General features: G+C 39.1%; 1 protein-coding gene and 1 pseudogene across 3 annotated transcripts; one reads left to right on the forward strand and one right to left on the reverse strand.

The window, feature by feature from the left end:
• The first annotated feature begins 11,809 nt into the window (after window positions 1-11,809).
• Window positions 11,810-76,390, forward strand: Hgf (hepatocyte growth factor). Of its 3 annotated transcripts, none has more exons than XM_075956060.1 (19): window positions 11,810-11,991; window positions 12,183-12,372; window positions 18,796-18,961; window positions 23,257-23,369; window positions 24,831-24,945; window positions 30,600-30,727; window positions 35,067-35,187; window positions 36,548-36,666; window positions 49,064-49,238; window positions 52,871-52,998; window positions 57,149-57,251; window positions 59,392-59,525; window positions 64,617-64,655; window positions 66,341-66,437; window positions 68,068-68,142; window positions 69,183-69,329; window positions 69,722-69,828; window positions 69,949-70,094; window positions 72,770-76,390. In XM_075956060.1, exons 2-19 carry the CDS (start codon window positions 12,285-12,287, stop codon window positions 72,935-72,937), a joined length of 2,169 nt encoding a protein of 722 aa, XP_075812175.1. In that variant the 5' UTR covers window positions 11,810-11,991; window positions 12,183-12,284; the 3' UTR covers window positions 72,938-76,390. The 3 variants fall into 3 exon arrangements, with proteins under 3 accessions (XP_075812175.1, XP_075812174.1, XP_075812176.1); XM_075956059.1 differs by having other exon boundaries at window positions 11,812-11,991; window positions 30,585-30,727; XM_075956061.1 differs by having other exon boundaries at window positions 11,858-11,991; window positions 12,202-12,372; window positions 30,585-30,727.
• A 44,030-nt stretch (window positions 76,391-120,420) lies between these two features.
• Window positions 120,421-121,488, reverse strand: LOC142839844 (tubulin beta chain pseudogene; annotated as a pseudogene).
• Window positions 121,489-144,179: the final 22,691 nt, after the last annotated feature.

Below are 144,179 nucleotides of genomic sequence, written 5' to 3' on the forward strand. Positions count from 1 at the left end.
CTAGATAAAGGACAAGTTAGTTTTGCAACTTCCCTTTGCAGTGATAGAGATCTCTGTCTTTCAAAATAGCACTATTGTTCGCAAAGTCAAGTGTAATTTTGGGGCTTTCTCCAGATCACTTGAATAAACAGCACATTGCAACACGCTTCTCTCAGAAGGCAGTGAATGCCTCGTTGCACAGGCAAGGAAGACAAGGCTGGGAGGCTGAGATTGCCATCAGAACCTAATGAGGACAGACTCTTTCTTTAGAAGAAACTATTATATTAATCACTCAATCAAGACTATTCCTAACACTCTGTACATAGCATAGAAATATCTAAACTCTGAAAGGGTACAATGAAACAGACCACTTGGGGTAGGACATACACCATTTCCATTGGCGTGGTAACAGAAAATTACAAATTCGGTGTCGAAAAGGAACTCAACTAGATTCCCTTTGAAATTTAGGTTTTAAGTCTGACATTGGTCCGACCAGGTTAAAGTCAAGTTAACTTCAAGCCAACATGTATTCCTGGAGATTCCAATAAATAATTTCTTACTCATTTCCAGCATTTATAAGCCCACATTATTTAGTCTGTGGTTACCTTAGACAGTCTTTAAAGCCAGTGACTTTGTATTGATGTTTTAGCCATCATACATTTTTCTGAACATGGTTGGGAAATGTTCTCTGATGTAAATATGTCACAGGATGGGCACATCTGGGTGTAAAGGTGCTGGAGTTTGGCCCTTGAGGATACCCCAAAAGTCTTATGTTAAAAAGTTGATTGCCAGGTCAGTGCTTCAGGGAGATGGTAGAATCTCTAGAAGAAGAGGTTCAGAGAAAATCGCTAGATCACTGGGAATGTGCCCTGTGGTGGAGGAGGTTGTGGGGCCTGCCTCCACTCTGCTGTTGCTCCTGGTCACTGGTGAGCTGTTTTGCTACACCATGCTCTCTTCCGGAAGGCTACAGTGCTTTAGGCACAAAGCAAAGGTGCCAGTCCAGCCAATAGCATGGAAGGCTCAAAACTTTCATCCAAAATAAACCCCCAGCCTGGTCTACAAGAGCTAGTTCCAGGACAGGCTCCAAAACCACAGAGAAACCCTGTCTCGAAAAAACAAAACCAAACAAACAAACAAAAAAAAAAAACAAACAAAAAAAAACAAAAAAAAAAAATAAACCCCTTGTCTTTATATTGTTTTTTTTTAAGGTGTTTTGTTACAGCAATGCAAAGTTGACAAATACCCAGGGATCATTTCGTCACCAAAATCACTAAAGAGAGCATAATTAAGTTCACGTACGCCGACTGCAGAACTTGTATAAAACCTTAATGACTTGTGCGTGACTCCAGAAATGTCACTAAACTATTTCAATGAGAAGATGTAATGATTTCGATGTAGAATTTGTAAATGAATGCTTATTTATACTGTTGAATGCGTTTGGAACTATAAAATTGAATTCTGGTGTCCACTGTCAATACCTTGTAAGTTTTGCAATTACAAACAACAGGCAAAAGGAAAACTCAGTCTTCTCAATGGGGTGTCACTGGGTGTATCAACTACACTCCAGGGAAGGCCTCATGCCAAGGGAAAATTGGCCAACACATAATGAACTCCATAGATTTTATTGCAGACATAGATCTTGAATTTTGTCATGAATCTACATATGAAGATGTATATCAGAGAACTGGAATCTTTTAGAGTTCTTGAAAACAAACCCTTTCTAGCTTCATTCGTTTTACAAATTGGCAGGTCTTAGTGACTTGTAAAGATCTAGTAGATCACTATGTGGTAGTAGTTACCCTTATAGTAATTTAAGATATTTTATAAACAGATTTTACTTAAGCATTTGTGTGTGTGTGTATGCGCGCGCGCACGTGCATGTGTTTGCCTAAAACTAAACAGTGAATTTAATATGATCTTGTTTTGTTTAAAGTAGTGGTTTGTATGGTTCTCAACCTTTCTAATGCTGTGACCCCTTAATACAGTCCCTCATGTTGTGGTGGCTCCCGACCACAAAATTATTTCCATTGTTGCTTCATAACAGTAATTTTTCTACTGTTACAAATCGTAATGAAAGTATTTTTGGAGAGAGAGGTTTGCCAAGGGGTTATGAACCCCAAGCTTAGAAGCACTGGTTTAAAGACAAATACAAAAGACTGAGTATGCTAGATCTGAGTAATACCTACTCAGAGTCTGCAGAGAAGTCTTAGTGTTCTATGGCTTTCAAGAGACATCATGGCCATGGCAACTCATATAAAGGAAAGCATTTAATTGGGTCTTGCTTACAGTTTCAGAGGTTTATTCCATTAGCATCATGGCAGGAAGCATGGCAGCATGTAGCAGACACATCGCTGGAGCAGAAGCTGGGCGTTCTCCAACCTGATCTGAAGGCAGCAGGAAGAGAGAGCCTCTGGGCCTGGCTTCAGCTTTTGAAAACATCACAGCCCATTTTCACACCATACCTCCTCCAGCAAGGCTACATATCCTAACCCTATCAAATATTGCCACTCCCTGGTGACCAGAATCTAAATCTATCTATGAGCCTACGTGGACCATTCTCATTCAAACTATCACAGTAGTTTTTGGTAGTTGCTAATATATGCTGTTAGACATTGTTAGAGTTCCAGTTTATGAGATAAATGTACCAATTCAATCACATGCTCTACAGACAATAGTGAGTAGCTATCCTTGTACTTTTGAATTAATGTTTTGGACCAAGCGTGTTATTGATATGACTGCTTGCATGGAAAAAACACAAACGTTTTTAATTTCTGAGACCCTATTTTCCTTAAATAACTGCAAGAAAATTATTTTTAAGTCGTGGCATATTGGCACAGACCTTTAATCCCAGCTCCCAGGAGACAGAGGCAAGTGCAATTCCATGAGTTCGAGGCCACTCTGGGCTACATAGAGAGTTCAGGACAGCAAAGATACAGAGTGAGAAACTGTGCGAGAATTTTACAAAAAGAAAACTTGATGACATTTATTCAGGCAAGAGGCCAAAGCAAAGTTGGGCATGATTGAAACTAAGGGGCTGGAGAAATGGCTCAGAGGTTAAGAGCATTGCCTCCTTTTCCAAAGTTCCTGAGTTCAATTCCCAGCAACCACATGGTGGCTCACAACCATCTGTAATGGGGTCTGGTGCCCTCTTCTGGCCTGCAGCATACACACAGACAGAATATTGTATACATAATAAATAAATAAATATTTAAAAAATATCTACTTAATAATTTTTCATTAGAAATATTTTATGAAATGGATTTCTGTTTTTTTCCTCTTAACATGAGTTAGTATATGGAAACATGGAAAACCTAGTTCATATTTGTTTTCATATAAAGTTTATTATAATATTAGCAGATATTTTGAATTAAATAACTGTAAAACACTAAGGGATTTCCTACTACCCCTATGCCAAAATAATGTCTTCACTCTTTATTTCAAATTAGGTGTTTTCCATTTGAGATATTTTAAATGTTTTAGTATCAAAAATAATTCTAATAACTAAAACTGAGTATATACTAAATGTGTCTCTTGAGATTTGCATTCCTATGCTCTGTAACCAAGTGTTAGAACTATTTTTATGTTATAAATATTACGATGAATATCTGTTGCAATTTCTACTATTGTAAGTTTGTAAAGAAGTACAGCAAATTATTTTTTAGGTTTTTCCAGATTAATAGATTACATAATTATGATTTGAACTATTGAGTCTGGACTTTACATTATCTCAGTATGTACAGTAAGCTGGAAATAAATAAATCCGTAGCAAGGGCCATTAATAGCCAGGTGTTGAAACTGTGTATCATGGAAAAATAAACAATTAAGTAAAGTACATTTTTTTTGCAAAGTAACACTCAATGCTGCCTTGCCAGGAATAAGATGCACTATGAGATTGGTAGCACGGCTTTCAATGGGGCAAACTAGAGAGGTGCGCGGCTTACCAACATGTTTTGCTTCACTCCTTGGGGAGAACGCTGCAACCTTACATATTTATATCAAAATGATAAATTATTTCATCAGCCATGCACAAGAGGTTGTACAAATTCAAAGAACACATTTTGTTTATCCAGGCAAGAAAAAGGATTTTTTCCCTCTTTTTTTTAACCCAGGTTCATGTGTGTCTATGTGTGTGTCTGTCTGTCTGTCTGTCTGAAGGTGAAAACAGTTCAAATCAGGCTCTCTACCCCTGAATCACATTTCCCACCTCAAGTTGTTATTTTGTTTTTTAAGGAAGTTATAATCTAATGTTCTTCATAGTGGGTGTTCTGCTTATTGTCATCACGTATTCAGTAGACGACGCGTGAATCTGTTTTGGAGGTGTGCTGTGGGAACAGTTGGCTCACCATTTTCTCTCTTTTCTTTCTGGACAAGATTAAAGCTCTGGGAAAGGTACTCCATCTACTCCTTACACTTTACGTGGTCTAGAATTCTGCTGTTTCCCAATAGCTTTGCTGTGACTTGTAAAACCATGTGGAAGGTTAAATTGTTTAACCATGGCAGCGTTAAATAATTAAAAGGCACAGGAGTTTCAGATAGCATGGCTTTCTATTTTACACCCAATGTTCCATAGCTAGAGAAAAGCAATGTTTCCGGTGGATTTGATAGCCCCTCAGCTCTCCACCATCGCCACAGGCCCAAGGAAAGCCAATATTCCTGCACTCAGGGAGAAAAGGAAGAAGTTTGCCAAGGACTCTACCACTTACCGGGAAGACTCTAAAGATTATAGATTAGGGATGCCGGTGTAAACTTTGTACAAACCTAAAGGACTGCCGTAAATTATAAACCAGACATACATCCAGCCATTCAAAATATGTTATATAGCCACCAGGCTAATATCATATCAACTAGGTAATAAGTTGTAAGTAATTGTGAGTAAAGTCAACACACCAGATAAATTGTGTACAATATAGTATGTATGTGTGTGCGTGTATGTATTCATGTGTGTGTATGTATGTATGTATGTGTGTGTGTGTGTGTGTTTGTATGTGGAGCTTTTTCTCCCAAGTTGGAAATGTAATTCCTGTGCCTAGTGCCATCTGGCAAATGGCGTTGCCCTCAGATATCCCCAAGACCACAATAAACATGCAACATGTACATACAGTGAAAGAGAAACCTCAATTTTATGACATGGCTTTTAAGATGCAAGATGAATGGATTAAACAGTTGCTTTGAAAATCCCCTCACTGTGAAGACTGCAATGTTGTTTTTTTTTTAACACCAAGGTTTTATTTTTTTATCTTCATTGGATTCTAAAGTCAGACAAAAGAAGGCGATTTCCCCCAATTCCTGCGTTTTACTGATATGCCTGGGTTCACATGCCAGGTGCGGAGTGCTTAGGGTTTATAACATTCGGGCACTTCAGACTTAACAAAGCCCGCGACACCTGGAAATACATAAAAGCTGGCCTCTAAGCTCAAGGTGATGAGTGTTGGTTAACTAGGCCCCTGGATCCAGAGAACGGTCCCACGTGGCTCAGAATACAAAACCTAAGAGGCAGCATCGGAGTTTAGTTTCAGCTCAGATTTCCTGGGGCTCTCAACGCCTGTCTTCTCTCTGCTCTGAAAGGCCAGCGTGCCTCAAGCCGCGCCTGTTAGAGAACAATCCCCTCATATGTACTAGGGTACTGTTGCTTCATAGGTGTTACGAGCTGTATGAAAAATTATTCCTGCCTGTCTATCTAGCAAATTTCTAGAGAAGCAGTGACCCTTGTCATTTGAACGCGACGATTGCTACCCTTGGTGATTCGCTCTGACCCTTGCTGGCTTTTCCTGGAGGCTGCACTGTGGTCTCACCGCAGGTTCAGCAACACATTTCCTGAGGGTGTGACCAAAGTCCTGGGGGCGGGGCCGAGTCTCTTGAGTTAATTGAGTAACCCGTGGAGGCCGTTTAGAGATTCATCAATATTGAACTAATTAAGAAAATCAGCTTTGCTTTACGTCTATAACGTGTCTCCAAATCCTCTTACTTGTTTCAATTAAACCCTGTTGTTTCCTCCGCAGAGCACAAAGACCTGCGTGTTTGCAAGTTTCAGAGACCTCTGTAGATTGCGTCACACTCCTCCGCAGACAGGTGTTTTGCGAAAAATAGCTATTTAAAAGCATTTTTCTCATGACCGTGCTCCCTGGGTTTGTTTCTCACATGGAGAACATCACAAATCTTCCAAATAGCGAGTTCTTTTCTGTCATTGTTGTTTTATGGTCATAAAACAGCTATATTTGTTCACAGTGTCAGGAAATATAGGATTTCACATCATAATGACACCAACAAACACTTTTTTTTACTATTTCCGTGTTGTTTATATTTTGATTGTCCTTATTTTGCACCATTGATTGTCACTGACTGGCTCTCCCTTTCCGGTTGAGCCCATATTCACACGAAGACGGCATTTCCTGAGCCATTTCAGATTATGAGCATTCTATCCAGGGCTGCTATGAAATGATAGGAGTGCTGGTTGGTTCTTGTCTGCGTAATACATAATACACATCTAGATATGTCTGGGAAGAGGAATCTGAGCCGAGAAATTGCATCCATCAGACTGGCTTGCCTGCAAGTTTGTGGGGCATTTTTTTAAACTAACGGTTGAAGTGGGAGGGCCTAGCTCATTGCTGACGGTGCTGGCCCTGGACAGGTAGGGAGTCCTAGGTGGGGCAAGTCGTGGAGAGCAAACCAGTTGGCAGCATTCCTTCCTCACTTCGGCTTGAGCGCCTGCCTTGATCCTGCTCTGACTTTCTGGGACAACAGAAATGACAGACATCCCGGGATAAGCTCTTTTTTTTTTTTTTTGCATGCAGCTGCAAGCTGAAATAAACCCCTTCTTCTACAAGTTGTGTGTGGTTATTGTGTTTATCAGAGCAATAGAACTTTTAACTCTGATGACAGGAATATTGTGTATCTTCATCATCTATGATGGGAACTGCTAACCACACACGTGGCCACCCAGCACAAGGACTGAAGCCTCTTCTTTTTCCACAGCTGCAACTATTCAACTCAAATCCTCAAACTCACCTGTGGTAAACCATGCTGGACACTCTCTACCTAGAGAGTGGCACTGTGATGTCTACAATGAGGTACCTTCAAATGATGCGGTGTTCCACATGTCCACGTGTGACTGTTTTCTCTCTCAGTCTGAAAGCATTTCGTGATTCCAGGTCGTAATAACTTTTGTCATATTTCCTACAGTAGGGGCAATCAGCATACATTATCCAATAGAGAGGTCTAAGTGAAGAACAGTAAAGACAGAAACAGAAAAAAGAAGGAATGAGAAAGCACAGGAAGGAAAACAGAATCAGGGATCTCAGGTGTGTGGAAGCATCAAAAAATTCACATATGTGCAAGAAGGAAAGTTTGAGCCTGGAAACAATGTTGGGAATCTTAACATAGAGTTTCTCTAAATGCTGTTTCAAGAAATATACACAACATCCCTAAAACAAAAAAGGGTGGGATAATAAGTAAAAAGTGTTTAGTAGCATCCTGTTTTGGTACTGGAGCCTGATAGGGAGGCTCAAGTACTAGACTAATTATAATTATCTACTAATAAATTGAACAAGTAGCCCAGCTAGAATTTGAACCAGTCATCTGGATAACTTGAATCTAACGAGTGCCAATCAGAAGGCAGAATGCCAAATGTTGTGTACCAGGCACTTCATGAAAGGAATGATTTTCCTTATGCAGGAACTTAGTAGTGTTCTGAGATCACATGATCACATCATAAATTTAACTTATTGAGGATCATCTTTATATGCATATCACTTATAGATGACAAGGACAGGCCTTTGGAAAAATATCAGTGTGTGTGTGTGTGTGTGTGTGTGTGTTATTGTCTTTCCTCATGCTCCAGGAATTTATCTTAGGACCTCACGCATACGAGGCAAGAACTCTACCACAGAGCTGTCTTCTCACCTCAGGCATGTGTTCTAACCGTAAGACGGCATGCAAACTGTACACTAGTCTACTCCTTTCCTTTCAATCCATCTAGATTATATGATGTGCAGGGGAATCCGATTTTAGGATAGAGTTAAAATGATATTTTATGACAATGTATATCTGTCATTAACATAATCACATAAATTATGGCAAGTAAAATGTTCTCTTAGAAAACTTTTCATTGTATTAAAATTTTTACAAACATATTTTAAAGGCTTATAAAAAAATCAGTCAAAACCAGAAGGCAAAATTGTTACGATTTAGAAAATGGAGAGATGGGCAGGTAAAACAATGGCTGTATTAGTAATTTATTAAATTCAGGCATTCCATTATAGATTTGGAGACTTTTAAACTATTTATGTGTTGAAAATGTTTTTAGAGATGGGATTTTACTGTGTTCATAGGCTTAGCTTAAAGTCATTGCTTCCCATGTAGCTGGGATATTAGGCTTTGTGGCCTAACATGGCCTAGCATGGCCCACATATGCTCACATGTTTCCATACTAAGCCCTTGGTTAGTGAACCATTTGCTAAGAATGAGGAGGTGTGTCTTTGTTAGAGTAGATATGTCTCTGTTGGGAGAAGTGAGTCACTGGGGGTGGGCTCTGAGGTTGAGACTCTCTCTGCCTGTAGCCTGCCAATCAGGATGTAAAGCTCTCAGATACCGCTCTAGTGCTATGCCCGTCTCCTCCCCGCAATGTGTATAATTGACGAGCCCTGTGAAGCTGTTAGCAAGTCCTCAGTTAAATGCTTTCTTTTATAAGAGTATCCTGCTCACGGGGCCTCTTCACAGAAACAGAAGGCAACTAAGACGGCCTGTACCAAGATTCGTTTTGCAAGTATTTAGTATCTCATAATTCAGTTGTTGACTAACTTCGGTCATTACAATCTTGAACACATAATTCCAGCTACCCGTGAGCCTTAAATAAACGTATCCCTGACTACAGAGTACGATCAGTCTAAGTGAAGCTAACACCTGAATATTTACTATTTTGTGATCTTGGGCAGTTTCACTTGAGTATAAACATAATTTATGTCTCTTTGACTATAATGTGGGGAGTATAATAATTCTTTCTTATATTTATCCCAAGGTTTAAATCAAACAATATGAAGACTTAAAATGTTTTGCATGTACTAAAAGACCAGTGAATATTAGCTAAAATTTCAATGAACCAGATAACTTGTCAGAATAAATTAAAAACAACGCATATTTAAGTAGGTGTAGGGTGTTTACTGTATTTTCTGACAGTTAAAATGTATGAAAATATCCCTGTGATGCTCTGGTTTATCACAGATTTATCTGCTCCTAATTTTTTTTTAAAATGCTTGTATTAACAATTATTAATTACACACAACAATGGATTTCACTGTAACATTCTGACATGAGTATATTTTGATCAAATTCACCCACAAATTATCCTTTTCTTGTCATTTTCCTGCTCTGCTGCCCCCCTCTTCCTCTTCGCATTGAGTCCTTTTCTCCTCAAGTGTTCGTTTTTTTTTTTTTGATGGATGGTGTGATCCAATGAGTTTCCTTAGAATTTTCAAAAGAATGTGGGCAACCCATGAAGAAAATGTTATTCCCCCAGCAGCTATTAGCTGCCTGTAGATTGACAAAACACCTAGGAAAGGCAAGGTCCTCATGAGGCCTTCCCTGATCTATAAACCCCGACGACTCTACTCTCTCTGAGAGAGGAGAAATTCACAGACACACAGGAGTCCTGATTGCTTCACTCCCTTTGGTCTCCCTACAAAATTTACAGGGAAAAATGTTTCCTAAAAATCCCTTTTCTTTCCAACACAGCATTAGAGTTGCTTGGGGGCAGCTCGGAGTCAGGGTCAGTTATATACTGAAATTTAGATGTTTTTAGAAAGTTCAGCGAACTCTTAAAAAAAGTCAAATAGACAATTGGAACAGTGGACAGGAACTGAAAAAAAAAAGGTGTGTTTGAATTAGTCTTTACACAGAAAAGTGTTGAAAGAAGAGAACAACAGGAAACAAGTAATATAAAGGAGATCCTTCAAGGGGGCTGGAGAAAGGACCCAGCAGTTAGGTTAAGATCACAACTTGTTTGTCCAGGGTTCAACTGACAACTGTTTAACTTCAGTTCCAGGGAATCAGACGCCCTCTTTTGGCTTCTGAAGGAAACAGGCATGCAAGTGGTAAATAGAAAGTAAAGCATTCATATACATAAAATTCAAAAACAAAGTCCTGAGTTAGTGAGTTTCCACAAGCTCAGATCAGCTGTCTCTGCCAGCCTGCAGGGCACCAACCCAGGCCTTTTGCATCCCGGTGACAATTGTGTCTTTAGTGAGACCCCTAGTGGTGGGACCAGCACCAATTCCTGATGCATCAACTGGCTCTTTGGAACCTATTCCCTATGGTGGGAAGCCTTGTTGAGCCTTGATGTTGTGGGGAGGAGCTTGGTCCTGCCTCAGCTTGATAAGCCCTGCTTTGTTGACTCCCATGGGAGGTCTGATTCCATCTAAGTAGAGACTGAAGGAGTGGATGGGGAAGGGGTAGGAGGGAGTTGGAGGGAGGGATTGGGAGGAGAGCGTTTGGAATATAAAATAAATAAAAGATGATTAAAAATGTTTAAAAATAGAAAGAAGTAATGTATAATGTTATTTATTTCATCATGACAGTTATTCCTAATTGAAATCAGTATTTAAATGAAAAAAAAAAACACCAAAATCCCTCAAAGGAGTTCTCCTTCATGGCTAAATACCGCACAGCCTAGTTTCTTTCCTCCTTCCTTTCCCTTCCTCTCATCCTCCCTCCTCCTCCCTCTTCCTATCTTCCTCATTCTTCATCCCCCTCTCTCTTTCCTGTCTCCCTTTCTCCAGTCTTTCACTGTCTCTTGTCTCTGCAGGTAGTTGTAGCTGTTCTGGAGGAGGGTGAAAAGAACTAACTGCCTTTGCTGATGGAGGTAGAGGAAGGCCATCCTGTTACTGACTCTCATTTTGCCCTTGGTTACTACTGTAGGTCAGCAGGCTACTTTAGAGAGAGAGAGTCTCGGAGTCTCACATTCTGTTGGTGTTCCCATTCCCCGAAGAGGTACTACTTCCTATAAGTATCCACCTCAGAAATACACAGAGGCAGCTAGCTATTCCTCAAAACCCACGAGAAAGAAAGTGCTCTGTCGTCTGAAATGGCAGAGCAACCCCCCCCCCCCCCGTGTTGGTAATAAAAGGAGAAGTCTGCGCAATGATCTCACCAAAACGTGATACTTGGGGATCAGGGCCCCTCCACCACCCGCAAGTGCGTCCTCCCTCCCCCTCAGACTGTGTGATGTTGTGGGGGTGTGCAGGAGAAAAGAGGCGCAGACAGTATTTATGAATTAAAATAGCTCAAGGGATCACACGTGACAGACGGAGGGCACACAGAGTGGCAGGCATTCATATGTGACTGGGTACAAGCTCAGAAGAACGAGCATCTGTTTGCTTGTCAGGGACAAGCAATGGGCATGTCTACCCCTTAGACGCCTTAAGAGAAAGCATCACCAGATACATCAGAAAGGAGACCTTTGAAAAATGTATTTGGCATCAGTCTGTGGTGGTTTGGTGTGTCACATCTCCTGAGGAGAGCTGCCTGCCCTGAGCCCATTGGAAGGGGCAGTTTTCTGGCCTGAAACCCTGGACGCTTTGCTTCTGCTGTTCTTTAGTCTCATCCCTCAAGGCCACACCCTTTTTTTTCCTGCCCACTTTCTACCTGGGCTGTCCTAAGCTCAACCCCCTGGCTCCCTCCCTCTGCTGCCACTGTCTTTAAAACCCAGGGAACTGGGTTAAGTGTTCCATCCATGGGTCTCTCCAGCACTGCAGGTTCGCAGACTTGGGCTCTCGGGCTCATTTGGCAGAAGGGCTGCTCCGCTTTCTTCTCATGCCGCTTCCCCTTCCTCTTTTCCCAGATAGATATGTAAACACATGCATTTTCCTGTTCAAACGGGGCGAATTGCTGTTGTGCCTGTTCCTTGACTTAGCTATTGGGCTGAGCCTTGCTCCTCCCTTCTCTGCTCGGATAGGAGCCACAAGGATCTGGAGCTTGGGCTTCCAAATTGCAGCTGGCCTCGGGCCAGGTGACCTTTGCTTTGTAAGTTTCTTTGGGGGGGGGGGGCGGATGGAGTGCGTGGAAGGGGGAGCTGGGTTCTGTTGGGTGTTGGAGGGGGGGAGTTGAGGAAAGGAAGGGGCTGGAAGAGAGTAAAGGGCTGTTGTTAAACAGTTTCTTACCGTAAGAGGGAGTTCAGACCTGGATCTTTCCAGTTAATCACACAACAAACTTAGCTCATCGCAATAAAAGCAGCTCAGAACCGACCGGCTCGCAACAGGATTCTCTCAGCCCGGCATCTCCTGCAGAGGGATCAGCCTGCTCGAACTGCAAGCGTGATGTGGGGGACCAAACTTCTGCCGGTCCTGTTGCTGCAGCATGTCCTCCTGCACCTCCTCCTGCTTCCTGTCACCATCCCCTACGCAGGTAAGTTTACTTCTGCTTCACGGAGGTGCTTGAACTCTCCCGCGGATCCGGCTCTTTCCTTCCAAGAAGCTCTCTACACTGCTTCCAGCATCCTTTCTGAACTCCATGTGTGGTGCGGGGCTTCCTAACCTCTCATTATGCTTTCTTTTGGCATTCCTTTCTGTTTGAAAAACATGTAAAATGATAATTAGCATCCCTCAGCGATACCCCCACCCCCATGGAGCCCCAACTCATTTAGCCAAGCTGTCCGGAATTATGGGATAGGAATGAAGTGCTAACCCTGGCTGGAACTTTGCTGGTTTGGCAAAGTTTTTTTTTTTTTTTTTAAAAAAAAAAAAAACAATAAAAACGAAGACAGACTTTGGCTTGAAGAGGGGAGAGTCGTAGTCCATCTAACCAGGGACTCACGATTTCCCAAAAGGAAAATTTCCTATAAGCGTCCATCCAGTCCACCTCCAGCTCCAAATTATGACATTGCGCAGGTCTCCACTTGGAGGAGGTAGATTAAGCTCTGAGTACATGCATGTTATAAAAATGAAACAGAAAGCTTTTCCTTCCAAGCTCCTCTTCTCTCGGGTATGGATGATTGCCCTGGATGCTGCAGGGCGGGGAGGAACCACATCTGTGGCTTGTATGGATGCAGCGGAATTGCCCCTCTGTCTTCGCTTGGTGTGTAGGTTGGGGAGGAGACCCTTGGTCTCATTCAGATTGCCTGAGTATCTGGGGGGTCTCAAATGCTGGTAAAGGAGGTTTTCTCTTAGTAGCTAGAGTGGAGGACACATCTGTATCTATTGTGCCATTGCTGCAGTGGCTGGACTGGGGTGCCAGCAGGAGAAGCTGGGGAACTTTAGGGTTGGTGCAGGAAAATAAAGACTGTAGTGAGGGCCTAGACAGCAGCTAGGTGACCTTTTAAAAACAAGAGAACAAGGAAATGGCCTCATAATTTAAGATAAGTTAACTATGACATTTATCGCACCTCTGATCTAGTATCTCAAGTAATACAAGAAGTAGCTAGTGCTAATAAAAATATTGAACCCACCTGTGTTTTTCTGCCTTGGGAAGGGACTCCTTTTCAAAGAAGGCACCTTGGAAAGTGTCCTTTGAAAGGGTGTAGGCAAATATTCCTGAAGAAGTGGTGGAGAACTTAGAGATGTGTCATACTAAGGTAGACCTTTAAGACATTGCTAGGTTCGGGGGGGTGTGGTGTTAGAATTAATTTTGATCTTGGTCCAGTTTGTTGGTTTCACTTTTCAAAGGCTGAAATGTTGTTGCCCCGAAGTGTGGTTCCCTGAACTCAGCTCAGCTAATGCAAGACCTCAGTTTGGAAAACTCAAACAGTAGATCGACCAAAGACAATGTCTAGTTTTTTGGCGAGCATTACATGCTTTTGGCAGGAGGTAGACATTTGTAATTATATTTCACTTTGGCTAATGCTAAGATGACTTTGTTTCCTGAGTATACAGAGAGCAGTCTGAGAGAGTGCCGGCAGGCCAGGAGGGGGCTGTTGGCAATTCCAGATATATGCTATGAATAATTCCGAAAGTGGGCGATACTAAAATTGTCATCAAAAGAGGGCCCATCTTTGTTGTGTTTTCAGCTTTGCTTCCCCAGTCTCCTTGTTTGAAGTGACTTCCAAAATGGAAACAGGTAGCTTTTTGTTCGAACATGTGATGAGAGTTTTGCTCTATGACTTTCCGTGTGATGTTAAATATTTACTGTGTCGTTGTTACTTGAGTGGCTATTCCTCCGACAGCAACCGGGTCCTCTAACATGCTGAGAGGCAGTCGTGAACAGAAGATGTCATGGAGAAGCTTTTTAAAGAGGTTTCTTGAGAAATATTTGGTGTGGATGATGCAAGCGGTTTTGATAGGAGCTTATCTACGACATAGCATTCCCACCTCGTCCCTCACACTGAATACTGTAAGCATACGTGCAATACTCCATTTAAGAAATTAAACATTAAATGAGCACCTGTTGTTCATCTTAGGGAAGGCAAATGTGATCAGATGGGAGAGGAATTGTGTTTGTTGAGCTATAGTGCTAAGAAATGAAGCTAAAACTCACTTAGGCCTAACACCTGCATTCTTCAATCTATTTGACATGTGAAAAGCAGGGTTTGAACATCTTAAAAGTTATCTTTGTTAACTACGGACTGACCTCAAATTTCTGAATTCTAAGTGAATGGAAAATGTAATTTTTCTCGTATACTAAAGTTCAACACTGCAATCAGTTCAAGCATACTTATGAAAAACCGTTTGGCTAAGTGAGAAAAAGGAACCAACATTAGCAAAAAGGAAAACAAAACATTTTATTTTTTTTGTGTTAGAAAATGTTAATACAGTATAATGGAGAGTTCTTTACTTTAGTCTTCAAGCTTGGTTAAAGATGCTTGTCGTACCTAAGTCAAATATGAGAAGATGAGCTATAGCGTGATGGGTACCGTGGTAGTATTGTTTCAGGAGTTGCCTGAATCCCAGAGGTAAGAAAGTGTAAGAGATGCTTCAGAAAGACTTCTAGACAGCAAGGGAAGATCAATTCTAAGGGCTGGTATACTGCGTTCCTAGTGGGAGTCTAACCTGTGGTTGGAAAGGGAAGATGAGACAGTGTGACAGCCTTGTATGTCATGCGAAACCAAGGGGTCTCAGTAGTGAACATCCGAGGGAGCACGTGAAAATTTTGCACGCACAGGACACAAATAGCTGCACTTCAGTGTGGTTACTTTACTTGCTCTGTAGAAGGGAGTTGCAGCCAGAGGGGGGCAGAGGCGAAGGAGATCAGGGCAGGACATCTATAATGAGGAGTCCCAGAAAGGAAGTAGAAAGAAGGGGAGACACCCATGCTTACCTTGAGCACTCTATCCAGCAAGTCTTCAGGAGAAGACTTCACGTTGCTTCTCTGCCACTGGTACTCAGTCTAAGCTCTTGATTCTCACTGTGTTTATTTACAACGAGATTAGCTCCTCCAAAAAGGAGGAGCACATTGCTGCCAAAGAGTGAAGTCTGAGTCCTAGACAGTAACAGTGGAAAGTGTGACTTCTTTTTGTGATCCCTGTCTTTAGGAGTTAAAATTCTCTAAGCGCAGCCATTGCCCCCATCAATTCTTTGTACACTTTCATCTTAACGTCTTGCCAGTTCAAACTGTTAATCACTAATCATGTGGGTAGTTTTCTTCAGTTACGGGGAGCCAGGCTCCTGCTCTTTCCACACCCTGCAAATCCTTCCTTGGCCTGGCTTGCCTTTGAAGTCCACTGTTCTTCCACACAGAAGGAAATATATGAGGTACTGAGAGAAATGAGCTTTGGGCCCAGGGGCCGTGAGAGAAATGCATCTTTCTGTTTCTACCTTCATATGCTTGACGCTGCTTTCTGTGTGCAGGTTTCCACCAGGATCCTGGTGATGATCTTGGTTCTAAAACAGGGACTTCAGGTTGTGCAGGAAATGTACCTTCCAGAATATTTCCCTAAGCTGGGAAAAGAGAAGGGAGCAGAATTGAAAATACAGGAAAGCAGACATATTTGTAGGGCTCTCCTACCCTTTGATTTCACTTTAGTATTTTCTTTATGAACTTTAACAGACACGATCAAAAAATAGTAGGCAAAAACCCTGTTCCAAACGTATTTTGAGTCCCCACCCTCCCCAGGTTAAGCTTGGCTTTTTAATTGTTTTCAGTAAAACAAGCATCAGTTGCTACACGTGGAAGAGGCAGTGAAATCTATTTTCAGCAAAGGAATTCCATTTTCAAATGCTGATTTTGAGTGACTTCTGTTTTGCCTTTTTTCTCTTATTGGAGAAGTAATTAATTTTATAGACGCAAGAAGTTAATGATGTATACACACTTTGAACTTCATATTCTGGAATAATTAGTGAGTGATCTAGTCTAGAGAATTCTGAGGGGAAGTTCGGGTATTCCAGTTTCAGGGGACTCCTGGTATCTGGCTCTGATCGGTTCTTATTAGCAATGAAGCTCTGGGGCTGCTATACTACACAGTAAAGCGAGATTATGGATTTACTTATTTTTCAGGACGCTTTTTGATCTGTAGTCAGGCAACCTTTCCTAGCAAGCGAGAGTAGCTGGTTTTATGAGGCGATTTCATGCACCGACACAGTTCAGTAGGACAACTGTGGGTCTCTAAAGTTAAGCAGCGCCTCCTTTCCACAGATCAGTCTTCACTCTTTCATAGCGTTGGCCAGCGGCTCTGTTCGCATTGATAATTGCTAAAATAAATGCCTTAGGAACTTAATGCTTATCAAAGCTATTTTGAAACTACTTTTGTGTTTTTAATATGCTTAGACACATACAAAAGCACATTGTACATAAGACCAATGCTATATTCTTAGTTGGCAAAATTCACATATATACATATATATTATACCTATATATGTGTGTTATATGTAGGTATAGTATATATATGTGTGTATATATGTGGTTAATTTTGACAAAAGGTATTTTTAAAACAAATATTGCTCAATGTAAGCTCCTACCACCTACAGGAAATGCTTAAACTTATAAGGAAACTTAAATTATCTTTATGGTATGAAATATTTAGGAGCACCAAAGAAGTAGTGAAATAAGACCACAGAAAGAGAAACTCATGATGGAAAAATTATCTCTCATTAACAAGAGTTAATGATAGGAATGTCGATCTGCCAGTATCATGACTTTCTTTGTTGTAAGAATAACAGTTGTGTCAGAAATTAAATGATAAAATTTCAAAAATAATACCAGAACTCCAAAAAAACCCATTTCATTGCAATTTCTAATTGTATTCATAATATTTACTTAATGAATATAACTCAAACAGCTCTATTGATTCATTTAACCTTTTTATTTATAGACTGAACAATCAGTATCTTAAAATTTCATGTAATTACACAAAGTCAATTGGCAAGTCAGTAAAAATTCCAGCTTCAGCTGCCTGTCAACGTTATGCAAGGAATTTTGACCCCAATTTCATGAAATAACATACTGATAGATTATTTGATTGACTTTATGTATCAAGGTTTTGTTTAAATGAAATCTCTGACATCATAGTCGTTATATCTTATAGCCCAAGGGACAACATCACTGCAGGGGTAAGTACCAGTCTGTTGGAGTCTGTGTTCTGAAGTTTTGCAAAGAACTCAGACCTTGGAGAAGTGCATGTTGACTTCAGGTTAGGATAGACATGAAGGAGCAGCATCTGCATCCTTAGCCAACCGACAGGTGCCAGTTGCTGCTGGCAAACGGGATGATGCCATGCTTGACACTGCACTCCGGGAGCCATCTCTCCAACTTTCCCTAACAGAAAGCTGCACCCTCCTTTCCTGACATACTTCCCAACATTTAAGGAGGAGGAATTCATTTCCTGTGGCTGCATCCAAGCTTCTCTTCAACTGATAGCTCTGAACCAAACCTCCAGGAAATGTTTACAAATCCCATGTCCCCATACATTCTTAGCAATTCTTAGATAAAAGATGGCCGTGTGAATGGTTCTGGGTGCTGGCTTTGAAGCTGGGCCTCTGCTTTTCCAGTCTGAGGTCTTTGAAGTGCTCAGTTCATTTCTCCCTATGTCTTTACTTACCTCCCGCTAAAAATGAATGTATTAAACTGCCATTGTCTTAAGGGCTATTAAATAAGTGGATGCGCACATGTGCATGATCCCACACTTGTTTTGCAATTGCTGTGGTCTAATAGATGATTGGTGCAAATTAGCATGCCTTTAATCCCAGAACTGTGGAGGCAGAGGCAGGTGGATTTCTGTGAGTTCAAGGCCAGCCTGGTCTACAGAGGGAGTGTTTGGATGGCTCTTAATACAAATTGTTTCATGAAATTGAGAAACAGCGTCCCAAACATTCTTTTTGCACAAAACTAAGAAGAGAGGGGCTAAAATACGTATAGTAGAGTATGAAGCACTTAAAGAACAAGTCAGAAGAATTTGTCCAGTGCAAAGTTTTTAGTGAGAAGTTTCTCGAGTGCCTTTGGAGAGATTTACCTAGTTAGCAGTGTAGCTTCTACAAGGAACCACTGAGAGGAGAATGAACAGTTTAATTACAAAGCATCCATGTGCCTCTGGCAACTATGTTTCATTCTGTGTTGTCTGGAGAACATCGTCTCTTTAGGGTGAGCTTTGTCCTAATTTTGAAATAATTATTCTTTAAAGTTGTTTATTCTTTGGGGTGAACTTTGTCCTAATTTTTCAATGCATCCTTCATTTGAAAGGATGTAGATTCGTGGTTTTATATAGCAACTATCTGTTTTTACATAATTATAATGTTCTTCTCTCTTTCTCCTACACATCCTCATCCAACTCTGTCCGACCCCTAGAGGTATGCTATGTTGTTCTACAAAATCATTATTTTGAAGACGTTCCTTACGACATTTCCCCCTCTATAAATATTAAAAACCTTTCTTTCATGTTGAACTATTTAATTTTTGCATTAATAGAAGGACAGAAGAAAAGAAGAAATACACTTCATGAATTCAAAAAGTCAGCAAAGACTACTCTCACCAAGGAAGATCCATTATTGAAGATTAAAACCAAAAAAATGAACTCGGCAGATGAGTGTGCCAACAGATGTATCAGGAATAAGGGACTTCCGTTCACTTGCAAGTAAGCCTCTTCATTTTCTTTATTGAGTAATTTTCAAATAAAGTAAGTATGTAATGATCATATTTTCTCTTCCTTTTTGCTAGTCAATGCATTGGGTCCTTTAGAGTAAGTTTGAGCCTAGCTTTAACTCATTACGACGGCAGACCGAGCTCTCAGCCGATGGAAACTGAATGAGCTTGCGCGGCTCTGAAAACTGCCTTTCAAAGTAAACAGTTGCATTGGCTATGGATTTTGAACAATTAATATGGAGCTAAAATTCAACTGGACTGAATTTTATCTCTTTTTTTTTTTTATTTTATTGTGTGTCTTGTTTTCTTCCATAGCAGAACACTGCAAGGATTTTCTGGGTAGGAACTGGGCAACAGCCAAAATTTCCTGCAACTTCTCTCCTCTCTGTAGGGATTTCAATAAAAAGTGTTGATAGACTCATATAAACCTAGAGCGACTGGTGTCAGCAGCACAGACTGCTTCAAAGAAGTTGGGGAGGTGATGATAAAGCTATGGTGGAGAGGGGTGGAGCCCATTCCGAGGCTCGAGTGGCTTCAAGTAAAGAGGGTCTTATCTTTTGACAGCTCCCTTCTCACTAAGAATTCCCATTGCCTTGCCAGTGATCTCCAAGGCGAAAGCTTACAACCTTGAAATAACACAGTGAAAATTTCATCCGAAATGGCAGTAAGAACATTGATTTCCTAAGCGAGGTCTAGTGGTGCACTCTTAGAATCCCCAAATGAGGAAGTTGGTCATTTCAAGTTCAAGACTAACCTGGGTTACAAAGGCACACAAACACACACACACACACACACACACACACACCATACTTAAAAATCTGTTTTGTTGGTTTATTTTCTAGTGTCCCTTAAAAAAACACTGGGTGCTGAAGAGATGGTTTGGTGGTTAAGGATACTTGCTACTTTTGCAGAGGACCTGGTTGGTTCCTAGAACCCATATAAGGGACTTCCCTAACCCCCCCTCTACCCGACACCTGTACCAGTTCCAGGGTATCTGATGTCCTGTACTGGCCTCCAGAGACATCTGCACACATGTGGTCCACATTAATTCCCTTGAGCACATTCATATAATCTGATAATAAATAAATCTTTAACAAGAGATGATGTTGCTGGGATGTAGCTCAGTGTTGGTGAGCCTGCTTGGAATGCATTTTATAGATGGTATTAAATATGATATTTTTGAAGACATTCTATGAATGTTCAATTCTTGCATATTCTGCATTTTGACAGTGGCATTTTATGAGAATACAGAATTCAGTGGTTTCATGTGAGCGGTTTCCATTTAGTGTTCGCTGTCTCAGAGAAATGAGGATTATGGGCCCATAGGGCGGGACATGGTCACAGAAGGTCTTCAGCAGACTTAGGAAAAGGAAAGACTATCTCTTCTGTGTTTTCAAAGCCAGCTGCCACTCCCAGGAAGACATTTCCTGGCAACCACAGTGGGAACTGGATTTGTAAACTTGTCCCTAGGATAACTGGGTTTCAGGCTGACTTTTGTGTATAAACCTTGAGATTGGGGAAAATGAAGCAGGAAAGAGTACTCTCAATCAGTGTTCATGCTGCATGAATGGATGGAGATGTTTTATTGGCAACTGGGCTGGCATTGGGTCGTCTCTCATCAGAGTTGCAATGTAGGGGAAAATCAATAGAAGAAGCACATTTCATTGTGAATATTTAATGGAGAGCTTGAAGATAAGGATGAGGTAAATTTAGAGAAAAATTCATCGCCAGGAATGTCATGGTCCCACACACTTCACATAAAGGAATACCATAAAGAGCCTATGCTGCTATAATCAGAGAAAGGAAAGGGTCTATACATTGGAAATCAAAACTACTTTTCTGACTGAAATTACCTTAAAAAAAATCTAAAGTATTTTGTGGTATTTATCAATTTGTTTTAGTTAATACTTTTAGTAAGCAATGTGAACAGCAGCATATTAGCTGCAGGAATAATGGGACACACGTCTTCCATAAGAGTATGAATTAAAGTGTATTGTCTAATGTTAATAGTTTTGAAATAAAATGTATATGATAAACCTATTATGGGAGTATTGACTTAGAAACATCGCACCTTATAGTTAGCTGTCCATTCTATTTAGTAAATTTCACATTTTATGGCTCCCCAAACAAGGATATTATATGACAGTTTCCCAATATTTCACTCAGATTCTTCTTTTTTAAGACACTATTTGGGCTTGGTGACTTGCCTAATACAGTTTTTTCCTCAAGAGTTTCTTCTATGGTTAGAATATATCTCAGTCACGTCCAGTCCCCAGTGCTTCCAACTCTTCTCAGGTTTCCCAATACATCTTGCTCTAAAATTCATGTCCTTTTTTTTTTTTAAAAAAAAGTGCCCACTGAAAGACACTTAAGGAAATTGTAAACATCCTTAGTCATGAGAGAAATGCAAATCAAAACAACTCTGAGGTTCCATCTTACACCTGTAAGAATGGCCATGATCAAAAACACTGATGACAGCTTGTGCTGGAGAGGATGTGGGGTTAAGGGTACACTCCTGCATTGCTAGTGGGAGTGCAAACTGATGTAGCCCCTTTAGATATCAGTATGGTGATTTCTCAGAAAATTAGGAAACAACCTTCCTCAAGACCCAGCAATACCACTTTTGGGTATATATCCAAAGGATGCTCAATCGTGCCATAAGGACATGTGCTCAACTATGTTCATGGCAGCACTGTTTGTCATAGCCAAAATTTGGAAACAACCTTGACCAAAGAATGGATAAGTAAAATGTGGTGCATTTACACAATGGAGTACTACACAGCGGAAAAAAATAATGACATCTTAAAATTTGCAGGCAAATGGATGGAGCTAGAAAACATCATTTTGAGTGAGGCCACCCTGACTCAGAAAGACAATTATCATATGTACTCACTTATAAGTGGCTTTTAAACATAAAGCAAAGAAAACCAGCCTATAAATCACAATGCCAGAGAACCTAGACTAGAATAAGGACTCTAAGAGAGACACACATGGATCTAATCTACATGGGAAGTAGAAAAAGACAAGATCTGCTGAGTAAATTGGGAACATGGGGACCTTGGGAGAGGGTTGTAGGGGAGGGGAGCAGAGAAAAATGTAGAGCCCCATAAAAATCAATTTTAAAAAGTGCCCACTGAGTTCAATTCGTGGTACTTATCTGTGCATGACTTTGCGTCGTCCAGTGAAGCATAGGCAATCTACTAGCGGCCATCAGCTGGCCATAGCTGCTCAGGAGTCAGTCTTCATTCCATGTTGGAGTTTTCAACTGGCTTGGTCTTGTGTGGGCAGCAAGAGCTGCTGTGAATTGCTATGTGGAACGGCCAGGTTATGTCCAGGGGTGGCATTATTTCACGGTACACCTCCCCATCGCTCAGCTCTTACATTCTTTCTTCCCCCTTCTCTAGAATGTTATTTGAGCTGTGAGGGGGCCAGGTTCCTACAGTTACTGTTCTCAGTACTTCAGCGGTTAAAAAGTCTGTGCATTAAGCACTGTCTACTTTGATAAGAAACTTCCTTGACTGAGGGTAAGAGCAGCACAAAGCTATCTGTTCCAGGAGCCTGGGGACTCAGCCTAATGCAGCTAATCATTCTAGCTTTTTTATTGCAAGACTGAGGGGGAAATCTAAATCTCTCTCCATGCTAGGACATGAATTCTACTGACCTATATTCCTAGCTATTTTATATATTTTGTTTTGTTTTGAGCCAGGGTCTTGCAAAACTGTTCGTGTCTGCCTTGAACTTACTCTGTAGTCTATATAGGCTTTCAATAGATTTCTCCAATCTCAGCATCCCTGTAACTGGACAAGGGCTACATCATCAGGCTCAAAGGATGTGTTATTTTAAGAAAATATTTGTATATTATAAGCTTTGCATGCTAATGATGATACGCAAATGCAATCACTAGCATATAACTAAAACCTTCTAACTAACTGGACACTTTCAAAACTATTAAAAGTCTTCAGAAATCATCTAGGTAGTTGTTGTATGCAATTTTGGGACCTTCAGTTTTTCTACAAGTCCTTGTGATTAAATTTACAAAACTTTCCACAGAGTGTTGATCTGGTTTTCTAATCGACACCTAAAAAATCGTTGTTTTGTCTTTCCTGTTTGTTCCATCAAAATTAGGAACACACACACACACACACACATGCACACACCACTGTATTTTAATACGCAATAATGCCCCATTCTGTATGTCCTCCTTGGTAAACCATGTGCCCATTAAGAACGAAAACCAAAACTGTTGAATTGTGCTATTCTTTCTTTTCACTCAGCTGTCTTTTTCAGGGCCTTTGTTTTTGATAAGACAAAAAAACGATGCCACTGGTTCCCTTTCAATAGTATGTCAAGTGGAGTGAAGAAGGGATTTGGCCATGAGTTTGACCTCTATGAAAACAAAGGTAATGGCCTTCTTTTTAAGCACTACATGACGAAATGAAGGGTAATCTCTACACTTGCATTTTCTCGCCACTAGGTCTTCCCTGCTGGTGTTCTGGTCAGGATCTGATCTGTGACCCAGTCAGTTGCTGATTAAGGCAGAAGAACCTGGTGCCTTGACTGTGATTGTTGGGACACCGCGTTAGACGGAAGGCTGTGCTTCCCAGATTTCCCTTAATTATCTCTCTTCCTCCTTAGCTTGTCTTTTCTACACTCATTTTCTGATGTGTCGTTTAGGTTATGAGATCAGCATACCCTATATTGTGGCAAATTTTAAGATTAAGGTAGTTTTTTCAATTATAACAACTTTGTGTGGCTCATCATAATGGCGGTTGGCACAAAGATTTGGGGCAAATAGGTTGAGTTCATGTATGCATGCTTTAAAATTATTTAATTGAACAATTGAAATTGTTAATTTGTCTATTATGTGAAATTATATTACATATGATATAGTATGTAAATATTTACACTGTTTAAAAGCAAAAATATACCAATGAGATAACTATAGACTATTGGATATGCTTTTAACAGGTTAAATATTTCATTATGTGACATAAAAATTATTAATTGAACTAATGAAATGATCCTTATTTTATTAATTTTTTGTAAGAACCTATTATAGCGTTGAATTAGAATATTGATGCCAAATATAGACACCTCTATGTCAACTTACTGGATCTTTAAGCAAAAGCCAATAGTAAGAAACAGAACAATTTTTACATATCCCAATAATTTTACATATCTGAAGTCTAATTTGTCACCAAACAGGAAGTCCCTCTATTCAGTCTTCCTCCAGTTGACTAGCTGCGAATCTTCTTGTCTAAAACTCACATGCTCCTGTTTAGAATTCAGTTCCCTGTGCTAGAAGCTGATGTTCTTTAAAAATGCAGAATGATAATTGACCAGCGTAGTTATTTCACGCCAACACCCAAATACACACACAGAGAGGTAACAACAACCGCGAGACCAAACAAACGCACACGACTTGGCTGAGCTAGGAAAGACAAATCAGTTTCCCTTTCTTATATTTTATTTCAGAATTTAAACTAGATTCTGGAAGTCACCTGAGTTTTGTTTTTAATATTTTCTTAGGTGTATTTATTCATCAAGCCACAGTGGTCTACCCAGCGGAGTTTGTAAACTCATTCAATTAAAGGATGAAGAATAATCTCTGTGGTTAGCTTCTATTATACACTCAAAATTAAAACATGACTGCTTGACTTGCTTGCTTTGCTTTCCTCTGGAATGTTCTACTTTTAAAACACTAGTACCAGCTTTACGCAAGACTTTTCAGTATCGTTGGAAACGGTTTGCATCAGTCAATGACTCACGTGCATAAGTGGATTCTTATTTTTCCTCTCCAGCGAGCACAGCACGTGCTTCACAGAGTTCTAAACGTTTTTCCCCTCTCTGTTAATCAATAGACTATATTAGAAACTGCATCATTGGCAAAGGAAGCAGCTACAAGGGGACAGTATCCATCACCAAGAGTGGCATCAAGTGTCAGCCTTGGAGTTCCATGATCCCCCACGAGCACAGGTAAGAGAAGCATGGGGAAAAGAGGAAGCAAGCTTGCCTGTCTGCATGTGAGCAGTTAGTTACTCGTTAGTCCTCAGGATAGCACAGCCTGCCACCATCGCTCAGTCAGTTTGCTGACCTGCACAAGGCCAAAACTTACACAGATTATTATTGAGCCATTGAAAGATTCACAAATTTATTATTTAAATATGGCCTAGCATTTTTTTTTAACCGCAGTGTCTCAATTTGTTATTGAAAATGATTCTCTCTGCTTTTTGCCTTTGAGAGGGTACTTTGAATTCATGGAAATCCATGATTTAGACCTCACAAAAGGTGTGTTTAAACCTTGGTAGATCTAGGCTTTGGCTGCATGTTAAAATGACTCACTGCAAACCTTGGAATGTCCCACTACCAAGGTTACAAACAGATCCACTGAACTAGATCCTTCAGAGTAGGGGTGGCGATAGTGGTCCTCCATTGGCTCTGAAGGGCACACGACACTGGAGCCCATCAGTCAAAGCTCTCTTGCCACAGATTAACTGGCTTGCTGGTCCTTATGTCACCTGTTGCTAAAGTCATGAGAAACATTTTTCTTCCACATTACATATCTACACTGAAGAGAACTTTATTCACTGTAGCAGAAGAAAAGTATTTGAAGATCAATATTCATAGGCTTATGAGATTTTGATCATCATGGAGGAAAAACATCAACATTTTACATGCACCAGAGAATCAAATGACCAGACCTATTTCATAAATAGTCTCAATAATAAATAGTTTGAAACAGCCCTATCTGGTTAGAAACTTCAGCTGAGGCTTAAATTTACCACGTTAGACAGTTAACTCGGTAGACAGTTAACCTGATTTTTTCATTTATTACTTAGACAAATAACACAGCACATGGCTTTATGTTCCTAGTTACGTAGTGCAAACATATCCCAAACAGTCTAGTGTTTTCAAGGCAGTTTCACAGGAAACCCAGAATATGCAGCAACCCTCCAGCATGAGATCGTGAGTCTCCCTGTAGTATGTGCTTTCTGACTTGTCTGTAACAGCAAAATGTGATTCCTTTCCCTTGATGAATACACATTTCAATCCTTTCTACATCAAAACTTTTTATGCATTTTACATAACAACCACAGTTCCCTCTCTCTCTCTTCTGCTCCTCCCTACCTCTCCCTCCACCTCCCATCCACTCCTCAGATAGGGTAGGGCCTCCCACGGGGAGGCAACAAAACCTAGGATTTCAAGTAGAGGCAGTACCAAGCCCCTCTCCTCTGTATCAAGGCTGACCGTGGTATACCACCTTAGGAAGTGGACTCCAAAAAGCCAGTTCACACACCAGGGATAAAGCCTGGTCCCACTGCCAGAGGCCCCACAAAAAGACCAAGCCACAGAACTGCCACCCCCACATTCAAAGTGCATAGTTTGGTCCCAGGCAGACTCCCCAGTTGTCAGCCGAGAGTCCGTGAGCTCCCACTAGCTCAGGTCAGCTGTCTCTGTGGGTTTCCCCATCATGATCTTGACCCCACCTTGCTCATATAATTATTCTTCCCTGTCTTCACCTGGACTCCAGGAGCTCGGCTCAGTGCTAGGCTGTGGATCTCTGGGTCTGCTTCCATCTGATGAGCATCATATTAGATGAAGGTTCTATGATGACAGTTAGGGTAGTCACCAGTCTGATTACAGGGGAAGACCAGTTCAGGCACCCTCTCCTTTATTGCTAGAAATCATTCTTGTGGATTCCTGGGTGTTTCCCTAGCCCCAGGTTTCTCCCTAACACCATAAGGGCTCCCTCTACCAAGATATCTCTTTCATTGCTTTCCCTCTCCGTCCCTCCCCCAAACTGACCCATCCGGTTCCCCCATGTTCTTATCCCCCTTCCCCTCCCTCTTATCCCCAACCCTCCAGTTCCTTTCTACTTTTAAAAAGCATATGCTTGCAAGATTGATTTTGTTTTAGCAAACATATATGAGTTAACCAACTGAAGTATAATATAAAAATTAGGTTGTCCAATGCTGTAATGAAACCTTGGGACTTTGCCTGACGAACCCTAGCTAGTGACTGTCCAAGTTGATTGAGTTGATCAATAATAGGAAATGACGATTTTCCAAAGTAATTTACAACAGTTTTAAAAGAATGCCTCTAAACCATGATATTGCCTCTAGATCAGAAATAATACAATGAATTTTGTTCTGCCTTATTATATTATAGGTGTGCGTACTGAAGAAAACTCATTGGTTGACAGTTAGACCTAACTTTTCACTAGCAAAGAAATCCGATCAAAGTCAATCCAACCTTAGACCAGGAGAGTTCTAGACTCAGTTGAGGTTTTATTTTAAGCCGAATTCTCTATGATTGTCATTCTCTGCTCGAGGAGTAAACGTGAAATGAATCTCCCTGGGAACTGGCTTTCCTATCCAAGTGGATATTATGCCAAGGAACATAGGCATCTTATATATTATCCAAATTCCCTTTTGTTTAAGGAAAACAATACTTAATTTTCGTCAATTAGCAGTTTTGGGGGGCTAGCTTCATGATAGCTTAACTCTGTAAAATGAGGTGGTAACTAAAGTTTAATTTAAAAAAGAAATATGTTTTTGCCTAGCAGAGTGATTTATTGTTGACTTTCTAAACTGAAATATTTTACAAATGGCTTAATGGAAAGATGATGATAGATGTTGAAATTAGTACAAAAGCTTCACAGAGAGTCAGGTGACCTGATATCTACATCTATATCCATCACTGGCTTCCTAGCATTCATTAATGAAGCAGATGATAGAATAGATCAAGTTTTCGATGAATACAGTTTATATTAAAAAGCAAAAAAAAAAAAAAAGAGGGAGGCTGGCACCCAGAAGACCTAGTTTATGGTTTAGAGTATATTTGGACATAACCCAGTTTTAAATATTTCTTCACTTATCTCTCTTAAACTTTGCTAACAGCAAGGACAGAGATAAAAATAGTATCTGTGTGAGTAACAGCTCGGTACAGACCCCACAGGCTGGCACAGGCCTTTAGTGTGACGAGTTCTCATAAACATTCGTCTAATGAACCCCTATAAGTGAAAGAGCGGGTGAGGCTTCATACCCTGGCCAAGTGTGGGATGTTGAGGATGATCAGCCTAAACACCTTGTGACACAGAAGAAAGCCAGCTAGCTCGGGGGAAGGTCAAAATCACAAAATAAAGAAATGAGAAGCTCTTTAACCTCTATGACCCAAAGAGGAATTTGATGTCAATTGACTCATAATTATAAAAACAAGAACATCTTTTCTCTTCATTTTCTGACTTTAACTCCAGTGAGAATTTTTTTCTTCTTTTGGCCGTGTTCCTTGCCCATCCCCTTCTCTCTTTCCCTCCACCCATCCTCCAGCTACTTTCTACTTTTAAAAGAACACTTTCTAAAATCTCTTCCTTCTTTGGTTATACTGGGCAATTTTATTTTACGATTTGAAACTTTTTTCCTTCAATTGAAAACAGATATTTTTTTCTTACACAGTGCATCCTGATTATGGAATACCCTTCTCTCAGTTCTTCCCCACCTCCCCTCCCAGGCAGATCCTCCCCACCTCCCCTCATCCAGTTCTCTGAAATCACTAGTGTCTTCAGTATGATATTGTTCTCTTGACAAACCTGTAACTAACTAAATCATTGTCTGGGGAGCATCATTCCCACACCAACCAGGTGATAAGAATGTATGATACAGTGATGGCTCATAACTAATATTACCACTGCCTTTTCCTAATGTAAATTTACAATAGACTTTTTTTAAGTAAATGTAGTTGATAAGTTACTTCATCAAATATATAAAGTGAAAATCAGTTTTATTTCTGATAGAGAGGTATTTTGTTATAAATTTACTATGAAAATTTGGAGAAGTGCTAATCAATGAAAGAAAATATATTTCAGACAATATTACAAACACAGGACACAGACACAAAATTCTAGAATGACGGGACTACAACTGAGAAAAGATAAATGGTTTACTTTTCAAAATCGATTCTTGTGAAGGCTTTAAAATTATAATTACCTTTAATTGCATTATAACTTCCATCAGTCACATGACCTAATGTCTTATTTCTATTTCCTTTATTTAAAATGCTGGCAAAGTAAGGATATGAGCACTTTATGGAGCTACACCTTGCAATTGCTCAATTCTTACAATGCTAGTTTGGTTCCTTGCCTATGTTTAGTAATGTCTTAGATTGGCTATTTAATTTTTGAGCACCAATTTATGTCTTTTGAAGGCCTGACTGTGGCATTCCTTCATGCTCAGACAAAACTTTCTATTGTGAAATGTTGCTTGGAATAGGATGCACGCCAGTAATCATTCTGTGGTATAACATCTTTATTTTTAAAATGATTTCTCTCACTTTCCTTTTTGCTTAGTACATAATAACTTTAAACGTAGTGACTGATCTTTCGATTCATGTCGCAGACCAGCCCTGGATAATCAGCCTATCTGCTTCCCAACTCTCATGTCGCTGGATAGAAAACTCATTTGAATCATATTTTAATGCGAGACTTAGATCTTTATAACTTGTATTCATGCACAGAAGTGAGGTCAATAAACGTAGAGACATCGTTTAGCAAAAGCCCAGTTAACTACTAAACTTGTGACTGGGTTGAAATGTTTTTACTGGCATTGCCTATTGAAGAATGGTCTTCTGTTGTGATGCTTTGTAGTGAACAAGTAAGGATCCACTACTGTAAGCATTACATACAGAGACTGCTTTCTCCTTTTCTCTTGCTGGAGTATACTTCTGGGTCACAGACTACCACTAGATCTTTAGATATTTTTGGCGAAGCTATTAAATTGATCTCAATATACCCAATGACTAAAACTGAGAACACCAAATCTCAATCTCAGCCATTGTTCTCAAACCTTTGGAAGAGAGTAAGCCATTGGCTTCCTTGTTATGGCACTGACAACGAGTTGGGTCTCTTAATTATTGGTGTCATTTGTCAAGTGTCTCATCATCTCCTTGAAGTTCTCAAAGCAGCCATATGAGATCTAAGTTCTTATAAGTGCTGGGTTCTTAGTGAATTACTGAGCAAATGGTTCAGAGGGGTGAAATTATTTGCTGGGATCTCACAGTTGGTATGAGAAAGAGTTGAAAATGGTACCCGGGCTTATTTTCATCCTGGATTCTTGGCTCATGCTACGTCATCAATCTTTTCCTCAACTGTGAAGAAACAAGGTGTGTTTGTGTGTGTGTGTGAGTGATTTCCCTCCTGAGGAAAGCAGTATATAAGCAGATGATAACCCTGGATAAGCAGTGTAAGGTGAGGTCTAGAAGTCAACTGCAGAGTTGTGGCTTAAGTTTTTCTAAGTCAGAGAAATTGTTACCTGTGATTTGGAGTGTTGAAATTGTATTTTATAAAATACGATTATATGTCAGAATATTTGGGCTTGAAGAAATTCAGAGGCTAGTAGTTACTGATTTGATGTGGGATACAGATAGTTCAGTTAGGTAAATTTTGAGGAAATTCAAGTATTTAAGCATATTGGAAATAGCAAAATTAAAGTACATGCTAAATTACATGAGTAGATGTTGCTCTACTTTTGGGGAAAGTATACCCAGGAACTAGTATAATTAATAGGCCCACACTAATGTTGCATGCTCTTATACTGTGATGATTATCATTTTAAAACTAGCTTTTTGCCTTCGAGCTATCGCGATAAAGACCTACAGGAAAACTACTGTCGAAATCCTCGAGGGGAAGAAGGGGGACCCTGGTGTTTCACAAGCAATCCAGAGGTACGCTACGAAGTCTGTGACATTCCTCAGTGTTCAGAAGGTAAATGAACCTGAATACCACGTGGGGCACTACCTGCCCCCCGTGTATAGAACTGTAATTCACCTTAAAGATTAACAGCAATTAATCAGTTACAATGAATACGCTGTTCATTCAAGTGCAAGCATAGATAGTAACGGGAGCGTTTTCTCACAACATATCACAAACTTGGCGCCAGCAGATTCATGCAAGGTAACAGCGCCAGTTACCAATGTGAATTACAACACCAGCCTGGAATAATCTTCTGTGAAAAGGAACAGTGGGCATTTATTTGTTCACTGAAGCTCGCCTACCTCTAATTCTGCTACCATGGACCCCCTGAGAGGGCCTAGACTCTAGGCCAACCTTTGGGGGTCGTGTATCAGATAGTCCTGCGTATCAGATATTTACGTGATGATTCATAACAGTAGCAAAATGACAGTTATGAAATGGCAGCAAAATAATTTTGTGGTTCGGGGTCGCCACACCGTGGGGAACTGTGTTAAAGGGTTGCGGCATTAGGAAGGTTGAGAACCACTGCCCTAGATAAAACTGTCTTTGACTGATAGTCCTGGTGCTGTCCTTCCAGCCCCTGTTTCTGAAGAAATGTGGTTAAGGCTGTGTTGAAGCCACACAGCCCAGACTGGATAGATCCAAGAGACGATATGCCGGGGTTCCCCCAAACTCAAATTTCCAATTTATTTTGGGGGTGACTGCCACCACGCGTGAGGCGTGTCTGCAACTCAGTGCCATTCAAAACAGTGTTTGAAAAGATCAAACTGGGGTCCCACGCTGCCTGGAAGGCGAGCACCTTAGCCACTTCCTGCACTGTGTTCTCACTGTGAACATGTTCTGTATTCCCTTTTGCACTGGAAAGCTGGGTGGCCAGCAAGACGGTACAGAGATCATTTGAGCATTGTGTACAGTTTCGTTTCTCTCAGTCATCTGACTACAGAATTAATTGGGTTTTTCAGTTCTGTCAAAGCTCCTATGATTTCACAAATCCAGATGAAACATGAATTAAATCATTTTCAGATTTATTAGGATTTTGAAGTACTTGGGGAATGGAAGAGACCTCTGGAATTCTGTCCGTTTCTATAGTAGGTTGTCATACCTGTTTATTAATGCAGTATTTTCTATATCCTCCATGAATATCTATTTTATATTATGTTGCTATTTATCACGGAAGCAAAGGCGTTGTTAGCTAAATGTCATGGAGAAGGAGAATATGTTTGTCATTGGTTAAGTTGCAGCTCTCGACTTCATGTGCTAGACAGTGTGTCTCTGTAACCTGCTTCTCTCCATCCCTTGGCATACTCTGTTCCCTCAACATCTTCATTGTTTCTTTTCCTTTTAAAAATAATAAACGCATCTGTGATAACATTATGAATAAGTCTGTTTTGTACGAGTAAGTCTGCAATGCATTCTGGTCTCTAAATTACACATGAAAGAACATAAATCTCTACGTTTAGGGAAATCTCCACAAGCATGATTTTCCGAGATTGAGAATCAGTGGCAAGTACATTTACTGCTTTCGTTTGGTCTGAGAAAGTATTTCAGAGGGCAGGTAGTTTGGTCCAAACTTTGTATAGCCTAACTCCTGCATTCCCTTCCTAGTTCTTATTGGGATATGATTTTCGTTCCTCGCTCCCCTTTTGCAAACACATTGACATTTATTCTCAGGGGTGATGTCAAATATAAGTGCTAGAAAAGAAGTATTTTAAAACACTCTTATTTTTAGCTATGCTTAGGAGGAAATTCCTTAACATCCTTCACCAGTTTGAGGTCATGAAACATCTCTTAGAGGAGACCATCGTCCACTGGTGTGGAAGACGTGTGTTGTTGTCGTGCACGGTGTCACAAAGTGTGCAGATAAATGCTTTCTGGAGGTCTGATAACAGCGGAACCGGCCTCTAGAAGTGAGTGCACACCTGCCCTATTGACTAAACATGCTCAGGCATCATGAGTTGAACTGGGAGACTTTAAATTCAAGCTAAAGTGAGCTAAGTTCTATGTGGATTTTAATGAAGAAAAATTCAAAATAAGCAGTTTTGTCCATACAGCCATGGACCATAGAACTACTAATAAAAAGGGTATTAAACATGGAAAACTGACGTACATGTGATGTGAATAGAAACACGAAGGAGAACTCTCAAAATCCACTGAGCTTAGACGATATGATGAACTGGCTGTCTGTTATTAGGTTTTATTTATTAAGTGGTAAGTGGCAAAGATTGCCTCATTATGAATGAGTTAGGAATTATCAAGTAGCTTTATAATTTTATTATTTGAAATAATAAGATCCTATGATCAAATTTTCTTCTGTAGTTTTTAAAAGAGGGACTACTTTGACCTCTCAGAGGGCCTATTCATTTTTTACCCCCACAATGGCTTTGCCTCCTACAACTTAACATTAGTTTTCTAACTTATACCTAATTAATTTATTAAATATTACCACCATTTACTGCTTATTTGTTCCTGTATATGTTATTAATTTTATCTATACTTTAACACCCAAGAAAAACTTGTCTCCGAAAGCTATTCCCTCAAACACATAAAAGTTTTGATCCTATCACACGGTGGGGTCCTGCTGCCAGCAACATCAGGGTCTTCTGAGACCTTATCACCGCTACCCAGTCCAACCCTGCTCACCAAGGGCTTGACAGTTAAGGGGAGCTGAAGGTGACTTTTATGCAATTTAATGTGGAGGCACATTAATCTCCCACATTCGTTCTGGAAAGTAGTCGTGTCGTGTAGTCACGAATTTCATCCGTGTAGCAAGTTTTTCCTAATGCTGTTAAACTCGAAGTCGGAAAATATTTTATAATAATTCCCATCGGAATGCTTCCAAGAAAATAGTTCTATTCCATTTTAGAATTGGCAGATATATTATTACAAGCTGCAGAAACAGCTTTGAGCGGTACATTACAATGGGACTAGGTAATCTACTTCTCACTGAATACAAAGGAACAAGCGACAAGAACAGTGCCATTTTCATTGAAAATATCAAAGCTTAACATCCTTTAAAAAATGGGGAGCATTAAATAAATTTGTTCCATTCAAATGAAAGCTGAACTATTACGAGCTGTAACCTATGTGAAGCATTTTGGTGTGGATGACAGCGACTAAACTGAACACCTTTCTTCGTGACGCCACCCTCCTTCACAGTTCCGGTGCCTATTGACTGTATCCTGCGCAATCTTTGCATCACATGCAAGGAGCAGAATTGGTCCTTTGTCTTAATTCATGAATTATCCTATAGGAAAAGAAAGTAGATGGACACTCCAATACATGGATCATATATTCAGACAGTTAACAGTGAATGTCCCGTTATGTTATTAAAGTAAACATTTCAGAAGAAGAGACCATTCTAATGTCACATACCGAAACACTCCCAATATTTATTAGGCAAGAATCCAGCAGATAAATTAATTTTAACATTAATATCTTTCCTCACTCCAGCTAAAGTTAGATGATCAGTGCTCACGAGATACAAATGATGTGTTTGGGGAAGCCGGACGGCTTCGTAGGAGAGCCATGCCATGATTTATTCCACAGGATGCTTGCTGTGCTACAAATCAACCTTCTGTTTGAGAAATCTCATTTGCAGCTAGTTGATGGGACTCAGTTTTCAGTGTGACTTGAGACCAGCCAGAGGTGCACAATTAATTAACCCACAGAGCCATCAGTATGATCCTGCATAATTAGATCAGCTTATACATTTTTAAAGAGTGGGCGCACGGAGTTCAGTAGCAGGTCATCTTCCGTAAGGTAAGAATGTTAGCTTGCCCACATGCTCGGCATGAATTGCTACTAACAAAATGGAGCTGTAATTACCTATAGATTTGCGTGCAAAAGCTTGTGTTCTTAAGTTGTAGCTGACCAATTGTTTGGTTGCTCTCTTAAGTATATCAGTTCTTAATGGATATATTATACCTGCTTAGTTTAAGTCCCAAGATCGTATGCGTGTGTGTAGAGATGGCAAGAGGAGTGAGAACCACTAGTGTGTTCGTGATACATGCACTAAGATCTTACACTGTAGTTCAAGGGGAGCAGTCTGCGAGGGTCCATCTTATATTTCCAATTTTTATGTATTTTTGAATAATTACCGAAAATTAGGCAGCATTATGTCCTTATGTTAAATCTGGATGGAATTAAGTTAAATATAATATAAAATACACGTTACATTCCATAGGGATTATTTTATGTTGCTATTTATGGGCATAAGATCCCGATTTAAAAATAGGACAGAGTGTATGGCTATTGAATTTTTAATAACTGATTCATTTACTGTTCTAAACAGAACAATGGTATTGGTCTTACTACCAGAAACAATTAATATAGCGTATTTTAATTTTATTAGTTGAATGCATGACCTGCAATGGTGAAAGCTACCGGGGTCCTATGGATCACACCGAGTCGGGCAAGACCTGTCAGCGCTGGGATCATCAGACACCTCACCGGCACAAATTCTTGCCCGAAAGGTAACATCTCATCAGATCTTGCTCCCATAGCTTTCTCTTTACATACCGTTGTTTATTCTGTAACAAACCGCCATGAAAATCCTGTCTTAATTATAGCGCACAGCCAGGTAATGTGCTCTGGCTTCTGCCACATTTGTTGGGGTCTGCAGGATGTAGTCCTGGCGTGATAAGATAGGTTCATGGTTAGACATTTGAGAACAGTAGCTACACATTCAGTTGAGTTGCTAAACTAAGGAAGGTTGTTGACCAAAACTGCCAGAAAGACACAGAATGAAAGCAGTAGCAGGGCCTTCTCTTGTTTCCCATAGCAATAAACAAACAGATAAAAACAAACCAAAAAACAAACAGTACAATGTGGCTAATGAGATAATGATTACTTTGATAGACCCATCCTTTTGGCAGACAGTATATTGCTAAGTACAACCAAATTTCCGCTAGCATCTTTAGATAATTAGGCCACATGTCTAGTACCTTAGCACAGTTCATGTCCACCGTGGAAAGAAAAGACAACACAAAACAATCCTTTGGCTGTTTGAGCCTCATGCATTTTAAAATGGCCAAAATGTCATGTGAAAATTTTGAGTTGAGAAAAAAAAGAAGCAAAATGGAATTAATTTTATAATAAATGATTAAAAGGCAAATAGTTATTCTATCTCCACCTTCCTTTAGAAATTGGTGTAAATTGCCTTTTTAACTTTTCTCTATGTTTTTGTTTGTTTTTTCTCTTTGCTCTTGTAAATGGAATGAAAACTCTATTTTTTTAAATGTGTGTCATTTCTTTTAAGTGAGACCAGAAAGGATATGGTAGCAATTAAATTCAAACCACCAGTGCAGGGTGCTGCTAATTTAAAGGGAGGTGGGATGTGGGGAAAGTGGTGTGATGGAGTTTGTCTCTTGCTCTGGTGGAGGGGAGGGCATGACCTAGCAAGGCTCCATTTCCAAAATTGAGCTGTCATTAGCAGCAGAGCTATTGAAACCGGACTTCGGTTTGAAGTTTAAGCCTGCCCTAGAAGAGAACCTGCTCCCTTAATGAACATTCTACACAAGGTCATGTTTGTGAAATTTGTCTTTAATTGGACTCTGTGGAAAAAGAGATGCAGTTGGCGATCCTAACTGGGGGACAGGTCCAAAATGGACCTACTTTAGCAACAAAGAGGGTGATGCTGGATCCTTAGTGGAATGATGTGTAAATGAAATCGGGCAGTTAGCAACTGGCAGACCCTATAAAGCAAAAGGTGGGAAACGCATCTTTTCCACGCTCTGGCTACCAGGCTAAGTGGAAAGCTATTCTGGGAACTGAGGGCTGTGGATGGTGTTTGCAGGCAGATTTACGTGACACTTTTCCTGGTGTGGTTTGCAGATATCCCGACAAGGGCTTTGATGATAATTATTGCCGCAATCCTGATGGCAAGCCGAGGCCATGGTGCTATACTCTTGACCCTGACACCCCTTGGGAATATTGTGCAATTAAAATGTGCGGTAAGTTAGGGTCAAATTTATTGCTTCCTTTCCCTTTAACAGATTGTACCTAAGCAGCAATTATTCGGAAGATAGGTCAGCAACTATTATACCTCGTATCTTGGTATGCGTGAATTTTAATATTCTAAGACTGTTGTGTTGTTCTTCCCAATCTTTTCAATTTTCATATAAAATTGTTTTGAAAGTGATGCATGCATAAGGGTGCACATATAAACATGTTCATACATGTGATAGTAAATACTTGCAGCTTAATGCTACCGAGAAAAAATTTTTTAAGTCTAAAGAGAGAGAAAATGAGCAGGGAATATACACATCACTCCGAAATTTGTATGGTTACAATCCTTTTCGAGTTTACACCTTTTCCTGTACGCTTTCTCTGCCTTGTCTCTCAGAGGAGTAGCTTGAGCTATTATCTGATTGCAAACCTCTCTTGGATAAAGGTAGACCCACAACGGGGAAACTATGCCTCATTGGAGCTTCTCATGGTGTCTGTAACCTCGAGAGAGTGATTTCTTCCCTCTGGCTAGCCTCACACATGGCCTACATTTTCTTTCAATTTGCTATGTCCCTAAGTTCTGTTTCTAGATGCTCACACTGAGCTAAATGCTCAGGGAAGAAGCTAAATCTCATGTCCTTTAACTTGTGATATCCCCTTAAATTTGTGCACGTGGCGTCTCTTTTATATCTAATCAGGCTTTTCCTCTTCTTTGAAGTTATGCTATGTAATAATAATTAGATAAAGACATGCTTTTCCATGTATAAAGTTCTTATTTTTGCAGCTGGAATCTAACATGCTTTAAGATAATCATAACTGCGTACATTTATAAAGATACAATAATGTTGTATATTGGCTTGAGAGTTATGTATTGATATGGAGATACATAAGTAGATGAGCTATATAAAGTGGTATAGCCACACACAGAATAACACAAAATTATGAGGCCATGGGTAGATGTTTGGATGTTTCCCTGAACCAGGTTGATGAGGAATATCTTCTGAATATATCCTAAAACATTATTCAGGGTGTTGAACTGTCGGTCTCTTTCTTAGAGTCACCAGTAAGAGAAAGGGTTTGGGCAAGTCGTGGAGAAGGGACAGAGCATATGTGAATCTATCACAGCTTCTGGACGCCTCTCAGCTGAGACACAGTGTTCTGGGGAGACTGAATCATCCACTTTGTCCTTTAAAATCTACGGTGACTCCTATGACAGTGCTGCTCTGTTGAGACAGGATTAGTTCCACCCACTGACTTATTTAATCATTTCCCCATCTTTTTAGATCAGGGAGATACAATACACTGATTGTTTCTCTTTTATTGTTGCTCTCCTAGGCATTATTAAAGCCTCCTCCTGAAATAGGGTTAGTAGACACACACATGAATGTTTGGTGAACTAACCCGTGAATGTACACTCACACCATATACACACATTCACATGTATTCTCACATACGTGATCACCTTTTGACTGCATCTGTATAGAGGGAAACCGAAATGTTATTCTCTGTGGTTCTAAACAAAGACACGAGAATGTTTTAAAAAGATGTTGGGAAAAAAAATAAAGAATGATACTTTTGTTATTATTCTTTCCTGGGTTTTGGGACAAGGGCACACATATCTAAGACCTCCTGAATTTGACCATAATGCATTGCCTTGAGGTTTTAAAAACACGAGAGACACTAAACTAAAAGATATTTTGAAAATTCATTAGACAGATTTATGGCATTTATCAACATGGATTATTAATAATTCCATATCTCTAGCTATCTTATAGACATATATGTACACCTAAATGCTTTTGTTTGTGTATGTCCTACAATCATAGGAAATTTAGCAATTCAATTTTAATCTATGAATTTATTTCAGAGCAATATAACGAGGTGAGAAATAAAAGATGCTCCTACAAAAGTATCTGAAATACAGGCTACCAAAAAATAGAGTATAAATCGGAGGAGCAGGCAGAGAGAAGACAAAGTGGGGAGGGGAGGTGTGGACGGCATTCAAGAGGTTGAGTGTAAAGTACATCTGTCACACTGGGACGACCTGGAGGTGGGATGAAGGAAGAGCTAGTTTCCCAGGGTGTTGTATACATGATTATGTGAGAGGTGTTAATCTAAGGATGGGAAGTGCCAAATTTGGATGGGATTTACGTAAATCCCTTCTTCCGTGTGTTGTTGGGGAGTGTCCTTAGTGAGTGTGACAGGAAAGCCTTGGCTGTGAGGTCCTGTCAGCCGGGTGACAGTCTCTGTGGGGTATGGATTTGCTGAGCAACTGCTACGTGCCACACACTTGACCAGTGGCGAAGGATGGGAATGCGACTGAGCTGGACAAAGTGATTGCACTGAAATTTCAGAGCTTTCGCATGAACTGCCAAAGCATAGCTAAACCCTCTTGATAGAGAAATTCGTGACTTGCAGAGTTCCTAGCACTCTTTCCTAAGCCTTTTTTCTAATATCAGTGTGTCTCTGGAAGTGAAGGACGGATGTTGCTCACTGTCTGCAAAAGTGTACCAGAGTGCTCTCCCGAAGGATTCTTGTCCTTCCTCACAAAGGGATATCTCCAGAAACATCAGAAGTCCACAGACATTTTAACGGTATAAGGTTCGACAGTTCCAAGCCCGTGTGGTGCCTGCATGGAATATTGGCTTTCTCATTTATGCTTTTTTTGGGATAAACTCATATTTTGCATGTTTGTTTTGCATATTAGTCAGAAAGAGTGTTGGCTGAGATTGATGGTATCGCCCACATTAGTTGCTCATGAACCACCCTTGTGACTGATGTCCCCTAGAAAGCTTCACCAATTGTTTAAGTCAATTTACAAACTTGTCGGTCCGTGTTTGGGGAGGCTTCTGTCCTGCCTGATCCCACAATAAACACACAGAAACTGTTATTTTCAATAATGCTTGGCCAATAGCTTAAGCGTATTTCTGGCTAACTCTTATATCTTTTCTTGTTTTTTTGTTTGTTTTGTTTTTCTTTTTTTTTTTTTTAGACAGGGCTTCTCTGTAGATTTGGGGTAACTCTTATATCTTAAATTAATTCATTTCTATTAATCTGTGTATCACTGGCCACAAGGCTGTGACTTAACGGCAAGGTTCTGGCGGGCTCCTGGGCAGCTACATGTCTTCTTGTGGGCTCCTGGGTGGCTACATGGCTTCTCTTGGGCTCCTGGACAGCTACATGGCTTCTCCAGACTCAACCTTCTTTTTCCCACCATACAGTTTAGTTTTCCCATTTAGCTTTACTCTGTTAAACCACTGGCCGAAAGCAGCTTCTTTATTAATTCATGGCAATAAAACATATTCACAGCATGCAGAGGGAAATCCCACATCAGGACTGAAAGCATTCTCTGCTCTGTCATTGGGGTCTTCAACATATCTCTGTGGGTTATGTGAGCAATGCTGACCATATTAGAAATTAAACGCATGTCAGCTCATTAGTAATGGTGAAAACATTGGCTAATAACACATGTAGTTTTAATAAGAAAATATGTAATTTTCAGAATTAAAGAAATCTGTGGCATTTTAGTCTTTTGCTCTTTCCTTCCTTCCTTTCTGTCTTTTCTCTTTTTCTTTCTTTCTTCCTTCCTTCCTTTCTTTCTTTCTTCTTTTTTTTTTTTTTTTTGCAAATTTCTTAATACCATCTTAAAAGAAGGCAACTAGGCATGTTGTGTTTGCTGTGCCTTCAGCATTTTGGACACAAATGACCTTATAGTGTTACTATGGAGATAGTCTTGATTCTGCAGACACCTGGGGTTCTCAGGAATGTCAAGTGTGCATAAAAACACTTTTTTTTTTGTTGAAGTAGATCCCTGACCGTTGCTTTGTTGCTGATGTCTCATGTACTCTGAATTCCCATGGCAGTTCCTTTCCACTAATGTTACTTCTGCCTTTCATAACCACCTTCTTTCTTTTCTTGTCTAGATTACAGTCATAACTTCTATAAATTTTAATTAGGTACCATCCCCAATAGAAACACTTTCCTCCTCCTTCCTCTCCTCCTCCAACTTCATCACCTCTTCCTTCTTTCCTCTTCCTTCTCTCTCCTTCTCCCTCCTCCTCTTCCTTCTCTCTCCTTCTCCCTCCTCCTCTTCCTTCTTACCCATCCTCCTTCTTTATCTTTTTCCTTTTGAGACAGATGACATGATGTAGCTCTGGCTGTTCTAGAACTTACTGTATAGTTCCAGTTGGCTTAAACATAGAACATCCTTCTGCCTTTGCTTTCTACCTGCTGAGATCACAGGTGTGTACCATTATCATTTCTAAATTTTTCCTTGATTCGGTCAAATATCATTTATTTATTTATAAATCAGGGGTTTACTATGTGGTCCTGGTTTGCTTGATATTCTCTATGTAGACCCAAGTGACCAGTTCACTGAGATCTGCCTGCCTCTGCCTCCTGAGTACTAGGGTTAAAAATATGTACCACAGTGCCCTTATCCTATCCTTTATTATATATTCATACCACCAAAACATTCCCTTTCATATCCTTAATTAGTCCGAATATTTCAAGTTCTTTTTTTTTATTTTTAGTCTCTATGCAAAGATGTAGATTCCAGTTAAGCTGAGTAGTTGGCTATTGCAGGAGTTTAATAAAAAGTTGTTAATGAATGAAGGTTGATTCTTAGAGGCTTTGAGTTTTTCACTTTTCTTTTATGTTTCTCTGATTTTTTTTCTGTGATTCTTGATTTCTACAAAAACAAGACCTAATGTGTTTTTACACAGTTTTGTACCATGTCCTTGGCTCACACATAGGCTTCAGGGTTTACTGGGCTATTGCGATTTTTTTTTACTGCTTATTGGCATAATAGATTTTCATTTGGTCTTGTCTTATCTCATTTCTGTTAAACTCTTTCTTCTCTCCCTTCTTATTTTTTTTAAATTTGTAGATAAATTGTATTTGATTGGGGACATTTTAGAAGGATGTGCTGCCCAGATATTCCATAGCTCAGGAATCTGTTTATGGCATGAAAATGGACTAAATGTTACAATCCCAAAATTTAAATACTGTTGCCTTAAATCCCCACATGATTAGATTTTTGGCATAAGTATTTTAGAAGGGATTTAACATTAAGTAGAGTTCTAAGAAAGAGCCAAAAGTTAGTGGAGATAATGGTTTATAACAATAGGAAGATAGTACTCTCCATATTAATAATAATAATAATTCCTCCATCATTCGAGAACAAGGCAAGAAGCCAGCCATCTACCCACCCTCATTAGGAACCTGTGGAACAGAACCTTGTTCTTGAACTTCCCAGTCTCCAGCACTGGGAGAAAATAAGTTACCATTGCTTACACTACTGAGCCCTCGGCATTTTGTTGTTCCAAAGTAGCCATTGATAACAAATGCAGAAAGGCTTCCTTGTAGTAAAACTCAGTATGAGCCTCTTTAAAAGAGGGTATCATTATCTATAAAAGTTCAGTGTACTCAGATGCTGGGAACATATTTATGACAAACTGGTCTTCCTTCTTAAAAAGAATACTGACTGTTTCACTGAGTTTTATTGGGACGTTCAAGGCCAGAGCAGAGATTAATAGAAATAAAACTGTATTTATTATATTCTCAGTCAGGAAGAAAAAAAAAATCATACTATCAATGCCCTTCTCAAGGGAAAAGTCTTTCACTTGGATGGCTTTTCCAAGTCATCTCCTAAGAAATAATACTATAGACTTGAAGATGTTTCATGAATGCCTTGTCTCCTGTGTATTTTGTACCAGAAGAGTCTTGGAGAAAGTCCAGAAAAATGTTTCAGTATGAATACTAGCTTCACATGGGGAGCAAACGTGCAAGCAATTTGAGGTTTGTACTTTGGAGGTCTTTACTACTTTCCCATGTCAACTTTAAAGCAAGAAGCTCTTTAAATTTACAGTGGGCTTGATCCTGCCCTTTGCGGTCCACGGAGTACAAGGACTGTTGACAGGAGAGTGGCTTTATATAGTGTACTTAAGCCTCCGAGGACCAGTGTGAGGTGAATTCTGTGTTTCATTGCCCCTCAGTAGCTATGGTTAGGAAGCTATGAGGGGGTATGAACTCCAGCAGATAATCAGGTGTTTGTCCACGGGCGTGTTAAGCGATTTAGTATTAACTATTGAAAAAAATAATAGGAGTCTGGGGCCAGGGAGCAACATCGGGGGCAGTGGGTAAGAGTAATTACAAGTGTGAGGACCTGAGCCTGCATCCCTAGCATCCATGTGAGAGTAGGGTACCGCCTATTTCTCTGGAATACCTGCTCTTCTCTTCTGATCTGCACACATGTATACACACACACACACACACACACACACACACACACATACACACACACACACACACACGCTCGAGAGTGCAGGTATCAGGCTTCTTAGCTCTCTTGGGAAATCTGACCTATTTTTGAAAAGGATTGTGAGTTGGTGAAGGATTGTGTATGTAAGGGTTTGGCTGTCTGTATAGATAGAGCTTAGAAAGCCCTGGGTGTGGCTCTTTGAGACCCTTACACTCTCGCTCCTATTCACAAACATTTATTTAAAAAATACAGTTTCTCTGCAAAGACCTGGCAAGATTTTCACAGAGGACATTAATGAAATTTATTCGTTTACTTACTTACTTATATAGTTCAGATAGTACAAGCTATCTTTGATTTTATGAACCAACTTCTCTAGCCCGCCAAATACAGGATTACAGGTGTAGTCTACCATGGCCGTATTCATTTGTTTTTAGTGATCTGTTTCTACTTATGCCTATCTGGAAAAGATGTTTACCCTAAGAATTAGATAAATCAATCCTCTTTATCTAAACATATCTATTTAAACTTGCAAACTGCCTTCAAATGTTCTGGCAACCAGATCACCCTGAATTCAAACCAGCAAAGTCAGTCGAATGTTCCAAGAAGCTCCCACTGTATTTGATGGTTTTGTAACAAGGCAGCTGAAGTTTCAATAGTGAATGTTGTGTTCTTTAAAGTATTTCCAAGCAGAGATGATGTGGGAGCCCCCTTTTGTGTCAATCACCAAGGACAAGCATTCCTCTTAGGCTAGGCAACAGAGGAACAGTTAAAGATCTTCGAATCTGTGTCCAAATTCTGGCCACCACTGACACCCCTTGGCAAAATATTTTATTTTGAGGAATTCTCCAAAGAGTTCCTGGTATGCTCAGTGTGAACTTGCACAAATATTTGTGTGTGTGGTGATGATGTATTTTAAAAGTATGTTGTTTTACATCAAGTTGATCAGCTCCAGCAGATACTGGGTTGTGATGCTGTTCTTCCCTTTACTCTTGATGCGGTCACTAGAGACACTTTGAACCTTCTTCAATCCGAGTCTCTTGTTGAAGGATTAAGTACAAAGGAATGCCTTTCCCAGTATTTGACAGCCCTTTCCAAATCAGTTATCGCGAAGCATTTGTTTCTCTTTTGCTTTAGGTTTTAGTGTTGAGACAGTAGGGCAGCAGAAGGAACCTATTTTATTGTAGTTCAGAAATAAGTTATTTTATTTATATCATGGTTTAATGGTCTATGGGCAAATCATATATCATGTATAATATCATTTATCAGCTAATATTTATTGAACAGCTTCAAAAGAGTCTCTTAATAAGTCTTATTGATGAAAATTACTTAGTTGCCCTAAGTGCTTGTACTAAGACATCTTCACTCATCCAAATTATTTACTGTATGCACTGTAGAATTATGTCGTCCTTGATGGGGTCACTTCTAGCAGCGGAATGTGAGATGTGCTAACCCTGAATTCAGTATCGTTTATTTGTGGCTAAAACTATGATATATTTCCAATAAATTAAAATAAGGAAAAATAAAAACTAACGTATTTAAGACCCTATAAGGTTATAGATGCTCATTAAACTAATAGGTAAATATGATGATCATTGCTTACTTATTTTTCACCTTTAGGAAGCCTAATGAAGCATAATATTTATTGACACAATATCGATTTTTTCAAATATTTCAATTATTTCAAATATTAATTTTTTACGTCTGGGCATTTTATAATGTCAATTATTAAAATCTTTGTTTTCTGAACTAAATTAGGATATTTTATGCAATACAAACCCTCTGTTTGTGTATTTGCGGCATATGTATGTATATGTGCACAAGTGCACGTGTGTATGAAATACATCTGCATCTGTGAGTGTGTGTTGTGGCGACCACAGTTTTAAAGCATGGTTCTCTCTCAGTTATTCTCCATCGTTGTTGTCGAGACAGGGTCTCTGACTGGTAACCCAGTGATTTGGCTAGACTGTCTACCCGGGGATCTTCCTGTCCCCAGCAATCCCACAAACTGTGCTGGGTTACAGTACCCATGGGCCGACTCGGCTTTTATGTGGATGCTGCAGATTTGAATTCAAGAGCTCAAGTTTGTAAGGAAGGTATTTTAGTGGCTGGATCCTCATAACTTTGCCGTTATAGTAATATACTAATGTGTTTTGTTGTTATTTTTAGTGAATATTGCCTTTTGAACATCATTTTTCCATCAAAATCTGTAAAAATATCCTCCTGAAGTGATAGGCATGGTGGTTTATGTCTGCAATCCCATTTAGGAGGCTGAAAAGAAAGCCATTCCTGTGTTAAAAAAAAACAAAATATCACACACAATAGTTATGATGAGAGTAATAATCATCATCATCCTAATAATGACATAAACCAATGCAGTAGTTAGAAATGTGAATGGAAGCTGAGATGAACAGTCAGCTTAACAGTTCAAGGGATGAGCATCTTATAATTACATTTAAAAGTGGAAGGTTATTCCATCAACTCCTGTTGGAAACCTCTTCAGCTGTGATAAAGTCAACTCTAGCAACACAGGCTTCTCAACTTGACTCTGACATTACAGTGGGTAAACATTAGTGAGATATGTCCCTAATGTCATTAGACAATTGACTTTCCTTGTTTTAATTAGTTTTTTCTTGCAATACGTTTTAGACCTATTCTTCCTCGCTGCAAACTCCTCTGTGACTTCTCGCTTTCCTATTCATCCAACTTCAGGTTCTTTTTCTCTTTGATTTTATTAGAGTCACTATTTTTGTAGTGTAGGTTTTCCTGAAATTTAAAAAATGTGCTCACTCATTGAGATTATTTATTTTCTGTTGGTATTTTTTTTGTTTTGTTTTGTTTTTTGAGACAGGGTTTCTCTGTGGCTTTGGAGCCTGTCCTGGAACTAGCTCTGTAGACCAGGCAGGTCTCGAACTCACAGAGATCCGCCTGCTTCTGCCTCCCGAGTGCTGGGATTAAAGGCATGCGCCACCATCGCCAGGCTTTCTGTTGGTATTTTAAATTTATCTTCTCCTCAAGTTTTTCTGATAATTATGTTATTGCTCACAACCACCCATTGCTTCTGCCAGAGACTGATTTTCTAATAAGTTACAGTCTTCTTTACTTATCTTAATAATCTTCTCACCAAGCCCATTTCAACTCATCTCTGAACTGAAATCTCTATGTAGTATTTCAGATTACAGCTCTCACAGGTCTTAAATTTAATATTTAAGGTCATATTGAAAATGAATAGGGAGCTGAGGCAGAATGTCCTGCTTCTAGATATCCCTCTGACATCTTTTTTCCTGTCTAAAAGAAGCTTCACACAGTAGAGAAAACAGTCTTCAGAACCTAGTAATATATTAAGGTATTACATTATCAGGTAATGGCCAAATTCCCAGTTATGTCTGACTACGTTATCCTTTCATTTTCCCCTCTTTGGTTAGTGTCCGTCAAAACAGAGCACATTCATTTCTTTGAAATCAAGTTTGAGCTGTTTTCTCAGGGAAAGTATCAGTCCTCCTGTAGTCAGTGTAGCACTGACTGATGTCCAGGGAGACTGAGCTGTGGTGCAGAAGAGCCACATAACCAGGACAGTGCTGGTCACCAGTAGACAGGAAACACACAAGTAAGGAGGGCAGTAAAGAGCTAACGTGATTAAGACAGGCAATCTAACTCCGAAAAGACCAAAAGAAGTGTGCTTCCTTACTAGCATCCCCAACTGTGAACTCCATTCCATCTTTAGGATTCACGCTCTGATTGCTGTCCCGAGGTTGGTGTAAGAACTTGTTCCTAAGAGCTGAGTATCTTTGACTCTTTTATGTTTTTATGACAGAGGGGATCACTCAGCTTAGGGTTCAAGGCTGAGTCACAGCACATGGTAAAGCATTGACATTGCATTGAACATCTTGGAAGGCAGAAGAACAAGTAGACCTAGAAGGAGAAGAGCAAACACAAAGAGGTGTTTCTTTATTGAGACACCTTCAGTAGAATGAACCCAGTCTTTTAAGGAAGTGTGAATGTCTCTTGATGACTTGATTGCTCTAAAAGTCCCCAATTCCCAAAACTAATACAATCAATGGCAACCAGATTTCAACAATCCAGAGGAAATGGCCATAGCCAAACCATAGCAATGGAGGAAAATATTGATTCTTCAAGATATGTTTAGGTCCTTGTTCCTATCATAGAATAGTAAGATGTGCAATGTATTAGTACAAGGTCTGCTTATCTTAGAGTTGTTTTCCTTCCAAGACTTCCCACGTTGAGTCTCCTCCAATTAGAACATCTTGGAATTAGATTCTACCTTATCTAACTTGATAGAACTAACTTTGATGAAATATAGTTACCAGGGACTATGAAATCCACCTTATTTTGCAAAACGTTTTAGTTAATATCAAAATCAACTCTTGAGTTCTCAGTACAAACTTCTATCCAAGTCATTTAATAGAACGATAGTTTTTTATTATTTATGAAGTTGTCATCTATCCTCTATCTATTCATCCATCTACGTATCATCTCCCTATCTATCACTAGTAACACTGTTATTTTATATAATGCTATCAAATAGACATATAGAGATCAATCACCAAACATTTTTATCTTCATTTCTTTATAAATTAGGGTATTTCTGAACTGCAGTTCTATTTCCTAAAGGAGATGCAAGAAATATTGATTACTGTAAAGGAATTAGAGCAAAGTTATTATTTTGATAAGTTTGAAGGGAAATTAGGGGAAACCCATTGTTTCAGCTTCTCTTCCGGTTGCTGTGAGAGCACACCCCGACAAAAACAGCCTAACGGAGAAAGTTTATTCTGATTCACGGTTTAAAGTCACAGTCCACCTGGGGGGATGTTAAGGTGACAAAGCTCGATGTGCTGGCTCATGTCACGTCTGCGTCAGAAAGCAGGAAGCAGGATGAGGGTTCCTTGGTCCCTTCTCTGCCGTCCAGTAGCCCACACAGAACTGTGCCACTCATGTGTGGGGGGGTGTTCCCACTTCGATTAAAATAATCATGGCCACAGTTATGATCTGAAGCCCACCACCCACACATTCTAGATTTTTGTTCAGGAGAAGTGATCTTTTGTGTAACTGTTTTTTTATCACTGTTTTTATTTACAAAGCTTTATAGAACAATGATAAACTAACATAAATATAGCTCAGAGAACTTAATGAAGTGAAGCATCTGTCTACATGTAAAAGAGAAATAAACTTAGAAAAAAATTTGTTTTTATCATCTTATACTGTTGCATATAGACAGCATACATAGACCATTCTGTATTTGTAGAGGGGACCCATTTAGTTCTAGAATGTAAAGCCACAGAGAAATTTACTTCAATCTGAACAGTCTGATATGGCTCCAAACTTGGCTCTTATCCAGAGATTGCCGCATGATCATCTGTCATAAAGATACCTGGGGTGTTTACTTCTGATTGTAACAAACCAATCAAAGCTTTATGCATTTTCCTTGGTGCTTTGTTTTGAGGAAGGGTGTGAGCATGGTCCAGGCTGGTCTCAAACCTCTGTCTTCCCCTCAGTCTTCTGAGTGCCCAGATCCTTGTGAGTTGAGATCACACTCAACTCCTAAAATGCCCCCAGTTATACTCTGTGGATAGTACATTCAACACAGAAAGAATGACTCTTATTTATGGTAAAATAAATTTCATGATTCTTTTTACATAGTAAAAGCATCATGGACACACACACACACACAATGATGTGTGATAGTTGGAAAACTGAGTTTTGTAAATCCCCAAAATTCAGTTGGAAAGAATACTTGATTAACTTCCATGTTTACCATATAAAAGAAAGTTGATGATGATTAAATTGTTGAGTTTTTGTGTATTGAAGAAACTTGACTGTCGGAATGATGCTAGTCATTTCAGAAGGAACTGATTTCAGCATGTATATTACAGAGATATATGGAAGTCGATATCTTTATGGTACTCTTCATGAAAAAAAAATTAAGTTAGGGTTGAAATGTAAGAAAAATTGGAAAGGAAATAGTAATATGTTAAGTCGATTTCTGACTCCATTTAATTTTCATCTAAAGTTTAGAATGATAAAAAAAAATCCCTAGTACCACAATGCAGTGGGCAGTGACAAGGGTGACGGGCATGATGAAAGAAAGGTTTTCTTTAAGCTCATATTTTTTTTTGCACCAACAGCTCACAGTTCTGTGAATGATACTGCTGTCCCTATGGAAACAACTGAATGTGTCCAAGGCCAAGGAGAAGGTTACAGGGGAACCACTAATACCATTTGGAATGGAATTCCCTGCCAGCGCTGGGATTCTCAGTATCCTCACCAGCATGATGTAACCCCTGAGAACTTCAAGTGCAAGTGAGTCAATTTTGGAAATGCTGCAAACTTCAGTGGTTCCCAGGGAAATGGGGCAGATGGGGTCTGCTCATGTTTGTATTAGCAGCCCTCATAATTTGATGGCCTACGTCTACTTAAGAGAAAAATGGGGGCTATTCTTTTCAGGTTTCAATTAAACAGGGGGCGGGGGAGAATCTCATGTGGCCCCTTCCTAGACAGAGAAACTACAGTCCATGACTGCTGAGGGGGTAATTAACCTTCTACATGGATGAGCCCCCTGACCCCTGACTGAGTACCCAATACAAAATGGTCAGCCCTGAAACCAGGTGCACACAAAGAATAAACATGGATTAAGCAGTTCATATTTATATTTTCCCATATATAACAATAATAGTAAAAGAAAAAGGGGCCATTGATTTGAGTGTTGGGAGGTGACATGGGAGGGATTGGGGAGGGAGCACAGAAGAGTATCTGGAAAGATGGGTAGACGAGAAGTGATATAATTATATTTTAATTTAAAATGTCAGAATAAGTAAATATATAATATAAATTAAGAATAATACTAGCTATTAAGCATATGAAAACACCAGGTTACCTTTTTATTTAAGAAGACGATGGTTATAGAAATTTGGTTTGTAAACTGCTTACTTGAAACTGAAACATCAAGAGTTAAATTCTATATCTTACAGGAACTTAAATTTTCCTTTCTTAATTAATTTATTTGACTAAAGTAACCTGGCATAAATGCCTCTCCAGAGTCTGGGCCATTATAATGTTACTAAAATGTGACACAATATTTGAACGCTCACAATATTGGTTTCCTATTTACCCTTTCCAGTCTAGAAGAAACAGGAATATTGCTTAGATGTCTCTGCTTCTGTTAAACAGGATTTGCTCCCATACATATAATACTGTAACTGAGCTATGCTATTTATGATGAGTACACATGAATTACATAGTAATCAATTCACTACAGGAATTGTAAATAACTCCTCGATTAAACACATCAAAATATAGAGGCAATTTGGGCAGCTCTCTATATTTGCTTGGATCTATTCTAGGCTAAGTTGGCAATTTGGGGGGCTGGTTCTAAAATAGCCCCATGAAAGCTTTTGCAATTTTAGATTCACTTAATTATCTTGCTTTGAATCAAAAGTGCAAAATAATTTAACTGAGCAGTTATGTATTTAGTATTGTAAACTTATGTGAATTAAATGTAAAATGTTTCATATATAAATACTTTATATATATAAAGTTTAAAATGTAATGATATTTATGATGTTTTAAAGGAAAAAATTATTCATGTTTTCCAGTGATGAATTTGATAATTGTAGGAGTTTGGGAATGGGTTGATCCCTTCCCTAGGTGTGACTAGACACTGGACACTGGTCATCTTCTCTGACACGTTATTGAGTTTTGCCAACAAGAAAATGGCCCACAGAATCTACTATCCAGGGCTCATAGGGGATCGCAGAGACTAATCCAATAATCAGGGACCCTGTATGGGTCTGACTAGGACTGTTGGAGGAGGGGGGCCTCTTGTTCTTCCCAGCCACCCAGCTAGCTTACACCAAAAATAATCACACAGAAACTGTATTATTTAAATTACTGCTTGGTCTATTAGCTCTAGCTTCTTACTGGCTAACTCTTATATTAATTTAACCCATTTCTATTAATCTGTATATCACCACATGGCAGTGGCTTACTGGCAAAACTTCGGCATGTCTGAATCAGGCAGTGGCCCAATGGTGTCTCTCTGACTCTGCCCTTCTTCCTCCCAGTAACTTGTTCAGTTTACCCACCTACCTACTTTCTGCCCTACAAACAGGCCAAGGCAGTTGCTTTATTCATTAACCAAGAAAAGCAACACACAGACAGAAGGACCTCCCACATCATAGGACCTCTGTGAATATGTTATAATTGTGTCCTTTGGTATTGTGGAACTCCTAACAGTGGAAGTTGGGGCTCTCTCTGACTCTTTTGCCAATTTTTGTTGCTCTTTTCTTCCTACTCACTTGCCTCATCCAACTTTAAAATGAGGTGATGTGCCTACTCTTATCGCAACTTGTTATATCATGCTTTGTTTATATCCCTAGGAAACCTGCTCTTTCTGAAAGAAAAGAAGGAGGAATAGGTCTGGGGAAGAAGGGAGACAGGAGGAGAAACTTGCAGGAAAAGAAGGAGGGTAAACTGCAGTTTATGTAATATATGAAAGAAAAGAAAAAAAAGTATAGTGGGGAAAGGTAATGAAGAAATGATGTAATTATATTTTTATTAAATTTAAAATATATAGTAAGAAATGAGTTTCTGTCAAGATTGAGTTTGACAAGATAGATTTATGTAGACCGAAGTTTCTGTTTTACCCAGTCCCTCAGCCATTCACTCCCAAATAAACAAACAGAAGCTTATATTAATTATAAATGGGTTTGGTCTATTACTCAGGCTTATTACTAACCACAACGCTCGCAACTTAAATTAACCCACAATTCTTGTCTATTTTGAGTCATGTGGCTTGGTAGCTTTTCTCAGTAAGGCATTCTCATCTTGCTTCCTATGCATCTGGCTGTCAACTGCATCTCTGCCTTTCCTCTTTCCAGAATTCCCCTGGTCTGGTCACCCTACCTATATTTCTGCTTGGCAACTGGTCAATCAGCATTTTTTTAAGCCAGTATGAGTGACAAATCTTTCCAGTGTACAAGAGCATTATTGTGCAACAGATTTACTCATTAGTTTTCTGACTAAATGCAAGATTATGCCTCACAACTTTGTCTGTTTCTTGGATTTTATTTGGATATTAATGAGATTGAAAAACTCTTAATTGTGCTGACATAATTCCAATTCTTTCTAGAAGATTGTACATGCATGCATCCATGTTTTGTTCACTATAAACCTTATCAAAAGAAATAAAAACATGGATGGTGATTTTATGCTTGTAGGGTAACTGCAAACAGCGCCACAATAAGCAGATAAAAATACCAGTAATAAAAGTTGAAATCTAAAGAACTTTAATAGATATCTTGGGCTAGGTGACTCTACGTTTCTAATTAAAACAATGATGAAAGATATACATGACCTACATGGACAACTTACTCTACTGTTAGGTACATGCATTATAATTGAGTCTTAATTGCTTAGCTATACCTATAAAGATAATAAGTAACCTCTCTAAACTGAGAAAAACTTTTTGATTAGAGGAAATCTACGCACCAAACTACATGTATCAAATAAATACATAAATCAAGGGGGACAAAAGAAGCCATTTGATTTTATTAAAACTTTGCATAGTTTCAAATTCCATTTTAAATGAGAAGCAGCTATTAGTAAGTTTTCTTCTACAAAGAGAATGATGAGTTTCCCCATCATTAATAAATTTGTTACATATATTAAACCTATATAGTGGGAGTCAACTTTGCTACTCAGTGAAGATAACTAAGAGCTGCTGTCTCTCTCTCTAGTCTCTCAGGCAGCTGCATGCATGAAGAACCCCGAGGTTTGGGGGACAGTGTTTATTTAACAGCCCTAGTGTGTGGTGTATAGAGAGTTCCAAGTTATTATCACTGTTCTAATCAAGCCAGGCATACATCTGGGATCCGGGAAATGTAGTGATGAGAACTTTGTGAGGCGACTTACCTTAACGTGTTTCCTCTCCACAGGGACCTTAGAGAAAATTATTGCCGCAATCCAGATGGGGCTGAATCACCGTGGTGTTTTACCACTGACCCAAACATTCGAGTTGGCTACTGCTCGCAAATTCCCAAGTGTGATGTGTCAAGTGGACAAGGTAATAGCTGACATTTTGTAGTAGAGGCATGATTAAAACCAGGGGAAATGCCTAGAAGGGAACGCATTCAGTTTCTTGTTGAACTGCTCTTGAGGCTCGCAAGGAAGATCGTTGAACAGGAATGGTGTGTTTTATATATCCATTTCTTCACTAATTCCTTCAATATTTATTTACTCATGTATTTAGTTAGCTGTTATTTAAGGGATTATGTGGTTATTACGGAATTATAAAATCAGTACCAGTACACAAAACTGAATATCTGGCTCCAGAGAACTGCTTTCTAGTAGGCAGAAGTGTGAAATGCTACTGGGTTATTATGTAAATTTGTGCCTAGATGCCGGAGAGAAAATGAGCTGCAAGTGAGAGGTGAGGGTGTTTATCTCTTATGTTTCCAAGGTTTGGGTGGCTCTTCTGTGTAAAGGATAGGGGAATTTAAGGACGGTTAGGAGGACAGAGAGCTATGCCTCCCATCCGTACATGAAAAGAACATTCTAGGAAACTGTAAATGCAAATAGTTCAAAAGTTTAATAGGAAATCCATTCTGTCACTCTGGCTGTGGCCTAATGAGGAGATGGGCCAGCAAATGAGATTCTAAATAGGGTAAACGGCATTGGCCTTGCAGGATCTCTCAGGACTGATAAAGGAGGCTGAGAAGTTAGGCAATCTGAGTGGAGCTTCAGCTGGATCGCACCGGATGCCTTATGGAAAGAGAATTCCCAGAGTTTCAGATAGGCAGGCCAAAGAAACAGTGTCTCAGTAGATCCTGCACAAGGAAGTGCCTGGGACCTGGGTCTTAGCGAAGATGACCTCATTACATAGTGTAAGGAAAATGTCTTTGCCTGGGAATCGTAGGTACCTTAAGACAGCTGATTCAGGGTGCAGTAGTAGACGGATTGAACTTCACTCTGTGTAAATAAACGGTCACAGGTGAATAATGATGTACTCTTTACACGTGTTGGTGTACAATAAATTGAAAATTATATTCTTAATGTTCATATTCTAATTCATGTAAACTTAAAAGACATGGCCGTTGTCATGAAAAGTCCAAGCCTACCTCCAGCTCCATTTCTTCAGCTCATTGCCCCTATGTACTTTTGTTCTTCAACATTTCCTCCAGGGTCAGTGTTCAGGAGCGGCCCTGACCACAGTCTGTAGGCGGAGAGAGGGAGGGGCTCCTTTCCATCCATTTCACCATTTGCCATGCTTAAAGGTCAGCTGGAAATAAAGTTAAAGCTACTAATTAAGGGACATTAGCTATCAGCTGTGTCTTCAGCCTCCCTGTCTCATTCACTGAGACGGTTCGTGAAATCCTGGTAGGAGAAGAAGGACACAGACAGCTGTTTGGGGGACTTCTGGCTCATTTTGAGATGTTCTCACATACATGGCCATCTACAAAAGAATCAGGGAACAGAATATATGGATATTTTATTTGATGATTAAATAGATAATAGTACTTATCTAATGAATATATTTAATAAAGATCAAAAGTTTACTATGAATAAAGAAATTTGCTCAAATTATTCAACTAGTACAAGTGAGCTTGAATTAGACTCTTTTAACCACCTTTATACTTTCCCATCTTTTCTCTCCTTAATTATTTAAAAACTTATTATTTATATATTTTACCTAATACAAGAGTCTGTTAGACTTGGTCAGCAACATGCTATGAAGAAAGCACACAGCTACTACTCAGGAAATATTGTCAGCCAATTCAGCATTCAATTGCTACATCAGAAGCTAAGCCTATTATCCATCTATCTATCTATCTATCTATCTATCTATCTATCTATCTATCTATCTATCTATCATCTATCCATCTATCTATCTTCTATCTATCTATCTATCTATCTATCTATCTATCTATCTATCATCTATTCTTTTGTATCTATAACCTATCATATATCATCTACTGATTATTACAAGTCTACATTCTATAATCTTAACATAAATCTTTATTACATGCCACTATATATTGCAAATTCCTTTCTCTTTCTTTACATACACATATATGCACACACATGTAAAGCAATCTATATATATGCATATACTCATATAAACTGATGTTACTCTTGTCCTTTTGGGTAATAACAAGTATAAGTTTTATCTGTAGATGAGTAAGTTGGAAACATTTTCTGGTTGGACAATAACAGAAAGTAAAAAAATATATGTAATTCTTTTAATATCTTGTTGCAACAATATCTGCTAGGTTATGAAGATAGAGTTTTATATATTTAATCATCAGAATATATAATATACAATATTCTATACTAAAAGAGTTGAGGTGAATGAAACCAAAAGAAAAAATTATCATAGTAAAAACATACAAAAATACACCTCAGAAAAATGTAGACTCAATGAATAAATTGAAAGATTTAAAAATTTAAAAAAGCTAGTTCCAGAACAGCTACTGTTACAGAGAAAGCCTGTCTTTAAAAAAATTTAAAAAATTCGCCAACAGTCTGCTATCCAATTAGGAAGAAGAAGAAAAGTTAACAAAATAGCATTTGCCTGAGGAGAGAAGTGGCTACCAGAACAGGCAATTGGGAAGCACAAATAGTTAATTTTTTGTGGAAATTCTCTCCATCATCTCATGGAGAAAGAAGTGTGATTTGGAAGACCAGACCACTTCTCATCTGAGACAGTTTCACACAATCCTAGACAGAAAGAAATAGAGACTCAGTATACAAAAATAATTTACAGTCAATAAATAATAAAGTAATTAATTTTGATGTATTTCTTTGGTATTTATGTATTTTGTTACTTATTAAAGATAACATGTACATAGTAATTATATACAAATGATTGTTCATAGAAAACTCTAATCCTGACTGAATGTTTGATACTGCAGTTACCCAACAACGTCAGTGTTTCTCAGAGTCAGTGTACGTTCATTTTTCAGTCTCCAATGTTGAGAAGACCTTCACATTAATAATTAGCACAAAAGACAGAAGTATGTTTAAGGCTGCCTCAGAAAATTCAGGAATGCTATTCTAATATGAAGACAAAATTCACTTAACTTCTTTATGAAATTCAAGTTTGTAACTCAAAGCCCAATTTTAAAAAAAAATAAACATTTAAATGCAAAGACACTAATTTCTCCTTACATGCTGAGTGATGGTGACAGGAAAGCATTTGAGCATCAAAAGGGATGGGGGATATAAATACACACACATATACATACATATCATCATGTAATGCGCATATAACTCACATGTATATATATATGAGAAATATATGTTGTGTATATATGTGTGAGATATATGTATATATTCCTTTGAATATAAATGGAATGTACAAGTCTCTATGCATACCAGTAATTCTATTAATAATAAGTAGAAGAGGCAGATGGAGAGAAGAATTACTAGGAATAGAAAAATAACCATTCTATGAGCAACACATTAAACCTGACTCACGAAAACCCATCATCATATGCCTCAGTGTTTGGGGAAATTTTGTTTGGAAATGGGATGGTTACTCAGTTTAAAGCCTGGCAGATGTAGGATCTGCTGTTACTGTTTCGTGCAAAGAGAAGTTTTTCCTTTCCATCACTTAACGAAGTGACCAGCTACATCAGCAGTGATGCGCCAAACTGACGTCATGTGCTGAGGACGTCACACTCGGAAGAGCACAGGCTATCGCCTGGACACTATTCCTGTCTTCTTTAACTTGCTCTCATAGTGATTGAGATGGAAACCATTTGTGCAACAGCTGTCCTGGGTGACTCAGGATGTCAACATCACGAGAAACCCAAATCTAAACACACGTAACTCACTGGAGTAGAATTTTATTATGTTATTTTTGTGCAAATGTTTGTATGCAATTTTCTGCACAGTGAAACATTTCTAAAGAAAATTCTGGGAATTCCAAAGATCACTTAAAACTTTTTATTTCTTTGGTGTAATAAGGAGCCTCCTTTCCGATTTTTTATGTGAGAGGTGTTATTATTTGGGGTGTTCAAATTGACATGAGCATTTACAATTTTGGAATCAAAACTGAACTGAGACTAGAGATATTTTATTCTGGAATATTTCTCATTAATTTCCATAGATGTTAGCTTGTGTTTTTATTATTGTGTTGATTTTGATGGCTTAACGTGCTTACAAAGTGTGAATGTTTTGAAAGTATTAAGTCCTGTGTATTTTATCCCTAGATTGTTATCGTGGCAATGGGAAAAATTACATGGGCAACTTATCCAAAACAAGGTCTGGACTTACATGCTCAATGTGGGACAAGAATATGGAGGATTTACACCGGTACATAGACTTCTTTCTTCCTACTTACAAAATTTGATGATAGTAGTAATTATGCATATTCAAATATATACACAGTTATTTCTCTCTATTCTTAATAGAGGGAGCCAATATAAACAACAGATGGATTTTGTCTATATGACCCATACCCTTGTTCTTTGTCTATAGGAAACTTTTAAATATGTAATCTAACTAGTATGTATTTGTTGAACACTTAATATTGTATTTGAAATATAACAGATACTATGGGGGAAAAGAAAATGTAGATATGTAGTTCAATCCCAAATTTCATGGAGGATCTAGTCACATTGACAAAAGAATTACATAACTCAACAAGAGAGTATAGTTGGCAGGTCAAGGGTGATAGTGCTAGTCAAATTAAGATTAATAGTGGTTTGTGACATACATGTATAAGTGATTTTATATGCATATTTATATTAAATATTCACTTTAAGAGAATTTATAGAGACAGATTTTCCATAGTAGCTATAGTGTATAAAACTTTAAAGTCACTACCGAAATACTCTTGTAACTTAAGAAAATATTTATATTTTTGAAGAACTGTATATACTTAAGATGGATATTTTATTAAAGATGGTAGTATCCACATGGAACTAGAAACAGTATTAGCACTTGTGAAACCATAAAGAAAACTTGAACATAGCTGTTGCTTAGAACAGATTGTTAGTAAATTCCTCAGACTATATACACCAGAATAAAAAATTACAATATTTTATTAAATGCTTGTCACATAGCTTCTTACATCATTTTCTGGTATTTTATCATCATATTATTATATGAAAGATATTTCTATGTGTGTGTAAGAAACCAAGCACTCAGAGAAATGGAATCACATTAATTCAGGTTGTATTTTAAATGTAAAATTCTTTTCTAAATTGGATGCCACCATGGTTTATATTTTTTAAATTAATTGATTTCACAAGTAAATAGGATATATATGTTTTAGTCAGCGTGCCATTATGTAATCCAAGCTGTTTTTAGAGTCAAAACTTATAAGAGCACAGGTGTGCACCAATACATCTATTGCTAACCATTCTTAATTCACTGACGCTAGCTTTGATGGGGGGGCAATGTCACTTCAAGACATTGTGAAGGAAACTGGGCAATTACTGAGTTTCACAGTAGCATTCTGTTTTAAGAATGAACTACTCAAAGATGAGGTAGACAATAATGGTTGGCTCTCAGAACAGCATTTGGTTACAACACCACTTCTGCTATTCATAAGTCACGTGGTTTACAATAATTAATTTTCTCTTGGATTCTTGGTGTCTCCACACATTAGTACAGCATTGTCTTAGAGCTTCCCTTGCAATGTTCATTCGGTGGTATATATTAATAACACCACAATCAAGCATATGGGAAGTGCACTGTTCTCTGATTAGTCTGTGAGCAAGAGCGTGCCATTTGTATTTTAAATCGTGTTTACTTATACTTAAAAATAGTAGTAATTAATAACAGAAAACATTTATCTACAGTTTTTAATGAATTGATCAGAAGCCACTGTGTAGGACTTGGTTTAATTAATATTTCTGAGGCAAATGAAAACACAAACTTAAACTTATAAAAACGACCATAGTCTTATAGAACAGCACCTTTTTTATTTCAAAAAGTTCATCTATAAGTTGGAAAAATTTGTTACTTAGCTTTTTGCCAGAAAACTCTAACTTACTAGTATTAGGCCAAGGAAGATTTAGAATTAAGCTGGCAATTTATGGAAACTTTTCTTATTCATTGTGACAATCCTGTTGCTTCCACGTGCGGAAGATGAAGAGCATTTTACAGTAACTTGTATTTTCTATGTATTTTATAATTTAATCTTCAGTATCTAGCTGCTTTGCTTTTAGATAGTGCTTCTCTAATTTTATGCATGAAGCTGTTATTTCACATCAAGGGGAATCAAGGTCCCCAAATCTCTCACAATTTTGTATGTATGAAGTATGGAGCTTTATTCCATATTCCCTAAACTTTTAAACTGAAAATGTGTTTCCAAGCCATGAGGGCAGCCGCCAAAGCTTCTGTTGAGTACGTAATGAAAGAGGTGTGTGAAGATGAGATCTTCTTGTAACATTTTGCTTCTCTTGGCTGGAAGAAGCACTTCTTAATGTCTGGTTTGTTTTTATAGTCATATTTTCTGGGAGCCAGATGCAAGCAAGTTGAACAAGAATTATTGCCGCAATCCTGACGATGATGCCCATGGACCTTGGTGCTACACGGGGAATCCTCTTATTCCTTGGGATTATTGCCCCATTTCCCGTTGTAAGTACATGTCATGCTCTTTCTCACTTGAAATATTTCAAATGTACTGCATCTCCACTGCAACAGCTCCTCAATCAGGGGTTACAATGATGTAGGACTCTACAGTTGATTCGAAAAAAGAAGTTCCTCAGGAGCAATGCACACATCCAACAGCCTGTCCCCTCTGCTCATCCTCCCCTCTCCTCCCCTCCTCTCCCCTTTTCTTACTTTCTCCTTTCTTCCTTGACCCCTATTATCACTTCTCTTATAGAAAAGAAGCAACTGTGCTTATTTTTATAGTGTTTATGTGCTGACATAATTCCTACTTGGAAGAAAAAGAAACAAACTTAAAAGCTTCATCCTAGCACCGACATTACCTCATGATTCTCTGGCTACAGCAGAACTCTTAGTAAACTTTCTAATTCTGCAAAGTCTGTGGGACACAAAGTCCTTAGCAAAATACTAAAACAAATGGAGATTAAGCTCTTCTTTTCTAAGTGAAAGATAACTTTCAAAAAGTATTCATGTAACAGTAGTAGGTGTTAAGTATCATTCGATATACTTCATAAAATCTGTGTGCCATAGAGCTCATATTTAATGAGATATACCAATAAATAAAAATGCAAGAACTCAAGAGAAAATGACAAAACCAGCTTTTGAAAATAAATATCATTAACAAATAAAATCAAAAGGAGACGGTGGCGGGGAGGAGGCAGAAATCTTTAATAAATAAATAATAAATAAATAAAAAATAAAAAGACACTTATGTCCCTCTCTTGGGCTTTTATACTATTAAAACAATGTATAACAACAAAAAAAAAAGGAATTAAAACCAGCAAGAAAAAAGGGCTTAAACTTTATAAGCAATCATTTCTTAATATCAGATGGTAAATGATAAAAATGCTTGACAGTACTCAGGATTAGTGAGCGTACAGACAACGCTGCCGTCCCAATGCACTGCTCTGTGTAGTGGGAAGGCCTGTCTGGAAGCCACTTCAGGCAAATGTATCAAAAGTAACAATAACACATACGCGATTGCACTACAAACACTTTCAGGGAGGCTGTTTTGTGTCGTTGTAGGACACTTATTTCCCTTTATGCTGTTTACTAGGTGGCCAGAAACATTTTCCCCACTACTTCTGAATCTAGGGAACACTTTCAGACACGTACAGTGTCTCACCACCAAAAAGGATCCTCACAAATGAAATGTGTGCATGCGAGCACACACTCACACACACACGCACGTGCACTGAAACAGAAATATATTGCACGTACCTTATTGAGTGAAATCCCCAAGTCAGAAAACAGGTAGCAGGAGAGTGGCTCTTTAATATCTCAACAGCTCCGTGTTTATAGCAAGTTTGATGGCCGAAGTTCAGTCACCAGATCACATGGAGAGAACTAATTCCTAAGCACAGTCATGCATACATATACATACACATCAGCATAACATTAAAAACAAACCATTGCATTGAAGAAACAATGTCATCTTGAAAAAATGTATGCAAATACATCTATAGTTTTAGCAAAAAATAATGTTGGGTTAAAGAGAGAATTTTTCTTCAGGGACCTGGCAATGCAATCTCGTTTCATGAAACAGGGAAATTAGTTATAATAATAGGTGAATTCCTCATATATTTGCAAGGAAGCTATATTTTGTCATTACATTTTTATTTCCTCTGGTTATAGTCTTTCAAGTTAATTAATCTTTTCTAATTATATTCTGTTCTTGATTATTGATTTCATATATCCTAAAAAGTTCTCCCAAATAAGATATCTTCCATGTTTCAACACTAAAACAAACAAATCTACTTTACCAGAGACTAGAATACAAAAAGTATTATTAAATTAAAAAACAGATATTGTTAATCTTTTTGCAGTTTTGGGGATCAAATCCCAGGCTTACAGGCCCCATTATCACACTCCTACTAATACCTGCCCCATCTTTCCTTTTCCTGAAGATTCATATGACTTCACTGTGTCTCTGAGATTCTATGATTAAGAATAATAAAGGCTTATATAGTATACAGTCATGGAAGGGTAAAGAAAAATTCTCTGGCTTTCAAATAGATCATAGCAATTTCCCTGTTAAGTCTAGCTCAGTCTAGGACAAATGTCTAGACTAGAGGAATTCAGGGCTTGTGGCTTGCTTTGCATGCTTAAAGGAGGAAGCACTCATGATTTTCAGGATATCAGGAACAATATTCTACTAACCTAGGCAAACCAAAAATCAGCACGATACTGATGAAAGATGCAAGGGTGTTTCTGGTGTAGGATCAAATGCTCGCACCAATAACTCACTTTTATTTAAATGTGTACTGAACACTAATTTCAATAAATATTTTACACTGTCATTTTTCCTACTTGTATTTATAACCAGGATTTATTTACATTTTCTCCCTGTTGAAAGGCTAATGCAATTTATCTTTAGAAGATTTGAGCTCTTATTATTTATTTAACCTCAGAGACAATATTCATCATTTTTGCACTCTCACAAAACATGTGAAGATTTGTGTTCTTTAAAATTGCTGAACATTATCTACCATGTATTGTGGTGTGGAGCTTATCAAATCAACAATAACAAACAAATGGCTGTATGTTTTGTGTATTTCTGTGCACACACACACACACACACACACAAACTCTCTCTTAATGTAGCTTAAGTAAATCTTAGGTGTTGAGAGTGTAGTAGTTGATTCAACTCAGATTTTTGAAGTAGAAAAACTATGGTTCTACAATTATCTAGGTCAAGTTATTATCCTATATATGATATATACTCTGTGTTTGCAAAAATTCTAAAATATAAATAGCAATTTTACTGGGCTGTGGTGAATAGAACCTGTAAGTACAAACACATTTTATTTATTCATTCTTCTGTAATGTGTATTAAGCTGCTATTGTATACAAATGCTTATATAACAAGAAAGTTGCACAAATTATCTATACGCTGTCTTTCAACCTGAAATGTTTTACGGTATGAAGTAAAGCAAACTTATAAAACACTATAATTATGTTGTAAATATTTATTCACATTAATATATAAATAATGATGGGAAAATAGCTGTTTGGATGGAGACATCAGATATATACATACTGTTTTGAATTATAGGTGCAAAATTGAACTGCAGGAAATGAGGTTTCTTCATGTTTTCAGTTAGGTCCTCTATACTATGTTTCTGGGCTGCTGAGAGGCATACACACATAAGTATATGCACACACACACAAGCGCACGCACGCGCACACACACACACACACACACTTCCAATCTTCTATAAGTAAAACTTCTGTAATTGATAAGATTATAAAATGCTTTCCTTCATATTTAAGGAAATCATGGAAACAAGATTTACAGTCTACATTGAGTGTATGTGGGTTGCAGGGTAGGTAGAGGAAGGTAGGCAAAGGAAAAAACATGTGGTTAGTGTTCAAGAGTGAGCCGGAAATATACAGAGAATAGTTTCTCAGTGGCTTTCTTACAGTATGTACCAAAAGAACGTACTATGTTCAAACATACCCAGAAAACTACAGTCCCCACCGTCTGGTTGTGCATGACATTTCAGCTTATTTTTAAGTTTGAGAATGCTGAACTTGAGGAACCAAAATAACTCTTAATTGTTATTAAGCCACGGATTACTAAAACATCAGATATAAGATTCCTTTAAATATTTCAAACTAAATAAAAATACAACCATGAAGCAACCACTTGTGAAACTAATGTTATTTAATGTGGAATTTGTTATAGAGTGTGTATCTTAATCTTTGTTATGACAAGGTAAGGGATGAATATCAAATTACTCAAACATTTCAAATCATTAACTCGAGTAGCAAAACCAACATCGTTTCTGCTTTAGTGGCCTCAGTGCTTGCTTCTATTATGTACTGAAAACCTAAGCCTCAACGGACTCCCAGGGAACACCCCACATAAAATAATAATTAAATTTATGTTTGCTGTATCTTTATCCACCTATAATACCTCAACCTGGAACATGAACATAAATAAAAGCCCTCTAGTGGGCATAATTCTCTCAAGTACTCTCATAAATAACAATCGCATTTGCATTCCAAAGGTGTCTATGTGTCATTATTGTTTTGTTGCTGGATTATCTGAGCTCAGGGCATTTCCAGGGATTAACGGCCAGCTGGGTCTCAACCATGCCTGGCTGAACTCTACGCCATCAATTCTGAAAAGTTAAGACATTAAGACTCAGGAAATGTCTTGTGTCTCATTCATTGCTGTTCAAGTACTTCCAAGTCTTCGCATCCTTTAAGCCTTTCTTTAGGCAGCAATTAAACCCTGGTAGAGAGTTCACGGGAAAGGTTTAAGTCATGAGAGTTCAGGTAGAGTTATGTGTGGTGTCTAGTGTTTTCTTTTTACCATACTTTTCCTTCTTTCCTTCTTCTTCTTCTTCTTCTTCTTCTTCTTCTTCTTCTTCTTCTTCTTCTTCTTCTTCTTCTTCTTCTTCTTCTTCCAAACATCTGGAAAATCTAACTTTTGACAGAGTCTATCAATGAAAATAATTATTTACCTCGTTTCTGCAGAGATGACATTAATTTCTATTTTCTAAATTCTTGAATAGGTTTACCAAGCACGTTCAGTTTCAATTCTCTTCATTCAAGTATTAGTAAAAGTAGCTTTTAGAAAAAAATGCAAACAGATCAATTGCACTGAAAGACAGTCAGTCTATATGAAGGACCCACTCAAACAATCATGAACATGTGTGGTACTATATGGAAAAGCCTTGGGTATAGTGCTGAATACCTTGCAGAATGAGGTCATCTCCAGCTACTGTTTGGAATCCAGTCTGTCAAAGGCCATGAAGCCACACACACTTGCAGCCTTCAGAGATGCAAACAAGACTTTTCCACATCCTGTAGTACCAAGAGGAGATGCTCACAATATTAGACAGGAAAGAGGACAGAATTCTTCAGAAAATGTATATTATATTTATAATTCATTTTGATGTTATTAGCAACTTACTGATTTTTAAGTGAATTAAATGTCAGTAATTTTAGGAAATTACAATAAAGATTTCGATGTCGTGGTTTGATTTTATATAGATTAATGAATATGTATACATGAATTATTATATATCATAATATTCATTTCTACAGGTGAAGGAGATACCACACCTACAATTGTCAACTTGGACCGTGAGTAGTATTCAAAACATAAAACATAATTGACTTTCTGTCTGTCATAAATGATTTCATGCCGCACACCGTGGCCCCCCGTCTGCACTCTATGCGCTAGACCCCAGTTCTCGAGCTTCGGGCAAGGGGCTGGAGGTTGAGAATACAGACATAGAGACAGACTGACACAAAGACCTTCAATCACTGGTACTAAAAGCCCCTTTTTATTAACACCATGTAGACTTAAATACACTGCAGTCAATGGTCAGCAGGTGAAAATTCCATCCTCTGATCCTCTAAACTAGGCACAGCTTCTAGTAGCTTCAATTAGAAGGTTCTAGGAGGGAAGAGCAGCTGAAAGCCAGGATTCATTAGTCCCAACAATTTCATTATTATCCTCATAGAATAAAAGTAAAAAAAAAAGAGTTACAAAGAAATCTTTGGTATATATGAAAAGTATTTTGCACTATAGTAACATCCCATCTAAAGTCAATGTAGTTTTTTCCATTTTGTTTTAAACTACATGTATGTATGTGTGTCAGTGAGGGGGTATGGGCACTTTGATGCAGCAGCTCAAGAAAAGGGAGAACATGAGCAAGGAAGTCAGGACCACGAGGGGTGCACCCACATACTGAGACAATGGGGCTGATCTATTAGGAACCCACCAAGGCAGCTGGACTGGGTCTAAAAAAGCATGGGATAAAACTGGACTCTTTGAACATGGCCGACAATGAGGGCTGCTGAGAAGCCAAGAACAATGGCACTGGGTTTTGATCCTACTGCATGTACTGGCTTTGTGGGAGCCTAGGCTGTTTGGATGCTCACCTTACTAGACCTGGATGGAGGTGGGTGGTCCTTGGACTTCCCACAGGGCAGGGAACCCTGACTGCTCTTTGGGCTGGAGAGGAAGGGTGAGGGGAGCGGGGGAGGGGGAGGGAAATGGGAGGTGGAGGCGGGGAGGAGGCAGAAATTTTTAATAAAAAATAAAAAAATAAAATTAAAATTAAAAAAAGAAAATGAGCAGATGGTGTCACATGCCCTGGAGCTGGCGGTGAGCCACCTGATATTGGTGTTGGGATCAAATCTCCTCTGCAAGAGCTGTGCTTGCTGAACCATTTCTCTGACCTTTATCAGTTTTTATTCTAAAATTTAGACGGTTCTGATTATAGATGTGACGTAGTCAGAAGAACTGCACATGACTTTGAAAGATGTATTTTCACACTTTTAATTTGAGGGACTCCATATGCAGTGGATCACATTTATATACATCCCCCTCAAAGAGACATGAGAATACTAAAGGCAGAAACAAAGAGGCCAGGTTTTGGACAGTTCCATAGCTTCTTCAGTCTGTCGTGCCCTAATGCTCTTACCAGTCCTGGGATCTGTTAGGTGAGAGACGGGGGCATGTGAGACAGTGACTTACTTCATCATGAGAACAAGAGCTTCGGGGAGGCGCGCACTTGGTTTTCTGTTGTTGCTGCTCCTGCTGGTTTTTTTAAATTAATTTTTTCATACTCTTCTTAGCCCAAAAGAAGTTATTCAAGTATTTTGTTGTATACTAAAAAAAAATGGGGATGTACGTGTCATGGACTTGATAAACAACTGTGGCTATGTAGCTGTTCTATGTAGCTATCATAGAATTTAATAAAAGTTTTAGGTACTGAGTAATAGCATGACCAAGTGCTCTATGTGGTCTTATTTTTTAGACCCTGTCATATCCTGTGCCAAGACAAAACAGCTGCGGGTTGTAAATGGCATCCCAACACGGACAAACGTAGGATGGATGGTTAGTTTGAAATACAGGTAATTATTAATGATAACAATCCCAATAGTCTGAATATTTGCAAAAACATTTTCAGCTTAAGGCTGCAAGAAGACTGTGTTCTATAGAAGGTACTAATCTGGGGATCAACAGCTGATTTGCTTACCAATTTATAACGGACTGTATAATTTATGCACACGATAATCCTTATAAGTTGTAGCAAAGTTTCCATTAATACTTATTGTATGTGACATTGATTCTGATGAACTGGAAGAAAATGACACAAAAGACCTATTTGTACCTTAATGTCACCATGATAGTTATGGCACATACATTAATTTTCAAATCTAGGATACTTTAAACTTGTGTTCTAAGATGATTATACACAATCACAGAAATGGCGTTTTTAGTTTCCAATATCGCTGAAATGAATAATAGCAATTTTAAAGTGTTTTATTATGAAAATCAATAACCTATTAGAATAATTGGGTCGTTTTGATTTTTATAATCAGCTAGATATAGAATTTTTAATATGTCTATTTCTCAAAGGTCTTAAGAGTCACTAGTATGATCTATGTAAAATCAATATGCAAGTTACAAAGGAGTTTAGAATTCTCATAAAAATGAAGTATCTGACTCACATTGTTCAAATCTTACGTATAGTAGTCCAAGTTCTTAGTAAACACAGATGTTTGGTTATTTTTCCAAAACACACACTGGGGGGAATAGAAGTTAAGGCTCAATATCAACTGTCATCCTCCTGTTTGGCAAGCCGTAAATAACTGTCCCTTCAGCTGGGCGTTCTGAGTGTCGGCGCTGAAGCCACGGGCAGCTGTGCTCCTTGGAACTGTGACTAAGACAGAGCTGCAGTCTTTCTACATTTCTGCAAAAAAAAAAAGATTTACAGATTTTTGAAATCATCAAATAAGCGCACTAGTTCTTATTCTTCTGTACAAATATTTAAAAATTCCTAGATGATTTATCTTGAACAATTATTTTGCTTTCATAAATGAAAAACTATAGTAAGTGATCTTACACTTGGCAAGTTTATCTAAATCAAGTTGCTTTTTAATCAGTTCAAACCAGAATGGAGACGCTGGAGGGGTAGTTCCTTGTAGAAAGCTTTCTGAGGATATGCTTTTAGCATATCCAGGGCCCCCACAAAAAGCAAAACCTGAAACTACTTAAATAATGGTAGAAGAAAAACGGAACGGTGTAAAAGCAAAAAATAGGATGAAACATTGTTACCAGTGCGTGATTGTTTAGAACTGTTGAATGAAATCTCAAATGATCATTTTCATCATCAAATGGTGAATTTTAAACACTTCTACAGTTTTATTCATTTAAATTATCCTTTATTTGCAGCATTATTATATGTGGTCATAAGCATAAACGCATGCTTTGGGAGTATATACTGGCATATAGTGAAGACTTTTCTATTGTAAACTTGATGCCCTAAAATTTAGACACAGTGTGAAAACAGTTACGGATGCCACACTCAGCAAACACCACCCTCAGACAAAAGCACTGCTGCGTATTGTTCCGAGTAGATTGCTTTTATTCTTTTTGGCAGTTCATTTAGTCTTGATATATGAAGTTATAGGTTTTCACTAATTGGCAGGAAGTTTTGTTTTTCACAAAGATGTTATTTGTTCTTTTCTCTTTCCATAGAAATAAACATATCTGTGGAGGATCACTGATAAAGGAGAGTTGGGTTCTTACAGCAAGGCAATGTTTTCCATCCAGGTAAGATGGTTTTTAAACCAACATTTATTTGAGGCATCTAAATATATCTTCTATTGTGATTTTGAAGTTGAGCATTTATTTTACAGAAATTTATCAGAAGAAGGGAGCCATCTGGTCTACTTTAAATGAAAAATAGTGTGTGTGTGTGTGTGTGTGTGTGTACGCGCGCGTGTGCGTGAGTGTGTGTGTGTACTTGACATGGTTTGCATTTTGAGGTCAGAAGTCAACTCGTGGGAGTCAGCTCCCTCCTTCTGCCATGTGCATCTCTGCAATCAAATTCCATAAGTGTGTTTACCCACTGAATCATGTTGTCAGCCTTTGTTCTAAAATTTGATTATAAAAGTTTGGCTTTACTGATACTTTCATATCTAGTGCTCATTCAGTGTTTACTGCTCATTCAGCTAACTGGTTTTTTTTTTCATGATTGACCTTAGTCTCACTTGGGGAAACTATTTCTCTGAATTTTGTAAAACACCATGTTCCGACTTCTCACTTTTACTCAGTATTCCTAGAGAGATGCTTGTGATGACCAGCAGGCTTCCTTGAATCCCTGCATCTTTTTTTTATCTATCTTGAGGACCAGCGTGGGGATAATTTCAAGGACAATGACCTCAGCAAAGATAAGGAGGCTGCACTTAGGGCTTCCTTTTCAGTTCTCGTCATACCACTGGGTTTCCGTGAATATCTTCAACCTTAGCGATAAGCCAAATATATATATAGCTGAGAGGAAACAAAGTTTATAAGCAAATTATGATTCCTATAAAGACCATGAAGATTTTGTAACAGGTGTCTTTCTGTATAGCAAGTGTAATACAACATGTTTGAAACTGAGTAGCCTTAGAATTTGTGCAGCTTCAAACTTTTCTCTGCTTCAACACATTTGTGGTGCTTGGGGATCTCCCTTAACAAATGTGTTGCTATGTACTATACTTTGGATTAAAAATTAAATGTAGTGTTTATCCTTATAAGTTAAAACGACAATGGAAATTAATAATGATCTATACTTAGACACTATAGTTTGTATTTCATTTCTTACCTAGAAACAAAGACTTGAAGGATTACGAGGCCTGGCTTGGAATTCATGATGTCCACGGGAGAGGTGATGAGAAACGCAAGCAGGTCCTCAACATTTCCCAGCTGGTCTCGGGGCCGGAAGGCTCAGATTTGGTGCTGCTGAAGCTTTCTCGGTGAGGCCCTATTTTCCTGGAAACTCGAATTACTGAAACATTGCTTTTCAGCTGAGTTTCTTTTTCTTTCTCATGTAGAGCCGTTATCTCATGTATCATGTGGATGCATTTGTGTGTGCATGTGCATGTATGTGACCTATACTAGAAAGAGGTGTAATATGATTTTCATATAGCAGTAGGGGAATTTCACACAATATTCTTACTACCTTAATACTGAAGCTTAATGACAATCATTTGACTCAGAAAAGAATCAGAGTAATTTTTTGCACAGTGAACATTTATTGCAGACTATTGCTAGTAAATATCTCCTTAATATTGTATATGTCATGGCATGTCCATGTTTCTGTAGAATGGTGTTCCCAGAGTACTTATGCTGGATTTTGTCTTTTCAGGCCTGCAGTCCTAGATGACTTTGTCAGTACAATTGATTTACCCAATTATGGCTGCACAATCCCAGAGAAGACCACTTGCAGTGTTTACGGCTGGGGCTACACTGGACGTAAGCTAACTTTTAAGACATGAGGGAATATAGTTATTTAGCATATAAACGCTTTTTCTTTCCTGATTTCCTTGCCTTTATTCATTGCTCATTAACTGCGTATTTTCTATGCCGTTGCAGAGATCAATTCGGATGGTTTATTGCGAGTAGCCCATCTGTATATTATGGGGAATGAGAAGTGCCGTCAGCACCACCAAGGGAAGGTGACTCTCAGTGAGTCTGAACTGTGTGCTGGGGCTGAAAAGATTGGATCGGGACCATGCGAGGTAAGAAAAAGTTGTTTAATAAAGTCTGACTGTCTGTCTGCCCGTCTGTCTGTCTGTCTATCTCTGTTTTCCTGCCCAGCCTGCTTATCTATCTATCTATCTATCTATCTATCTATCTATCTATCTATCTATCTATCTATCTATCTACCTACCTACCTACCTATCTATCTACCTATCTATCCTATCCATCCATCTAATCTATCTATCTATCTATCTATCTATCTATCTATCTATCTATCTATCTATCTATCTTCATATCTATATCTATCATCTAATCTATCTATCTATCTATCTATCTATCTATCTATCTATCTATCTATCTATCTATCTTCATATCTATATCTATCATCTAATCTATCTACCTACCTACCTACAGGTAGAACATTCCTGTAATTCTAGAACTTGGGAAACTAAAGCAGGAAGATTAGAAATTCTTGATAAAAGTCTATCTTATAAACCAAACTAAGCCAAAATTGTCTTAAAAAGCCAATGTCATATTTGCTTGTGCGTTTTCTGTTTTTGTCAAATCAAGGTATTTGTATACCAACGCATTCCTAGAGAAAGGAAGTTTAGAAAAAGCCTTTTGTTATTTTTGTGCACTTCTTTTAATTGACTTATGAGCCAGCCCATGCTTCATCCACAAGGCACGTTCAAGGCATTCGTGTCTAAAAAGACGATCATACAAACTGCAGAAGTCTTAGAGGAAGCTGTGCCCACAGGAACAGCTGGCCTGAGCCAGGGGAAGTTCACTGACACCTGACTGACAAGCAGGTGAACCTGCATAGGCCCAAACTAGGCCCTCTGAATGTGAATGGCAGTTGTTTGGCTGGGACAGTCTGTGGGGCTACTGGCAGTGGGACCAGAGTTTATCCCTAGTGCTTGAGCTGGCTCTTTGGAGCCCATTCTCTTTGGAAGGGATACCTTGCACAGTCTAGACATAGGGGAAACTTGGTCCTGCCTCAAAATGATGTGCTAAACTCTTTTCATTCCCCACTCATTTGTGAGCCTTACTCTCTCTGAGGAGTGAATGGGGGGTGGGGTAGGTGGTAGATGGGGGAAACTAGAGGAGAGAGAGAGAGAGAACTGCCCTCTCTTCCTCCATTCCTCCTTTCTTTTTAGCCTCTTTGCATCTGTTGTTTGGTTATTTCATTAGTCAAGAATATTTGAAGAGAATGACCCTAAATTTCTACGTGGTAGAAAGTCTCCAAAGACAGTCATTTTGAAAAGTGACTGTCAGGGGTGGCTGGTGTCTTATTTAAACTGCATATTTTATTACCTTATGGGGCTTGGTGTCTTTTTTTTTAATCTGTACTGTTTGGCATTTATTTTCAGGTCTGCCTTAATTTACCTATCAAAAATCAATGACTTCTTCTTTCTACCCGACATACAGACATAACTTTTATAGCATTTATTTAATTTTTTTAAAATTGCATTGCTTTTAGAGGAAAATAAAGATAATATCAAACATTCTTTCTTGTTTGTTTGTTTTGTTTTTGAGACAGGGTTTCCCTGTAGCTTTGCAGCCTGTCTTGGAACTAGCTCTTGTAGAACAGGCTGGTTTCAATCTCACAGAAATCCGCCTGCCTCTGCCTCTCGAGTGCTGTGATTAAAGGCGTGCGCCAACACCACCTGGCTCACACATTCTTATTTATATTTGGATGCTTAAAGCTACTCATTGTGGTTCTTTTTTTATGTGTATGTATGAGTGCTTGAATGATTACACATACCTCCTATGCATGCTTGGTACCCATGGAAGCCATAGTGGGGTGTCTGGTTCCCACCACCTTCTATGGGTGGTGGGAACTAGATATGGGTCCTCTGAAACAGTCCTCTTAAATACTGAGCCATGCTTCCATCTCTGTAACTGTACTCTTAGGAGGGTGCATGGCGCATAAAAGCGATACAACACAGTTCTAACAGTTATCTATACAGACATGTGCAGTATGAATACATGCATATTCACATAGTTAACATTTGTGTATTAATATGTATATAATATATGTATATGCACAAGTTAATCTATATTCATTTGTCATGTTTCTTTACCTGATGATATAGTCAAATATTTCAATTATAACTATATTAGCTGCTAGTATCAACTATGAATGGAGAAATATTTTATGCTTGGAAAAGTAATTTCCGAATTATATAAGATTATTGTTTCAATTTTAAGGATTTCCTGTTTAAAATGTTAAGATAGTCTTTTGGTAGCAGGCAAAGAGTGTTTTAGAAAGAAGAGAAAGTTAAAGTATGCTTAACCATTAAATCATGTGATTACAAGTGGATTTTGTCTATATTTTACAAATCTATATATTTTCCAAATGTTGATATGGAACACATGGTGAATATCAACAACAAAATAAACATAGAATTGACATTACTCGGTGGGGGGAATGCTGGAAAGATGGTTCAGTGGGTTAAGGTACCTGTGGCCAAGCCAAAGGATCTGAGTTCAAATCCCAAGTGGAAGGAGAGGCCCAATTCCCACATGTTGTCTTCTGACTGCCACATACATGGAGACATATACAATAATTAAAATGTAATAAAAATTGATGTCATTGAATTTCTATACCTTTTAGCTGCAAGTCATCAGGGGAATGCTACTGAAGAATTACTGTTTTTTTTCTTTTTTTACTTACAAAATAATTTGTTTTGTTGTTGTTTTTCCTTCTTAGGGAGATTATGGTGGCCCACTCATTTGTGAGCAACACAAAATGAAAATGGTTCTTGGTGTCATTGTTCCTGGCCGCGGATGTGCCATCCCTAATCGTCCTGGTATTTTTGTCCGAGTAGCCTATTACGCAAAGTGGATGCACAAAGTAATTTTGACCTACAAATTGTAATAGCCATAGAAGAAGCCAGTGTGTTTGAAGCATTCATCTATACATGAAGATTTCAGAGACGTCGAGATTAAAATGTAACCTAAACCAATCCTAAAACAGCTACTTGAGTGTTGTGAGTGTTCAGAAACTCATTAATATATATGGGTGTTTTCTGTTGTTCTGTTTGTCAGTGTTATTTTGTAAATGTTGAAGTGAATTAAGGTACCTGTAAGTGCAGTAACATATCTCCTGAAGATACTTGAACGGATTCAAAAATGCAATAGTTGCTAGATGATAAGAGATTTAAAGGTTAAGGTTGATTATCATTCTATGCTGCTTTTCAGGTTATAATATCTTAATGATGAATTAATCATAAGTTAAACATTATTTTAACCCCACCAAAACCAATTTGTACTTTGTGTTTCTAACTTGTAACTCTGTATTAAATTATATTACACTTCCTATGGCACATGTTAGAGTTCATTCATTTTTTTTCACGACATGTATCCTGCAATACTGGCACACAAACATCCTTTTATGAAAACAGATGACCATAACAAATGGCTGATTACATATGCAGCAATATTACCTTTTAAACCATGATGTATCTAGTGTAATATCAAAATGTTTTTGGATGTATGTATCTATATTTATTCTCCAGTGTAAAGTTTTTGGAAGACCAGTGGGAATATTCAGGAAAGGTACAAGGTATAAGTGTGGATCCTTTGTGCGTATCACATATGATCTCCACTAGAAAGTGGTCAAAGTCAGGACAGGACCCATAGGATAAAAGAATGGCTAGCCTGTATGTTTATTTATATTTATTAGCCTAGTTATTTTGTGTGCTCTCTAATGCCTAAAAAGCAGAAAGTAATTTGTGCATTTGTCTTATTTCTTTCCTCCAAATTTGAGCTACCTATTTATGAAGGATATTGGTAGATCTATTTTCTTAAAACATTTATTCAGTTTTCAAACATGTCTCAATGAAGAAATTTTAAAGTGTCTCTGTCTTCAAAAATGTATTTATATGGGTTAATATTAAAACTTGCTGCTATGATTGGCTTCTAGCTCTCCTTAAAAAAATGATTTAGCATAAAAATATCATGTCTGCAAAGCTTTGTGACCATCCCTTCATTAAATTTTATTTTGAAATATTCTGAAGAAAAAAATTAAAATACTTTCCTTAATCTAAAAATTCTTAGTCTTTGAGTAATAGAAAAAAATATGAAGTAAAATAGTTTTTCTAAATCCTTTAATTCAATGACTTTCAAAAGTATAATTGTTTCTGAAAAATCAAATATGTTGGAAAGATATCATATTTTCTCATTTCTTTTTAACAAAACTCTTAATGACTTGGAATATTCATTTAGATTTTATAATATATATGATAACATTCAAATTGTATTTATTATTCTACTTGCCACGACTAGCTAAGAGTTGTATATACAGAAGTAGGAATTCAAAAAAGTAATAAGACAGCTTCTAAGTTCTCAGTCTTCCTGTGTACATCAAGATTATTAAAATTTATAATTTGATTGTTTTGAATCCAGTGTTCCCATTCTTGAGATTGAATTTTTTTTAGAGTATCTGAAATCTGAAGTTTCAAAAGATGCCCTAATGCATTCTCAGAATTTTCTGGAAGTCAATGCAGAAGTTCTTGTACAAGCTCTGACATATGTGTGTGTGCATGCGTGTTATATATACACACACATACAAGTGCATATATGTTTGTGATAGCATATGCGCTGTGTTGAACAACAGCGGATGCAGAGAGACCCAGTGAATTGCTGTCCTTCTCATTTTACATCTGTTACATTTTCATTCCTTTTGCAACATGTCATTTAAACAAGCATAAATTTCAAAGATATATTGTTAAAATATTAAAGTCCTTCTCATAGCTTCTTACTGAATTGAATAGATTTCAATGTTACATATAAATTATATTGATAAAGCTGTTATGCTAATTATAATACTTTAACATACTAACATTTTACAATACTTCTTACAGTGTATTTTTTGTAATTATCCATGAAAAGAGGAACAGAAATGACCAAGAAACAATATGCACTCAAGTTTTTAGATACTTTGGAATCAGTGTTTCTAACTTAAGTGAAAAAACAAACAAATATGTCAATAAGTCACCAAATGTGGTTTGTTAAGCAACTCTTCCCATGAGGTTTTCTTTGCAATGGTCGAAGTCGGTAGAGCTCACAGTGAAAAAGATAAATAGGGTCTTCCTTGCTAGAAAATGGTAGAGTTATTTTCTACGCAACACTATATATGGGATGATTTTCTATGAATAAATTTCAAAGGAAGAGGAGAGAAAAATTCAGCTTATTTAGAAGTCTGTATTATTTTGTCTCATGGACAAGTGGCCCTTTTGAATTATGAGCGTCCAGTTTGGTTTTGTTTTGACTGGGTAAGAGTTAGACACTGTCATAATTGTAGACATTTTCTTCTGTCTGCAGGAATAGGAGTGTAAAACTAAAATCGTAGTCATATGCCTCTGCTGTGCAGAGAGGTGATAATTCTTTTGTACATTTCTTTAATGTTATTGTAAAATGTAAGGTAACTTTTACCAATTTGCTGTGGGCAGGTCCTCAGTATAATTGTTTCTAGTGAGTCAGTCTCTATTAACAGGCTCTGGCCTGCCTTCTAAGTGTTTCAAGCTACAGGAATGGGAAACACTGGACGGCAAGAAAGATGACAAGAATGGCATGTGTCAGAAAAGCTGTGGATGCTTCTTGCTGGTACCAGTGGTACTGTGCGGAGCTGATGTTCCAGCTACAGCATCCCTGAAAAAGAGCGCTATCAAGCACTAGTAGTTGCTGTCAGGCATTTTCTTTTCTCTTACAAAACAAATGCTAGCTCTGTAATACGAAACAGAAAATGTCAATACTATATCATGCTAAGTAAAGGGAAACCTTCAATTGATTTAAAATAACTACTTCAACTCACTGTGTGTATACAACCACTCATTTACATTTATAGAAAACTCATAAAGTAAAAGGGATTTGGGTAAAGACAATACATTTGCCTTTTTACAAAGAGTAATTTGCAATAAATCACTCTTCATAATTAAGTCCAAAGAAGAAAATGTCTTTCAAAATTCAACTGAAGTTTGTACCAAGAACTTATTAATAAGAATCAACCAACCAACCAAACAAAAACATTGAACTATCCTAGACCCTTACCTCTTGACAGTGCCGTTTTCGCGTAGGTTCATGTCTGTTTGCACAGAAGGCTTCTGTCTTCAGAAGCTGAAAACCGAATCCTGTGGAAATCGCAGCGAGTCTGCCTATGTAAACAGGACAAGAATAGCTGCTGATTGGGTGGGATAGCTGGATGCTTACCCCAAAACGGGAACCCTGTGGTGATGGCTTGTATTATAAATTCTCTGTAGTTAATAAAGTTGTTATTTTTATAACCATAATTATATTATTATTCTTAATAATAATAAAATATTTTACCAAATGTCTCCTTTCTCTTTTATAATCATATGTTTATGTAACTGTTCGAGGACTTTAAAGTGGCAACCCCAACAACATTGGTTTAGTAGACAGAATCGACATACATTTTATCATGAGAAATACATAATTTCTGTATACAATTAAGTAAAAATCGCATATTTTTCTGCCTTCTTTCCATGGTACTCTCAGGGCTCTCAAAAAAAATCATTAACATCTGTGAACTTGAATATCTTCAAGTATAAAATAGGTTTATTCTGCCATTATTTCGATTTGCTAGGAAGCTACTATGCTGCCTTTTGCAACTTTACAGAAAATATTATAAATGTCCCTAAATTCCCATACAACTAGATGTTATAAAATTGTTTATAAGTTTTAATTGAGCTATGGCATCTTTACAGGGTTATCGATAATTTCACAATACATATGAGTCCACAGAATGTATTTACTTAAAAAGTAGAAGAACTAATTATTAACTGTCTAAACAAGAGCTCTGTAACGCCATTGATTATTTCTAGCTTTGCCATATTGTCTCTGTCTCTCCCTGACCCAAAGTAACTAACTTCATATAGATTCTTATTGCAAATGATGATGTTCATATATATATAACTTGATAGGCACAGTAAGACAGCTTATCATTTTTAAGGGTATGCTTAAAGTAAAATATGCGCACTTATTCACTATGTCAGGATGACGTTTAAGATTCTATACAATGAATTTTTAAAATTCACTTTATTCTACAAGGGCTAGTTCCAGGACAGGCACCAAAGCTACACAGAGAAGCCCTGTCTCAAAACAAAACAAAACAAAAGATTCACTTTATCCTTCTCTACAATCTCTCTCGTGTATTCTTTCAAGTAAAGAGTCACGAATTCTTTGAGAAATGTCGTTTGCAACATTTCTCGGATAAGAGAGCAAACTTCATAGGTAAACTCGGGAAGTTGGGGCTCCTAATACAACTTTGTCCATCGTTTGTATTGTGCTGCCCTAACTAATCTCTAATTTCAAGTCTTAAATTTTTACAGTAATTATTAACATGCTTAAAGAATGATAACTCATTCATATTTTCTTATAGAAGTCCTCAGAGCTATTTTTATTGAGTGAACAGTATTGAAAGGCATTTTTAATTGCTGAATTAAACCAATATTTAATATGTGCTTTAACTTTTTGATTTAGTATTTGAGAATTTCACGCATGTCTGCACATGTATGCAGTGTATTTTGAGCACATTCACCCATCTCCTCAGCTCCTCCTGAATCCCTTCATATCCTCCTCCTAACATCACGTCATTTATTATCATGACCCACCGAGGCCAATTAGTGCCGCCCGCATACACATGTATGTGGGGAAGTCCACCGGGGCACTGTAATTAATCGCTATTTGTCTAAGACCCCAAAGAATCATTTCAATCTGTATTTCCTCTGTGCTTTGGTCCAGAAGTCCTCTCGTGGTTCCCTGCCATTAATCTCGTAAGCGCACTATCCTTCACCTAGGCAGTTCTAAACTAGCTCTCCACACTCTTTCAATCAACCACACGCTTGTCATGTGTGAATAGCCGCGAACGGTTTACTCTAAGGAGCCTGTGGTTATCTCTTGCTGTTTACATTCACAAGTATCTCTGTTGACTATGTTATTTACGAAAGAAGACGTTCACTGCAAGTTAAAGGTGTATTTGTAGAAATTATGAAACCATCATAAACATGTTACCGCCTTAAGTATGTCTACTGAGACAGAAATAAAATAAAATAAAACTCGCTTTTACTTTATAGAACTCAAAAATATAGTAATAGGTTATAAATCAACTGTGTGCTCATTTATGGTTTAAAATGATAAAACATTAAAAATGTAAGCACTATAGCAACACATGGGACCCCAGACAAGCATTAGTTCTTCATCACTCTCTAATATTCTTGAGTACTCAGTTTTATATGTTCGCTTCTTCTAACATTTTAAAATGTAATCCTCATGCCAAGGTTCACCAGATTTCTTCCACCATGACTAAACTTTCGCATTTCATGTAGTTGCTTTTGTGTCTGCGTCCTCATCCCCAATCCAGGAGTCCCCATTGGCCTCTGTCGTGCGTGTCCCTTCTCACCTGTACTTGGTTGCAGCTGCCCTGTGATTGGACTGGGTCAGACTTGCTACAGTGGGCATTATTTTTACTGTGCACGGTGTGGCACTGAGTTTATACTTCATAAACACCAGCAATGTCCTGTAATTAACATTTCTACACTCTTTATTTTTTTCACAGTGCTTCCACATATAATGGTGGTAAAAATATTCATAATGAATAAGATAAAATGAGGTCTCCTTTTTGGAGACTTAGTACTGTTTCTAAGAGAATTTGATTTGGATAAAAATTGTACAGTTATCACTAAGAATTATACATTTTAGGGCTTACATTTAACCAAATTATTTAGATTTGAATTAGCAAATGAGACTAATTTAAAATGTCCTACTAATTGTATATAGTAGGTGACGCTTGGAAAATATTTTTATTTATTAATTGATACATAGAAATTATGCATAGTATTTGTGGGGCATCTCATGATATTTGGGCAGTGTGTATAATGTACAATGTTCAAATCGGATTAAGTGTATTTTCTTGAACACACGTAATTTCTTTATGATAAATCATTCTGATGTTATTTAAGCATGCAGGACATATTTATTATCTAGAGTTACCTCATTGCTCAATTGCACACCAGAATGCCTTGCTTTGAACTAGATGTAGGTTAGTACCTATGGGTTAACTCATCTCCATTCCCCAACTTTACCCAGATTCTGGTATCTGCCATTCTGCTCTCACATCGATGAGACTGTATTTAAAAACTGAATGTATGAATAAGACTGTGACATTTGCCTCCCTGTTTCTTGCTTATTTCAAGAAACATGATAATCTCCAGTCCCATCCACGGTGTTGCAATTAGCAGAATTTAATTCATTTTGATGTCTTAAAAATATTCCACTTTACTTCCTTGCTCATGTTCTCCCTCCTTCTGCTCCTCATTGGGACCTTGGGATTTCAGTCCGGTGCTCCAGTTTGGGTCTCTGTCTCTATCTCCATCCATCAACAGATGAAGGTTCTATGGTGATATGCAAGATATTCATCAGTATGGCTATAGGATAGGGCCATTTCAGGTTCCCTCTTATCAGCTGCCCAATGAACTAACTGGGGACATCTCCCTGGACACCTGGGAGCCCCTCAAGTGTCAAGCCTCTTGCCAACCCTAAAATGGCTCCCTTAATTAAGATATATACTTCCCTGCTCCCATATCCATCCTTTCTTTATACCAACCATCCCATTCCCCCAACTTCCCCCCATCCTCCCCTTCTCACTTTTCTTTCCCCATTTCCCCTTACCCCAATCCCACCCCACCCCCAAGATCCCAATTTTTGCCCGGCAATCTTGTCTACTTTCAATATCCAGGAGGATAACTATATGTTTTTCTTTAGGTTTACCTTCTTATTTAGCTTCTCTAGGATCACAAATTATTGGCCGAATGTCCTTTAGGACCGCGAGGGGTGCACCCACATACTGAGACAATGGGGCTAATCTATTGGGAGCTCACCAAGGCCAGCTGGACTGGGACTGAAAAAGCATGGGATAAAACCGGACTCTCTGAACATGGCAGACAATGAGGGCTGATGAGAAGCCAAGGACAACGGCACTGGGTTTTGATCCTACTGCATGTACTGGCTTTGTGGGAGCCTGCCCAGTCTGGATGCTCACCTTACTAGACCTGGATGGAGGGGGGAGGACCTTGGACTTCCTACAGGGCAGGGAACCCTGACTGCTCTTTGGACTGGAGAGGGAGGGGGAGAGGAGTGGGGGGAGGGGAGAGGAGTGGGGGGAGGGGGAGAGGAGTGGGGGGAGGGGGACAAAGGGAAATGGGAGGCTGGGAGGAGGCAGAAATTTTTTTCAATAAAATAAATAAATAAATAAAATTATCAAATTAAAAATAAATAAATAAATACTCCACTTTGTCTATCTGGCACATTTTCATTATCAGTCGATGGGTAGCTAGACTGATTTCTTACTTTGATTGAATGAAAGTGCTGAAATGAATTGGGGAGTGAGGATGCCCTGGTAGCAGACAGAGTTCATTAATAGCAATGGGATCCGTGGATTGAGTAGCAGTTCTGTTTTACGTGTCTGGGTGGTTTCCGTCTTGGTACCCACGATGGCTGGGTTAATGTGAACCAGCATTCCCCTTCTCATACCCTGAACTTTTAGTTTTGCTTTGTGGGTTTTTACAATAATCATTCTTATGGTGAAATGATGGCTCATTGTGGTTGGATTTATGCTTCCATGATGATGTGGAGTATATTTTTTTTATATATGTGTGTCCATTTGCGTCTTTTTATAGCGTGTCTGTTGACACCTGCTTTCTGTTTTTTAACGACTGGGCTGGTTTTCCAGGCTTACAGTTTCGTTGCCATCAGCTGAGCTTCGTGCCCATTACGCGCGTTGCCCTCCGGTCAGCTGTGCAGATGAGATTTGTTTTCCTGTCCTGTGAGCTGTCTTTTCCACTTTGAGGGTTTTCTTGGCTGTGCAGATGCTTCTCAGTTTGTCACCCTACTTTTATAATTTTGTTTTTGTTTCCCATTCTCTTATTTTTTCTCAGCTAAACAATATAAACCACTTCCAATTGTAATGTGTTTTAAGTATTTTTTTTATATTTTATTTTAATACTTTCATAGTCCAATCAGATTTTCAGCACTGTTGTGATGACAGTGGTTATAACGGGGGGAGGGGGGGCTTTCTGGTCTTGATTCAGATCCTAAAGAGAATGTTTTCATCTTTGCTGTATTTAGTATGATGTTAGCTGTGGCTCTGTTGCATATCATCTTTTTATCTATTTATTTATTTAATTAATTTTTGGTTTTTAGAAACGGGGTTTCTCTGTAGCTTTGGAGCTTGTTCTGGAACTGGCTATTGTAGACCAGGCTGGCCTCGAACTCACAGAGATCCGCCTGTCTCTGCCTCCCGAGTGCTGGGATTAAAGGTGTCTGCAACCACTGCCGGGCTATGTATCATCTCTATTAAGATGGGATACATTACTGTCATAACTAATTAAAAGTGTTACCATGAAGAGATGTTAAATTATATCAAATAATTTTCTGCTTCTCATAATGATCATATTGATTTTGCTCTTCATTCAATTGACATGATGTATTAAGTACATTGTTTTGCATATGGAATGAAGCCTTGATCATGGCCAATAATTTGTAGGACTTGGTTTGCTAATGTTTTAGGACACTTGCATCTATGTTCATCAGGAATATTTTGGAGCACTTTTGTGGTTTTGTGTACTTATCTAGCTTTAACATTAGCATAATCCTGCACAGAGATAACAGTTTAACATTCTTACGTTTCTTAAAAAGTGAAGAATTGTTGGCTTTAAAAAGTTAATGTTTTCCTATTTGTAGATTGATTTTAGAAATGAAAATGGAAATTCAATTTTTTGTTCTTTGAAATTATGAGAATTGCACAGTCTTCTCTTAGTTTTCCCTCCAACCCTTTCCATGCACCCTCCAGCTCTCTTTCAAATTCCTGGCCTCTTGTTCTTTAGTTGTTTCATATTAAATACATTATCGATCTGTATATATTCCTAAATACAGTCTTCTTATTCAGGACTGATCATTTAGTCTTTCTCAAATCAATGGTTTTTAGTACACACACACACACACACACACACACACACACATAAATGGAAAGAGAGAGGGAGGAAAAGAGAGGAATATATTTCTAGGGAAACCATCTCTGGGACTGGAACCCTAGCCAAATATCCAGGCGTAGGGGAATTAGATGTTTGTGGGTTTATGAGTAAAGGTGTTTTCTGGTGTGTGCTCACTGGTAAGCGAATGTTAGACATACAGCGAAGAACAAGCACAGTACAGTCCACACCCCAGAGAAGCTAGGGGAAAGGGGGACCCTAAGAGGAACACACATGGAGGTCCCCAGGAAAGAGAAGTTGTTAAGATTTCCTGAGGGGGGGACAGGGCATGGGAACATGAGGGATCCCGATGTCCAAGTTGGGGACCTGACAGAAAGGGAGAGCAAGGAAAGAGATATCTTGGTAGAGGGAGCCATTATGGGGTTAGGGAGTAACCTGGTGTTAGGGAAATTCCCAGGAATCCACAATGATGACCCCAGCTAAGACACCTAGAAATGGTGGAGAGGGTGCCTGAACTGGCCTTCCCCCATAATCAGAGTAGTGACTACCCTAACTGTGATCATAGAACCTACATCCAGTAACTGATGGAAGCAGATGCAGTGACCCACAGCCAAGCACTCAGCTGAGCTCCTGGAACTTAGTTAAAAAGAGGGAGGAGGGATCATTTGAGCAAGGGGTTTCAAGATCATGATTGGAAAACCACAGAGACAGCTGACCCAAGCTGCTGGGAACTTACAGACTCTGGACTGACAGCTTGGGATCCTGCACGGGACCTAAGATTTCTGAATGTGGGTGACAGTTCTGTGTCTTCTTCTGTTGAGGAACTCCCCAGTAGTGGGACCAGGATATATCCTGCGTGTACGAACTGACTTTCTGGAGACCATTCAATATGGTGAGATACCTTGCTCAGCCTTGATACAGGAGGGAAGGGCTTGGTAGAGGCCTTACCTCCTCTGAGAAATGGATGGGGGATGGGATGGTCAGGTAGAGGTGGGAGAAAGGGAGGGAGGGGGAACTGGGGCTAGTATGTAAAATTAAAAAGATATTTTAAATAAAAAAGTAAAGATTTTTTTTTAATAAAACAGATACAATTTAATTTATGTAAGGGTATGTTTTCCAATCTGGCGTTTCACATGAACAGTCAATGCCATAACTATGAAGGGGAAACCCCACAATTACTGCAAATATTCTGAGTCAACACTCAGGATAGTCTACACATTGCTTGTGGGTAAAGCTATCACTTGAGCAGCATTATAAAGTTTCATAACACTAACACTGTCACTTCATCAACACAAGATTTCCATTTGAGGGGGCTGGAGAGATGGGTCAGTGGTTAAGAGCATCGCCTGCTCTTCCAAAGGTCCTGAGTTCAATTCCCAGCAACCACATGGTGGCTCACAACCATCTGTAATGAGGTCTGGTGCCCTCTTCTGGCCTGCAGGCATACAGACAGACATAACATTGTATACATAGTAAATAAATAAATTAAAAAAAAAGATTTCCATTTGAGGATTTCTGTTCAACTGAGAAGCCAACACAGGTAGCATGCTGCAGAGAAATACAAGGAAGGATTTTTGTATTGTTCCTTATAGCTTTTGAAATATATTCTAAAGTTTTAATATCTCCGAGTTTTCATATGACATAAAATCTAAATATAATCATAACTGAGAATACATGAGCACACCCTGTATTTCACGCTGTATACAACCTATCAACCATAATACTTTGCTCTACATTTATGTCGACCATATCTCAACACGAATGAAAAATATTGCTGAGAAAATCAACTACTAAAAGCAGTCACTAAAGAAAAGATAGAGATTTTATGAAAAAACTCCAATAAATGATTTTTTAAAAAGCATTTAAATGTCTCTAGACTATGGGGAAGAATTTGTGAGAACATTTTTCTCTTCGGTTGTTCAAAGAGTCATTATAATAAGAAATGCTCAAGTTATGCTGATTGTAAGAATCTGGAAAAAATAATGATGACACCTTAATCAGATAATTTTGGCAATAATTCTCAGTTGTGAAGGCTGAACTCATATAAATGAATATGAAAAACCATAGCAACTCTAATCCTGGGTATTCCCTAGAAAGTAATTGCTCAATTAAGGTTGGATTTTACTCAAACAAGTCTTTTATGTAACTTTTCAGAACCATGTGGAGAAAACCATGTGTTCAAGGCTTGAAAAAGCAGAGGTACATGGGGGTCTCAAATTCTACTCCACACTATAGTAGTTAAGACACTTGGGATCTCAATACTTTAAGGCTCCATGAGAGTGATTATATAGGATAATATTTACATTTTTCCATTAATAAAATTTCATTCAACTTGACATCAGCTGTACAAGTTAAAACAGCAAACGAGACAGGATTTTTGCCAGTTAGTGTCACAACACAGGAGGAAGATAGAGGAAGTGGTACTTTGGTAAAGTGCCAACAACACTCAAGTCTCGTGGGACTTTGCTAGAATTTAAAGCATACCCCTGGGAAGGCTACTATGTATAAAGTCAAGCAGGGCATAGAACAGCATTTTAGCAGTACTGTGTCTAGAGGTAACGAGAGAATGCAGTTTGGTTGTCTTTAAAGGGATGATTACATTACATACAGTATGAAATGCACACTGTGAAATGAAATTTAGGCATTGAAAAGGGTGTTTTTGAAGAAAATGAACCCATATAAAAATAGGACAGCTTCTATTTCCTTGCAGTTTATTGGTCTATTTAAATTGTTTACCTGGTCTTGATTTAATTTTGATGTATGAAATCTACCTAGAAAATTGTCTCAAGCTCCGGCGAGGGGGGCACCTGCCTGCCCAGGGCCTCTCCTGCTCAGTCTGTCCTCATGCAGAGCCCTGCTCTCTGGGAACTCACCTCCCTGCTCAGGGAGGGCCTGGTTAGGGCCTTGGGGGGTCCCAGTCTCAGACAAGATCACAAAAGTTAGGAGCATGAGGGAAGGGGAGAGGGGGAGAGAGAAGAGAGAAGGGAAGGATTTGGGAGAGCTTGGGGACGTGGGATGGTTGAGATGGAGGAAGGGCGGATATGGGAGCAGGGAAGAAGATATCTTAATTAAGGGAGCCATTTTAGGGTTGGCAAGAGACTTGGCTCTAGAGGGGTTCCCAGATGTCCAATGGGATGTCCCCAGCTAGGTCCTTGGGCAGTAGAAAAGAGGGTACCTGAACTGGCCTTGTCCCATAGCCACACTGATGAATATCTTGAATATCATCATAGAACCTTTGTCAGGAGATGGATGGATATAGAGACAGAGACCCACATTGGAGCACTCGACTGAGCTCCCAAGGTCCAGTTGAAGAGAAGGAGGGGAGAAGATGAGCAAGAAAGTCAGGACCATGAGGGGTTCGTCCACCCACTGAGACAATGGGACTGATCTAGTGGGAGTTCACCAAGGCCAGCTGGATTGGGACTGAACGAGCATGTGATCAAACCAGACTCTCTCTGGCTGACAATGGGGGCTGACTGAGAAGCCAATGATAATGGCACTGGGACTTGTTTCTACTGCAGGTACTGGCTTTTTGGGATCCTAGTCAGTTTGGATGCATACCTTCCTAGGCCTAGATGGAGGGGGGGCTTGGACTTCCCACAGGGCAGGGTACCCTGCCCTCTCGTAGGACTGAAGGGGGAAGGGTAAGTGGGAGAGTGGGAGGGAAATTGGAGGAGGGGAGGAGGCGGAAATTTTGAATGGTATTATTTATAAAGCAATAAAAAAATCTAAAAAAAGAAAATTGTCCATTTCTTTCATGTTTTCAAATTTTTTGGAGTATAGGTTTTTATAGTACGACTTAATAATTTTCTGAATTTCCTCAGTGTCTGTTGTTATGTCTTGGTTTTCATTTATGATTTTGTTGATTTGGATGTTCTCTCTCTGCCTTTTGATTAGTTTTGATGAGGGTTTGTCTATCTTGTTGATTTTCTCAAAGAACCAGCTCTTTGTCTCCTTGATTCTTTGTATTGTTTTCTTTGTTTCTATTTTTTTTTATTTCAGACCTCAATTTGATTATTTCCTGTCTTCTACTCCTCCTGGATGAGTCTGCTTCTTTTTGTTCTAGAGCTTTCACGTGCGCTGTTAAGTCACTAATATGAGTTTTCTCCATTTTCTTTATGTAGGCACTTAATGCTGCTTTCATAGTGTCCCATAGGTTTGGGGACATTGTGCTTTCATTTTCACTAAATTCTAGGAAGTCTTTAATTTCTTTATTTCTTCCTTAACCTAGGAGTGGTTCAATTGAGCACTATTCAATTTCCATGAGTTTGTAGGCTTTCTGGGAGTGGTATTGTTAAACTTTAACTTTAAACCATGGTGATCTGATGAGAAACAGGGGTTAGCCCAACTTATTTTGTATCTGTAGATGTTTGCTTTGTTATAGAGTATGTGATCAATTTTAGAGAAGGTTCCATGAGGTGCTGAGAAGAAGGTATATTCTTTTTTGTTTGTGTGGAATGTTCTAAAGATGTCTGTCAAGTTCATTTGATTCATTACATCTGTTAGTTCTCCTATTTCTCTGTTACTTTTTCTGTCTTGTTGACCTGTCCAATGGTGTGAGTGGAATGTTGAAGTCTCTTTTCTTATTAGTATGTGGTGTTTAATGTGTGATTTAATCTTTAGTAATGTTTCTTTTACATATGTGAGTGCTCTTGTATTAGGAGCATAGATGTTCAGGTTTGAGACTTCATCTTGGTGGATTTTCCTGTTATGAGTATAAAGTGTTCTTCTCCATCTTCTCTGATTGATTTTAGTTTGAAATCTAATTTGTTACATATTAAGATAGCTACACCTGCTTGTTTCTTAGGTCCATTTGATTGGAAAACCAATTTCAACACTTTATTTTGAGGTAATGTCTGTCTTTGAAGTTGAGGCGTGTTTCTTATATGCAGCAGAAGGCTGGATCCTGTTTTCCTAGCCATTCTCTTAGCCTGTGTCTTATTACAGGTGAATTGAGTCCATTGATATTAAGTGATATTAATGACCAGTGGTTGTTAATTCCTGTTATTTTTTTGGTAGTAGTATTTTTGTGTTTCCCTTCTATGGGTTTTGCTGGTGGGAGGTCATGTGTTGCCTCTTCTTTTGTGGGTGCAGTTAGCTTCCATGAGTTAGGGTTTTCTTTCTAGTACTTTTTGTAGGGCTGAATTTCTGGATACATAATGTTTAAATCTGGTTTTGTTATGGAATATCTTATTTTCTCCATTGATGGTGATTAAAGCTTTACTGGGTATAGCAGTCTAGGTTTGCATCCGTGGTGTCTTAGTGTCTGCAGCACATCTGCCCAGGACCTTCTGGCTTTCATGGTTTCCATTGAAAAGTCAGGTGTAAGTCTACCTTCATACGTTACTTGTCCATTTTCCTTTGTAGCTCTTAATAGCCTTTCTTTATTCTGTATATTTTGTGTTTTGATAATTATATGGCATGAAGACATTTTTTTGTTCTCATCTATTTGGCATTCTATAAGTTTCTTGTACCTTCATAGGGATATCCTTCTTTAGGTTGGGAAAGTTTTCTTCTATGATTTTGTTGAATATATATTATGTGCCTTTGAGCAGGAGTTCTTCTTCTATCCTTAATATTCTTAGGCTTGGTCTTTTCATGGTGTCCCAGATTTCCTGGATGTTTTGTGTTAGGAATTTGTTAGATTTAATGCTTTCTTTGACCAATGAATCGATTTCCTCTATAGTATTTTCAACACCTGAGATTCTTTCTTCCATCTCTTGTATTTTGTAGGTTATCCTTGCCTACTGTTCATTTACCCAGATTTCCCATATCCAGAATTCCCTCAATTTGTTTTCTTTATTGCCTCTATTTCAGTCTTCAACTGTTTAAGTGTTTGCTTCACCTGTTTGTTTTTTCTTGGGTTTCTTTGAGGGCTTTATTAATTTCTTCCAATTTTTTATTTGTCTTTTCCTCCATTTCTTTAAGGAAGTTTTTCATTTCCTCTTTAAAGGTCTCCATCATCTTCATAAAGTTATGTTTAAAGTCATTTTCTTCTGCTTCTTCTGGGTTAGGATAATCAAATCTTCCTGTTGTGTGAACACTGTTGTTGCTTTTTAGGTTGTAGGGTGAATTCTTGCATTGGCGCCTACCCATCTCTTTCTTCAAATGAGGTAGGCAGTGTTTTGCATCTTGGTCTAATTTTTTGCAGTGGCTGTCTGAGGCTTTAGCAATTATTCTTGGTCTGCTCTGTACTGTCAATGTCTGTGTCTCAGGGAGCCACTGAGGTCTCTCCAAGCCTGCTTTCTTGGTCTTTTCTCCTGGTTTGCTCTCTTGGTCTTCTCTCTTGGTCCCCTCAGTATTGCAGCAACCTCTGTTTGAGAGCTTCACTGAGGTTGCAGGAGTACAGTTGAGCTTGTGAGTGGAATGGGGCTAGTAGCTTGCAGTGTCTGGTGCATGGGGGTGGGTATTGGGACAGTCTACCTGCAGGAAACTCTCCTGATGGCTGACTAAAGAAGCCAAGGAGAGGGGCCCAGGGTTTTGTCCCACTGTGGTGGTCCTAGTGAGTGGGGTGTTCTGCCACATGGCTCACCTCTTAATCACAATGTATTAATTTATTCTTTAATCTCTTTTTTGATGTGTTTTTAAAACCTTTTAAATTTGTCAATGATATTCTTACAACTTTATTGAGGTATCATTGATATAAATATTTAAAGAGTAAACTTGATGATTAACATACACATACACCATAAAATAATTATAATAAGCTATTAGCATAATTATCACCTTACACTGTTAACATTTTGGAGGTTGTGGGAGATGATCGTGAGAACACTTGTCTTCTGTGCTGAATAACAGAGTATTTAAACTACAGTTACCATGCTTCATTTAAGTCTCCAGTGCTTATTTATTTTATGACTGTAAGTTTGCATGCTTTGAGAAAAACGGAGAAAAAGGTAAGTTTTCCTTTACAGTGTTTCCACCCTTAAAGAACTCAGCATCTCCCCAAAGCCACACCACATAGGCAAAGGAGCCTAGAACTTGGTCAAGGCTGCTCAGCTGTCCACAGGACCTCCTTGTTGGGATGCTCTCTTAGGTTGTGAACTGAGTATATCCAAAACTGAACCTCAATTCCTACTTGTTTTCAACTTTCCCAATCCAAATTTTGTCCTTATAGTGCCCAAAGCAGAATCCAGAAAAGCACTTTCCTCTATATCTGTCCCCTTTTGACATTCAGGTGATTGTCCAGGTGTCAATCACACCTCCTGCCCTTTGGCTTCAATCACCCACATGTCTTCATCCCCAATGGGCTCATCTTTTCCAAGCCATGACATTTCTTTAATTTGAACAAATTCTGAGACCTGTTTCTGCACATAAATTGCGTGTCCCATCCAAATTAAGCACAAATTACACAATTAAAAAATATAACTGTAATTCTCTAACTAAAAATCCTTTAATAGCTCCTCATTGGTTGATCAAAGTTTAAATCGATTGTCTCTGAATATCCAATTCGTCAGGCACTTCTCCTTTTGCCTACATTACAGTTTATGTGGGCACTTTCAGCTCTGAAAACTGAGCGCACTCCTTTCCATAAAACCTCTGCATCTGCTCATCTTTCTGTTGGGAGTCATCCCTCCACCCACAGTTTTTGCCTGACTAATATTGAGTTCACCCAGCTTAAAAATCACCAAATATCCCCCCACCCACCTTGCTGACCCAATTACACATTCCAAAGTATGATGCATTTCTATTTCAGAACACTTCCCTCAGTCAGCTTATGTATTGTTTATAGATACACATTTTGTTGTAATTTGCACATACACCACACTCTAACAAGGTATCTTCTACTAGACCCTACATTCCCTACAAACAAGGGCTAAGCCTGTATTTGCTTCCATTTGTTTTTCATTACTGACTCAGGACTATAACACACATCAATATTTGCAGTGATGTTTCATTTACTTCTTAAATACCATCATATTAACGCATCTTAACCATATTTACTGGTTAAGAAGTGACATCTCCAAGTTCCCTTGGTGTTTCCTGGAGATGCAGTTTGTACTGACTTCTGTCACAGGCTTCTGTTTTACATCAACAAACAAGCATTGGTCTACTACTGTGACATTGTAAGGCTCTGGCGACACAGCTGCAAGCAAACAAGTCTCCGCTCTTAGGCTCATAAAACATAAAAGCCTGGAAGACAGAGATAGGACAGGAATGCGGGTGATTTAACAAACAACTGCAAATAGCATATGGCATATGTTGGAAGATTTTAAGGATTTGAAAATATTTTCACTGATTGTTTTGAACCGCTTCTTCTTTAACTTTTGAAGACTGCCATTGTAATTGGACTTTTCTTTCGACCACCAGTTCCCTCTCAAACAATGACACAGACGCCATTTAATTTATGAACATTTGGCCTATGGCTTAGAATTGTTCCAAACTAGCTTTTGTAACTTAAATAAACCAGTTTTTATTAAAATATGCTTTACCATGTGGCTTTTTATCTTTCTTTGACTCTGTATGTCTTATCTTCCATGTCTTGTTGGCATCTCCTCCATGTCTTGATTATCTCCTGCTTCTCGTTATCCCTGCTCGGAATCCCTGCCTCTACCTCCTGCCCAGATACTGCCTGTTTAGCTCTTTATTAAACCAATCACAACAATATATCTTCTCACAGTGTGCAAATATCCCAAAACACTTCCCACTTTTTGTCTAAATAAAAAGGAAAGGTTTTTAACTCTAACATAGTAAAACTGTACAATAAGCACAATCATCAGGTAACAATTACATTCACAATGGCCAGTCCCTTTGTAATTGGCATAGTTGGAGAAAATCCTCTATTATCTATCTTATTTGATAAATTTAAGATTTTATACCTAAACCATTTTCTGTTATAACTTGTATTATTATCCTAAAACTGTTTTTTAGACATAAAAATATCTTCCTTGGTAAACAACTTAAGTTTTTATGTTCCTCAACCTTCCAAACTTTATATCTCTTATGTAAGTTTATTTCTGAATTTTCAGCCCCCATCAGAGACCTAAGAAGTATAAAATATTACCTGAGCACATAGGAAATGTAGCACAAGCAATTTCTAAAACTAAAAAAATATGACAGAGATTTCTGACTGCCTGAACAGTCAACTAAAGGTTCCTCTATAATGTTAAAGAATCCATCTTTGGCCTATAGTACTAGAATATCTGGCAGACTTTTTCTGAAGCAAGAATTTTGTAGGACAACAGTTTGTCAATCACTTTCTTTTGTGTCCTGATTGTCCAGTTTACACAACATTCTGCCAGAAGTAAAGGCAAGGGTAGTGTCTTATTAATGTGGCTAGCTTTGTCACATTGAAAATAAACTCCATATAGAGGTTCTTTGCTGCCCACCATCATTTTTTTATGTAAATTGGTACTGGCAAGAGCAGACCTTCCTCGCTGTGATGAAAAGTCCTGTTATTAAAACATGTTAAGTGCCATAATCTGTAAATCTTTGAAGTGTTTGAAGACCATCTATTTAAAATATATCTGCTTGACCTTGAAAACATACCTAACATTACTATAAGTTTGATTGTTAGAGATAATTAACTACTAACATTTCTTTCTCTAGTAACCTAAATAGCTTTCCATTTCTCAACCTTTATATTATAGGTATAATACCTTAAACAAGGGTAGAAACACATATATAGTACATTGCAACAAAATAACCTTAAATTTGTATTAATATACAAAAATCCATACCAATGTAAAATATTTGAGACTAGTAGTTGATTTTTAGTCTAAAAGTAGATTCAATATCTATCCTTTTATTCTATCATTTTTATACCATATCCCCCATTTTCCATTCAAAAAGAAATCTGTGAACCTAGTCTCCTTCGTTCAGCTTTTTTTTTCTGATCATTACCAATAACAACTTGCAACCAATCCTCCTAAATGACTAAAAACTCACATCCACCTCTTGGGAAAGTGAGCGTAGTGTTTCTAGATTGCTTCCTGTTGTCTGGAAGTGTTGGCATTTTTAGGGGACCCTGAGAAAATTGGAATAAAGGTCAAGTCCTGGGAAAGCTAGCTATATCATTCTTTGTTTATTCTCCGTGTGATGGGAAAGCATATAGCTTATCTGAACTCTTGCTGGGCAGTCTGAGAGGCTGCACCACATCAGCTAGCAGCTTTCAAGTTGTTCTGGATGCAGAATTTTGAGGAAACAATACAGAGGCATTCCTAGAGGCTGGATTACTTGGGATATTTGCTTTATCGGTGTTCGGTTCTTTTCACTGAAAACATATACACTTTTAAAGATAACACACACACACATATATATATATCTGTATTAACGCAAGTATGGAATGTGCAGTGTGCATAAGTCAGTTAAAGATGATGTTGTGTTTTATGTTTGAGCAGGCAAAAGACATTTATTAATTTTATATGTTTGTTTGGACTGTATAAGCAAACCTATTATGTCATAATAATAATAAGTCAAGAGGACTCTGTACCCAAAAAGATTTATCATGTTTCATCCAATCTCAGAGCTGTTCCCATGTCAAGGGACCAGCATATATATGACCTGTCTGTTATTCTTTCTTGGTTTCATTTTCATGTCTGTATCCAAGACCTTCAGGAATTCTCCCCCAATCAAATCAGATCATTATAATTTTGAAAAGAACTATAACTTTTTGTTTCCTGTGTAAACAAAGGTATAACCTCTCCCCAACTCAACGTATTTTCTAACTTCAGTTTTGAAGTTGAGACATTCTTAAAACATACAGGTTGGTTTAATTTAGCAGTTTCTATAATTCAATGTCTCTCAGCAGCTATTTTTTTTGTACATTAGCAGTTAGAAAGTTCAAAGTCAACAAAGCACCATACAGGACCAGATGCCCTATGTATTTCCCAACCTTACATGACTTAGTCATTTTATATTTCTTTACTGTTTCTCTAAAGGCTTTATTTTATTTTGTACTTTTTTTCTATAACTGTCTATATCCATTATCCATTTTCTTTTCATTTAGTATGTGAGTGCCTTTTTAAAAACACTGTAATCTGTTCAGAGGTTTGGTCAGTCTGGATGTGGCTTTTATTGTGTGTGTGCATCAGCAACCTCCTCTGATCACATGAGTCAAATCTTAAACACTGGGCAAGAGCCACATGACCCTATTTAGCATTGTTGCGCTGGCAGCTGACTTTGCCTGCCTTGTTTCCATGACAGCCTAGTCTCATGTCAGTGAGTACCAGCTCTGGAGCCACATTTATTACGCCAGCTCTGGGAATTTGTTGTGTCTGGTTGAAGCAGGAGTGTGTACCCAGTGTCAGTTGCTCAAGTGCTTGGCTGTACAGAAAGACCTCTTAAAAGAGCCACACTTGAGGTCCGAGGAAGTAGGCCTGAGCCAGGACCTCTGCAAGTCCGGGCTGAATCTGGGACTTCCGAAGGAGTAGACAGGGACCAGAGACTTCCAAGAGTCCAGGTGTGAGTCTGGGACCTCCTATGGAGTAGACCAGAGCCAAAGACCTTTGTGGGACCAACCCCAAGCCAGGGACCTCTGCAGGAATGTATGGACACAGACTAGGGAAATTTACTGAAACAGGACAGAGCCAGCAAACTCCACAAGAACAGGTACAAGGGAACAACCACTGAGGAAGTAGGCTGGAACCAGAGACTCCTGCAGGTCCAGATGTAAGTCTGGGACCTCCAAGGAAGTAGGCCTAAGCCAGGAGCTCTGAGGGTCCAGGCATGACTCTAGGATCTCTGAGGAAGTAGGAAGGAAAGAGAGATTTCTGTGTGTCCCAGTGCGAGAATGGGACCACCAAGAGAATAAGCCTGAGTCAGGACCTCTGCCAGAGCAGGCCCAAGGCAGCAACCTCAGCAGAAAGAGCCCCAAGCAAGCAATCTCTGTGGATGCAGGTCCGAATGATCCCTGGTATTGCAGGGGAAACCCCAGGAGCACCGAGTGAGTGACCTACTAACAAGCAGTGACCAACAGAATGACTGGAACTGTTGCCCAGAAAGTACCACAAGGAACAACCATCTGAGCCTTGGATCCACTGGCACCTGGAAGATTAATCACCAGAGTCACAGACAGCCCCAATTACACCAATCAGAGGAAAAGATGGGTAGATAAGGTAAGAATACATGCAACACCACAAAGAGTAACACAACAACAGTTAAAAAAAATTAGTGACCATACAACAGAAATATTTGAATGACCAACTATAAATGAAGCAGAAGAATACGACTTAAAAAAATTACTTTAGAATGTTTGAGGCCCTTAAAGAGGAAATGAAAAATTCCATCAAACAAATGGAGGAAAAGACAAACAAAAAATTGGAAGGCATTAACAAATCCCTTAAATAAAAACCAAGAAAAAGCAATCAAACATTTGAAAAAAACTATTCGAGACTTGAGAACTGAAACAGAGACAATAAAGAAAGCACAAGCTGAGGAAATTATAAAAACAGAAATCATGAGAAAACAATCAGGAACCATAAATGCAAGCATAAACAGCAGAATACAAGAGATGAAATAGAGAATCTCAAGTGCCGAAGATACAATAGAGGAAATAGACTCCTACATGAAAGAAAACATTAAATCTAACAAAAGCTTAACACAAAACATCCAGGAAATATGGGACACCATGAAAAGGCCAAACCTAAGACTAATAGTTATAGAAGAAAAAGAAGTTCAACTCAAAAGCACAGAAACTATATTTAACAAAATCATTAAGGAAAACTTTTCCAAACTAAAGAAAATATGCCTATGAACATACAAGAAGCTAACAGAACACTAAATAGACTGGAGAAAAAAAAAAGACCTCTCACCACATAATAATCAAAACACTAAATATACAGAGTAAAGAAATAATATTTAGAGCTGCAAAGTAAAAAGGTTAAGTAACAAATAAAGGCAGACCTATCAGAATTACACCTGACTTCTCAATGGAGACAATGAAAGCCAGAAGGTCCTGGTCAAGGATTATGCAAACACTAAGAGACCACGTATGTCAGCCCAGACTACTATACCCAGCAAAACTTTCAATCACCAAAGAAGAAAAACAACAAAACAAAAGATATTCCATGACAAGACCAGATTTAACCAATACCTAGCCACAAACCCAGCCCTACACAAAGTACTACAAGGAAAACTCGAACCCAGGGAAGTTGGCTACATTCACAAAATCATAGAGAGTTGATTTGACAGAAGTAAATCCTAAAGAAGGGAAAAACACACAAAATCATATCACCAACAATGAAAACTAGATTAACAGGAGATAGCAATCAATCCTTTAATATAAATGGACTCAAGTTACCTATAAAAAGACACAGGCTAACAAATTGGATACAAAAACAGAATCCATCCTTCTGCTGCAAACAAGAAACACACCTCAACCTCAAAAACAGACATTGCCTCAGAGGAAAGGGTTGGGAAAATTTTTTCCAATCAAATGGACCTAAGAAACAAGTTGGTGTAGATAGACTTCAAGCTAAAATCAATCAAAAGAGACAAAGAAGGACATATCATATTACTCACAGGAAACATCCATCAATAGGAAATCTCAATACTGAACATGTATGAACTGAATACAAGGGCACCCTCATATGTAAAAGAAACTTCTGAAGCTTAAATCACACATTAAACCCCACACACTAATAGTGTGAGATTTCAAAAGTCTACTCTCATCACTGAACTGGTCTGTCAGACAAAAAATTAACAAAGAAATAAAGAAACTATGAGATGTTATGACTCAAATGGACTTAACAACATCTATAGAACAATCCATCCAAACATAAAAGAATATACCTTCTTCTCAGCACCTCATGGAACCTTCTCAAAAATTGACCACATACTATGTAACAAATCAAATCTCAACAGATACAAAAAAATGGAGTAACTCCATGTATCTTATCAGATCATTATGGCTTACAACTAGAATTCAATAGCAAGACTAATTCCAGAAAGCCCACAAATACATGGAAACTAAACAATACTTACCTGAATTATCAATGGGTCAAGGAAGAAACAAGGGAGAAATTAAAGACTTCCTAAAATTCAATGAATATGACTACACAACATACCCAAATTTATGGGACACAAGAAAAGCAGTGTTAAGAGGAAAGTTCATGGCACTAAATGCTTCCATTAAGAAGCTTCTGTAAAGCAAAGGATATGGTCAACAAGACAAAACGAAAGCCTACAGAATGGGAAAAGATCTTCACCAACCCCACATCAGACAGAGATCTGATCTTCAAAATATACAGAGAACTCAAGAAATTGGTCATCAAAAGAACAAATAATCCAACAAAAAAAATGGAGTACAGGCCTAAACAGAGAACTCTCAACAGAGAAATCCAAAATGGCTGAAAGACTCTTAAGGAAATGTTCAACATCCTTAGTCATCAGAGAAATGACATCAAGACAACTCTGAGATTCCATCTTACACCTGCAAGAATGGCCAAGATAAAAAACACTGATGACAACTTATGCTGGAGAAGATGTGGGGTAAAGGCAACACTCCTGCATTGCTGGTGGGAGCGCAAACTGGTACAGCCCCTTTGGATGTCAGTGTAGTGATTTCTCAGGAAATTAAGAAACAGCCTTCCTTAAGACCCAGAAATACCACTTTTGGGTATATATTCAAAGGATGCTCAACTGTGCCACAATAACATGTGCTCAGCTATGTCCATAGCAGCATTGTTTGTCATAGAGCCTGGAAACAATCTAAATGCTGCTCGACCAAAGAATGGATAAGGAAAATGTGGTACATTTACACAATGGAGTACTACACAGCAGAAAAAAATGACATCTTGAAATTTGCAGGCGAATGGATGGAGCTAGAAAACATCATATTGAATGAGGTAACGCAAACCCCAGAAAGACAAATATCATATGTACTCATTCATAAGTGATTTTTAGACATAAAGAAAAAAAACAAGCTACAAATCACAATCCCGGAGAACCTAGACAACAATGAGGACCCTAAGAGAGACATATATAGATCTAAACTACATGGGAAGTAGAAAAAGACAAGATCTCCTGAATAAATTGTGAGCATGGGGACCTTGGAAGAGGATTGAAGGGGAGGGGGGAGAGGTAGGAATGGAAGCAGAGAAAAATGTAGAGTTCAATAAAAATCAATAATACATATATACATGTACATATGTGTGTGTGTGTTGTGTGTGTGTGAAAAACAAAATAAATCTGTTTGAGAAAAAAGAGAATTGTGCAGAAACAAAAGGTTATGTTCTTCGTGGTCCCACTGGGAACAAAACTCAGAATTCTGAAGCCATGAAAAGCAGTAATGGTTCCTATTGTCACCCCAGATGCTACAGGATGTTATACACAAAAGATACCTTCCAAAGATATTCAAGTCTTTTACATAGAGTCATTACCCAAGGTTTTTATTGCTAGGAATGATGACTTTTGACAACTGAAAATGCATGTTCTTTGTGTTTCAAAGAAAAAAATGAAGCAACTGAAAATTATGTCTTGGCCAGCATCGTACAGTAAGAGGGAGCCAGTACTGGAAATAAAATCTATGATTTCTTAAATGCAATTCTTTGGTTTCTTTATTTACTTATTCTGTAACTGAGATTATATTCATAAATCATATTACACTAAAATCTAGCTAAATGACTTTTATGCTTTATATAACAAAATTAAATAGTTAACACAAATATAAAATATTTTCTAAGGAAAGAAATGAAGGAGTCTATCTTACAGAGTGATATCTTGACCAAGTCCTAGAAAGTTCATATCTTACAAATCTATTTATTACTTCATTTACTTTAGCTAGGGCTCAATATGTGCAAGATCCTTTTGCCTCAGCCTCTTACAAGCTAGGATTACAGGTGTAGAACGCCATGCTTGCCTCTCTTAGAGTCTTAGAGACCAAATCCTTAATGGAGATGTTGGGAAGTCGGAGCTTTATGCAATCACTAGCTAATAAGAAATTTCTGCCCTTATGAATGTATTAGTAGAATGCTGAACTTATATAGAACTAGTCCCCCCCCTTCTCTCCCTCTTCCTTTTTCCATCACTCTTTCTCCCCTTCTCTCATCCCTCGTTATCCCTTTGGATGACTTCTGCCATGTTGTCACATACAATGAAAGGTTCTTACCAGATGGAGCGCCTTGATCTTCGTCAACCCTATGTGGAGAGCCAACCCAGGTGCAGCTTTAGCAGACTTCACATTAGGAGCAAGCCAGTGCACATCTGTGTTTGGTTCTCTTCTGTTTTCCTCTCTGACAGAGGAGGCGAACCTGGAAGACTGATTCCTTCACAGAAGTCTAGCTGAAATACAGAGCACAGAACGTGATAGAGCCCAAGCTAATGAGAAGTAACAGAGAAGAATAATGAACACAGGGCCCTCCTCTCTGGTTCCCAGGGAACTCATCCTGTTTGGATAATTAACTTAGAAAGCTGCAGGAGCACCTGACTGATGGGGAGAGATTATTTTGTACTTTAAAAGAGCTTTCAAAACTGGTTGACTGTGAAAGTTTAGATGATTTGTTTTTAATAGAACCATTTGAAACTTTGGATCTTCTTTTCACACATGTAAGGTTATATATTAGGAGTAAAGATCTGAAATGGTACTTACCTATTATGATGTCATGCACTTGCTTTACATATTCCTCATCCACCTTAGAGCCCAACTGAACCTTCACGTCAGTCTCTAGGCATGCCATAGTTTCACATGCTAAAAAAAATCAAATCTTCCTTTTTCTAATGATCCCATTGAACTGTAATATCTATCTATCTATCTATCTATCTATCTATCTATCTATCTATCTATCTATCTATCTATCATCTATCCATCCATCTATCCATCATATATGTATATATGTATTTATCTATTATCAATCACCCGTCCATCCATCTCCCTCTCTTTATCTTTCCACGAAATTAGGTATCCTGACAATCTGAAGTCTGACCGTGTCATTCTGTTATCCACAACACACAGTCACATTATCTTGAGTGTTTTGTTGCATTGTCGTTGCTCCTGACTTAGTTAATAGTGAAATGCTGTTTTCATTACTATCCTAATAATATGAACTTCATGTTAGCTAGCTACATTTTTAAATCCCTCTATTTATTATGCCTGGAATTAGAGATTTGGGAGCTCAAAATCTTATGAAGTTGCCTTAGAATGATTGCTTTCTACATATATTTCTACCTAGTACTTCATTCTAATAGTTTATTCCAAACCGGGACCAGAGGTTTCTTCCTCTAATTGAATTTTGCTCGATTATGTCTTATTTCCCAGTATGTACCATCTTTGGAAATCACCAACACCAGAAAGTTGGGGTTAAGCCCCACAGTCTTGGCCTTATTTAATTCTTTTCCTACTGTCCATTATTAGCTCAACTCTCCTCGCCCTTCCTAACTAAACCTGGAAAACAACCATTCTTATTCTTATTTGCCTCCTCACTTTGGTTGAAAACCTCCATAGTTCGCTCATTGCCTTGGTATTCTAAAAGGCAATTGTCCAAGTTGCTTCTCTCCAACCCTGATCCCTGCTATAAGAATGGTCTCTTTAAAGAGCATGTGAAGTGAAGTCTCCAATTCTGCAATCCTGGGGTTCATCATCAGCCTGCCTGCAGGGTATAATCTCAGTGACTCCAGATCTCACCCTGACCTTGTTTCTTATTTCATGTTGGGGGCTGCAGATAGGGTCTTCCACTTCCTTGAGAGAACTTGGATAGCTTCGCCTGATGTTTGTTTTGATCTGTGCCTTTGATTTTTTTTTTTTTTTTGGCCTCAATAACTTTCCCAGTTTTCTGTCTTCCTGAAACAGTCTGCCTACTATCTCCTCCACTCACTGCTTAATCCAACTTGGGTTTTCATCCTGATCCTCGGCATAGCTTTCCCTTGGCCTTTACCCCTGCCAGCTGTCTGACTGGGTCTGAACTTTCACGGACAGGATTAACAACCCCTCTGAAGGCAGACCATTGCCTACAGATGAAATCCTATCGCCATGGAAGTAAGTTCTTTAAAGATATCTATTGAAAAACAGATGAAGCAAACTTAATCCACTCTCTGGTTGATACTTGATTTCCTCACTTTGTGCTTGGACACTGTTGGTACAAGGCTCTTTGGGCAAGATCTCACCTAGCTTGCAGCTCCAGCTTTTGCCTCCTCGTTTGCTGAAAATGCTCACTAACTGCAATGAGTGTTACCCGTAAACAACAGGTCCTGATACCGTAGCCTCTTCTTCCAGAATGGAAAGCTCAGGACGATGCACAGATAAATGACTTTAAAAATAGCTTACGATTAATGAGCTGTAGCTGGGATTGACATCATGTATGTGTTAATGAAATCCACATATACTTTTTTTAGCTTTTACTGTTTTCAAAGTTTCGTGTTTATATATTAATCATTTTGCTTAGTGATAGAAAAGAAAACTTCTTATACATGGACTTATCCATCTGAAATAGATTTAGCTGCTAGTGACAAGAATTTCAGAACAGTAATTTGACTGCATTCTTATTTAATAGCACTTTGAAAGAGGCCATCCAGAGTGGGCATGTATTAGTTCTAGGAACCACAGGGACTTTGATCCGACTCTGTCAGGAGACTATTGTATGCAGTCTGCTCTATTACATTATCAAACTGACTTTCCAGGTTTCCATTACAAGCCCGTGTTCCCGAAAGCTAGGAAAGTTCATACTGCCACATCTCTCCTCCTATCTTCATTTTCTATTGTCCTCATCCGATGGTAGTCTCAACTTCATTTACATACACACACACACACACACACACACACACACACACACACACACACACGATGTGATGGTGCACTGAAAAATTCTAGAAAAAGAGCTGGAACTGAAGTCTTGTAAAAAAAATAAAACTGCTGCAAAACTTAGATGTGGCAATCAAAAAAAAAAGAAAGAAAAAGAGATGGAGTTTATAGAGGAAGAAAGCTTGAAAGAATACGTTTAATATGTTTCCTTACAGTGATTTCAATTTACATTAACAATTTACACTTATAAACGGCCACTTAAAAGGCACAATTTAGAATAATATCACTAAATCATATTGCTCTTCATTTATAAGAATTATAGAAATGTTCTCTACAGATTCCGTATATTCATGAAGAGTTTTGTTTCCAATGGCCAGGCTCTTTTCTTTAATGTCATTTCTCTATTGATTTTCTGGGAATTTCACATCAAGCACACCAATTCTCCTCATTTCCCAGTCCCCCAGTATCTGGCCCTGACCCATGCCGTGTCCCTCCCATAAATGCAAAAACAAATAAATAAATGAATAAAATCAAGCCAAACCTACAAAACACATCACCTCATTCCCCCATCTTTTTGGTCTGAGTTGAGGTCTTTGGCTTCCCAATCTTCCGGTTCTTGGTGTTTTTAACCTTGCCGTCTCCCTGTGTTCAGGGTCGCACCCTGCAGTGTCTCACCTCCTGCTTTCCCGGTGAAGGGTGTTACACCTTGTGGTATTGCAACTCGAGCTGCGGCACAGCACCTCGCAGTGCTGCTGCAATGACACTGTGCGGCACTCTGCGGTGTGGCACTCCGCAGCGCGACTATGCCAGTGCGGCACCCGTGGCCCTGCACGCTCTCTTTTTTTCTTTGATATTTATTGAGCTCTACATTTTTCTCTGCTCCCCTCCCTGCCTTTCCCCTCCCCCAATGTCCCCATGCTCCCAATTTACTCAGGAGATTTTGTCTTTTTCTACTGTCTACTTCCCATGTTGATTAGATCTATGTAAGTCTCTCTTAGTGTCCTCATTGTGGTCTAAGTTCTCTGGAATTGTGGTTTGTAGGCTGGCTTTCTTTGCTTTCATGGTGCCGTGCGGCGCTGGTGGAGCGGCACTTGAGGTGCTGAGTGCAAGGCGCCGCAGGTGCGGCATTCGCGGTGCAGCGCGGCACTCCCAGCATGGCACCTCACCGTGTGCCCTTTTGTTCAATCAGCTTTACTAGCAAATGTTCATTGCAATGAATCATTGGACTGACCTCTGGTTTCTGGTACACCATCATCACTGCATCCTCACCAAAACTCCTCTCCAATACCCGTGCTCGCCACAGTCATGGAGATCCCGTGGTTACCATTTTACAGGACCGGTCCCCTCATGCGCTCCAGTAGCGCACACAAGGGGAAGATGTTAGGGAAGGCCAACCCAATGCCCTGGATGTGGACCTAGATGTGGAGCGGGTCAGTTGGAGCCACTGGGGCTGCCACCCTCAAGGGAGGGGCGGAGCCAGCTCTCCAACCATCAGTTCTCCCAGGCCATGGGGAAGGGGTGGTGTCATCTTTCTATAGTGGGAGACAGGCAGCTCTCCTGGGATGTCTGGTCAGCTCTATTGATGCAGTATCTAATGAGGGGCAGGGCCAGCTTTCCCAGAGTCAGGAGAGGGCAGGGTCAGCTCAGCATGGCCCTGTGATTTCAACAGGCATGGTCCCTATTATGGCCTATGTTAACAGTGGCCACAGACATCAACCCAGACCCCAACTGCAGCAGAATCAGGGACCCATGTCCTTCTCAGTGATAGGAGCCTCACTTTTTACTACAGTCTCTGAATTTTTATGTGCGTCAGCAGAGGGCAGCCTCCTGGTGTTGATTTCTTTCTACTTAAGTAAGTTCTCAGGATGGAACTCCTGCCTTAGGCTTAGGGGCAAATGTTTGTATCCATTGAGACATCTTTTTTTAATTGATTTTTATTGAGCTCTACATTTTTCTCTGCTCTCCCCCCCCCACACACCTCTCCCCTTCCCTTTAGCCCTCTCTTAAAGTCCCCATGCTCCCAATTTACTCAGGAGATCTTGTCTTTTTCTACTACCTATGAAGGTCAGCTCCACATATGTCTCTCTTAGGGTTCTCATTGTTGTCTAGGTTCTCTGGCATTGTGATTTGTGGGCAGGTTTTCTTTGCTTTAAGTTTAAAAACCACTTCTTATGAGTGAGTACATGTGATAATTGTCTTTCTGGGTCTGGGTTACTGTTGTAGGGAGGGGCGCTTGTTCGTCCCACAGCCCGGCTAGCTTAGCCCCAAAATAAGCACACAGAAATTGTATTTGTTAAAACACTGCTTGGCCCATTAGTTCTAGCCTCTTATTGGCTAACTCTCACATCTTGATTTCTATTCACCTGTATATCACCATGTGGCAGTGGCTTACTGGGAAAGGTTCAGCATGTCTGACTCTGGCGGCTCCATGGTGGATTTCTCTCACTCTACTTTCTTCCTCCCAGCATTCAGTTCTGTACCCCCAGCCCCGCTTACCTAAGTTCTGCCCTATCAAAAGGGCAAGGCAGTTTCTTTATTCATTAACCAATGAAAGCAACACATAAACAGAAGGACCTCCTACACCAGGTCACCTCAGTCAAAATGATGTTTTCTAACTCCACCCATTTTCCTGCAAAATTCAAGATGTCATTATTTTTTCTGCTGTGTAGTACTCCATTGTGTAAATGCACCACATTTTCCTTATCCATTCTTCTGTCAAAGGGCATTTAGGTTGTTTCCAGATTCTGGGTACGAAAACAATGCTGCTATGAACATAGTTGAGCACATGTTCTTATGGCACAGTTGAGTATCTTTTGGATATATACTCCAAAGTGGTATTACTAGGTCTTGAGGAAGGTTGTTTCCTAATTTTCTGAGAAATTGCCATACTGACATCCGAAGGGGCTATTCCAGCTTGCATTCCCACCAGCAATGCAGGAGTGTTCCCTTTACCCCACAACCTCTCCAGCATAAGCTCTCATCAGTGTTTTCTTATCTTTTATACTTTGTATCTGTTTATTTATATTATCTATTTGTTGAGATGTCAATCTCGCATTTTAACACACACACACACACACATTCTCTTACCCATTTGAACATACATAAAATAGAACAATCATAAGTGATAACTCCAGTTTTATGTTTCATATACTTCTTATAATCAAGTTTAAATGTTACCATTTCAAATATATTTAAGCTTAACTAAAATTCCTTTTTCACTAAAACTATCAGATCAGCCAGAGAGAAGGAATCTCATCTGACTTTACTCAAGAGAAAAAAAAAATATTCACTGGGTGAAAGCGAAGGCCGTGGCCATGTTTTGGAGATCTTTGCATAGAACCAACTCTCTTAGCAGCAAGCTGTTCATTCTAATCTCTATGAGCACACTGCAGTTTCCGCAGTGGCCTTGCAGCAAAGTCTTCTGTTCTGGTTTTTTTCACACAGTACAGGGCGCTTTTCTCTGCTTTACTTCTAAGCATGTCTTAGTATTTATGTGTGTCCAGCTACCACTGGAAATGGTTTCTTTCTTCTCACGTCTACATATAATAGCTATGTTATGTATGTGGTACAGAAAGAAGTAAGCTTTTGTATTACAAACACTAGGATGGATCTAAGAGGTATAGAACTTTGCTAGCTTATTCAGAAATCTAGGTTTGATATCCCTACTCCATGTCCTAAAAAATGAGAAAAGACAAACATAAACACTGTGATAATCATGCTATGTAGCACCATGGCTCCCTATTTTGATTGATGTATTTCCAAGTCACGCAAAAGCTCTAACATGCCTTTCAACCAGCCATAGCACACAATAAGCTTTAAGATTCTATGAACTGAAAAATAAAATATTTTACATATGAGACTAAAATTAAAATGCACAGAGACAAAAACACTAAAAGAAAATATATTAATTCTTGAATTGTCCTGCCACCTATCAGCAATTCTGAATTAGGCCAGGGTGTGTCAGGAGGGGAATTTATTTAAAGTGTTACTGTTTTGGAGAGGAAAAGCAAAGACTCTAACTTCTGTTGACTATGGAAGCAAGTCCAGAAGAAAAGTATTCAAAAATGTTTACCATAACACATTTATAAGGCATAAACAGAGAAAAATAGCTTAAGTATCCAACTTCAGAGTGATTTAATAAATGGTAAAAAAATAAATTTGTTCTATAAAAATATTTTATACTGCAGAGGTTACATGTGGAACTATTTGGTATATTGTATATAAATGTATAAATACATAACATATGTTTAAAATACAACAGTAAAAATAAACATGAAAACTTTTAGGTGGCAAGAAACCAACACAGAATCTATAGCCACAGGACACTGGGAAAAGAGGATTTGAAATCATTCTTGCTGTGCAGCATAAATACCACCATATGATGTGGGCAAAAGCATACTTAGTGTAGAAACACAGAGGACCTCTAATGTTTGTTAGAAAAAATTGTAAGGTCTCTTGTAGAAAAATAGGATTTAACTGAGAGAGAATAGAAATCAATCATGACGTATTGGACTAACAGAAAATTTAAATTTGTGTTTTCCAAATTTTTCCTCTCAGCTGTGGGATTATCTAAGCAGAAAATATAATATAGACAAATACAGCTTTCATGACTTTCTAAAAACAGAATATGTGAGATCACATGCACAGGAAGAATTGCTTCTCCCTTAATACTGCAACGCTTCTTTGCACAATCCAGACGGAGACACTGTATGACTCCATGTTAATCCATTTCATAATCGCAAACATCTAATTTATCATTTAAACAAGGCGCAACATTTCTCTCCCATTTTTGAGTCTTAAAAATAAATCCCCTGGAGCTGTAGATGCAATAGATTGGGTTTAATTGGATGCCATTCATCAGCACAGCTCCGGAACCCCTTGGCTTCTAATGCTGTGTGGAACAAAGGGAGACATTTATCTTCATCTTTGTAATGTTGAGCCGCACAGATTGCCTGTACTGTGCATGGACAGCAGCAGAGACAGAGAAAGGACATATAAGTGAGGAGAGGCACGGTTCCACCTGATTCTTCAGTTACCCTCTTGGACCTCCTCAAGGCCGACTTTGTCTTCTTTAAGACAAAGTCACCCCTTTCGCCTTGCATTTATGTCTGCTCATGTCCTGTGTATACGGGTTGTTACTGTTACCTAGGGCTGCGTTTTGTGTATTATCAATGTAAGACAAATGCATATCTTGATAAGAGGTGTGCATGTATGTACTAGCATTTTGCACTTACGATAAAAATGTGATACATGCCCATGACAATGAAAACTGCAGAGAACACGGAGCAACCGAAAGTACTGATCATCGCAGAAATAATCAAACAGTTTGTATCTAGCCTTTACACAGTGTTCTATTGATGTAATAATTGCTATTTTCTTTTCTAAACGTGACGGGCCCCCACACACAGTGCTGCAGGTTTTCCAGACTCCTCACAGCAGGTCGAGACCATGTTTCCAAGGTCACATTTACAGACTATTTCATCCCTTCTATCTGAAATAGTTATAAAGGATCACTGGCTAGAGAGACAACATCACCGTCAATGTTTTTATTTTCTGCAGATTGGTTTAGCATACCTTATTATTGCCCCAGGGGAAAAAATCATTTCTTAATTCCCAAGACTTTCTTATGACAATTTGAAACTAAATATTCTTTCTTTCTTTCTTTTTTTTTTTATAAAAAAGCAAACATCCACTTCTTCGTTTATTTGCAGTTAAACATCAAAGGAAAAAGAAATTAACCATTGTTCTTATTGTGTACTAAATTTTATATATAAAGTATAAATTATTTTTCTTTTTAATAATTCATCAGTAGTAAAATATTTCTTGAACACCTCTTCTGTGCTCCAACTGTGTCATTATCCAGCTGTCATGAAAACTTATAAATTATGAAAATTTCACAAAAAAGAAGAGAAAAATTATTCCCAAGAATTGAAAACTAAGAGCAATATCAAATCATGAGGAATTTGAAAATGCTTGTGGATATATAGCTTTTGGGGTTATATATAATTTTTGTACTATGCCCTTTATTAGGAATAATACTTGCTTCTTATTGGCCAACACTTTGTCTTTCTGAATAGATAATTTAATCAAGCATGTAACAACTTCCAGCTCTGTAAAGTAGTTAAGTCTTAAATCCCCAACATTGTTTAGAAACTGTGCGACTCACGTGCCTGCTAGGCTCCACTGTCATCATGCAGATGTAATTTTCATTCCTTAAACATGACAGACTTTCACAACTCTGCATATGCTTTCTCAAACGCCACTCTTCCTCCCTCCCCCATGCGGGGAGCTGGTATTAATATGTTACATCTAATTAAATTGTCATCACCTTTGGGAATCTCTTCTAGACCTCAAGAGAGCAAAACCATTTTCTTCTGGGATCCACAAGAGCCATTTGAACATTCCTTTATCGTTTTACATATCATCACGTGATGTAATCATACCTGTTTCCACTACAATACAAACGCCTGGAAAGTAAGATTCATAGTTGAGGCTTCTGCTTGTCTTTGCCAATCATTCGGTTTGTTCTGCAAATATCAGTAACCAAAATAGGATAGATGAATTGATACAGTACCTGGAGGTTAGTTTCTGACTCAGCAGAGTAAGAAGTCGCTGCCTCTAGAAACAGAATGGTGATTGGCTTTGATCTAAATGCATCCTCATCTTTATGGAAAGGAGTTTGCATGGATAATACCAACTACTAAGCTTTATCTACTAACTGCCTTCTTTGAATCTCAGAGTTATTTTGGGGAAAAAAGTGGCATTATGGGATAGTGTATCTTTCTACCAAAGAACAATTTAGAGAACTCAACATACATGGACAGAATTTACCATAACCTTAGCTTGGAATGAAGCATGATATTTTGTTGTGTTCAAATAGACCCAGACAAAAGTCTCCTGGCTTTTAAAGAATCCAGAGCCTGGCATGGCTTCATGTATCTATGCTACCTCCATTTACCCCTTCAGTTATGACAAATCTGACATTAGAAACCTCGTGTCTCTCTTACTGGATTTTTTTGTTGTTTAAGCTATTTTTGGTTCAAACTATTTTCCTTTATGATTTCTAAAGCAGAATCTTTCCAACAAGAGAATCCAGAAATCCATTTTAGAAACCGCCCAGATTTGAGAGTTGTTTTTCTTAATTCTACTGGTGTGCACACAGTTACATTGTCACGAAATTCCTTTCAAATGACACAGTTCCTATACGTAGAAACTTAATACTTGATTAAAAATAAGATTATGTTTAAGTGAGAGAATTTTAACTTCATTATTAACTGATTAGTATGCTATTTAAACTTCAGATGTTCAGTTACTCCATAATGTAATAGAAACTCACTGCTGCCTGGAAGCATAGTGTGGGCTTTCTTTCAGCAGTAAAGGGACCAACATGGATGCATACACTGTGCAAACAAATAGAACTAGCTGGAAATGTAATCCTTTTAACATAATCAGGCCTGGACTAGTGTTGCCCAACGAAAGATTACTCATTCGCTGATCTGTAACTTTAGATGATAAGTTGGGCAGAATCACTTTTTCCTTTTCTTAATTTCATACCAGATGGTGCTAAACCCATTCCTAGTGTTTCTTCCAGTTTGATCTCGTTTGTAATCTGCCAGATAGCCAAAATCTATTACAACTAAAATAGCCAGTCAATAGAGTGAGTATTGTTTAAAGGGAGCCTGCCTTGGCTAGTTATTTTGTTTCTTCTTTGTAGACACCAAGAGATCTCTCTCTCTCTCTCTCTCTCTCTCTCTCTCTCTCTCTCTCTCTCTCTCTCTCTCTCTCCCTCTGTGTGTGTCTCCAGTAGAATCTGTTTCTCCCACGTCTGAAGTATGCTGATGCTACTTCCTCATAAAACACTGTTGCTTCTGTACTCTTCCTGTGATTAATTTAATTCAGATCGCTGTCATAGTGCAAAGGTTCAATGAAACCTGATCTGGTCCACAGCGTTGCAAATTTCTGGTTACTCCTATCAATTTTTGATTGTCATTTATTTCTCCACGCCAGCTTGACCATCCAGTACACTAAAAATACAGTTTATTTGGGGATCATGTCCCTTTTTTCAATATATAATTAGTTCCACGAAGGGAGAGAAGAGTGTGCACAATTCTACAAGCAGTGCTTGCAATAGAGTCAACACTCAGCATGTACTTATACTTACCAGAGCACTGACAAAAACAGACGGGGGATGCCCGCACCATACATTAAAAATCACTTTGAACATAGTTCTCTCTCGGAATCTGTAATAGTGTCTCAGTTTTTAATCCTTCATTTGCTTCTGTTCTGTAAAGAATAATCCCAGCAGGAAATTCATGTGCTGTCTAGAGAAAGAGGTTAGTTTTGATTCATAGTTAATTGAAAAAGGCTGTGATTATTTTTCTTTCCCTTGACTTATGATATCAAACTCTATGAAAATCCTATTGCAAAATTAACGTTATCTTAGTCCAAAGATGTGGAAGCTTCATTTATTCCACCCATCTCCGTCTTTAAATGACAAGCCCCGTGCAGCACCTCATCTCGTGAGCTACAGAATTGCTGCCATTAAGGCTCGAACAATGGCCAGGGCCAGCAAACCAGAGACAGTGCTGTGCTTTCCCGTGTCACATCAGAATCAAGACGTTAAAATCTGCCTGATAGCCTTTAGTGTCTACGCATTTCAGGCAAGTGTTTCTCTTCTCTCGGTAGTCATGCGTTTGTTTATGCAAACGAAGAATCTAGACTCGTGTTTAAAAATGCCAATCATATATTATCTTTCAGGAAGCTTCTCTACAATAACGATTCTCTGCAGTGAATCACGCTGTTGAATAAAGCATGCCACAATGTTATCCTAGACCCAAGAGATGGCAAGATGCTCACCTCTTGGAAGGAAACATTCAGAACTCATGGGAAGCATCAAGCCAAGAACTGAGGTTATTTTCATAGTCAGATTACTAGAACAAGAACTGAATTTAGATACTGGAACTGAACCCTTAATACAGAGATACGGTTTTATTGGAAATCAGTCTCTCTTCTTTCCTTATTTATAATCTGTACATTCTGAAGTGGCTATTCCACCAGACGAGTGTGAATGTTTAAGTGGCACTCCACTTTCAACAAACATAAACTCTTCTTAGCAGTGATACCTATAAAAAAAAAGGGGATTAATCTTAATTTGATCTTAATTTGTCGCTTCTAAGGATATATATATATATATACATATATATAGCCATTTCAATGTTATCAGAGATTGATAATATTATAATTTGATAGATAACCATCTTAGTTCATTTTCCATTTCTGTAACAGAATGCCCAAAGCTTGGTAATTTATAAAGAAAACAGACTTATTTTGTACACAGTTCTGTAGGCTAGAAGACTATGATCAAGTGACCTCATGCATTGCCTTCAATACACAACAGAAATGCAGGAAAGCAAGGGACCCTGTGAAGGAGAGGAGGAGACAAGAAGATAGAACCTTTCCAACAACACAGTCTTGGAAGAGCAAACCCATTCCCACGAGTTCTAACCCAGTTTCCCAAGGAATGCACGAATCCCACACAAATGCAATGCTTTCCAATAATGCCCCTTAGCAGCCAACTGTAAAATGTGCTTTGGTGAGAACAGGTCACATCAAAGCCAGAGCAGCAAGGCAGCCCACATATGACGCCCTTGTTTCAAGAAGGGTAAAGCAAGGTAAACATGGCAAACGTGTGATCTTTTACTGGATCTGGAAGGAGCCTGACAGGAAGGGAGAAGAAACACGTGGGCTTCAGCTAGCTCCATTCCTTCAGTTTTCTCGTATGATCACTGCAATTATTCCAAATGACAGAGCTCGTCATAACATCTGCTAGCTAAAAGCCTTTAGCGTTCCCTCATGGGGTGCTGTTAAACATAAGGGAGTAGCACACACACACACACACAGACACACACACACACACATGACTCTTCTCAGTATGTTACATATATGTAAATCTTTCTTTCAAGGTTTTATTCTATCTCTCTTTTCCTTGATTATCCAAAGTAAGCCACATAGTTTGACCATAATGAACTATTTTTTTATGATGTAGATGTCCATGCCACTTCCCCTCCAAAAGCTTCAGTGATGTTTCTGTATTAATTCGGCTTAATCTGTCTGCATTGTGTTGAAATAGGAGCAGCGGGGCTGTGTCCCCGGCACCCGGCCGCCCACATGGCTAGCTTATGCCCCAAAATAATTACATGGAGACTGTATTCTTTTAAACACTGCCTGGCCCATTAGTTCCAGCCTCTTATTGGCTAGCTCTTACATATCCATCTAACTCATTTCTAATATCCCTATAACACCACGACATGTCTTACCAGGGAAGATCTTAACCTGCATCTGTATCCGGTAGGAGAATCATGGCGACTCCTTGACTCAGCGTCTTTCTCCCAACATTCTGTTTTGTTTACTCTGCCTACCTAATTTTATGTCCTATTAAAGGGCCAAGGCAGTCTCTTTATTTAACCAATGAAATTAACACAAAACAGAAGACTCTCCCCCATCAGCCTTGTTGCTAGTCAATAGATCTTTCTAATAACTAATGATAGGCGATGAAGTCATACTGTATATCATTCCCGAGCCCTAGCATCATCTTAGGATTAAGTACCCTTGATCATGCCTTTTAACCTAACGCCTTTTCCACGTCTCATTCTCCATCTACAGAGAATGATCTTTGGCTCCTGGATGCTCTTCAGGAGCCCTGTGTGAAATCCTTGCTTTAACACACCCGGTTCTCTCCATATTATCTGGGCCCATTTCTCCCCCATGGTCCCGAACTGCTGCATGTATTCACCTCACCTGCACCTTGCTACAGTCCCCTCTGAGCTCCTCCTTCTGTCCTTTAACCATCCGTGGGCACCATGCCTATACAGTGTTTGCCCAATACAATTTTCTCCTTCCTTCCTTTTCAAGCTGAGAAACTAATTTTGAATGTTGTTGTTGCAGAGAAATGGTAACATTTTTGAGTGTGACATGCTGGTTATATGTTGAACTGTCAATCAATTGCCAATTATGCAAAATTTTACAACAATTTAAAAAATATTTTTCGTATCTTAAACAAACAAAAATCACTATTTCAACCCTAAACAGGAGAATAATGGTGACTGAACATTTTAAAGTCATGAAGCTTTATCCCAAGTTCCTAAAACACCCAAGTCTAGTGAAGTAGAAAGCTAATTTATGAAGTGAATTTCAAAAAGCAGTATTGACTCCATTGTGAATTTTGTACTCCTTCTGGGAACAAGGATCAGTGTCTTTGAAATTAAATGTCTGGTGTTTCCTCTCTTGTCTCCTGCTAATGTACCCTCTTCCTCAGGAGAGACAGAGCCCTCACTTTGTTCTGTAGCACCATCCACGCCAGTGACAAATGAATAAAATCTGCGGTTACATTTGTACTTATCTCTTTTGAAGCCAAATATCTGGCAGCCTCTTATCTGAGCTTTCACAAGTGCAGATAAACCTTGGTAGAGAATGTCTCTGGGCTGCCACGCTGTAACAAGAGTAAACTATTGAAACTAAAAGCAGCTGTTTGATTTTTCTCTCTGAAAAATAAATCTAAAAGTCAAATTCTCCCCAAAGGATGACAAGATAGCTTTTAGTCAAGTGCAAACATAACCGTCCCGGACATTTATCTGTGATGAAGGTAGACCTTTGCAAATCAGGTTCTTTTGCTTTCGTAACTAAAGTGACTAGCGAGCTGATGCTCATTCTATCCCACTGGCAAGGTCAATGCACTGGTGTTAACAAAGCTCAGGTTACTTAGCTTGGGGATATCTCTATTGTGTTTTTATTAATAAGTCAATCTACAAGATTTGAACTTGCCCTAGCTTTCAGGTTTCTCCAGAAAGATCTCAGGGTGGAAGGAGAAAAGGGCAATTCTAAAGTCCTCACTCCCTTTTAGAGGAGAGTAGGAAAATCCATCATCCAAGAAAGAAAAAGAACAAATATTACTAGTAGAAAAGTCAGCAGCTTATCAAATGGTTTTATATTATGAAGGGTAGAATCTGTATTTTAAATTGGAATGCCATCTCCTTGATGTGAGCCTTGCTAGCTTCCCGCAGTAGTGATTCAGTATGAAATGCTCAACAGGTCAAGTACTTTCCTTTCCTTAACATCTAACCTTGGGAATGTTATTAACATTTTCATCTGCACAAACACTATGCTGGTAAGTATTAAAATATACACCAATTTGAAGTTATCCTGCCCCTTTCCCTTCCTTTTCTTTCTTCCCTTCTTCCCTTTTACAACAGAAAAGACAGCTTTCGAGTTGAACAAACATTATTGGCCTTCACAAACAAGTTACCTTAAAACATGCGTGTGTGTTTGTTTAAATCATGTTTTAAAAATAATGTTTAATATTTTCAGATTTTAATAAACACACTCTCTCATGGACCCAGTCCCTTGGTCCCTTTTAAATCCATGACTTCTTTTTGTTTGTTACTTTGAGTGTGTGTGTGTGTGTGTGTTCCTTAGAAAACAAATACCAGCAGCTTAGTCTGCGAAATGATATTTGTATATATGTTCTCAAGGATGAGCATTTGGTACTGAATGGATAATTGGTGTGCTCGTCCCTAGGGAAGACTATTCTTCCCGCTCACAGCATTCTTCAGCTGCCTGTACGTCTCGACGTCTCCTGATCTCTCCGCCTTCCACCTTAGCATGTCTCTTGGCGTCACCCTTGTTCACGTCATGTTTATGCAGCCATGTCGGTGAGATCTCACAGGCATGTAGGTCCCCTGGCCTCTCTAGGAGTCATACTCTCACAGCAACCTCCTCTGTCCTCTCTTCCATGGTGCTCTGTGAGCTTAGATGCCCAAGCTGTATTGCAGATTTATCAGTCGGGACTGAAATCCACACCAAGTACTATGGGAAAAAAGCCAATATTAATTTAGACCATGCAAACTTAAGGGGATGTGTCAAGTCAGAAGACAGCGCCAAGCGTTAGTGTTAACTCTTCTTTGAGACATCCCCTCTCTTGTTGACTGTTGGGTGTCCCAGGTGACACTTGCCGGGATTCTCCTGTCTCCACTTTTATCTTGCTGTGAGCGTACTGCTCTCATGGACATGCGTTACCATGGGTTCTGAACTCGGAGAATTCTGACGATTAGGCTCTACCCACCCTGAGCCACCACCGCAGCTTCAATGTTACATTTTGTAACATGTTCTCCTATTTTTGTATGCTTAACGTTTTTATGCCCAAACCCTTATGGGAAGACAGTGAAGTGTACATCTTATAAGTTAAGAGAAGTTAGGGAACGATGAAACAGGAGAGGAATTGAGTCATGATAAAATATTTACTATAATTATTACCAGTGCATACAACACCGATCAGTGAAGCTACTGCTCTCTTTTTTGAGAATGGCGAAAGCCTTTGACTCAAGAAGTTAAAAGTATAGTTAGTACCAGTTATTGCTTTTATGTTTATAATATTTGGCAAAATGAAGAAGCATTGAATTTACCAATATATTTGTTGAATAACTGCTAAATTTCATGTGGAAAGACAAATTCAGTTTCTCTGCCTTGGTTTTCTTCTGCAGTGTATGTGTATGTATGTGACATAAATATTTAGGAACAGGAAACCCAAGATCTCTCCAGAACATACAACTGCTACCGAAGAGCTCCTACCCACGTACTCCAGGTCTTTTCCTAACACATGGCACGCAGGAACAAATGTTTAAAACATTAAAGAACAAGAAAACGCAAACTACTAACAGACATTAAAAAGGTGTGTACATAATAAAAGAATGTCCCATTACAGGACGCTGGGAACATGTCTGGAAAACATGGAACAGGACAGCTGCTACCTTGGACGTGAGGTTAACTAGGTTTGTGGCACCTTCAATGCGCTACCCGCATGCTAATATCAGGTCTTCTAGAAGTGATTAAGAAGAATGACATTAAGAAGAAGAAAACAAGTGTGTCTTTTCTGGAAAAAGAGGCGGTGTTGTCAAGCAGTTCCTGAACTGACTCAGAACTGTGGGAGGATGCAAGTGAGATTTGAGGCAGTGCCTCAAATGCCTTGAAATAAACTCAGATGAAAAGTACAAAGTTTTAAAATACGGTGGCCACTTTCATGGCCATAGAAAAACCTGCTCATCACTTCTATCCATAAATTTAATTCCTTAACATTCCTTCATAATAATCTGATAAGGAATACGATAAAGCTAAGCGAATTTTAAACGAGATGAAGCAGAAAGGCTCTAAGAAATACAATTCTGAAGGCTAGTAAGCTTCAGCTATCTATTTATGATCATTATAGTCATAGCATCCACATAGTCTTTTGCGCCTTGTGTTTTTATTTTTTCATCTTTTATCTTCCTCTCCCATGTCTCATTCATCGGACTCCTTGGGAAAGAAATTTAGATATTTTACAAGTACATAGATTTAATTTAAGCAGGACAAATGAGGGAGCGTAATCGGCAAAACAGAAACCGCCTTGATCGTGTTTAATAAAAAGCACTTTAACAGCGAAGTTTGGTTTCACAGGCGAAAGAAAGGCAGCCAGATCACAGAGGCAGCATGAGGAAGCAGCTGCTGTCCTGGGACCGAAGGCCTAACCTTCTGGGGCCACGTGAATACAATACAGGTCTGGGGATAATGAAGAAGGGGCTGCAGGAAGATGCAGTTGTTGCCTGCATCTCTAGACTGGACCCCTGCCTTGTAGCCGTACCCCTTCTGGCTGAAAAACAGAAGAAAACCTGCTGAAGAGAGGAGGGAAATAAACCCGGATAGATCAGTCAGCGTACGAAGCTTCGTGTGAGAACTCTAGGAGAAGCATCTCAAGATAAATGAGAAGTCAGTAAGAAAAAAAATCCAGAGGAAAATAAATATAATAACGGTGGTTCAGTCTGCACAGGGTCAGGTGGAGTGGCAAAACTTAAAATCAGTAAACGGGTTCTGAAAATGCAAAGACCGAAGCTTAGTTCAAGTACGCAACAGATCCAAGGCATCTCGAGGTGTACTCACCCGTGTTGGACCGTGAGAGTTCACTGAGGCCTTCGTACTGAACCCACACGACACACTCTTCTTGGCTGCACGATCCACACCTCCACCACCTCAACCCTTGGGTTCAGAACCGCTGTGGTTTTACTGCCCATGCAGAAACAGGGTCCCTGGAACTTTCTGTCTCACCTAGTCCCGCGAGACTGGTTTCTTTCCTTATTGTCGGTTCCCACACCCGTTTATGAAACAATCACTCAGAGACATAATATTAGACATAATTGCCTGGCCGATGGGTTAAGCTATTACTGACTAGTACTCGTTAGTAAATTTACCCCTTTCCTAAAGTCTGAATGTTGTTGGCCGTCGCATTACCTTAGATGTTCCAGGCGGTTCGTCAGCTTCTCTCTTCTTAGGCGGCTGGTTCGCGTTCCTCTCGACCCCGCCTTTCTCCTGTTTGGATCTAGCTATATTCTGTCTTCCCATAGGCCAAAACAGCTTTAATGATCAACCAATAGGAACAACGTATATTCACAGGATCCTGAAGGACATCCCACCTCAGAAACTTAGTGGCTTTATTATGGAAAACAAAGGTTTTCAACACTGTTCTATAACCAGTCCTTAGTATAACTCAAGTTATTAGATCTTTGGGCTGTATCATGTAGTTCTTGCTATTAAATATTTCTATTTCAATTGCTAAACATAAGTTTTATTTTAAAAAGTCATCCAAAAAATTTTGGTTTAGGGCAGATTCAGAATTTCTCACAATTTTGAAATTGTTACTAAACATACATCTAATTTTGTCATCTATGTAAATTAACATGGTTATATATTTTTGGTCCCTAGAATGTAATAATTTGTTCCTTTCGACAGCACCATGCTGAGTTCAGTAACTGAGTAGGTCAAATGACAGTGACCAGAAACATCAATTGCCTTAGAATACATTAACTACTGTTAGAAAATGCCGTCTCAGAAATACCAGGGATGTCTAAACCCAGCTTTGCTTCTGAAGAAGTCAGCACTCACCTGCTTCCTGGTAGACACGGAGAGACACACAGACACTTGAGAACCCATGCTCCGTGTGTATCATCAGCTGCTGCTCCCATCTCTTTTTAACAACTCACAAATTAAATGACCTCTGGGAATTTGCGATCTTTCTGGCCTTAGAATCCGTTTCTATAAATGTAAGACCTGCATTAGAACATTTTCCAGCAATCTTTTACAACTTATTAATGAATTGATACTTTAAAATTTCTGGAAAGACAGTCTGGCACACACTAAATACTGAAATTACTGTTAAAAAATATTTGTTTAAAATTACCTGCATAGTTATAATATTTAAAAGTAAAGTATTTTATGCTTAAGGTCAGCAAAATGTCCCTGGAGGTATATAGTTTTTCAATTCCCTATGCTTCTGTATTTATAATAAGCCAACCCTTGACTTACAGGTAGTTCCATGTGAGCCCCGCCATTTATCATGTCAGATTTAAGAGAAATTTATTGAGTTTTCTTTCCTCTGCTTTAACTACGTACACTCTTTCTACTGGATTCTATTTGAGCCAAAAAAGGAAAGAGTCGAAGTTGATGTGTGAAGTTCTCTGTATTCATGAAGGTAGAGAAAGTATGTGTCTTGAGATAAAAACACAGCTGAGGTTTGGTTACGGCTAGCTGCCTGGAATACAAACTCTCTCTTAAGCAGTTAAATCAGCCCAACATCTGGCTGGCCATTTATTATTCACTCCGCTTCCTAGGGGGAAATACTGCAAATGAGACAGCATATGTTGACTTGGGATCATTTCAATAAAAACTCTTTCTTATGCAAATATTTATCTTAAATTCCTAAAAGCGACTAATGAAGGCAAAGATTTTTGAGCAGACAATGGAATACTGTTGACACTGGGGACGTGGGGCATGGGGAGAGCTAAGTTTTCAAGGATAAACCGAGATTCCCCTTTGGAATACTTAGGAGCCTCACTTACGTTTTTTACAAGTTGTGCTAAAGGAAGTGTGTATTGCTTCCAAACATGAATAAAGGAAAAAACAACAACGAACAAACAAAACTACAGAAAGATCAGAAGATAAATGTGTAATTTTATAGGAGAGCTGCCATGTTTGCTGAGTTCAATGCTTTCTACCGTGATTTTGTTAAATCTTAATAGAAGCTATGAAGTAAGAACTGTGTCCTTCATCCTTAAGAAGAGTATTTGACCTAAGGACTACTGCACAGCTAAAATGACCTTATCAATTTTTGTTTTTGCTGTTTAGCATTGCTCTTGCTAGAATATAGTTTTGAAAAGGTCGAGACCTGAACCCATGACATCTTAACAATATGGTTGTCTGAACAAGACTTGGATAATAACCACAGCAGTCGATATGATCACGCGGCTGGAGAGTGTTTCATAAGGCCCCACCCCTTGATGATGGGGCTCCAGGCAGTCCATAGCTGCTGAGAGAGGGAGAATCAGTTTTCCTCGGGGGGCCAGAGTCCCTACTGGGTTATCCAATCCCAAGAGATCAGCTCTGCAAACACAGGAAATTATAAACAGCTCTAAATGGACTCATTAGACTACATATACACAGGAAGTGTGCCGCGCACCGTGGCCCCCGTCTGCGCTCTGTGCGCTAGACCCCCAGTTTGCGAGCTTAGGGCAAGGGGCTGGAGATTGAGGAAACACAGAGAGACAGACTGACCCACAGACCTTCAAACACTGGTACCAAAAGCTCCTCTTTAATAGCACCATGGAGGCTTAATGGCCAACAGGTGAAAATCCCATCCTCCGATCCTCTAAGATAGGCATAGCTTCTAGTGACTTCAATTAGAAGGTTCTAGCAGGGAAGAGCAGCTGAAGGCCAGGACTCAATTTATCCCAACAGAAGTGTGTGTGTGTGTGTGTGTGTGTGTGTGTGTGTGTGTGTGTGTGTGTGTGTAAAACAATAATCGTTAAAGAAGGTCTTCCCAAAACAACCCTTCATGCTCCTTGTTTTGAGGTTCCTGGCTCTGGATCTTTCCTCCTGAATATATAACCTGAAGTAACTGAAGATGCTAGGAAGTAGGAAGAGACTGTGGTGAGGGTGGTATCAGTGGGGAACTCATTCCTGATTAGTGAGACATTACTACCAGGTGTTTCCTACTTAGCATAATGTTGGCTTTGGGTAGGTCACTGTGCTGACTGGTTTTGTGAGTCCACTTGACTCAAGCTAGAGTCATCAAAGAAAGAGGAGCCTCAGCTGAGGAACTGCCTCCACGAGCTCGATCTCTAAGGCATTTTCTCATTTAGTTATCAATGGGGGAGGGCCCAGTCCATGGTGGGTGGTGCCATCCCTGGACTGCTGCTGGCCCTGGGTTCTCCAAGAAGGTGGGTAGAGCACGGCATGAGAAGTCAGTAATCAGCACCCCTCCATGGCCTCTGCCTCAGCTCTGCCTCCAGGATCCTGCCCTGTTTGAGTTCCTCTCCTGACTTCCTTCAGTGATGAACATCGATGTGGAAGTGGAAGTCAAAGAAACCCTTTCCTCCCCAACTGGCTTTTGGTTGTGGTGTCTTGTTAGCAATAGAAAGTCTAACTAAAACAGTCATACACTTCTTCTTTTCTTTTTTTAATATTTATTTATTATGGATACAATATTCTGTTTACATATATGCCAAGTTCAACACAAAAAAGAAGGGTAGGGTTGGACCAAACCAGGAAGCAAAGGGCAGAAGCAGAGACAGGTCCCAGACACCCTGGTGGCAGCACACCTTCCCAGGTTTGGAGGTCAAATGGACCGGGTGGTTTCTGAACAGCCAGAGACCAAGGCTCTGCTCCACTCCCACCTTAGAGAAAGAAGGAATACAGGGAAGACACACCTCCAATGGCAGATTCGGCTCAGGACAGCTGGAGGTTATAAATGGAGATAATACTGTTAATACTTCCCTGATGCTGAGAAAAACCTGTCAATTGAAAAAGCCTCAGTGGATTCCCCTGTGGAAGTGGCCTTGACTGGAAAACCCTGCCCCTCTCTTCCCAGCGACCTCTACCTGGCACCCTTCTTCCCTTCCTGATCTCTTTAGCTTTAGGATGGTGGCCACTATCTGGGTCTTTAGTAATGGACTTGTTCTAGGCGGACTCTGGAACAGAACTGAGGTTCCTGGGGAATATAATGGAAACATTGACAGTCATGAGAAATGGGTACCAGAAGGAAACGGGGCAACACTCAGAATGGCAGAAGTGTAGGTTTGTCAGAGTGGAAAAAGAGAGGAGACATTCCACAAACAAGTATTTATTGAGCGCCTACTATGTGCCAGGCACCGTTCACCCACCCCCCCCACCCCCCTGGCCCAGTGGAAAAAGCGAAAACAAAACAGGACAGAGGCAGCAGAAAGAAAACTCTGAAGGAGAAAATTGGGCAGCTGAAGAAAGATGAGGGAACCAAGCAGCCTGAGGTGATGAGGGACTCTCTGCCTTAGGCCTCTTGCAGCCTACCGCGTCCCCCGTCTGCACTCTATGCGCTAGAACCCAGTTCGCGAGCTTCAGGCAAGGGGCTGGAGGTTGAGGAAACACACGCAGAGACAGACTGACCCACAGACCTTCCAACTCTGGTACCAAAAACATGGAGAATAGCACCATGGAGGCTTAATGGCCAACAGGTGAAAAATCCCATCCTCTGATCCTCTAAGCTAGGCACAGCTTCTAGTGACTTCAATTAGAAGGTTCTAGCAGGGAAGAGCAGCTGAAGGCCAGGACTCAATTAGTCCCAACAGCCTCTTCTTATGCCTCCTCCCCTGCCACAGTGGCATCCTGGTACTGCTGGTACTCGGAGGCGCGGTCATTCGTGTGGCTGTAGGCTTCGGTGAATTCCATCTCTCCCATGCCCTCACCTGTGTACCAGTGGAGGAAGGCCTTCCTTCTGGCAGAACATGGCTGTGGACTGCTCCGAGGTGTGCTTAAACAGCTCCTAGATGGCCATGCTGTTTCCGATGAAGGTGACTGCTGTCTTGAGGCCCGGTACTGCTGGCTTCCACGGCTGCTGAGCGGGGCAAAGCCTGGCATGAAGAAGTGGAGATGAGGGAAGGGCACCATGTTCAAAGCCAACTTTCAGAGGTCAGCATCGAGCTGGCCCGGGAAGCAGAGGCAGGTGGTGACACGGCTCATGGTGGCGGGGACGAGGTGGTTCAGGTCTCCGTAGGTTGGCGTGGTGAGCTCGAGCGTATGGAAGCAGATATCACAGAGAGCTTCGTTGTCAATACAAAAGGTTTCATCGGTGTTCTCGACCAGCTGATGGACCGAGAGGGTGGCATTGTAGGGCTCGACCACCGTGTCGGACACTTTGGGCAAAGGCACCACGCTTGAAGGTATTCATGATATGGTTGGGGTACTCTTCTCGGATCTTGCTCATGAGCGGGGTGCCATGCCAGAGCCTGTGCCTCCACCCAGAGAGTGGGTCAGCTGAAAGCCCTCCAGGCCGTCGCAACCCTCCTCCTCCTTCCTAACCACAAGCAGAACAGAGTCGACCAGCTGCTCAGCTTCCTCTGTGTAGTGACTCTTAGCCCAATTGCTGCCTGCCCCAGACTGACCAAAAACAAAGTTGTCTGAAGATCTGGCCAAAAAGACCTTATCAAACAGAGTCCATGGTTCCGGGTTCTAGATCCACCAAGATAGCTCGAGGGACATACTTGCCACCTGTTGCTTCCTCGTAGTAGATGGAGATTCGGTCCAGCTGCAGCTCGCTGTCGTCCCGGTGGGGTCAATGCCGTGTTCATCGCTTGTCACCTCTCAGAACTTAGCACCGATCTGGTTGCCACACTGTCCGGCCTAGATGTGTACCATTTCCCTCATGGCGTTAAGATAGATATCGAACATGAAAAGATCATTATTTTTCTTTCTGGGCCGGTCTCAGGCTGAAAGGGTGGAACGTGGCCCCGGAGGCTGCAGCAGCGAGATTTGTCTTCTGTAGTTATGACCGCCATGAAAAATGTAATGGCTTGTATCAAGTTCCGGCACAAAGACACTAGCCAGTACCAACATCAATATTGTCCCCAGAAGCAGTTGCATGGCCTTGGGGTAAGACGTTTTTACCTCATCCTGGTGAGATGAGGATTACATAGACTCTGAAAGTTTTTAAAGCAACATCTGGATCTTAATAAGTCAGTGTTATTAAAATGGTGGCTATTATTGTTAGTATTTTATTAACTTATTTTTCAGTCAAATTTCTTTTCCAATTCTGTTAAGAAAATTCAGGATAAATAAATATGTCCAGCTGGGAATCTTTTAGAAGTGAAAATCTTCATCTTGTTCTTCTATATCATAAAGAAAAATAAGAAACAATTTTAGACTTTATTTTAGTACCCAAAATGATTATATTCTCTCCAAAAGAATGCATGATTCTGCCCCAGTCTTTGATCCTGTTTCTTTATATATTGAATTACCATAAAATAAACTAAATATTTACAATTTATATGAGCTATATTTCTCTTTTGGGGGTAAATTCAATAACCACACTATAATAGAATTGTCAAGCTACGAATAATATTTATTCATACAGGTATGTATTTGTATGAGGTTTCATAGGCAGGGAAGAGCCATGAGGTAATTAAGGGAAGCTGTAGCTAATTATGGCACTTTGGTCTCCTAGCTAAGAGGGTATGAGAGGCCAAAGGAAACTGAGGTGAATCGTGTTGGCTATGTCTCCTGATAGAATGTTCCTTTTTCTTTAAATATCCTTGAAGTCATCATAAGTTTTTTTCTGACTTTATCAGAAAATAAGATAGTGGGAGACTACTAATTGCCACACCTTCACAATTAAGGGTCTCCATTCTCAAAAGCCTACAGGTTCATTATAACATCACTTACCCCTGTGATTGTGATTCAAAAGGATCGGCTTGGTTTGGGTTACTATTGCTATCATGAAACACCATGACCAAAAGACACTGGGGAGGGCTTTATTCAAATCACCCTTCTATGCTTCTCTATCATTGTTCATCATCCAGGGAGGTCAGAGAAGGAACTCAAAGGGCCGGACCTTTGAGAGCTGATGCAGAGGCCATGGGGAGTTGGTGCTTATTGGCTTGCATAGGCTGAGGCCAGTCCAGGAATAACTCCACCCACAATTTCTGGGCCCTCCCCCAACAATCACTAAGATTCCTTCTTGCCTGCAGTCATCATATGGAGGCACTTTCTTTTCTTTTCTTTTCTTTTCTTTTCTTTTCTTTTCTTTTCTTCTCTTCTCTTCTCTTCTCTTCTCTTCTCTCTCTCTCTCTCTCTCTCTCTCTCTCTCTCTCTTTCTTTCTTTTGTTTTTTGAGTCAGGGTTTCTCTGTAGCTTTGGGGTCTGTCCTGGAACTAGCTCTTGTAGACCAGGCTGGCCTCGAACTCACAGAGGCATTTTCTTAATTGAGGTTCCCTCCTCTCATGACTTTAGCTGTATTATGTTGACATAAAATTATCCAGTACAACTGACTCCTTGTCAACTTGACGGACAAATGCATCTCTATAAAGTAACATTTCCTCTTTCATTTATCCCTAAGAGCTCCCATTAAAAAATAAATAAATAAATAAACTTTAAAAGACCCACAGTCTTTACAAATTAAAACACATTAAAATTTGGTCCCTTTAAAACATCCAAAATCTTTTAAAAGTTCAAAATCTCTCAACAGCAGGTTCAGGCAAAAATTAAAATTAAGTTAAATACTTTATTACTTCAAGAGGGAGGAATCGGGGCACAGTCAGTCAGATCAAAGCAAAACCTAACCCTCAACAATGTGAATAACTCAATGTCCAAAGTCCGAGATCTGCTCATGATCTTCTGTGGACTCCTCCAACTGCCGTGGGTCATTTTCCTGGCTCCACCCTCTGCACACACAGCTTGTCTTCTAGGCTCTGTCTGACTCTGCTCTGCCACTATTACTGTTCTTGGTGGTCGTCCTATGATACCGGCATCTCCAGAACACTGGGGTCCCTTGCTGCAACCAGTCTGCACTTTCGCCAATAGCTTCTCATAGGCATTCTTCAAGGTGCCAAATCTCAATTTCTCTGCATTGCCCCTCCAGTCCTGGGATTGCAATTGCTACTGGGATTGCATCTTCACCGGTGGCCTCTCCTGGTCTCTCTCCCAGCGCCCAGCCTCAGCTGCTCTCCGTGACCCCTTCATGCTTTGAAGACAAGTACCACCTGGGTGACTCTTACTCTACCAAGTCTCGCTGCCAGTACAGCCTTTGCTTCCTCTGCAACACAGCTTCTATCAGTTTGCTGTCTCTCAGGAAACATTTCCCAGAAGGTCGAACCTCAGCGATGCTACTCTCTTCTTAATCACTTGAATTTCTCAGCTCCAGTTCACCAGCATCGATTTTTCTAACAAAAAAAAAAAAAGGTTTTACTTTAGTTGTTCTGGTCTCTTGTTAATCACAGTTGAAGTTTCAGATCCAAACACCATAGGTTTTTAACACAGAAGAACAGGTAGACTCTTCGGTGAGTCTTTGATTTCCTCTGAAACATCACAAGCCAGTGTGATTAGCAACATCTTAACTTCAGACTCCCATAGAACAGTGGCTGAGCTCTCAACACTCAGTAGCTTTTCTAGCCCAAAGTTCCAAAGTTATTCCAAAATCTTCCCCAAAACAACATGGTCACATCTTTCACAGCAATACCCCACTATCTTAGCACTAATTTGTCTTACTTAGCGCTGCCATTGCTGGGTTGAAACACAACGACCAAAAAAACTTGGGCCAGAAATGGTTTAATTGGCTTATACTTTATCAGAGTTCATCAAAGTCAGAAAAAGAACTCAAGAAGGGAAGGACCCTGGAGGCAGGAGCTGATGCAGAGGCCATGGAAGGTGCTGCTTTCTGGCTTGCACATTATGCTTGTTTATAAAACCTAAGATCTCCAGCCCAAGGATGACTCCATCCACAATTGATTGCACCCTCCCTCATCAATCCCTAGTTAAGAAAATGCTCTGCAGGCTTGCCTAAAGCCTGATCTTTGGAGGCGTTTTCTTAATCGAGGTTCCTTCCTCTCAGATGACTTTAGCTTCTGTCATGCTGACAGAAAAGTATCCAGAACAGCATTTACAGGAAGAAATATCCCAAAACAAAGATCTGACTCATCATGACTCATAACGAGAAGATGTTCTCTCCATTACATGTCATTGACTTCATGGATATACATATGAGTACACATATGCTTTTAACAGCAGTTAATGGAAAAAAGAGGCCATTACTTGACAGAGGGCAAGGAGAGGTATTTGGAAGGATTTAGGGGAAAAAAAGGGAAGGGAGAAATGATGTAATTATATCTAAAAATAAGAGAAGAAAAATCTTTCTTAAAACCTGGTGTGGGATTTCCCTCTGTATGCTGTGAATGCCATTGGTTAATAAAGAAACTGTCTTGGGCCTACACAGGGAACAGAGGTAGGCAGGGGAAAACTAAACTGATTGTTGGGAAAAGAAGGGCAGAGCAGAGAGAAGCCATGGAGCCCCGCGGGAGCCGGCTGGAACATTAGCCAGTAAGTCACAGCCACATGGCAATCCACAGATTACTAGAAATGGGTTAAATTACGATGTAAGAGTTAGCAAATAAGAAGCTAGAGCTAACGGACCAAGCAGTGTTTTATATAATATAGTTTCTTTGTGATTATTTCAGGGCTAAGCAGCTGGGAACTAACAGTCTCCTCACAACAAAAACCCATGATTAAGAAAACATTGGTGGGGGTGGGGGAGAAAAAGAAACCCATGAGTTGCTACCAACTCCCTGCTTTGAGTCTGTCTACTCTAATCTGTATCTAAGTTTGTTTGTTTGTTTAAAAAAAATATTCCTGCCAAAACTCTGTGTCTGTCAACTAAATTCTTTCCTTTGAAAAATACAGGGCTTGAGAAAAAACCTTTACACTAAGATAAAAAAAAAACCTTAACATCTATTTCCTTCATAAAGTATATTGTCAGTATGTTATTTTTGGGTGAAAAGGGCCAAGGAAAAGCACACCTTGCCCCTTACAAAACCTGAGACCTGGACCAAGGAAAAATACTCGGACCTTGACTTGATCCTGGGGTCAGGGTTTGATATTCCCCCAATCCCTGAGCTTGGTCCCGAGTCAGGGTGCAGCACCCCACCAATCCCTGAGGTCCCTATACTCAGAATATCACCAATCCCTGAGGTCCCTGTACACTGAATACCACCAATCCCTGAACATGAAATTCCTCCAATCCCCGAGTTTACCCCAGAATCAGACCACTAAAATCTGCCAGTTGCAAGCCACCGGAATCCCACTCTCACCAGAAACCCTATATAAACTCTCTACCCTGTTCAGTTTGCTACTGCTTCTCACCTCAGAGGCAGCCACCATCCTCGATTCTTCCTTCCCCAAAAATCTCTTAGAAGATGTTTTTTGTGCAGTGTGACAGTTTTTTGTTGTTATTGTTTTGGGTTCTTTTTTTTTTTTTTCTGAAGCAGAGCCCAACTGTAACAACTTTCTCCCGAGCAGAGCAGAACCATAACCCACTCTTTCTCTCTCTGCCCTTCTTCTGGAGAGGCAGCTTCTGCCTCTCACTCTTCTCTCCTCCTTCTCCCCTTCCTCCCTTCTCTCATTCCCCCTTCTTTCCTTCCTCCCTTCTCCCCTTTCCTTCTCCCTCCATAACCCACTAAATTAATTCTATACGCCAGCTCTCTCTGCATAGCCTGTTCTGTCTCTCATCTGCCATGACCCCCCACCTGCCAAGGTGCAGTATAGCTCTGTAAAGTTTGAATGCTATGCTGCTCCTCGTGGGACCGCTGCCCCTTGTGGCACCAGCCTCGGATCATCATCTGCTTATAAATGATAACAAGGATACCTTTCCATGTGAGCTGCGATGCTTACAGTTATACTTAGGCTACACACTTGCTCCAAAGGCTCAAATGAACACAGCAGACTGCTTCATGTGTGCCACAATCTGAATACACATAGCCTTCGTTTACACACACACACACACACACACACACACACACACACACACACACACACACACACTTTAAACGAAGGCATGAGCTTGAAGGCTTTTGGCTCAATCTACACATTTGAATTCCTGTCTTAAACTAACCCTAATAAATTTTATCAGGAAGAGACTGAACTTGAGGACACTGACCAAAAAGGATTCTTTGGGGTGCACTGAAAATCCATAATATATTTGCAAAAAAACCTAGCAGAGACCCATGCAGGCTCTGTGATGGCTGCTTCCACCTACGAGCTTCTGTTTGCCCAACTTAGTTTATTCTGTGGGCCGTCTTTTCCCCGATGACCTCACCCCCTTGGACTCCTATAATCCTACTTCCCCCTCTTTTGTGGAGTTCCCTGAGCTCTGCCTGATGTTTGGCTGTTGGTCTTTGCCTTTGTGTCTATCAGCTACCAGAAAGAAATTTCTCTGACTCTCTGAGAATGATTGGGCTAGATACTGATCTATGAGTAAAACAGAATATCATTAGGAATCTTTTTTTCTTTGCCGGTCCTATTGATTCTCTGGGTCATCCGGCTTCTGGTTTGGGGCTGTCCAGGTAGTGTCAGGTCTTGTGGCTGGCTGGATGTCACAGCTCTACCACTAGAAGCCTTGTCTGATCTACAGAAGATGGCTGGTTCAGGCTCTGTATCCTCTGATACGAGGAGTCCTTGCTAGGGTCAGCCTCATAGATTACAGGAAGTTTCTACAGCATTAGGATTCCACAATGTTCCCCAAATTCCCCAGATGTTTTTAATTCCAGATATTTTCCCCTGTGTTACTCTTTCCCTTTCTCCATCCTCTTCCATTTGACCCCTCCTGTTTCAATACTCACCTGTTTCCAGCCTACTCACAATAACTATTCTATTTCTCCCTCCCAGGGAAATCCATGTGTCACTCTCAGGGCCTTCCTTGTTACTTAGCTTCTCTGGGTCTGTGGATTGTAGCACGGATATCTTTTACTTAACAGCCAATATTCACTTTTACGTAAATACATACCATGTCTGTCTTTCTGGGTCAGGGTTTTCTCACTCAGGGTAATTTTTTTTTCTAGCTCCATTCATTTGCTTGCAAATTTCACAGTGTCATTTTTTTTTTAACAGATGAGTATTGTATCAATGTGCCACATTTTCTTTTCCCATTCTTTAGTTGAGGGGCATCAAGGTTGTTTCCAGGTGATGCCTATTATGAGAAAAGCCACTATGTATAAAAGGAGACCACTCATTCATTTCCCAGCCTTCCAGACCCAAAATAATTACACAGAAACTATATTAATTCAATACTCTTTGGACAATAGCTTAAGTGTATTTTTAGCTAGCTCTTACATCTTAAATTAATCCATTTTTATTAATCTATGAATCACCACAATACTTGTGGTTTACCAGTAAGGTTCCACTATCTATCTCTCTATCTATCTCTTCTGGCCTCCCTACTACATCCTGCCCTGTTATATGCCAAAGTAGCTTCTTTATTAACCAATGGTAATAAAACATATTCACAGCATACAGAGGGGAATCCCGCATCAACTATGAACATAGTTGAGCATTTGTCTTAGTGATAGGATGCAGTATCCTTTGGGTTTTATGCCCAAAAGTGATATAGCTGGGTCCTGAGGTAAATTAATTACCAATTTTCTGATGAACCACCAGAAATGGAGGTGCATTTCCCTTGCTCTACCTCCTTACTAGTATAAGCTGTCATTTGTTTCATTGATACTGGCTATTCTGACAGGTGCAAGATAGAAGCTCAGAGTCATTTAGATTTGCATTTTCCTGATGGCTAAAGGATGCTGAACATTTCTTTAAGTGTTTCTCAGCCATTTGTTGAGATCTGTTTAGATCTGTACTCCATTTTAAATTAGATTATTAGGAGTTTGAGTTCTTTATATATTTTGGATATTAGCCTTCTATTGATGTGGAGTTGGTGAAAATCTTTTCCCATTAAGTAGGCTGCTGTTTTGTCCTTGACAATGTTCTTTGCCTTACAGAAGCTTTTCAGTTTCATGAGGTCCCATATGTCAACTGTTGATCTCACTGTCTTATCTATCAGTGTTCTCTTTCTGAAACTGTCTCCTCTTCCAATACATTCAAGGATTTTCCTACAGTCCCTTCTTTCAGGTTCAGTGTGTCTGGACTTAATGTTGAGATCTTTGATTCATTTGTACTTGAATTTTGTACAGGGTGATCAATATGCATTCTTCTACATACAGACATCTGGATCAATATATATTCTTCTACATACAGACATCTATGCACTGACATCACTTGATAAAGAGGCTTTCTGCTTTCCATTCTGTATTTATGGTTTCTTTACCAAAAAATCAGGTATCCATAAGTGTGTAGATTTATGTCTGGGTCTTCTATTCAATTTCATTGATCAACATGTCTGTTTTTATGAAAATGCCATGCAGTTTTATTATTATTATTATTATTATTATTATTATTATTATTATACAGTACACCTTGAAACCAGGGATATTGATACCTCTGAAAGTTCTTTTATGGCTTAGGATATTTTTTTTAGCTATTCTGGGTTATTTGTTTTATCATATAAAGATGAGAATTGTTGTTTTATAGTCTTTAAAGAATTGTTTTGGAATTTTGCTGGGGATTACATTGAATCTGTAGATTGCTTTTGATAGAATGGCCACTTTTACTACATTAATCCTACTGATCTATGAGCAAGGGAGATCTTTCCACCTTTTGATATTTTCCTCATTTATTTTCTTGAAAGACTTGAAGTTTTTGTAATACAAGTCCTTCATTTGCTTGGTTAGGGTTACTCCAAGATTTTTTATATTTTTTTGTGGCTGTGGTGAATGTTGTTGTTTCCTAGATTTTTCTATGTCTGCTAGTTATTTGTATATAGGGAGGCTACTGATCTTTAGGAGTTAATTGTGTATTCTGCTATTCCACTGATAAAATGTTTATCAGTTGTAGGAGTTCCTTGGTAGAATTGTTGAAGTTGTTAATACTATCATATCATCTGCAAATGATGATACTTTGACTTCTTCCTTTTCAATTTGTATCTCCTTGAACTTCTTCAGTTTTCTTATTGTTCTAGGTACCATACTATTGCTTCAAAAAACTATATTGAATGAATAAGGAGAGAGTGGACAACATTGTGTTGTTCCTGATTTTAACTGACTTGCTTTAACTTTCCCTCCATTTAATTTGATGTTGGATGTTGGACTGATGCAAATTGCTTTTATTATGGTTGGGTATGTTCCTTGTATCCCTGATCTCACCAAGATTTTTTATTACGAAGAAGTGTTGCATCTTGTCAAAGGTATTTCCAGCATCTAATGAAGTTATCATATGCTGTCTTCTTCCATTTTGTTTTTAGGTGGACCACATTTACTCAGTTTTGTATATTGATCCATTTCTGAATCTCTGAGATGAAGCCTATTTGACCTTGATAGATTATATTTTTGATGTGTTATTGGATGCAGTTTGTGAGAAATTTGTTAAGTATTTTTACATCTATGTTTATAAGGAAAATTGCTCAGGATTTCTCTTCATTTGTGGGGCCTTTGTGTCATTTGGATATCAGAGTCACCGTGGCAGCACAGAAGGAATTTGGCAATGTTCCTTCTGTTTCTATTTTGTAGAATAATTTGAGGACTATTGCTAACTTGTCTTTGAAAGTCTGATAGAATTCTTTACTACAACTAGTTGTTCCTGGGCTTCTTTTGGTTGGAAACTTTCAGTGACTGCTTCTATTTTTTTTTAGGAGTTATAGGTTTATTTAAATTATTTATGTGTTCTTGATTTAATTTTGGTAAATGGTATCTTCTGAGAAAAGTATCCATTTCTTTTAAATTTTCCAATTTTAGTGGAGTACAGGTTTTAAAAACATGACCTAATGATTCTTTGGATTTCCTTGGTGTCTGTTATGTCCCCCTGTTTGCTTTTAATTTTGCTCATTTGTGTATTGTTTCTCTGTCCTTTAGATAGTTTGGATAATGGTTTGTCTATCTTATTAATTTTCTCCAAGAGCCAACTCTTTGTTTCATTGATTCTTTGTATTGCTCTCTTTGTATCTATTTTATTGATTTCAGCCCTCAGTTTGATTTTGTCCTGAGGACTTTTGGGTGTGCTTGCTTCTTTCTGTTTGAGATTGTTTAGGTGTGCTTTTAAGTTGCTAGTATGTGATCTCTCCAACTATTCTGTTCTTTCTTTGTCTGTCATGTATTGGGTTTAACCAGGGCAACCCTCAAGGGTGTGAGTATGGAATTATCTACTGGAGTACTATTAACTCACCAATGGTGACTGTACTGAAGATTATGGCTTTTTTTCTCAGAAGCTCTCACTCACCTACAAATAACTCTCCTGGGTGGGGCTGGAAGACAGGATCTTTGATTGGTCTCTTTACTAGTAGTGTCTCTTTTCTCCTATTCCTCCACATTTTCTGGTATTAGAGATACCAGGATGTTCCACTATGATACAGTGTCTCTTACTCTTGAGTTTTCTTACATGCTTTTAAGATTGAACAACTGCAACTCAATAATTTTTTTTCAGGTTATTAATTCTGCTTTTTGTCATGAATGTTTAGATGAAAGACTCAGCTAATGAATACTTTATGCATATTATGACTTTTCAATTCTGGAGTTTCCATTTGTTTTTTTTTCCCTCAGATATACTTTTTGTTCAAATTATCATGTTTAAATCTGTGTTTGTCATCTATACCAGGCTTTGAAGCATCCATACATTATAGAATGCTTACATCTAGCTATATATGTATTATATACTCTTCCCTTTTGCAGTGGGAACATCGAATCCATTCTTGGTGTCTTTTCCCAGAGTGACTCTTAATTGTCCTTACACATTGTATAATGCTTCATTCACATCATTGGTCATCTCAAACATTCGCCATTTCTTTGTGATTAAAAACACTCAGAATCCATCTTGTAGCAATATTGGATTACAAAACAGATGGTTGGGTAAGATTGCCCAGCATGCACTAGGTCACTGGAGCTTTTCCCTGCTGCCTGGCTGCAACTCTGTGCTTTTGACCAGTCTCTCGGGGTTCTCTTAGCAGTTGTTTCTTTGTATTAATCCTAAATTCTTAGGTGAAATTTCAACATTTTTCCATCTATTTCTTTGAGCAGATTTTGTTTTTCTAAAAACTACTTAAGAATGGAAATATAGTTTCCGTTCTGAAGACTTCTATCTTCACTTCTGTTACTTGGACTTTTTTTTGATTCACCCTCTATAATTGTTGACTTAATTATGACTTCCTATAAAATCACTTACTCTCTGGCTTCTGTTATCTCTCATTGCAGGACAAATTTGTTTAGTTTGGCATTCAGTTGGAATAGGAGCAAATTACCAATAAATGAATCAGATGCTGGATTCCCAGCTGTGGAGAGCGAGACTGTCTGCTTTTTCTTCTCTGGCGAAAGTCTGGAGAGGTCTTGCCTGAGGGCATGGGCTTGGTCTAGGCAGCCTCCTTTTTCCTTCCTACTGGGCCTGAGCTCCTGTGTTTGTTTTCTCAGCTTTCTCGTGCTGCTGGGCCTCCCTTGCTCTTCACATTTGACTTCTTTGCCACTTAGCTTATAGATCTGGGGGAAACAGAAGTTTCTTCTACGGACAGTCCTACCAACTGACATGTTCACCTTCTTTTTGTTTTTCTGTGACATCGGTTCTTCAGTTTCTGGATACTTTGCTATCAACAATTTCTTTTTCTAATTATCCTTTTCTGGCTTCTAAACTTGTTTCAGTAATGATTATTCTGTACCCGGAACACACATCAAGCATCTGTGTTTGAGAATGATGAGGAGCCTGGGCTTGAATTTACTGTGTTTATTCTGTCTCCATAACTCTGTCTTCCTAATTCTCCCTGTCCTGTAGCTCTTCTAATGCCTCCCAAGTACTATTCTTTCTGTATCTTATAAAGAGTATGGTGTCCTTTCCTCTCTTCCTCCTGTGCTCTCCTGCTCTATGCTTTATGGTGCTAAGCTATGAGTCCAGAGCTTCATGCCTGATTTGCAAATACTCTCCCCAACTCTGAAGACTTTCATACAATTTATAGGATGACAGCTGGGAAAGAGAGTAACACAGACATGCGGGATCTAGCGTCATTGTTCTTCCAGAATGTAGAGTTGCTGTTCTTCTGTTTGTTTCTATGTAGACAAAAAGGCAGAAGATGGATGAAAACTTTCAATAAACGCTCACCGAGAGGCTGTTATAGACTGAGTTCTCTTCTCAGTTCTAGAGATATAAGGTGAGCAGACATAGGGATAGCCTTTCTCTCATGAACCTTACAATCTAGTGAAATAAGAAAATCATGACAAAAATAAGGCAGATCTCTAGTAACCTAGATACCTTTGTAAACCGATAATAAATTCGTACTTGTGGACTAAATACATGCAACTTTTCAGAAGATTAAAAAACTCCTATGAGCATTTATCCGGCTTGTACTTTCATACATGCCTCTCCAGTCTTATTCTTTCTCTTACCATCTGACTGCTTTTGTGTGATCCAAGTGTATTCTCAAGACACTGAATCTCACTTGCGTTGCTGTGTTTACTGATCTATAGCTCCGATGTGCACTAGGACATGCAGAATAAATAGTAGCACTCTCAAGAAGAGAGTCCTTGAGCTGTTTGCTGGCTACATGATTTATGTGCATTTGGCCCCATTAATTATTAAAACAATCTTAATCTTTATGTGCACGCCAGTATATTGACTTTTGTAGGTAAGAGATGTGTATTTTTTCAAAATACATGAGGCTATTCATATAAGTATCTCTGAAGTAATAATTCCTTTTTTTCTTTTTGTTTCCCCTCCCTACTTTTCTTTCCTTTTTCCCCACCTTTCTCTCCTCTCCTCTCCTCTCCTCTCCTCTCCTCTCCTCTCCTCTCCTCTCCTCTCCTCTCCTCTCCTCTCCTCTCTTTCTCTCCCCATCCCTCCCCTCCTCTCTCCTCTCCTCTTCCCTGCTTTCTCCTCTTTTTTCCTTTCCATTCTTGCCTTCTCTTTTCTTTCATTCTTTTAGCGATGGATTATCAACCCATGGCTTTTAACATGGAAGACCTGTAGTGATCATTGATCTGCACACTAAGCTCTTCGTCTGTTTTCTAATTGTAAATCCCATGTACCCTCTTTTCTCTGAACCTTCTCACACTTTGGAACCACTAGTAAATGTGAGCCGCCATCGTCTTGCTCGCCACATCAAGCTCCTGGGCTCTACTCCCCAATGCACAGTTTGAGTATTTTTTTAAATAACAAAACTATCATGTTGCTTGCTTCTCTCCATCAAAGTTTTAGTGACCTCTTATGCAAATTTTGAAAATGCCTTCAGAATAAAGAAAACTTAAAATAATATTAAATCCTTAGCATAGCTCAGCAGTCTAGTCAGTGAGACTGTAAAACTCTTTGGCTAAGAAAAGATCCTCTGGAGCCACTTCAATTCCTAGCTCCCCTGATTGCTAACTACGTAATGCTGGGAAAGAGTCTAAACTCTCCGTGCCAAGTCCTTTCTTCTGTACAATGGCAATAAAAATGTACATTATATTGTTACGTGGAAAATTAGATATTTTAATAATAGATTTTCTGTAATGCCCAAAAGCACTCAACAAGCATCTAATGAGTGCTAACTTTTCAAAATCCAGTTCTTGATTTTATCTTCATGGTTGTACAAACATATCCACCATCCTCCTACCCACGAGCCAAGCTTTAACTCTAGCTTAGCTGGCCCTGTTATGGCTGCACAAATACCTTGACATCCTTGTTCTTTAATTCTTTCACACCTGCTATTTCTGGTTTTCCCTTTCAGAATTTAGCATTACTGGATTTGATTTTTGATGTTCGATTGATATATGACTTATTCTCTTTATGCCTCATTACAAAGATGCGATTATGACTATTTCAAGTAGTTTTGGTTTGACTCCACTCTAGGTTGGATATTCTATAGTGCAATTCAGGAATAAATTTATGCTATTACTCAGGTCGCTGAAATCTATAAAATGTATTGTATATATTAGCTTCCCAATAATTTTGCTGAATTATTGTTTTGAAAGATGAAGGATATCCTGGAACTCCACCTATGGAGGAGAGCATGAGGAGCGAGTAGGATCTGAGAGCTGCACACTTTGGAGAGCTCAGCTTAAGGCTCTTGTAGCACAACTGTGGACTGCTTAGGAGACATTTTCCAATGTAAAGACGACTCGAACAGTAAGTTCCAGAAATAGAAAACGGAATAGTTTGGATTAATACCAAGGCAAATCTAACTAAAATAAATATCAAGTACGGTTTTGTCAAGTATGAACTGTACCTAATATGGGTATTTTGTTTAACACAGTCACAGGGATGACTTCTTTCCCTCCTGGGACATCCTTGGAGCATCTTCTGCCTAGTCGTTCCTTTCTTGTCTGTTTCCATTTCTACCTGCCAGCATCCCACACAGATCCTTGTCGCCATATTAAGCCAATCTCTCCTCCCCCCCAAAGAGGCTCAGAGCCATAAAAAACCACAAATAGGCATGCATGCCTTTGAAGCTGAAGGTTTGCCAAGGAGAAATATCCATACCAAATCAAACTCGAAAGCCTCATGCTTTCACACTTAAAACATTGCAGTTTCACGGTAATGGAGCATCCAAAACCCACAATGTTTAAAGGGGCTCAACACTTTACGATGCTGAAGGATAAATGATTGGAGCGTAACACTTTGACTAAATAGAAAGCCAATAAAATAGTGGTAAAATTTATCATCTTACTAATTTTTATTTTAGAACTTTTTGAAGTATGTTAAGCTTAAGTAAAACTAAGGTAAAAGGTCTCATAACGTCTGACATGAAAGTGACTTAAAATAACAGTGTTAAGGTTGATTATGTGCAAGAAATACCATGAACGTTATCTGCAGAAAATCTGATTTCAAAACGGAAAAATTTTGGTTTGCAGAATTGCAATAAAACACTAAACAATATTTGCTGGCTTTCTTATTTCATAGGAAATAAGAACTACTGTGTTTTTTAAGTTTTACTTTATTAAGCACTGAGTTCTTTTTTAGCATTTTTTTTTTTAGCAATTAAATTTAGTCTTTGCTAGTTTTGCACATCTAGATTTCCCCTTCTGCTGGTTCTCACTCTCAAATCCTCTCAACTCCCTCCCGCCCAGATCAAAATGTCCTTCTCAGCCTCCCTTTGTCACCTTTGGCTCTGTTTGTTTATGACCCACTGTGTTGAATGAGTGTCCGCAGACAGCTTTTCCAGCCTTTCCTTCTGCTGCTCTCATAGCCTTAGAGAAGCCTCTACAAGTGTCTTGCTGATTGCTAAATATCCAACAATTACTTGTTCTCAGCACTTTGACCAGTTACTAGTCTGCTTTATTTATTTATTTATTTTTTGAGTGTTTCAGATCCATTGTTAAATTTAGGTGACAGAAAGAGGTATGCAGGGTATTGTCCACTTCTCCCCCAACACAGAGATAACCACTCCATTATCAGCTCCCCCCACCAGAGAACGACTTTTTTCACAATCATTGAACCTCTGACAACTCAGAACCATGCAAAGTCCACAGCTGGGGTTAGGGTGTTTACACCCTGTGGCTCTGGGCAGATGTGAAATGATGCATCCAGTGTTTTATTATACAGACTATGTGGACTGTCTTAAAAATTCCCATTTCTCAGCCCACACCCCTCCTCCATTTCCCACCGATCCACACTTTGATGCCCACTAATCTTCTCCCAGGTTTCCTGACTTTTGTTTTCCTAAATTAAAATCCTTGTTAGAATCCGTGTGTAGAAACGGATTGACTTATTTTAGAGTGCTGGCTTGTTATGTGTCAGCTTCATAGAAGCGAGAGGCATTTTAGAAGAGAAAACCTAAGCTAGGAAAATACCTGACAAGACTGGGCTGTGGGCAGGGTGGAGTGGGTGTTCTTGATGAATGACTGATGTGGGAGTGTCCGACTCGTTCTGACTGTATGAGCCGTGGGAGAGTGGTCCTGGGTTCTAGAAGAACGCATTCTGAACAAGCAATGAGGATCAAGCCAGTGACCAGCTTTCTCCCATGACCTTGCATCAAATACTGCCTGTAGGTTGCTGCCTTGACTTAACTCAGTGTCTGACTGCCGTGTGGAAGCAGAGGCTAAAATAAATCCTTTTCTTCCAAGTTGCCATTAGTCATGATGTTTTATCACAGCAATGGAAGCCTTAGTTAAGACACCTAGTAATACTTATTTAATTTATTCCATGTCTTTTGATTCAACGGCTCATTCTTTTAGGACAACACAATGATATTCTATTGTCTAAATAATTCCCCTTTTAATCCAATTACTTACTGATAGACATCTTGAATGAAGTTCTTAATCTGAGTATTGATTAAATAGAATTTTAAAAAAACCTTTTTTTGGGGATAAATAGCAAGAAACTTGTCTACTAAATCATTTGATAAAATCACGCACAGAAATCTCTGAGAAATGGATTCTCTTCTAAAGTGTTTGCACCGTGTTGCAAGCCCAGCAACAAGATCACTGAGGTGACACCGGCGTGTGGCGTTATCTATAATCTATATTTGTCTATATTAATAGATTTGTAGTACAAGCAGCTCCCAAAACAAGTGTAGAGATGATGTGACTTCTCTAGGAAGTGCATTTAATATTATGCAAGCCTCTTCTTTATATCTGTGTTTTTATAACAGAATGCTTCTCATAAAAATATATCAGAGTTTATTATTTGATATGAATAGTAAGTGCTTAGCAGTTCCAGGTAATGCTTTGATCATTTCCTATGCATTATCTCATTTCTTCTTTATTACTCTCACCTATACTATCTAGTACTACTACCGAAACAGTTTATAAATGATGATAAAAGATGGAGACAGTGCATGAATGGCAATGGTTCCCTCAACCTCCAAATGGCAGAATTGAAATCTGGAAGCTGACAAGCGCCAAGCTTTGTGTTAGATTGTAGATGGCCTGCTTAGACTTCCTTATTACCCAGTTCTCTTTCTGGGTACACCAGTCTGACTTTATTACAGTGACACCCTGCTTGGCAACTAAATGTTTAGTTATCTTTCCTGACTGTGACTGATTCGATGGTTTGTTAAAATTTATACAATTACTGGCTTCTTCCATTTTAAAATTTGTTCTTAGCATTTATGGAAGCTCTGTCTTTTCGAGGTATTCTTTTGGTTGATTAAAACACACTCTCTCTCTCTCTCTCTCTCTCTCTCTCTCTCTCTCTCTCTCTCTCTCTTTCTTTCCCATATTTTTCTACCCCCTTCAAGCTTTGTTTTGCTTTGTTATGTTTTCTCTCAGTCATTATTCCTTTTTCCTGACATAAATTTTATTTAACTTATTTATATACAGCTAAATGTATTATAAGCATCTGAAGCAACCAAAATGGGTTGCTAAATACAATTTTGCAGCATTTTCCCCCCCTTAATGAAAGTGGTTGTGTTTCATCTAACTCTTGTCTCAGGACAGGGGACTTCTATTATGGAGAAAGTCAACTCTGTTTCCTGTCCTGGTCTTCTTCACATGAGAGCCTGGGTAGTTCATATCACACTCCTTTCTTCTTCCTTTGTAGAGGCTCCATCCGTCCTAACAGGGATTATTCCTATCTCATGGCTTTGTCTCCAACTCCCCTCTCATGTTTTTCTCCCACAGGACATAAAACGATCACATAACACAAACACATTCTTAACATGCAGATTAAAACCCTTTAATCCCCCCCATTTCATGTCCACATTCCTCTACAGAAGTCCTATCCTGAGAAATCTACATTCCACAACCCTTGTCAGCCATTCCTCTCTCTGTGTGACAGCTGACTCTTTCACAGACAGCCAATAATCGTTATGTATAGATGCCACATCTGAGAATCGTCTATTTATAACATTTATTTGTAGCTTCCCAATGAAACCCCAGGGGTTTCCTATAGACTAGGACCCATTAATGGAGTGGTAAAGAGTGGGCTTCCTTGAGGAGCCTTTTCCCACCGAAGATCTCACGAGGAGATGCTGGCTTTCCTCTTATATCTCTTTTGCTATAAACAGCCACTTTTGTGGTCTGTTTAATGCAACATTCCCCATATTTCGCTGTTTACAATAGTCCCCAAGTATGTTGCTGGATTCAAGCTAGTTCACAATAAGGCTGTGATATACTTTCTAAAAGAGAAAAACACAGGGAGTGTGTGACTTAGATGAGCTTCTTTCAGGCGCAAATTGCAGGATGGTTGGCCAGGAGGTCAGCACTGACAAACTGACAATATGCACGGTAGAAGGGGCCTTTGAATGTAGTACTAAATAAAATATGCTTATGCAAGATCAAGTCATTAAACCCTATTTATTAATGTTATTCTTTTTTAATTATTTTGCTAAAGAAAAAACAAATGGGGAATTAAGTTCATGTGGCTAGGTAGCAAGATTCCATATATGAGAAAAATGATAAAATGTCGAACGAGTTAAGAGAAACATCTTATTCTCAGGTGTGGGTCTGAACTATCAACAAGATTTAGAGTGCAGCTTCACATTGGTAATGTGTATTCTTTCAGGGCATGTTCTGGCTAAGTGCAGGGAGAAAGTCACAATTCCTTATCACTTAGTCCCCTGCATTTGGTTTTCTAACAGAGACTTCTCATTAATGGATACCAGAATGTGAAGAAATGACTGATTCCTGACCTGAAGTAGGGAAAAAGTATAAAAGAGCCCTGGAATTTCGTGTCTCAGAAGTGAAGGAAGCCGCTGGATATTTCTGGAGTACAATTAACATTGCAAACACAAACCAGAGAATTACAGAAAACATTCCCACTGTCCCTAGTACAGAAGAGCTACTGTACCAAAGTAAATATTAAACGTAGTGATGGGATCTTAGTTAGGCTAACCCTCAAGCAAGCTTTAAAGCCCACTTAACAGTCCCTTACTTTGGAGAATCTGCAGGCACGCAATCTCTTAGGAACCGGGCTCCTCACCATTCCTTTCTCCTCCCCATTTTCTTTCTCTACAAATCTGCATATTACTCCAGTCCTGTGTGTTCTACTGCTCCAGTTTGACTTTCTTTCTTCCTTCCTTCCTTCCTTCCTTCCTTTCTTTCTTTCTTTCTTTCTTTCTTTCTTTCTTTCTTTCTTTCTTTCTTTCTTTCTTTCGTTGGGGTCTGTTCTTGTGCTTCTAGGGCTGCAAGATGTGGTTTGGAAACTCTCGTCACTTTTTTTTGATATTTTGATATGGGCACAGACTGCTGTAAATTTCCTTTTTACTCCCGCTTTCTCATTGCTTCAATGTAATATGTCTCCATTTTCATTTGTTTCGAGACTTTTTAAAATAAAAGTTCCTGCAATCAAGCCTCATGGATCCACTGGTAATTTTTAAATTTCTGGGCATTTTTATGGCTTCTAAAGCCTTATTTTGTTCTTTTTCTTAGTTTCCAGTTTTATTATATATTTTTTTTGCTAGAAATAAGATTCTATGTAATTTAATTTAATGTATCCTAGGGACATTATGTGCCTGGATAAGAAATCTTTGTTATCTTTGTTAGATCCAGGGATCTATAGGTGTCTGAGAGTCCCATTTTGGGTAAGATGCAAATGAATCCTGGTACTCACTGATTTTCTCGTTAAATGATCTGTATGTTGTGAAGGTGAGGTGTGTAGGTTCCCAGATAATGCTGCACAATAACACATGTCTTGGTTCATGTCTATTTTCACCCACTTTCTGTACTTGGGTGACTTTACATGGGCACACCTGTATCTAGAACTGGCATCTCCTGCTGTGGTGGTTTGAAGGGAAATGTTCCCTACAGGGAGTGGTGCTATTAGGAGGTATGGCCTTGTTGAAGGAAGTGTGTCACTGTGGAGGTGGATTTTGAGGTCTCATATTTGCTCATGCCATACCCAGTGAGCCAGTTCCCCTCCGCTCCTTCTCCGGCACAAGTCTGTCTTCACGCCTCCGTGTCCCACCATGATGATAATGGACTAAACCTCGGAAACTGGAAGTCACCCCATTGATAAGCGTGGCCATGGTCATGGTCTTCCTTCACAACAATAGAAACCCTAAGTGAGACACTTGCTAAATTGACTCCTCTATATGAAGACATTGTTTTTCATCAGCTCTGACTAAAATCTGTTTTATGTGGCTTAAGAACAGCTATTATGACATTCATTCTTGGTTCTATTGTAAGGGGATTTCAGCTTACCATCTCACTTTTGAGCTATGAGCTTTCTTCTGGGGGCAGTGAGTTTCTTGTAAGTAACAAATTGGAGGCTCTATTTTTTTTTAATCTAGTGAATTATTCAATGATTTTAAATAATAGAATTGTGTTATTTATAGGCAAGGTAATCACTAACCACATTCTTACCACAACTGTTTTGTAACTACTTTTAAAGGATATTTTAGTCCATTTCTAGTTTTGTGTCTTGATTCCTTGCTTACTATTTTCAGTGTATATACTATGAACTTTTACTTTGTGCATCCCATGAAGCTCACCTGACTATTTGTTGGTGGTAAGACTAATTAGAAATGACAGCAATATTTAGAATGATCATAAAGAACAAGAACAGACCAACAAAACAGGACAGAGCACTCTGCTAATAAGAAAATAGAAAGACCCCTCCCTAGAGTAGACAGCAGCATGTGGCTATAGGCCAGATGCAAGGAGGTCTTAGGGAACAGCTGGTGGGATGTGCTCTCTGCTTTCTCTCCTGACTGGTGAGTATAGACCTGTTCTTATTCTAGTCTGTCATTAGGACACAGCTTCTTCAGCCTTCCAGTGTGCACTGAAGACCAAGACTTCTCCACACCTCTATCACCGGATTGTGGCTGTCTTTGTAGACAGAAAGGCCAATGGAGTGAATTCTCTTTGCAATATATATTCATTATGTTAGCTCTGGCCCTTTAGACAGCCATGATTAGCAAGCCTACCACATTTGCTATTCTCAGTTCATTCCAAAGTCCGTGCGACTATTCTTCCTTATGTTTCCTTTCTCCTTCTCTAACCACGCGTTTTTACGAATTCTGTCGGCAAGCTCATTAGTTCTTCCTTTGGTTTCATCTGTTTTGTTACTGATGGCTTAATAATGGCTTAAATTTGCTCCTCTATTTTGTAACTGGCGATTGTTCCGTTTTCACCATTTGTTCTGATCTCTTTGTTTGAGTTAATTCTCTTTATTAAAGTACAAAAATTTTGTTGGTGGTGGTATTATTATTTATTATTATTATTATCATTATGGTTTTTCTTGACATGGTTGAGTTTCCCTTAAAGCATGTATTTAAATTCTCTATTTCTGAATTTTTGTGTGCTTGTTCCTATCTGGACAGTTTCTGCCACTTTATTTTGGGTATTAGGTAAGGCTGTTTCTCCTTATAAAGTGTGTAAGTCTGTTGGTATGTAACATTGTTTGGACAGTTGAGGTTAGATATGTATTGAAATCTTTCTAATCTACTTTATTTTGTTGGTTTTGTTTGTTTCTGTCTTGTTTTTGCTTTACTTTCCTGATATTCTAATTACATAGTTTATTCTCTCTGAGTCTAATCTCTTCTACTATTTCAGTACTGTGTTGTACCAGATGCAAACTTTATAGGAGTTCGTTGTCAGTATGTTATCTTGGTTTTAGTACTAGGAAACCACGTAAACCCAGATTTGTCCCCAAAACAAGAGAAAAGAGCAGTCTGCTTAGGCTGTGGTGGCCTTTAATTCCATCACTTGGAGGCAGCAGCAAGTGAATTCCCGTGAGTTTGAAGCCAGCCTGGTCTACGGAGAGAGTTCCAGGACAGTCAGGCTACACAAATAAACCCTTTCTGGGGGACGGAGGGAAGTGTAGTCTGGACCACAAGTTTCCTCCAGGGGGTAGAGCAGGCTCAGAACACACCCACAGCTACTGCCTCACTCCACTGTGCCCTGGGAAAAGTCACGTGCGTAATTCAAAGCCTATTATAAACTAGTATAACTAGCATAGCATTCTAATATAGCCCAAGCTCACACTACTACAGTCTGCCTACTACTAAAGTGGACTCAGGATCCAATCCTACTGCGAGTGGTCACAAAAGATACTACCTGGAATAGAAGACCAGTGGATGGAGGCCATGGGCACTTGAGGTGTTTTGTAGGTCCGCCATAGGCAGCCTGGCTGATAGAGCTGTGAGCCTTAGTCCAGAAGGAGAAATATGAGTAGGACCCACAGGATCTCTGGTCTCTGTGCTTGGTGCTAGGAAACATCTAAAGTCCCATCCCCAAGCACTGGCCCCGAAATAGCTGTGTGGTCCATGGTTGAGGAATGGTAGCACAGACGTTCCATTGGCCACCGACATTGACAGGTCCCACAGCTGCAGGGACTTGCTCTTTTCAAGCGGATAGCAGGTGTGTCTCGGGCCAACTCCAAGGTTGGAAAATATGCGAGAAGAGATTTTTTTAACGTTCCCCCCTATGCACACACCTCGGGCTGCTCTTGGGGCGTCTCGGGGAGGGGGGGCTTTCTTTGTGAATTCTGACCTGCCCCAAAGCAGTTCTGTCAAAACTGAAGTTTTGGGCTTCACTTTACAGAGGTTTGCACCGGCTCTGCTGCCAGCATTTGGCATAAGGGTGGCAGAGGCTTTGGCCTCCAGCCTAACGTACTTTCAGGGGTGCAGTAGATGCTGCTTCCCTAGCACTGTTTTTTTTTAATTTATTTATTTTTATTTTATGTGCATTGGTGTTGAGGACTGGCCTCGACAAAATCACCTCTTATCAGGGAAGTGGCATGAGAATTTTAGAAATGGAAGTAAAGAATATGAAGACACACAAAAATAATAAGAAAGAAACCTGAAAATAATGTAGAGAAGGTATTCCAGTGATTACTGAAATCCAGAAGTCACCTGCGTTTATTTTTCCACAATTTGTATACCCAACATAAACAGGAAGTTGAGGCGGTGGCTAACAAAAGACTTTATTAACATAATACAAAGGATAAACTCAGGTAGTCAATGCTTTATCACTCTGAGACAGCAAATCATTAGCATTCTGTTGTCTAGGCATTGAAGCTGCTCTAGATCACGTGAGCTGAAGGTTGCCCCCCCCAGGTGACCTCATCATTACAAAAGAAGGAGCAGAAGTACATTTGCATATCCTTCTGTCAGTGCTGAATGGTGCTATCTTAACTTCAACTATGCTTTGTCAAGTGTGAGCGATTTCCAACTTCTCTGACCATCAGACAAGGTGGAAATTAGTCTCACATTTTGGGCCTCCACCCATTGGTGTTTTGCCTGTAAGTATGTTGGTGTGAGAATGTTGAGTCCCCTGGAAATGGAGTTACAGACAGTTGTGAGATACCATGTGGGTGCTGGGACTTGAACCCTGGTCCTCTGGAAGTGCAGTCAGTGTTCTTAGCCACTGAGCCATCTCTCCAGCTCCCTAGCCCTGGTTTTAACTTGGCTGATGTGGTACTGACCTTGAAACCTTAAGACCTACAAAGTGAGGACACACAAAGGTCTGTTTACCAGTTTATTAAGGGGTGCAATAAAAAGACAGACTCAAGAATCCAGAACAAAGCAGACTCACCTCTGATCAGTCATTCTGCCTGATCTGAAAGGATCAAGACCACAAGCTACTTCTTTGCTGCTTTACTCAGGCTCTGACTACCCCTGCGGAGAAAAGGAGACCAGGT

This window comes from Microtus pennsylvanicus, chromosome 22 (assembly GCF_037038515.1).
Source record: "Microtus pennsylvanicus isolate mMicPen1 chromosome 22, mMicPen1.hap1, whole genome shotgun sequence".
Taxonomy (NCBI): Eukaryota; Metazoa; Chordata; class Mammalia; order Rodentia; family Cricetidae; genus Microtus; species Microtus pennsylvanicus.

Bases quoted from the DNA above. Each gene is read 5' to 3' on its own strand.
- Hgf (XM_075956059.1), top strand. From the start codon at position 12,285: ATGTGGGGGACCAAACTTCTGCCGGTCCTGTTGCTGCAGCATGTCCTC. The intron at 30,728-35,066 runs GTAAATGAACCT...TAATTTTATTAG, and splicing joins CATTCCTCAGTGTTCAGAAG to TTGAATGCATGACCTGCAAT. The intron at 52,999-57,148 runs GTAATAGCTGAC...TTTTATCCCTAG, and splicing joins TGATGTGTCAAGTGGACAAG to ATTGTTATCGTGGCAATGGG.